The 104,619-nt window shown below is 43.7% G+C and overlaps 7 protein-coding genes across 18 annotated transcripts; 4 read left to right on the top strand and 3 right to left on the bottom strand.

The window, feature by feature from the left end:
• Positions 1 to 4,609: 4,609 nt before the first annotated feature.
• On the top strand, positions 4,610 to 7,028 carry RPP14 (ribonuclease P/MRP subunit p14). The gene is made up of 5 exons (XM_054387455.1): positions 4,610 to 4,695; positions 4,798 to 4,882; positions 5,618 to 5,694; positions 6,244 to 6,322; positions 6,972 to 7,028. The coding sequence occupies exons 1-5, from the start codon at positions 4,610 to 4,612 to the stop codon at positions 7,026 to 7,028; spliced, it is 384 nt and encodes a 127-aa protein (XP_054243430.1).
• Positions 7,029 to 7,068: 40 nt separating this feature from the next.
• HTD2 (hydroxyacyl-thioester dehydratase type 2) lies at positions 7,069 to 7,604 on the top strand. Its single transcript, XM_054387453.1, has one exon. It carries the CDS (start codon positions 7,069 to 7,071, stop codon positions 7,573 to 7,575), a length of 507 nt encoding a protein of 168 aa, XP_054243428.1. The 3' UTR covers positions 7,576 to 7,604.
• Positions 7,605 to 9,845: 2,241 nt separating this feature from the next.
• Positions 9,846 to 45,743, top strand: PXK (PX domain containing serine/threonine kinase like). 11 transcript variants are annotated; one of them, XM_054387434.1, is made up of 18 exons: positions 9,846 to 9,947; positions 20,299 to 20,349; positions 21,009 to 21,056; positions 25,543 to 25,729; positions 27,632 to 27,709; positions 27,858 to 27,931; positions 28,804 to 28,878; positions 30,097 to 30,201; positions 30,353 to 30,454; positions 30,907 to 31,068; positions 32,399 to 32,516; positions 33,153 to 33,231; positions 35,369 to 35,417; positions 36,644 to 36,721; positions 37,108 to 37,194; positions 37,790 to 37,859; positions 38,800 to 38,859; positions 45,526 to 45,743. In XM_054387434.1, the coding sequence occupies exons 1-18, from the start codon at positions 9,846 to 9,848 to the stop codon at positions 45,735 to 45,737; spliced, it is 1,737 nt and encodes a 578-aa protein (XP_054243409.1). In that variant the 3' UTR covers positions 45,738 to 45,743. The 11 variants fall into 11 exon arrangements, with proteins under 11 accessions (XP_054243409.1, XP_054243408.1, XP_054243411.1 ...); XM_054387433.1 differs by having other exon boundaries at positions 38,797 to 38,859; XM_054387436.1 differs by lacking the exon at positions 20,299 to 20,349.
• Positions 45,744 to 47,711: 1,968 nt separating this feature from the next.
• Positions 47,712 to 51,399, bottom strand: PDHB (pyruvate dehydrogenase E1 subunit beta). Its single transcript, XM_054387445.1, has 9 exons — positions 51,259 to 51,399; positions 50,970 to 51,077; positions 50,839 to 50,901; positions 50,720 to 50,755; positions 50,346 to 50,631; positions 49,520 to 49,630; positions 48,828 to 48,919; positions 48,212 to 48,353; positions 47,712 to 47,865 (listed from the first exon to the last, which is right to left on the bottom strand). The coding sequence occupies exons 1-9, from the start codon at positions 51,397 to 51,399 to the stop codon at positions 47,720 to 47,722; spliced, it is 1,125 nt and encodes a 374-aa protein (XP_054243420.1). The 3' UTR covers positions 47,712 to 47,719.
• Positions 51,400 to 57,111: 5,712 nt separating this feature from the next.
• On the top strand, positions 57,112 to 59,017 carry KCTD6 (potassium channel tetramerization domain containing 6). The gene is made up of 2 exons (XM_054387178.1): positions 57,112 to 57,138; positions 58,322 to 59,017. The coding sequence occupies exons 1-2, from the start codon at positions 57,112 to 57,114 to the stop codon at positions 59,006 to 59,008; spliced, it is 714 nt and encodes a 237-aa protein (XP_054243153.1). The 3' UTR covers positions 59,009 to 59,017.
• Positions 59,018 to 60,683: 1,666 nt separating this feature from the next.
• Positions 60,684 to 78,507, bottom strand: ACOX2 (acyl-CoA oxidase 2). The gene is made up of 14 exons (XM_054387177.1): positions 78,348 to 78,507; positions 76,994 to 77,156; positions 74,532 to 74,683; positions 73,919 to 74,026; positions 73,106 to 73,225; positions 72,443 to 72,558; positions 71,525 to 71,697; positions 70,241 to 70,403; positions 69,403 to 69,593; positions 68,114 to 68,275; positions 67,065 to 67,170; positions 64,060 to 64,277; positions 62,339 to 62,471; positions 60,684 to 61,407 (listed from the first exon to the last, which is right to left on the bottom strand). Exons 1-14 carry the CDS (start codon positions 78,505 to 78,507, stop codon positions 61,354 to 61,356), a joined length of 2,019 nt encoding a protein of 672 aa, XP_054243152.1. The 3' UTR covers positions 60,684 to 61,353.
• Positions 78,508 to 85,724: 7,217 nt separating this feature from the next.
• On the bottom strand, positions 85,725 to 100,718 carry FAM107A (family with sequence similarity 107 member A). Of its 2 annotated transcripts, none has more exons than XM_054387468.1 (4): positions 100,658 to 100,718; positions 90,722 to 90,896; positions 86,146 to 86,302; positions 85,725 to 85,832 (listed from the first exon to the last, which is right to left on the bottom strand). In XM_054387468.1, the coding sequence occupies exons 2-4, from the start codon at positions 90,889 to 90,891 to the stop codon at positions 85,725 to 85,727; spliced, it is 435 nt and encodes a 144-aa protein (XP_054243443.1). In that variant the 5' UTR covers positions 90,892 to 90,896; positions 100,658 to 100,718. The 2 variants fall into 2 exon arrangements, with proteins under 2 accessions (XP_054243443.1, XP_054243442.1); XM_054387467.1 differs by lacking the exon at positions 100,658 to 100,718 and adding an exon at positions 99,244 to 99,361.
• Positions 100,719 to 104,619: the final 3,901 nt, after the last annotated feature.

Genomic DNA, 104,619 nt, shown 5'->3' with positions numbered 1-104,619 from the left:
TGAGCTCCTCTCAGTTCCTGCAATATGAGTAAGATGGAAACTTGGTAAATTTGAATGGCTGTTGCTGTAATTGGAGTAATATTTTTATATAATGCAAATGATTTGTAATGGACACCACAGAGGTAGGTGTTTCCATGTTATTAAAGTCCTGGTTGTGATGTCTAGTGGCTGTTCTAACTGCATGTGTTTTAGAACAGTGAATTTCCCTTGCTTTACTAGGCTGATTATTTTTGTTGTTAGTTACAGCCAAAGAAGCAGCAAGTACTTTTCATTCATGCTTCCAAGGTTTTTAACACCAAAGAAAAAATCGTTCTCTTGATTACAGAATTGAAACAAACAAGCAAACTAAAGCAAACTATAAGAAACAAAAAGTGAAAAAGCTCTATTCATCAGGTCCTTGAATTAATAATATATAAGATATATTTAAGATACTTTGGGCTCCAAGGTGAGTCTTTCTGAAGCCAGATCATGACTGTCCTGCAAACCAGGCATAAACTTGTCTCCAAGCCAGTGTGAGTTTCTGTGCTGCCTAAACTGTCATGTGAAATAAAGAGAAACTTGCAGTGAAATCATCAGCTGGCCTTTGTTGCTCCCAGGCAGAATATCCTCTCATTTATCCAGAGGAGCCTGGTAGACTGAGCTGCCTTACAGGTGAATTCTGGTTCTTACAGCCTTTGGCTCTCTGCAGGACAGGATTGTATACCTCAGCATATGCAAATGGCAATTGTTCAGAAGCTTAAGCAAAAAAAACCAACAGTTGGGGCTGATGTTAGATCCTTAAGTAATTTAGGTTCTGCCTGGAAGGGAGGTTGCTTCTAGCAGTCAAAGGAAAGCATAAAAATGTGAAATCAAAAGATTGGGATCCCATGCTAGAAGGAAAAAGCTTTTGTTTTACATTTCTCTAGATTCCATGGGGCAAAGGCATACTGAGCTAAAAAAGAAAAAGCCTGTAAGAAGGCTCATCCATTTAAAATCATAATTTGCAACGTGCCTGACTAGTTTGGTGTGGTTTAACCAACCTGTTCCATACAATTTGGGGGCATGAAGATAGTGAGAAAAGCTTGTATTAAGATACTCAACATTGCCAGCTATCTGGTTATAGCACCAGCAATGGGTAAAGGTGGAAAGCAAGTGAGTAGCGATTCCAAGCCCAGGGAGTGAAGTGGACATCTGTCCACATCACTGTATCTCAGCTTGTTCCTTTTCATGCTGATTGCTCATTGCAGTTCTGGAGAACAAGCCCAGGTTTTCTGTTATTCCTGCTCAGTGTCCAATACCTCTGCCATGGAGTCTCTGCAATTGGCAGTAGAAAGATTTCTGGTTTTTAATAAAAGAACTCAGCAGAAAAGTGAGCAAAGAGGATAGTGTCTTTGAGACTTGGAGGAAAAAAGAAAAAAAGTGTCTTGTCTGTGATTCCCCGCTTGTAATTGTTGTGGAGTCGGTAAGAGGAGCTTTCAGTGGTCAAATACCCTGGCATATGGTATTTCTGTTTAATGTCACAGCACAGGTTTCACAATGTAAGAGGACAAAAAAGGGCAAAAGAGCTCTCTTTTTAGAAACAAAAGTGCAAAACTTTAAAGCAAAAGTGCAATTTTGCACAGAGGGCAAAACCCTAACCCCCCTTTGAATGTCATTTCCATTCTTTCTTTTCTGTTGGCTGAAAATGGAGTTTTGTTCTTGACATGTATTTGTAAACCAATTTTGCCAAATACAAACACTTTGGATTTTTTTCACTCCAGATTGTTTTTGTTGTTATGGTTATTACTGACTATTTTCACTTTTTTCAAACCATATATTTTATTTCAAGAGGCCTTCCCTGTGGATTTCCTCCTGACAGTCTGCAGCACAAGACTGCTATTTCAAGATGCAAGAGAAGGTCACTAACCTCACAGGAGAACACTCAACTCTGCTTAGCTGGCTGGAGCTAATAATGCACTACTAATTTTCCTCTGCTCTGTCGGGCAGGAGGGGAATTAAATTCTGCATAAAGTTGCTACCTCAAGGCTCCAAGTGCTTTTAAAGGTCTTTCACTTGGGATAATTTCATGAGACAGTTCTTAAAATTGGTCTGTTCTTCTGAGTTGAATGTTATTTTTAATTGATTCATTGAGGGACCCTTATTTTAATTCATTTTACATTTAGTACTTGATTCTCAAAGGACGAACAGCTGCGAAGTTTGGTTCTTGCACTATAGTGTTGAACATGAAAGAAAAATATCTGCCATACAAACAGACATTTTTAACAAGTTAAACCACTCTGGGGTTCAGCTTCATTTTTGGTTAATAAAAAAATGACATGTTGTGTCCAGCCTTCCTGTACAATCCTGTGTGTGCTCTTTTATTGATTTACTGCAGCGGACACAACCCCCCAGTGCTCACATCAGGAGTGGACTCGACAGCAGCTGACTAGATTTACTCAGCATGCCTGAGTTACTGCTGCATCTGTTATCTGAGCCTTATGGACAACAGTGCTTGCCCTACTGCAATAACCAGAAGAGATTTATACTTCCTGACCACCAATTTTGCTGTTTGGTGATTAAAATTTTACTAATATCTTAAAAAGTAATAGCAATCTCTGTAGATATTATTGCTCCCAATAAAACTTGCTGTTCTGATGTGTATGCCAAATTATCATAGAACTGATTTATTGGAGCAACTGGTTCTCAGTTCCTCTGAGAAGCACAATAATCCTGAAGGTCTCCTGCTGGGCTACACTTAACAGCTACTGAATTTTATATGGCAAGCTTCCTGTTCTGTTTTGGTTTTTAACAATTTGAAAAGAATATTACTTTGGTACATGTGAAATTGCCTGATCAAATAGTCAATATTTGCCTTTGCTAAAGTTTTATTTGTAAACATTTAGAATTTTATGTTAGGCTTTTAAATTAGTCTAGAAGAGTAGTTTAGATAGACTGTGATGAACATGAGAGAGCCCCTGAAGGAATACAGTACTTCAGCTTTGGGCACTTGAATTCAAGAAAGATGTTGAAACCTGAAGGAGCCTGAGGGCAGCAGCATGATAAACAGATCTAGAAAATGTTAGATTTTACACAGGGATATGGGGAAAACTGGGATTTTTTTTTTTATATAGAAGGAAGGATGAGGAGAAAGGAGACAGGAAATAAACAAGGAGGGATGATCTCATATTGATTAGGACAGGTCTATTAATACGGTGCATAAGCTACAGCAGGGAAGCTGTTGATTAAGCATTGGAAAAATCTGGAAGACAGCTGGGACAGACTGCTTCAGGAAGTGTGAAATCTTTCAGCACTAAATTTTTAATTTCTTCCCCAAACAGTTGTAAACTAGTTCTGAATGCTTACAATGTCTGAGGCAGGGGCAGATTAGATAACCTCCTGGGGAGGCTTTTCTGAGATACGGTGCTGTTTTCTTCTGAATACCTGTTTAAAATCACCAAGGGCTTTAGCTGACACACAAAAAGCCTATCTTCAGGCTTTGTGCTGCATCAGCAGTAAGAAGATGAAAACAGATCAGTGCCTGTAAAAGTAAGTTGTCAGCGTGCTGGGGCTCAGGTCCAAAGCTTACCCAGCACTTCAGACAGAGAAAACCCTCTCTCCAAAGAGAGAAAACATCCTGAAGTCTGAAGTTCCTTTGCATAGACTGAGCAGTTTGATGGCAAAGGCATCAGAATTAGGCCCTAGCTCAAACACATCAGATGGGTGTTAAGTTTATTGTAGTATTACCCTGTGAGGGTCAATATTGTACTTTTTTTTATTTCAAGAGCAGTATTCTGTTCTTACGCTGAGGATGATGTTTCATCGTTTTGGTAAAAATACTTCCACACTTTGTACTGTTTTTCTTCAAAGGATATATTTTATTTTGCCCCAATCTTCAGATCAGTTGCAAGGTACTGAAGTTATCTCCTCTGTTCGGTGTTGAACCGGGAGATGCAACATACTCCTGTGTACTTTTCAAATCTGTTAGTTGCATGTACTGCAAGATAGGAGGCTAGGATAGCACAATGCCCTCAATATTTGTAACCTGGTGCCAGACAACGTGCTCCACCAGGAACTGCATCATGACGAACAAAATTTGTTTAAAGGGAATGGGAAGGATCATCCATGTTAGCCCCTCTCCAACAGTGTGTTTATTGTGGAGTGTTGCATGTTTGTCCTCCTGAAGGCAAAAGCTAGCGTGTAGCACTTGGAAACACCATCTGTTTCCACAACTTACCTGAGCTCAGGTTCCCCACACGGCGGATTTAGGGGCTCTGGGGCACACAGGGAGGATGCAGCACTGAGAGGTCAACCCAAGGGGGAAGCAAGGGCTGCTCCTCTGCGGCATAGCTAGATTCTACAGCCTACCTGCGGGTGTACCACTCACCGAGCCCCGGCAGCAGCAGCTCTGCCCCGGGGCCGGATGTTCCCCAAGGCCGTCCCTCGCCGAAGTAGTGGCGAGCTATGACCTTCCTCAGCTGCTGCCTCGGCGTAACGAAGAGGCGGCGGCGGCGGCCAAGGTGCCCGCACCCGGTCGCCATGGCGACGCCGAGCAGCTGACCCCGCGGGGCCGCCGTAGAAGGTCGGGCGGTTCCGCGTCGCTATTGGCTGAGCGGGGATGCGGGGCGGGGCGGTGCGCGGCCCGGGGGGGCGGATGGCGCGTGCGGAGCCGCCGGCCGCTAGCTTCGAGCGGCGCGTGCTGCGGAGCGCGGCAGAGTACCACTACCTGCGCGTCCGGCTGTGAGTGGCAGTAGCGCATCCCTCCTAGCCTCCGGCCCGCGGCCGCCCCCGCCCCGCTGCCGCCGAGCCCTCCGGCCTGCCCTCTCCTCTGTTTCCTCTCAGGGAGCTGCCGGACGGGGTGACTCGGCCCACCGTCGCGCAGTTCAAGCAGCTGGTGGTGTCCGCCCTGAGGGAGCTTCATGGAGAGGTGAGCCGGGATCGGGGCCAGGCGCCTTCCCTTGCCTGGCGGCTCCGAGCTGGGCCCAGGAGAGCTTTGCGGGAGCGGCCGGCGAGTCCCTGGCTTCTGCGGGCGGTTTTCTGTCGTCCTTGCCCCTGAAATGAGCTTGTCTGGCTGTAGGGCAGTGTCTAAGCGGGAGAGGAGGAGCGGGCTGAGCATCCAGGCTGGAGCCGTGGGCGTGCGGGGACAGTATAAGCGTCTTTGGTTTGCCTCTCCGGGAATCAGTGCCCTGCTTTTCAGCCTGTGTTGTAACTTGTTCCTCATGAAGCGGAGGTTGTGTGGTTTGTATTGACGCCTATAGTCAAGTGGCTCCAGCATGCCTGGCTTTTAGAATTTGGGTTTTTGATGTTTTTATAGTAGGGAGCTTTTGAAAGGAAAACTATGAGAAGGGAAAGGTTTCCTGAATGAGGAAGTCCATAGTGCTATTCTTGCTTTGTTTACAGTATTGCTGGGTGGCTTCAAACAACTCACATCACAACTATGTCCCTGTTTTTCCAATTGTAGTGTGGAATTAAAAATGGCTTGTCTCTAAAAAGTTCTGAGAGGAAGAGTCCTGTGTAAAATCAAGTGGTGGTGTAGCCAAAATGCTCCTATGAGGTTTAAACACTAGCACTGTAATAACGTCATGTGCTGGCTAGTTCACTTGCATGTAAACCACTATAGAAGCATAGGATGATGCTTATTAACTAAGATTTTTTTTCATAGGTTGGAGCAGCTTTGCCTGTTGATGTCTTAACGTATGAGGAAAAAACTCTGTCTGCCATATTAAGAGTTATTAGCAGGTAAGGTGCAGTAGGTATGCACTTCAGATACTTTTCATAAGAAAACAGAACTCAAGCTAAGAAGGGTCATTGAAGCCTTAATTTCAGACATCTGATACAGCACACAAAAAAGAAATAAAAACTCATGAAAATTTGGTAACCCACATATTTCCTGCTTTAAAACAGGAGCTAAGCACCACTGAAATAGACATCTTTAAATCTAATTCTGTAGCAAAGGTGAGAATGGTTACAGTATTTAAATGGTGAAGACAACAGCAGGTGACTTAGGGGAAGAAGGAACTTAAACACACAGCACAAGGACAGGGCCAGTAAGCTGAACCTGAAAAGGTTACAGTAGGTATCTGCTGGGGACAAGACACGGCAGTCACTGCAATAACCCTTCAGGGCACAGTGCTGCTACTGGAACTCACTGGTGAAATTACCTGCTGTTGAACTCAGTTAAAGTTCTGTCACTCTCCATGTAACATGGTTTTATTTAAGACATTTTTTCTCTTGGGAAAACAGAGAAAAACTAATTTTACTAGTACATTGTGTTTTATTTTTACTTAGTGGCCTTGTCAAGCTGTGGAGTGCTCTAACATTGCTGGGCTTCTACCAGAACAGGAGGTGTGCCTTTCGAGTGCTGCAGGTAAAGCCTTGTTGGGGCTGGATGGCTTCTCCCACTGCCAGTTTTTCCTCTAAGCCTGTCTGTCTAGCTAAGCAAACTTCTTCTTCACAGAAAGTGGCCTAGACAAAAAACATCCTGGTTTGAGAGTGAAATGCTTTTCAACGCAGGTGCGTAGGCCTGTGTTTAAGCAAATCTCATCTTACAATGAATCTTATAAAATGTGACAGTAGTGGCTGGCTGATTATTTTATAGCTTCATTCCAATGAAAAGTCCTGATCTCATGAATACATCTGTGAGAAAAGAATTTTTGGGAACTTTTGTTCTCAGTCCATGTCTTGGTCCAGTCTTTTATTTCCCCTGCCCCATTCTGCCCTTTCCAATAGTTGCTGTTGACTGACATGGTTTAAAAATTCATGCATGAACATGGACTTCCAGAGATTATTTTTTTCCTGAAGATGCTGCTTAATAAAACGAGTTCCAAGAATTCTTTGTCTCTGAAGCTATGACTAAAGAAAATTTAGCTTGGGCATAGCTCTTAAGTTTTTAATTTTTATGTAGAGGGAAAACGTAAGTATTTTCCGAGTCCGTTTGATGGCAAACGTTTTATTTAATGTTTTAGTTTGTTTATTGCTGCTTTTTGTTTGTTTGTTTTTTCTTCCCCTCAAACTAGACATCTCCATTCCTTCTTGCATTAGCTGGCAACAGTAGAGAACTAGTCTTGGACTGAATGCAGTTGCTGGTGTGGTTGTACAAAGAAGTTACTTGAGATGTTGCAGCCGTTCAGGCATGGAATTGCTGGAGGTGGTTTCCGACAGAAAGCCTTGACAAAGCTAACAGCTATGAACTTGCTGCTTGGATATCCTGTACTACAGAGTTTACACATAAAAGTTGGAGACAAAGCTGAACTTAGCAAAGCTTTTACACAGAATGATGTTGTTACTTTTTCTGATTTAACCGGTGACACAAATCCTTTACATTTGAATGAAGATTTTGCAAAGAAATCTAGGTTTGGGAGAACTATTGTACATGGAGTTCTCATCAATGGACTTATTTCTGCAGTTCTGGGTACTAAAATGCCTGGTCAAGGTTGTATATTTCTTTCTCAGGAGATCCGATTTCCAGCTCCTTTGTATACTGGTGAAGAAGTTGTAGCTGCAGCAGAAGTTAAACGACTGAAGGGTTCTATTGCACACATTTCAGTATCATGTAAAGCCAAAGAAAGTGGAAGAACTGTTATGGAAGGGATGGTGAAAGTCATGGTGCCAGACAATTAGAGCTGTTGATCCTGTGCTGCTTTACTATAAAGGCCACAAATGCACTCTTGGTTTTGACTCTTTTTTTTACTTTATATCACTTAATCCGGTAAATTTGCAAGAAAAATCCTTCAGAATGTTTCAGACAGTGCACAAGCTTGATCTTTATAGAACTTGGAGCTTTTAGTTTTCCCTTGCCTATTGCCAAGATGAGACCAGTGGAACTAGGCACTTAATATGACAGAAGTGGCATGCTTAGAGAAGCCTTTGCTCAGCTACAGTGGGAAGCCTGGAGTGGCAGGGCTTATACCAAGGCTATTCTTGGCAAAATTGCAGTCCACACTAGTTATGGTCAGTTAAAATGTGTTCCCCCTTTACAAAGTAGTTGTATTGCTGACAGGCACCAGTGAGAGGATGCAATTGACAAGCAGAACAGAAGTGGAGGTACTGACACAGGTACTGCAGGATCTGTTGTGGTCTCCATGGCAGCTCTAGCTGATGGTGTAGTGTGGCTTTTTGCAATGTTCTTCCTTAGCTCTGCAAATAAGTAGTGGTCAGCTTTTACATACACAGTGTACTCTGCCTGGTTTAGCTAGAGATGTGACTCCTACTTTGAAATTCTTTACATAACTTAAAATATCCCATTATAAGTAAACAAGAAAGTTAGCGTTAACGATAAAGCCTCTGAAACTTGCCTCCCTGAAATGAAGGAGGGTTTTAAGGGACTGTATTGTCACTGCCTGTACTTAAAGGCACTTTATGCTCCTGTGACCAAGACAAAGAGGCAGTCTCATTGAGTACCAGCTTCTCTCTGTGAGCTCACTGAGAAGTACCTTGGTTGTTGGTAAATTCGTTTGCAAAACATCCAGGTTAAAGTATTAGCAGCAACATAACCTTATTGTACACTAAGAAACTTTTCAGGGATGCTGCTGCTTTTCTGCAGCAGAAATGCACATGTAACTTTTTTTGACTACAGATAACCTCAAAAGTTGTCCTCAAACTGTGATGAAGGCTATTTGGTAAACCAGTTCCACTGTCTGGGTGTGATGTCTTGTTCTTAAGTGCAGTTGCACTGTAACAACAGTTCCTGGTGTTAAGTCAAGCTGGATCTGAGGGAGGGGTAACACAAACATGTTTGACTTCACTATGCCTTATGTTCTTAAAGCACAGGATCTGCCTGTCTGCAGTGTGGAATCAGTACTTGGTGGGAGCTTCCCCTCTCTTGTTTGAGTTGCTTTGTTTCCCATTTTCCTTTCTTCTGCCTTGGGTCACTGCTGATCGCTGACTTGCTGTACAAACCAGTTTCTCATTGTGTTGATGCCTATTAACAAAATAAACATGAGGATAAGATGGCAGAGGCGGGGTTGGGGCAATAATTAAATCTGGCTCTAAACCCCCAGGTCACTGTATAAGGAGTAGATTGGAAATATTGATGTTCCATGACCTTCAGTTGAGCTGCTTAACCACAGCTTACAACCCCTTTTCCTGTCGGTGTGGAAGTGAAATGAGGCTATTTGCAACACCTGTTTGCGTTGTACTCAAACTCTGATTACAGCATCTTAAGAGAGATGAATTCCTGCCTGCCTTGTGAAAGGGAAAGGCAGACCAGTGTTCCATGGGCAGGAGGTTCCCAAGAGCCACGTAGCAATGAAATAGTTTTCTGCCGTGCAGTAGCGCAGTGGAATCGCAATGAATTAAACTAAATTTAACCATTTTAAATCTGTGGTTGTTGAAAAAACCTTCAAACCTACAAATTGAGTTGAAGGCCTTGGATACTCTTGGAGGTTTTATCATTTAACTACTGAAAGAAACCCCAAAAGATAAAGGGCAGCAAGCGCGCCCGCCCTTTGAAGTTTAGCTACGAACACCAGCAGCGTCTCGGCGCTAATCCCTTTCCCGCAGCCTTTCGTGCTAGCGGAGCGGCACGGCGCGCCGGACTGGGCAGACTCGGGGAAGTGGGGCGACTCTCCAGGTGCGGAGCAGTGGGCAGGCACGGGCGTTCTATCGCCGCCACCCAGCTCCTGCGCCTGTTATCAGTCCCGGGGACCAGAGCACACACCGGGACCCGCCGCCGCCCTCCCGCTACCGGGGGCGGGCCCTGCCGCACGCGGCCAGGCCTACCCCTTGCAGCCGCGCGCGCAGCGCCCCCTGACGGACGGTGGCAGCAAGCGGGCGGGCAGGCGGCGCTAAGGCCCGGCGGCGCGGCGCTGCCGTGTTGACAGCGGCGGCCGCGCCGGGAGCTGCCCCGGGAAGCAGGTTGTAGGCACCGGGCTCCCGCTCTGAGCCTCGGTATGGCCTTCATGGAGAAGCCGCCGGCCGGTAAGGTGCTGCTGGACGACACGGTGCCGCTGACAGCGCAGATCGAAGCCAGCCAGAGCCTGCACTCCCATACGGTGAGCGGCGGCAGGCGGGCAGGCCGGGCCGCGGGGGGCGGCGGGAGCGGACGGTGCCGGAGGAGGTGGGGGACAAGGGGACCGAGGTGGGGTAACGGGAGGGAGCCGGGAAACGGGTGGCGTGGAGGGAAGTGCTCGGAACGGTGTCCGGGGTGCGCAGGGCCGAGCCGGGGCGCGGGCGGTGCTGGGGGGAGTGGGGCTGGGCGGGGGCCTGTGGTTCAGCCCGGCAGCAGCGAGGCCGGGGGCAACAGGAGGCACAGAGTGGGCAAGGGCAGCGCCCGGGGCTGTTGGGGAGTGGGCTGGGGCTGTGTGGGGGCGTGGGGCGGCTGGTGTGGTGCTGGAGGTGGGTGAGGGTGACGCGGTGGGGGAGGCAGCGGGGCCGAGACCCCAGGAGCGCCGGTTTCAGCTCCCGGGGAGCCCTTCCTATGGGGAGGTGGCGCCGCCGCCGCCGTTGCCTGGTCTCCTGCAGCGAGCCGGGAGTTGCTGGGCTCCTGCTGCCTCTCTCTGTTAAGCGGTATTGAGTTCTGCAGCCTGCCACAGCTCCCGGTGATGGTGACGGTACCGTCTGGGACTTGGGGGTGAAGTCAGTGCGGGGCTCGGGTTGTCTCTGCCTCGTGTCCTCTCTGAGGGAGGCCTTGTGCCTTCTGACTGCATAAGTTGTTGTAATTTCTGGGGTTTTTGGGGGTTTGTTACAGCGCTTGGAGCAGAGATGGGTTCTGGTTGCTTCATTTCGGCAGCTGTGGTGGGGGTACATTTGAACGGGCACCGTTTGCTTGTGGGTCCGGCTGTGGGACTGCAGGGAAAGCTGCAGAAACCGAACGGAGGGTGCAGCCCCACTTTGCTGTGAGGAGTGGTGACGCTCAGCAGAATGAGCCCTGCCGTGACTTTTAGGTCACAGATCAGTCCTTCTGGGATGTCAGGACACCACCTCAACAAGAATTGTACTGCCTTTGAACATGCAGTAATGGTCCAAATTTCACAACTCCTGCTTGCAGTTATTTTCCATTTTCAAAAACTACGTTTACTTGTGTTATGGCCAAGCAGTACTGTGAATCAGAGAGCTGGCTGTCGTTTCTGATTCCTGCTTTAGCTGAGAGCTGGGATGCTGGGCTAAAAGGAGGCCAGAGTCACTTCAGCAGCAGAAACGCTAGCAGGAAGCGTGTTTGAAATGGAAGAGGGTGTTCTTCTACCCCATACACAGCTCTTAATTCCTGTATTGCTGAGCTTTCTTCCTGGTTCCTTGCATCTGGTGAATACTTTTAGCCTGAATGACAAGAATTGTAGATTCACCACAGGATATACAACTAATATGTAGACTGTCTTATTAAATATTTTTCCTATAAGTAATCTGCACTTAAAAAGTGGGATTTTAGTTTGAGGAACTTCCATTGGTCAATGTTCCAGTCTCTCTCTGAACAGAAGTTGCATATGAGAAATTGTTCAGAAGATCTTGTGAATCTTGCAGGCTGGGGCTTACAATTGTTGCAACTCTTAGAAATAAAACTAATATTTTTCCTTTCTATCAAGCCTAGTGCTTTTTACCTGTTTCAGTAGCTGAGGGGTGCATGTGCCAAGCCCTGTGAGATGCTGTATCACCACTAATACTGTCCACGTAGCAGCCCAGGTTATAGTTTCACTGCTAACTCATTTCCATCATGCCTTATTACACTTTTTTTTTTCTCCTCCTGAAAATGGCAATAGGTTTTTGTGTTCTTTCCTGTGGTTTGCATGATTCTGGATGTGGGGGGAAAAAAGTCACAAAATTCTTTTAGAATGAGCACTTGGAAGTAGTTTTTCAATCCAAACTGTGTATGTGTTGTCTTCTCTGGGTGAGTGTGACAGCAAATGTTGCTCCCCCCAGCCCTCCAGCCTCAGTCTTTCATCTCTGTGTTCTGTTACTAATAGATGTTCATAAAAAATTCTCTACTGATTTGTTGTAATAACAGAATGCTGGAGCACTGTGCCTTTTGATTTAAAATCTGTCTCTAAGATACATCTATTAGTAATTGTTTGTTTTACTGCAGAAGCCCTGTTGATAGTTGAAAGATGGCTTGAAGTGTGTGTAGGACAGATGGTTTATATAGAGGCAGTGTGGAATAACAAAATACAGGAAGCTGTAACATGGACTTGGTTTCCTACTTGCTCTAAGTTGACTATTTTGTCATTTTGGACACTTATGTCCCTGGTATCTGAATAATTTTGTTTATTGGTAGGTGATACAGGCCCTAGTTTGAACTTTCCTGGCTTAAATAAGCCACAAAAATAGATCCTTGTGTTTGAAGAGGTTTGTAAATTAAGCCCCTCTAAGAAATAAGGGTTGAAGTGCTTTTGTGGGGCATTAAGACTGTATGTTACTTAATTACAGATATAAGGAAGTAAGTTGTCATTAACTGAATGCTTCTTGAGTTTGTTCCTCATCCCACCTTAAAGCAATACCTTCAAAAGGTACAACTCTTCATCCCAAACTAATGTTTGAAGAATTAGGTCTTCACATGCTAAACTTGTTCTAAAGCTGAAATACAAAGGCAGACATGAATACATTTTCTATTATTTTGTCAGCAATGTGTCTTAAAATTTTATAATGCTGCTTAGTGTTGCCAGAATTGCTTCAGTTGTTCCCCTCCCCCCCCCCCTTTTTTTTTTCTTCCCCCTGTGTAGATAATTGTTTATAAAAGCACTCATATGAAGATGATTTAGATCCAGGTTAGGTAGAGCTTTAATGTGGCAACTGAACTACTGATAATGTAAACCTTCTATAAACAGCTGAAATCTTCTGAATAACCAGCTAAGAAAAAGGTGAAGAATTTCAGGAAAAGCTCTATAGACATGGTGAAATACCATGCAGAAGACAAAAGCTTGTGTGAAATGAATAGTTTGCTTGTCTATTGTTCTAAGCAGCTTCTGTTAATTTAAATTTAATACAACAGACTGGGTAAGTGTAAACTTAATAGCATTGACTCAAGGGCTGTACTTGGCACAGTCTGAGTTTCTATTTCCTGGGGATGAAGGTAGAACTAAAAAGAAACAAAACTGAAAGCAAAACGTGAAACTGCTACATGCTTACCTGAGTTCTCCAGAAACCTAAGAAGGGGCAATGCTAGTGTTTAAAATGTGGTATTTAGATTGTTAGGGAATCAGCTGAAAAATTTTCTGGTATGCCCAGGGAGCTTTTCATGTCTCTTTCAAGTCAGAAGAGCTCAGAAGCTCTTACTTGAGTTAAGACATCTCAGCTAGTACATAATCCCTGTGCTTTTGTGTTGCAGCAAAAGAAATTGTCAGCTGATGTCTTTTGTGTGTATTTATTTCCACTGATAATTGAAGATGAAAATTATGCCTTTTCTTAAGAAGTTTTTTCCCCAGTTAAGTGTGTTACAAGCAGCCTGAGTTTTGTTGGAACATGCACTTACATACAAACAATTCTGTAGCATAGTGTTTATGAAGTCTTTTTCACCTCGACAGCCTTTGGTGCATTCCAAAGGTACGTCACTTAATAGATTTGAAATTACATGAACAAACCCTGTCAGCTTCTTTTTGTTTTCTGCTGCATGCTTTCAGTCCCTACTACTGCCTGAGAGGAGTGACTGTAACTTGCAGGAGTGTGTTGGGGAGCTTTTCATAGGCATGGTTCAGTGCTCTTGGTAGGTATGTGTACAACCGTTTTGCAGAAAATGAAGTTGTTTTGTTGCTATTGCATCTCTTGAATTCAGTAGGAATGGAATTATATCCAATATATTAAGCCATTTACAAGTGTCTCATTTTAATGCCAAAATGCTGTGTTCTGACAACAGGGGCATTTTCAGCACTGAAGCTGTGATAAATTTTGGCTATTGATCTTGCTTCATATTGCAATATTTCATCTGTATATTCACCATTTAGAAGTGGCTTTCTTTATAAGCTTTAAATTAGGATGTTACTTTCTTCCACAATAATCTAGACATACTCCTTAATAAGAATTGCACATCTGTCCATACAAGTTTTACAGCACTTTACCGTAGTAAAACCACTAGCAAGATACTTCTGAACATTCTTTAATTATTTTCTGAGGTGATTTTCCTTTTTTATGCATTCCATGTTTAAATTGAAGTAGTGAAGCAGCCAATTTTGCTACAGTACATTGCTGTCTTAAAGGCATTTGGAAAGGAAGAGCTTAAATAAATCCCTTGGTAACATACTGTCAGAGTTTTTCATTTTCCTTAAGCAATGACAAATGTTGACACTCATAACTTTTAGATTAAAAGAATATTGAAAGATCATTTACATCTTTCTTTTGTTGTTCTGTGATACAAAAAAAAATGGAGCCATATGTTTCTAGAGCAGTAGGATTTATTTTAAAAGCTTGTAAAGGACTTCGCACATCTGCTTTATAAGGCATTCAATCTCTACAAGGTTGCCTTCACTTTGGAAAAACAAAAAAGTGAAGTTACATTTAGAGGTGACTTTAGACAGGGAACTGTTAGAGATCACTTATTTGAGGGTTTGGAAAAGCAGTTTCTCCATTGGATTTACTAAGTAAGCTTGACCACCTCCCACCTCCCCCTAGCTTGAGCTCAAAAAAGATAGCTGTCTCATCACTCCTGATTTCAGATACTCCAACACTGAAGGTTTTCACCAGTGAGCTTACTAAATTAGGGTTGCATTTGTAACTCCAGCAAAAATCACAGTCAAATTGTTACCAAAGTATCACATTTTAGTGAATCCATTGCCCTGCAGATTGTTGCAACGTAATTAGAATGTTTTTGTTGGCTCGGGGGTATTTCCCTGAAAAACACTGAGTATCTTGCTTTTCTGGTGGAGGCCATGGTTATGCGGGGTACTAAAGAGCTGTTGTTTCTCTTGTCTCTCTCCAGAGCTTTTCTTGTTCAGTAGGTTTCATTGCATGTAAATGTGTGTTCTATTTTTTTCCTGCAGTTGTCCTACTTCATAGCTTTCACTTGGTGAATGGCTCACTCATTGCTACACCAACGACACTGGGGCGTGTGGAATCTGTCATGTCCCCGGACAAACACTTGCATTGTTTACAGTGCAGGTGAACACTGCTCTTAATGCTCCTGCCTCAGATGGGCTTAATGGCAGGTTGTGCAATAGCAAATACTGTGCCCTGTAGGGAAGAGGTCTCTGAGCCTGAGCAGCTTTCCTGATTTTGTTTCTACTATTCACATGGGAGATTTTCTAAATAAACATTTAAAAGAGCTTCTTACTAGAAATTGTTCCAATCCAGCCTGCTTAAGCAGGGATTGTATTCATGCTTAATTAGGCTTTCCTCTCTTTAATTCTTATAAAATAAAGCCCTTTCAAACGTTCAGTTGATGTGACCTGAAGGTGACCTGGATCTTTATAATGGTTGGCTTTTCCAGCCTGTTGGATTAAACTGATGTACAGAAGAAATCTGTGGAAAAAACAGGCTGACTATCCTGAGCCAGAAATGTAGATGCTGTTTTCTTGGTAAAACAAGAATGTATTACCCAACACTGGCAAGACTGCATTTTATTAGTTGAATCTCTAAATTCACCACTTACTCTTTCCTATTTTGTCTCAGCAAAAGCCTTTATTTCCTGTTTGCTTTCTGTTTCAGAAACTAGGAGAGATGGTAAACAGCAATTGTTAAACATTTGGAGGTGATTTGCTGTGCAACTTTCACCTAAGAATGTTAACAAAATTAGCTCAGTGGCTGTGAGCTGCTGATGCTGATATTTTAATAAGTGCTAGAATACCAGGGGGAAAAAAAAACACCTTAATGTTTGCTTTGTATGAAAATGGGTAAATTCAGGATAACTTCAATCCCAGGCAGTGATTGTGAAACTGTTATTGGCAGAAGAATGGAGAAATGCAGCCTGGTTGTCACTGATCCATATGGATGTTGGAAAACACTCTTTTTCAGAAACTATCCAGCACTCTGTAGTGGTAGGAAGAAGAGTTTAGCAAATGCCAGTGTGCAGCTGGGGTCATACAGCTTTCCCTGCTCCTGACCTCCTCTTCCCAGCACCTTCTGGGAAATGGTCCCATAGGTAAAGCTGCTTTGCTTGGCACTTTAACAACGTGTATGGAAGTGCTGCTGGAATATTGAGATTGTGGCAGGATCTGGCTTGGCAATTTTGTTGGGAAGAGCAGTGGATGTACAAACCTTACCTGTTTGGGATCCTAGAGTGACATGAAGAGCTTATTTCAGGGAATAATTTTGTAGCCTGTCTTGGTGGTGGCTCCAGTGTAGTTGCTTCCAGTAAGCTTGCTGCCCCTGGGTAAAATCATTAGTGGGAAGTTGTCACTATTCACCAGGCCGAGACCTTTCTTTGCCAGCCAGCAGCTGTTAGGGCTTCTTTGAAGTTGTTTGGGAAACTGAGTCATAGGAAAGATTTTGAACCATTCGTGTGGGAGTGAAAGATGCCATGGGAATTTCTGCATGCATGTAACTAACCTAGACCTCACAGAGCCGGGTTGTTGATCCCTAAAATTGTTGGCAGGAATGACCTCTGGTAATCACTAGCTCTTTCTGAAGCTTTTACCATCATGTTTTCCTGTGCTAGATGACACAGCTAAACAGAAATGACTTTTAGTGTGCCTGTTTTCCTCACACTTTCATTTATTTCCTATGGGCACAGTCTCAGTCCCAGTATCAAATCAACCTGTCTCAGAAAATTGTTGTAATTCAGATTTTTTTTTTTCCTAAACAAAACAGAATTTGGCAGAGTAATAAAGGCTTATGCACACTTAGGCTTTTTCCTTGCAGAGTTGAAAGCTCTTCTTTGGTCCTATGGGAAGCATATATCAGTGGTGCTAATTATAATCCCAAGACAAGCTTGTTGCTGTGCAGAGGCAATAGGAAGTATCAACTTCTCGCTAAAACTCAGCATACTGTGGTCTGCTGATTATGTGTAGCCATGGCAGATATTGGGAATGGGATTGTATTTCTTATCCTGGCTTTTCTACTGTAGCTATGCTTTGATTTTCAGTCTCATTATCAACTTTATTCCCAAGTCTAAAGCCTTTATTCCTGAGCCTAAAAGGCCCAGAGGACCATTTAGTCATTCATTAGTTGTACTGACAAGGTAGTGCTGAGGTGTCCTATTCTTTGTTGTGGTCAGTGCTGACAGAAAGAGCATGGTGGAGACTTTTCTGTACAGATAGAACTAATAACCACATCTGAAGAGTGATGCTCTCTTCTTTCAGGTGGTGAACCCCATGACATAAAGAAGGGGTTCGATTAGTGCTGTAGGACTGCGAAGCAGAACTAGATGGAAAAATGCTTCTTGACTATGTGTGGAGAAAATAGTTGTGGCCCAAATCTGACTTTTTAATGTAGTCTTACTGTTGGAATGACCTCTGAGCCTTGAGTTCTTTATCACTGGGCTCTCCAGAAGAGATGACTATCATATTGATCAGAGGTGGTATGCAGTAAGATGCTGTGATGGTGGTCTAATGAATCTGTGTGTTCAGCTTGCCTGAGAGTGTTTTCTGAGGGTACAATAGAAAAAGCTAATTGCTGGAGAGAGTAAGTGCTAGAAGGGATTGAGCAATAACTCTGCTTCTTTCAAAATCCTAGAAAAGATGAATGACTGAACATGGTGAATCATCACTGACATGGTTGTTCAGGGAAACGACCAACGTTCCTTTGAGACTTGCTGAATAAGCTGTTGCTGCAGTTCTTTTGGCTGTGTGTGAAATAGCCTCTTCCTACTTCCCCAACGATCACAAAACAGGAAAAGTCACGTTAGTGGTAAATCTGGGATTCCAGGTGTCCCTTTGATTGGTTTCTGTCTCACAGTTTCCAAACATAATTACACTGGCTGAATTACAATCAGCTCTCTGGATTTTTGTTACTATTTATGAGTAATTTGGCTTCTTGTTTTGAAGGAAAAGGCATTAATTTTAATTTCAAATGAATAAGGGAAGAGAACATGAAGAGAGCATGTCAGGCTGGCTTTCTGAAAATAGACACTTTAATTGCAGTATAATAGTTATGTGTTTTGGTAATTTCTGTCCTTTCCAACTAAGCAGCTAGGACACAAAGTGTTTTAAATCACTTCGGTTTTCATACTTTGTGGTCTTGAATTTGTTCTCATGGTTGGATGGTTCAAAAGTGCTACAGGTATTTGACAGCTGTTGATAATAAAGGCTATTTTAAATGAATTTTAGAAAATGGAATAGCATTTTTGCCTGAGCAGTATTGTGCTTTGGAAGGAAACTTCAGTAAATAAATTTTAGATTAGTTAAGGATGAAAACACAAGGCCATCTGAAAAGAGTTGCCTTTGCTTCTCTGGAATAGTTATAGTTCTTGATTTACTCTAGTTACTTTTCACCGTGGTAAATGTTAAAAGAGGATTTAATTCTGCAAGCAGATTCTTTGTTTACATCCTGTGGCACATACATGTTTTTCAGTGTACAAGTTTTCATTTCATTTCATTTGAAAGAGGAGAATTAGTGTGTGGTTTTGAAGGCAGGTTCCAAAACCTGAAAGAAGTTACTAATTGTTACTATCTGTTGTGGATTTTTAACTGTGAAACTGAATTTACAATGTTTCATAGATCAGTTGACTGAATTATCTAGTTAGTGCAGGTACATGCCAGATAGAGTTATTGTTATGGAATGAACAAATTTGGTATACAAACTGAAGGTGCTTGAAATGCCTTTATTTATTTGTTATTTCATTATTGTCTATTCATAATAATTTGGAATGCAGCATTAATTTTAATACCTGAAAAAACTGCACACCTTTCCTTTTTTTTTATTTTTTTTTGTTTGTGGAAGGCTCCTGTTGATGTAAGTAGTTCAGGAAAATAGGGTGGCATTTGAAATCGAAGAATTATTCAGCACTTTACATAAAATATGTTTGAAAGTTTGTACCAGGTTGAACGAAGTCATCTGAGCTGAATAACAAATGATTTATCATGTGATGCCTGCTGCACTGCAGGCAGTAACTAGGTGGGTACTCACGCATCGCTTGGCACAAATCCAGAGAGCTTTTTGCACGTTCCAGCTTAGAAACTGTGAGCTGTGGCCTGAATTTGTATTTGTGTTAGAATTTCTAGTTCTTACTTTGAATTTTGTAGCTGCAGGTGTGAGCACGTTCAGTGTTGAAGCCTGGGGTTTTAGTGGTACTCTGAGTATCGGTGGTGGGTCCTGCCACCCTGGCCCAGCCTAGCAGAGAAGATGTGCTTAAAAGGCACTGGGGACACAGACCTCTCCTACTATGTCAGACTGGTGCAATTAGAAGGGAAGTGTAAAAGGACAGATAACTTTGTGGCTTCATCGCCCTTCTCTGCTTGGGTACTCTCCCACTCTTCAGTGTTGGGAGTTGCATTTTCTCAGGCAACACCTTACTTTTTGGCTCTTCATTTTCATGCTTTTCAATGTAAGCTATGTGGCCACGGGGTAATCTGTGTAATAAACTTCAAGAACAGCTTTGTCTATGCAAATGGTAAAGCAAGTATCTGTTACTACACTAGTCTAGATACATTTATTTCCTTGCTAATTAAACAATATCTAAAACAGAGATTGTGAGCTTTCTGGGAAAAGGACTTGCCTGTGATATTTCAAATGGCAAAAGCTTTTAGAGGACTTTTCAAATTTACACGAGTAGAGGCAAACAAAAGCACAGATTCCTTGCAGTATGTCTGAGTAGGTATACAAAGTTCGTGGAATCTAATATTGAAATAATTACATAAATCTCAAGTAATTATATTGCTGTATTAGTCTACAAAAGGTTCAGTGGAGCTTGAAATGAAGAGACTGAATTGTGCATTATGAATGCAGCTGTGGTAGCAGAATTACTAATTCTTGAAATGTAAAAGTGGCTCACTGAGATTTAGATATATCTGCATAATTAATATGTAATTAACATTAAGCATGCATTATAAATGAAGAATTATCATCATGAGAAAGTGATACGTTGTAGTTACTCCAGAGCTTTTGTGGTGACCTCTCTTGTACAAAGATAATTAGAGGTTTGGCAGCTGTGGGTGTTTTACTGATATATTCTCTTATGGTGGTGGCAGTGATTCCTGGGGGCTACTTGTAGATAATGGAGGTGAGGTGAGCTCTTGTTGGTATAGATGTGTGCTGGGTATACTCTTACAGTCTTCTTGCTTAAATGAAACTGTTCAAGTACTTTGCAAGTCTGCAAGCTCTTGGACCTCTCTTTGACTTTTACTTCATGATTCAGAGAGAGAGAGACAGCTACTAGTGATGGGTCCAAGCAAATGCAGTTCTGACCATCACCTTGACACTTCAACTCAGGATCTGAATTTTCTGTTTCTGCATGTTTCATAATTGGAGAGTGGTCATATTTGATAAAATACCTAATAACTTTCTTCAGCTCGCTAGTTCTCATTTCTAACAACTTTCTCCTTTTATTAGGAATACATAATCCGTGTTCAGAGAGGAGTTTCAGCAGAAAACAGTTGGCAGGTAATACCTTAAACTGTGGTTCATGTAACCAGGATGCCTTTTTAGGAACAGTTTGAAAATCGTCTCTTCCTAGCTTTTTAAATTTGAGCTGGAGAGGGAAAATGTTGGTTTGGAATCAAGAACATGAAGTACTTGAATACTTTTGGTCAGAAACTAAGACAAAAACAGTATTACTGCCAGTAACTGAAGGCACGTTGTCTGCTGCCATTGTGAATATTCCAGGAAAAAGGGCCTGTCATGTGTTAGTGTATGTTGGTGCAACCATCATCCTAAAATCTCAGATGGCAGTTTGCCTTCCTTAGGGCTGAAATCACAGCCCTGCTGATACGTGACCAATGAAACTTACAAGTAGTAATGAACATGACTATGAAAAGTTGTGGCATCTGATATGGCAAAAATGCTTTGTTTGCAGACAACTTCTCTTGCAAATATTTTTTTAGGCTGTTACAATGTTTAGAAATATATTTTCATTCTCCTTGAGGTATGGCTAAAAACTTTGCTGTCTGGCAGCATGACATAAATCCAAATTACGCATTTGTAGAAAAATGGTGAAAAGAAGATTATAAATGGGAATTACTTTTCTCTGATGGGATTGTGAAGAACAAAATGATAATGACAAAAGTAATATGTTTCCTGAACTTTGCCTTTGTATTTTGCAGATTGTGAGGCGATACAGTGACTTTGACTTGCTTAATAATAGCTTGCAGGTAACTTTTACCCTCGTTATATATATATCAGATGTCATTTAGAAGGATATATGTCTTGTGATTTTTTTTTTAAATGTATTGAAGTGAAGAAAAAATTTTTTAAATTCACTTAGCTGTAGAAAGAAGCTTTGACTTCAGATGTGACTTGAATACTTACTTTTCACTCATGTTTTGTCTTGTAATTTTAGCGTCAGCAGGACCAATTTATATTGCAATTGGCAAATACTGAATCTTTCCCTTCAGCACTGTGACTTGTTCCAGTTTAATGTGTTATTATTTGCTCCTCCTTTGATTTGAAGAAAGCCAAGACAGAACCAACCTTAGAAATCCAACATTGAGGTGCTATGTGTCTCATTATTTATATTGGTCTAGAAGCACTACCAGATGCTGCTTATCATGTGATGGTTTTCTGTATCACTGGAAACTGTTCCTTAGTTAAACACTGGACTTACTGTGTGTTTTCTTTTGCTTTTTAGGGCAACTATTTCTTTTTAGTTTGTGTGGGGAAAAAGCAGGATATATATGAGTGTATTTGGGAGCAGCAGTGACTGGCATTTACAGGAGTGAAACTTGTTACTGGATGTTTTCACAGTACTAGGCAAACAAGATAAAAAGTGGATGCTTGTGTGATTTGAGGATAGATTTTTGTGACTTTGAAATCTTTTTCCTCTGTTAAATGTTGTGTGAGCTCAAGAGCTTCCTTCATGCTACTTCTACTTCCTCTCCCCATCCCCTAGTCAAATCAGCTATTTGCAGGATGAACCTCAGTGAACACTCTGATAGTTTGCTATAACTGATCCCTGTGCTAGAAGGTGGATGGTGGGGGGAGGTGGAAATCAGTCATAATTCAACAGATGCAGCATACTTGCCTTGTGGAGTTTTATTGAATGTGCAGTAGCACATAGAAACTTTTATCACAACCTAGAAATCTCATGTGATGTGCAGAATAAATGTAATGCAAAGATGTCTTGTGCGCCAAAGGAATCCAAGATTTGAGATTAAATAAATACCCTTGGGAATACAAGGAAATGAGATGGTGCTAGTTGTCACAGTACATAGTTGGTTATTGTGGTCTTAACCATAATCAAGTTTTGGCAGAGATCACAGAGGAGGAATTTTGAGAAAGTTTTAAAAAGAAGAGAGTTCAGTTTTGCTGCCACGTAAAGCAAGCTCCTCTTAACCGTGGGTAATAGAATGTGTTAAGACCTTTGTTGCCCTTTCATTTAACTTTCCAATGAGGCAGCTTTAGTAGAAAAGGCAGTGGACCTTGAAGACTTAAAATTCAGAAATGACAGGTACCAAAAGGTTAGGCCTAAGTGAAAGGTCTAGAAAATGAAGGTAAATAGTTTATGGGTGACGTAGTACAGAAAGGAAAGGCTTTTGTGTCTGAGGCAGAGGTGAATGATAAAAGTGGAGGGTTTGGGAAATTGTTTGACAGCAACTTACAAGAAGAAATTTGAAATGAGAGTTTTTACAGATAAAAGATACTAAGATCTGGTACAGAAATGCCCCCTGCTTTGATGGCTAGAAAAGATCAAACAGTATCATCAGGACATACCTCTAACTGGAACAGGAGGATGTGCAGAAGCAACTAAATGAACAGGCAGCGTTCCTTAGCACTTGGTCTCCTTCAGTGAGGACTACTGCTCACCCCTTGATGTCCTCACCCTGTTTCTGCATCCCACAGTGTAGAAAGACAAAGGTATATCTCTGCCTGGAGACAACCTTTTCAGGCTAGTACAGAGAGCCACCCTAAGAGGTGTGATTTTTTTCATTATGTGCCTGGCAGGGGAAGAGAGGTTTAAGCCTTTATCAAAGATGTACAGCTCTGATTTTGACAAACACCATTGCTCCTCCAGCTCAGCTCCATGTGTCAGGGCAGCAGACAGTAGCTGGTGAGAGGCATTTTAAAACAGCTCTTTTCTCTCACTGTTCAGGAAGTTTTTATAAATTGCTCTTTTTGATGCTAGAGCTGAAGTTTTCTTATCCATTAAGACATGCAGCACTCCTTAGTTTTCTTTCCATGCAAAGTTCTAAGCAACGATATTTTATCACAATATCTGGGTCCCAAGACTGGTTTTAAACTTGCATTTTGTGTATATTGAAAGTAGAGTAAACAAAATAACTCCAAGAAAAAAACCCCTAACCCTTCCCAAAACAGTATAAAGCAATGAAAAATAAGAAAACTAAACCCCAGTCTCCTTCCTTCAGAACTAAAATGTTGCTGGAATACTGCTGGAGCTTCTTTTGAGTGTAAAGCCCTAAATTCTTTTTGTGGCATACTTGACCTCACCGTAGATTCGTGTGGCTGTGTTTGAACACATGGCTGCAAATTTCCTGCTGTTAATCTGGTGCTAACTATATAATGCTAGTAAGAATTGAGAATTTCAAAATTGTTTAGGCTAAGGAATGCAGTCCTACCAGACACCTTGGAAAATAATGAGAGGTGTATGCCTGTGACCCTGATCTGCATCGGAAAGTTTCAAGCCAAATTCCCTTAACTCTCAGCTGTGGATAGAAAACTGGATAGAAAAGCTCCTTCCAGACCATCCTGCATTTCTTCCTTTTTGCCTGTTTGACAGAGATTTGTGGAGATCATTGGCTTCTCTTCTGTTTTGTCAAGTGAACTACTAGTACAGTATTCACAGCAAAGTATCTGGCTTTTGTGAAACATTTTATTGCAGTTTTTGGACAGACATTCCTGAGCAGGCTGTGGTTTGAAGATAAGAATGTTAATTCCCAGGTTTTTCTGTGCTGAAGCTCATCCTGACTCTAGTGCAGAGTTGAGGCCACTGAGAAGTCTTGCTCATCTTTGAAAGCATGTGAGGTCTTTTGCAAGGTCAGGACCTCAGTGAGGTGTTGTTCTGTGGCAGACAGCGTTCTCACTGTGCTGTGTGTTTTGGCAGATTGCTACAGCAACCTGGGGGTGAATGTTACTTTCTGCTGAAAAATAGCAGATGTGTGGTTTATTGAAAGAAGTTTTAAAATAAATACCAGTAGTTTGAAAACAGCTTGAACTAAAGTCCTTTTCTCTCTGATGGTGTCTAGCTGTCAGGTCAGGAAGGTAAAGGTGATTATGATTTGACATACTTCTCAAAAGAGTAATACCAGGAGTGGATTTAGCTTTTGTTTCGAAACTTATTTTTGAATTGAATTAAGAGTGGTCTGTCAAATGGAAGTTTTGTATGCCTCTGGTGTCAAAACTAATATGCTAAATTTACCATTTATAAGTGGTGCTTCTGGCTTTATTCGTGGATATTTTTATGTGTTCCCCATGAGTGTAAAAGAGCACTAAAACATGCACAGTGGGTAGGATAATTTTTATTAACATCTTCTGTAATTCCAACATAGTTATAGTTCTTTTTCAGCCTAAGATTTGCAAACTGGAGAATTAGAAGTGCCAAGGTTAGCAGAGGGACAACTGCTGTGTTCAAAAGGAGGTGGTAAAAAAGGAGAGGGGTTGCTTCTTGTGCCCCACTTTGTTGAACGAATCCTTTACTTTTTCCAGTAGTTAAAATGAAAGTTGTTAAAACACTGCAAGTCCCTGTTTTCTCCCTGGTGAGCTGCTTGATGTAGAAATGAGGTTATTGCAACTGCTATAATTGATTCCTGCAATACACATTTCTTAAAGATAACTCCCAATGGAGATTCAGCACACCCCAGGCAGGGTATGTTGCTTTGATTTGCAGGACAATGATGTGTTAACAACATGAAAAATGTATTCTGGCAATTCACATGACGTAATTGGATATAAACACTAAGGAAGATCTCTTTGATCTGACTTACATAAGGCTTGGAATTTCTGTACAGTTTTTCATTGTCCTATTTAAAATTTTATGTGATGTTTTGGATCACTTATGTCATCATAAACCAACTACCATATATCCACTGGTAAATTGCAGCTATTTCTGGGTGGGAAGACATCTAGCTGTTTAAAAACTGTATAGAAGCAAATTCAGAAGAGCAAATGGAAAAGTTGCACCATATTTGAAGCTACAGATTTAAACTACTGACTGCAAAGGGCTTTAAATTGCCTGTAAAGGCAGTTGAGGCAGAGGAAACTTATTAATCTGTGCTTCATGAAATAAAAAAACCCAAAAAATCTAATCTGGAGAAAATTATAAATTGTGAATTGGCTTTTGTGCTGTAGTAGAGGTTTTCAGGCAATTTGGCTGAAAATTGTAGCCATTTACTATCTGAAAGTTTTGTGTAGTGATCTTCAATGCATGACTCACTAGCAAAGATTTATCCTCTCGCATTTTCAGTGTCATTCCACTTACTTCAGAGTGGGATGTGACCCGTGGTCTCACTAGCTCCCCTTGATAACAGTACTGAGAAAAAGCATGAAAACTTGTCTATACACAGTACAAATGGAGTTATTCAGTAGTTAGCTCACTGCTGAGATCTTTTACTTTCTGGATTGCTAGTTTATATTCCTGATGCGTTTTCAGAGCAAGGTTAATAATTTTTTTTTTCTCTTTTTAAGATTTCAACTCTAAGTCTACCTCTTCCTCCAAAAAAATTGATTGGAAATATGGAGCGTGAATTCATAGCTGAAAGACAGAAGGGACTGCAGGCCTATCTTGATGTAATTACTACCCATCACATACTGTCTAATTGTGAACTGGTAAAAAAATTCTTGGATCCAAACAGCTATTCTGTAAACTACACTGGTAAGTGGGGAATTGCATTACAGTTTCACTTTGGCATGTCTGTGTATCTTCCATGAATGCTGGCAAGGATTTACACTGAAGTATAGGGGGAACAACCTTCAAAATGATCATACTGTGCGTGTAATAATGTATGATAATATTTCTCCAGCTCTGTGCATGAATCATGTGGTGATTATCCAATCTAAATATTTGAATTATTTTACAGGGGAGGGATAAGAGTCAAGATCTGTATAAGCAAATTTTTTTTTTTGTGCTAAATGGGGAGGGTTGGTATTTGGATTTGTCTACCAGAGTGTAAGGTGTGGTTACATTTGTCACTCCAGACAGGCAGTCTTCTGAACATTGTTCATCATGGTTCTGAGGTTTTTCAAATCAGCAGGAACAATTGTGGTCATCTCGTCTGTCACTTCGGGTTGTGAGACTTCTTAGAACTGTTTGAGCTAGGCTGAGCACTTTTTCAAGGCTTCAATAAGTCACACACCCTCTTCCTGCAAATACTGCAAAATCATAGCATCCCTGGAAATCTTATCCCAGTGATCAGTTCTCTTAATTAGTAAATGTTTCTTCTTTGACTTTGTTTGACTTCAGCTTAAGCTGTTGAACATAGTTAAATATTTCTCTAACAGACCAAAATACACTTCCTCTTAGTGGTGAAACCCACTGCATAGATTTGCTTCATAGGCAAACTGACTCTCTGCAAAATGCAAAGTATGTTTTCATAAAAGCAGAGCCTACTGAAGCAGGAAGTTACCGCTTCCTTTTCACTTGTCTTACTGCTTTCCCTTTATGTAACATTCTTGTGTCTTCGGTTTCAAAGTGCAAACAGCGTTTCCCGGATGTTTATGACAAGATGTGGAGGAGCTGTAAATTATTAGTAACTCTTTAAAGATGCAGTTGTCTGGCTAATCACAGTGCTGACCAAGCAATTTTAATCTTTGAGGAGACACTAACTTCTGTGATAACTTCTTGAGTGTTTTCATCAAGAGTGTTTTTTCTGCAAGTTGCTGGGAAATTAGTAGCAATGAAGTCTTTGGTTATGATCTTTGGAGACACCATCAGCTTGTCATTTCTTAAATACTGGAGCAGTTAGCTGATACATATTGCACTGTTTTCTATTTGCTAGCATGTTGATAGTGAAGATACAGTGCAGAAAGATCAGTGCATCCTTACCTGTTCAAAGTGTTTCTTACGTCAAAATAAGCCATGTTAGAGAAGACTGCCTTGTTGGCACAATTCCCTTTTTCCCCCTACTGTCACCACTTCTCATTGAGATTTCCCCTCAAACTGTTCCATGAATAAACCAGTTGTGTTCCTAGCTGTGAGAGAATTCAGTAACCAGAAGGGTGTCCTCCCTTCACTCCCACAAAATGTGTGTAGGGTTATGATAGCTAGCAAAATATCTCAGCCTGCTCAGAAAAGGGCAGAGTGACATGTAGTGAAACAGAACGGAGTAGTTTACACAGTTTACATGCAGTAATAGCAGTGTACATGCACATTAAAGAGATGTAAAAGAACTGTACAGCTGTAGCAGAAGCATTTTGTGATCTAATGTAGTCTGCACCTTGTGTGGGAAATCTTAGCTGTGAGCATTGTATTTAGACTTGGAAATGTAGATCTAGCACAGTTAAAATGCAGTCTGGAGAGCTAAGTTTTCCAAAGGCAGTGCCTTCTCTGTTTTCTCTCTGGATTTAAGTTATCAGGTGAAAAATGTAAATGCCCTTTAACTGTGTTTTTTATCTGATTTCCTTTTTAAAGTGATTTTGCTGACTTGCAGTCTGAATTCCTGCAGGTTTTCTTCTGGCATTGCAACTTACCTACTGTGTGGATAAATACATTACATAGTCTCTTAAAAACATTTGATTATTTTTTTTTTTTCTTCCTTCTCCTCCTTTTTCTTTCCAGAAATTGCCTTACAGCATGTTTCAATGTTCTTCCGATCAGAGCCAAAGTGGGAAGTGGTAGAACCGTTAAAAGATATAGGTAAGAAGAACATATGCACGCTTGTCTGCCCCACTGTATGAGTTGTTCTAAGATTACAGCACTAGCTTTGCTTACAGACCTTATTCTACCTGTAAGCTGCATGCTTAAGTAAAGCTGCTGGTGACTTCTTTCTTTTTTGTGTGTGTAGGTTGGCGAATACGTAAGAAGTATTTCTTAATGAAGATTAAGAATCAACCAAAGGAGCGGCTAGTGTTAAGCTGGGTATATACACTTTCTCTCATACTCAAGTCTTTCTTAATGAACTTGGCTTATTTAATTTATATTGACTCCCACGTGTGAGTGATAGAGATACTCTTAAAGCTCAGGCTTTGAAAGAGCCTTGAAAGCCCTTTTAGTGGATGTGTGGGGTGGGAACTGCTTGTGTTTCTTTCCTCTGGTGGCAAATCCAGTTTGTGAGTTTCTGGTCATTTGTCCTATACCTGCACATCAGGTAGCTGTCAACTAGTATACATTTGCTCACTGAAAATAATAAGGTGATCTTTCTTAAAGTGGTGGGGGTTCTTGCTTAGGTCTTTAGTTGTATTGAGAAACTACTAAGTGAGGGAGATTTAAATTGATCCTTTAAGGTAGTCATATATTGGCATCAAATGGTTTGTTGTTGCTAAACACTTGCTTAGGTTCCTGTGCTGAAATGTGCTGCCCTCTTAGTTATATGAGCATAGCTATTTGTGAGAGTTCACTGCCGAGCGGATATCAGTAAAGCCTGCAGTAGAAAGGAAGGGTTTTTAGCTGGAGAGGAAGAAGGTGGGTGGTGGCTTAAGCCTTATCAGTTCACAGTGTACACAGTCCCTTAGTTTGGGGTTGGCAGAGTTCGTTCAGTGGTAGTAATGCACGTCACCCACAGGGGAGGAAGGAGGCAATAATGCTTATTTATTGTCTGACACTTTGTATTGTAAAACCAGGGCATTATTCATCCTCTTCAAGTTACATTCTGTATGTGTAATTTCCTTATTTGCTCTTCAAAATACACCTTCAAGCAGCTGTCTTAATCTGTGAAAGCATAACACAGATCACATCTTCTTTATGGAATGCAACATCTATTATGATGCCCTTCTTTTCCTATTTCTTTCCAGGCTGATCTTGGCCCTGATAAATACTTGTCTGACAAAGACTTACAGTATGCTGTGAAACTTCTTTCTTCCTGTTCTGTGAGTACTACTTGAAGACTTTTAAATTGTGGTTGTCAAGGGCTGATCTTGCAAAAGCACAAGTGGCCTAGTAGATGTAGTTTGTCATTTTAGAATTACTTTAATTTAAGATGTGCAAAGCTTTTAATTACATTTCTCACACAGTATGTGGTAATGTTGTCAGCACATATAGTAGTCCTGCAGGATTATTACAGGAGATTCAGAATTGGGGTTAATTGTATTTTTTTTCCCTTCTTGTGCAGTGCTGTGAGATCACAAGCTTTTATTTCAGCTTCTCCCCACTTTGGGGCTGTTAGGGTAGTGCTGTCAAGAGTTAATTGCTAAGCCATGTGCTGGGGATGTTACCAGGCTGCAGTGGATAAGGTGTTTGGGATGAGCAGTGTTCTTTGAACTTAGGACAGGAGTATCTTAGTGGAGCTACAACAGGGGCTGTACAACTTATGGTTCTCTGTGGTGCCATGTTATAAATCCAATAGACATCTCTGTCTGAAGAACTGGTATTTGACTCCAAAAGGAGTTTGTCTTTAAGGATGTTAATCATGTGAGAGACTGGCTGAGAAGGATGGTATGTAAACTGCTAAACCTCCGTGCAGTCCTGGAACTTAGCAGATACACAGAACAGAAGAGCTTTAAAATTAGGCTTCTCAGCCTGCAAACCAGACTGAAACTGATGCTTTCAATAAGAAATGAACAAGAGGTCTTTTCAATTAGTGTATGCGTTGCATGTGTCATTTATTCCCAACTGTGTTGTCTAATTTGGTTTCACAAAGTTGCAGGAAGTTGTTGTAGTAATTTCTGAAGACATGAAAGTGTTACGACATCTATTAATGCCAAGTTTCCTCATGTGCCATAGTTGTATAAAAACATGAGTGAATTTATTAGCTTAGCATGATTTAAACCTGCAGTAAAGTTGCTCATGTGTAAGTGCTAATGGGGTTGGATTCTTCACTTGTCTAAACTTCCAGTCTCTTTTGTTTAAAAAAATATATTGGATTTTTTTTTTTAATTTATGTGGAAATTGAACAGTGTCCTTATGAAACTTTCTTTGCATTTATTCTGGATTAATACTGAATAACTTGAGCAAATGTCACCGAGAGAATCTAGTTTATTACTTTAAATATACATTTCAGGCAGAGATTTTCTTACTTGTGAATCCAGCAAAAATGAATTACAGAATCTGTCATCAAAAACTTACCTACATTTTTTTTCTTTTGGTAGCATCCGTATATATACAAAATCACTTTTGCCACTGCCAATGAATCTTCAGCGCTGTTTATTAGACCATTCAGTGAAAAAGGGACACTAAAGGACCTTATTTATAAGGTAAGGTCTCCCCCCTGCCTCCAATTCAAGTTCAAGAATGTTTGCTGGAATGACCATCAATATAAAGCTGTTTACTATCTATTGCTAAGCAAACTAAGACAATTATTGACATTTCTGGGGTTGATACTTGATATGTGTGTTTCTTTTGAAGGCAAAGCCAAAAGACCCATTCCTGAAGAAGTATTGCAATCCTAAAAAAATTCAAGGCCTTGAACTTCAGCAAATAAAAACATATGGAAGACAAATATTAGAGGTATTCTTTTATCTTTGTTTTTCTAGCCTGTATGATTTTTTAATTTTGAGGCCAACTGGTTTAACTAGAAAAAGTGGGCACAGAAGCTTTATTTCAGCAACCGACTTCAAAGCTAAATGTAAATTGAGATTAGCTGTTGGGAGGTGGATTTAGATATGCATGTGTGAGGCCATTTCTGACTAAAATATTTTAGTTTTCATATCTCTTTGAGGGGTGTCAATAAGCCCCCTTTGAGTGTTAGCATCAAATGTTTGTTTTGTGAGAGACGTTACCAGTGAAGTGGAAGTGAATGGCTAGCTAAAGATGATGTAGGTGGAAGATCAAGTGGAGCAAGCATTCCAAAGAGGGGCCTAATTTATTAAGTTTCTGCTTTAGTATTGGAGCACTTAAGATCTTGAGATGGTCAGAGCACATCTTGCCACACTGCTTCTGTACTGATTTTTTGTTTTCAGGTATTAAAATTCTTACATGAGAAAGGATTTCCTTATGGCCATCTTCACTCTGCCAATGTGATGTTGGATGGGGACACCTGCAAGTTAATGGATTTAGAAAATTCCTTGTTGGGACTTCCATCATTTTATCGATCATACTTTTCACAGTTTCGGAAAATTAATGTAAGATTCAGACATTTAATTCAGCTGACTCATGCATCTCTTTATCCTCAACTTCTGTTTGTAGAGAACTGGCTAGAATGAAAAAAAAAAACAACCTCCCTCAATCACCTTCCTTTAATCTGAGCTTTCCTTCATCAAATCCTCTTTCTGTTTCTTCCAAATCACTGTCTGGCTGCACAGAAGTTTTGTTGCAGCACACTGGAGCGAGGCTGGGGCCAAAGCTAGGCAGGTAGAAGGGGAGTTCAGGCAAGTGTTTTGTGACAGCAGTGCTGGCACGAATAGAGGTAATCTGCAGTTGGTTTAAGATCTCTTTCCACCCTGGTCTTGTGTTTCATAGGAATGTGCATATTGCATACCACACTTTCTCACTTTTATGTCTGTACAGCGAACACAGCTTCTTACTGGCTCTTAGCTGGGAGTAGTGATTGACCAGCCTTGTCTTGAGTGGATACTGTGAAAATTGATTAGATGCTTGCAGATACTTAGCTATTAAAAGCTATATTTTATTTATTTGAAGTGTGTTTCCTAACTGCAAGCTTGCAGAGCAAAGTATCGTCTTCCTATGAAGATATAAAAACAGTTTTTCCTGTTGCAGCAATCTTGCCCTGCCTTCAAGTGCTCATTGTAATGAATTCCATACAGAATCACGAGACAGCTGCTTGCTGACCTTGCTAAACAAGTTCTACTGTGTTGTCAAAGAAACAATCAAAAGTTCATGGTTAGTCCAAATCTGTTAGTGCCATCAAAGCTCTAAACCTCTTCCAGGAAGAGGAGCCATTTCTATTTAAACATGATTAAAAAATCTGAGGTATGTGCTGGAACAATAGCATATATGTACAGCTTGTACAAACCTAAGGAGGAGTGAAAAAGACTCCTAGGTTTGGTAGGCATTTTTGCTGTCTTTTTATCTTCCTCCCTGAAAAATGACATCTGGTTATATTATGAATCTCATTCTGTGCTCTTTGACTTAGCTAGGAAAATATGCTTGGTTGTGATTCACATCAACGTATTCTCAGCTGTTGTGTATGAACAGGGTTTACTACTTTACATATTTTTACAGGCTGGCTATTCTGCTAGCCCATTTGTGTCATCATGTACAGAAAGACAGCAGTAGTTTCGTTAGCTTGAGGCGGGAAGATTTCATTTGAGCTGAAGTTATGCAGGGAAATGGTTGTGGTTAGGAACTGTCTTAACGATTCCTCTTTTCTATGTTCAAATGCAAGACCACTCTTTTTTTCTTTAATGGGTTGTTGTATGTTTTCAAACCAGTTGTGAAAAACTGATTGATTCTAGCAAGCTGTGTTTTGTTTTTGTTTCTGATCCAACACAGACATTAGAAGGTGTTGATGTACATTGCTTTGGACACTTACTGTATGAAATGACATATGGAAGACCCCCAGATGCGATTCCAGTAGACAGCTTCCCTCCTGCACCATCGGTGTTTATTGGTTAGTATGCAATCGGGAAAGTGTCAGTCTTGGCTTCCTGGATACTCCTGCCTTTTATCTAAGCTGGAGTGCTGTGGGACACTGGAGCAGATTGCCCAGGGAGGTGGTGGAAGCCCCATCCCTGGATGTTTTTAAGGCCAGGCTGGATGGGGCTCTGAGCAACCTGATCTAGTGTGAGGTGGCCCTGCCTGTGTCAGGGAAGTTGGAACTGGATGATCTTTGAGGTCCCTTCCAAGCCTAACAATTCTGTGATTCTGTAATAGCAGCCTAAGATCTTTGCAGCCTGTAATTGGAAAGAATTAGTAATTTATAAAAACAGCAAATGTGTTCTTTGTGAAAAATATGTAGCATATAAATACAACTTTTTTTTTAATTATATTTTTTAAACTGAGGGATAAAGCAGTGTGTAGTAAGTAATTAGATTCCTGGATTCCCTCACCTCATGTCTGACATTCTTGAAAAGTTTGTGTATGCAATAGTAACATTATAATAAAACCCACATGCCAGACAGCTTCATCACTACTTAGTTGATGCAATACTTAGGGAAACATCATGCAGCAGTGCCAGACGTTCGTTCTAAATCATTTGCTATCCTGCTGTGCAAAAATGTGTTTGTTCTTCTTCTTTCTGTGGTAGTGTCTGTGTTGGAGTCCATTCTGACCTGTGAAGCTATGAAGAATGGCATGCCAACTGTTTCACGGCTCTTACAGATGCCGTAAGTCCTGTTTTATGTGTTTTTGAATTCTATTAGGGGGAAGGACCTTTTTTGCTCTTGTTCCTTTTTTAGAAAGGTTTACTCCTTGTTCTGAGGCATGTGTAAATGTATCTCAAAAGAAGCTTTAGAATGGATAAGCTTTATGGAACCCTTACCTTGTGAATATGACAGATGCTTGTTGAAAGTTTCTTTGTCTCTTGGTGCGTTGGAGCTGTTATGAATGCATTTTATTTAGCGTGGTGCTATGGCTTAGATTGATCCAGCTATTAAAAGTAGTGCAAGCATGTACAGGTTGTTTTAAAGCCTTTAGAATAAGGAGGCTTTTTGTATGTACCCTCCAGACCTACTTCAATAGCTTTTGCTAGTAAAAGAGATCTCTTTCTTTGCTCAGCAGTGACATTTAGACTTGGTCTAGGTATGAAACGCTGTATAGGAGTTCTGGGTAGTTTCTTGAAGGGTTGGCTTAAGGATTTTCTGAAGCATAAACAAAACTAATTTCCTTACAGGCTGTCCTCCCAGTGATGCAGTGAAGTGGTAAGGGCAGGTATGGGGCAAGACTAGGATGCTGAAAGGGAGCAATGTCAGTGCATGACTGAGCTGGAGATCATACCTGTCTGTATTGCCACCCTGCCCACAATTAGGAGAGGGCACACCCAGGGAAATTCTGCTGTCAGTGTGCTGTGACATGTCACCAGCATGCTGAGCATAGAAACAGTTCCTGGTAGAGAGTCCTTTAATTCATACCAGGTGTCAGAGTCATATCCTTAAAAATGACGGGCTGCCCCTACCTAAATCTGGGTCTGATCTCACAGTGTGCATGTTGCAGTACGTTTAGAGCATGCTCCAAGATTTGTGTTTCCTGGCTGGGAAGAGTCACTGCAGGCTTGTCTTAGCCTTCAATTTCTTCTACTCCTGACTTCCTCTGCTCTTAAAGGAGGTGGGAGGTAGAGAGAAAAATGAAGGCAGCAGAGCAGTACTATAAGAAAACTCTGTCAGGTCTTAAAAAGATGTTGAACAATCCGTGTCCAGCTGTATCTGGTATGTAGGGTATTATACTGCATTCCCTTCATACAAATACTCTCCACAGAAGTGTTCTACATAGACAGGCAATGCAATTAATGTAGTTTAAAGCAATTATTTAAAATTAAATATTTATTAAGCTTTATTATAATCATCTAAACTATGAGTTTGCTTAGCTTTGTCTGGACATGTAACCAGAAAGGGTCAGAAAAATGCGTTTGTAAGTAGGATGAACTTTATTGTTTGTTACTTTTTCTGAAGTCTTAAAGTTTGCTTTATTTCTGAATTTCTCATGGAATGCTATTCTTATAAACTTGATTCTAGACTTCAGTTTGTTTTCTCTAGTACAGGCCTGTGGTAACTTTCCGTAGCGAACAGCAACAAAAGATCTCTGAAATATTTATCTCTGAGCCAGGCTTGACATCTCATTCCTGGACAGTTTTCTAGTATGTTCTCCTGAACAAAGTATTGTGGAATGGACTAACCATTTTATTTTCAGACTACCATTGCCCTCTAGTGTCTTTGTTTTGGGTGGAACAGGATGAAACATTTGTGCTTTTGCTGCTGATACCATAGAGAGAAGAGCAAAGATGCTTTAGTTGCCTTTGCCGCAGTACAGACAAGAATGCAGATGTTTTCAGATGTTGAGTTCACTCTTAGATATTTCACGTTGTTCTTGTTAATGCCACAAAAGTAGTGTAAGAGAGTTTTCTTTAAAAAGCAACAATTTAGTTTAGGTGAAATTTAAAATTAAGTCCTTTTTGTCATTAAAGAATCCATATATGTTCAAGGAAAAGGTTTTCTGTTTTGGGGGAAGCCTTTTCTGTCTCTGATAATTGCCCTGCTTTCAAAATACTTCACACAGTCTTGCTTACTCTTCCATCAGTAGTGGCTACATTCTGAAGGTTGGATGCTGCTAATTTTACATTAGCGCTTGGAAAATTAAAATCAGTACCTAACAACCTATGGAATAAAACCCAACCAGTGGCCTAAGGATGAGGACAGAGAAGGAAAAGGAGAGGGAGGGAGTTAGGCAAACAGTACTGTTCTCGTGGTGTTCCTGTCTCTTGGGAATAATGTTCTGATTTTTAATATTGCTTTTGTCATCCACTCACAGATTATTCAGTGATGTTCTGCTAACAAACTCCGAGAAACCACAGTTTAAGGTAGAGTTGGACATTTTATCACAGTATATTATCAGTGTAATATTTTATCACAGTATATCAGAGGTTGGAAGGAACCTCAAGAGATCATCAGGTCCAATCCCCCTGCCAAAGCAGGATCACTTAGGATAGTCCACACAGGAACGCATCCAGGTGGGTTTTGAAAGTCTCCAGAGGAGACGCCACAACCCTCCTAAGGAGCCTATTCCAGTGCTCTGTCACCCTCACTGTAAAGAAGTTTCTCCTCATGTTGAGGTGAAATCTTCTATGTTCTACTTTGAACCCATTGTTCCTTGTCTTACCATTGTGTACCACCAAAAAGAGCCTGGCTTCCTCCTCCTGACACCCACCCCTCAGATGTTTATAGACATTGATCAGATCCCCTCTCAGTCTTCTCCAGGCTAAACAGCCCCAGGGATCTCAGTCTCTCTTCATAGGGGAGATGCTCAAGTCCCCTAATCATCCTCGTGGCTCTCTGTTGGAATCTCTCCAGTAGGTTTCTCTCTTGAATTGGGGAGCCCAGAACTGGACACGGTAACATTGATTTGCTGATATTTGTGGAAGTGCCAGGCCGTGGGCAGCTGTGCATTAATTGATAGATAGGGTAGAGGAGAGCTAGCTTGATAATGGTTTTATGATGATTGTCATCAGTATTTGGATTCCTTTGATGCGTTGTACCCAAGAATATTATGTCATCCCTTAAAAGGGGGGCATGGAGTGACCCATGAGTTTTCAAGTGCAGTTCTTGTCCTGGAGCTCATTTATGTGATCATTGATGGAGCTCTCTATGAACAGAGCGAAGCCTCCTGTATTCTAGTTTGTACCCACTGCCCCTTGTCCTGTCACTGGGCACCACCAAGAAGAGCCCAGACAACTACTGCAGATGCCTTTTCAAGCCCCTTTGATGCTACACTTCACTGAGTAAAAACCTCCAGGAAGAGGCAGCTAATTGCTAAGACTTGTGGAAATTGATTCTAAGTAAGACCATCAGCACATTGTTGCTAGCTCCAGTGCTGCAGAGATGGAACTTTAGGGGAACCACATCTGCTTCCATTGGGGAGTTGCCCCAGAGTACGTCTCACGGAGAGCATCTAAAGGCATAGTGTCAGAACTTGGGCTTTAGATGAGCAAGATGATTAGATGAATGGTGAATTTTGAGTGGTGAAGTTGTGTTTTCCTTTATCATGTTTCATGCTGTGATTTTTTTTTTCCTCCCTGTTCTGTATTAGATTCCTACTAAGCTAAAAGAGGCATTGAGAACCTCCAAGGAATGCATAGAAAAGCGATTAACGGAAGAACAGAAATTGGTAATGTCTACATTTCCTTACTATGTTTTTTACAAACATTCTGTTTCTTCTTACCACTTTCACATAGGAACAGTGAGATTTTACTCAGAAGTGATTTTGAGTAATAAAGGCTTTCATATGAGAAGTTGTAGAAAAACTGTTGACTGTGTGGCATTTCACTGTTTCAAGTGTTGCAGCTTCACTTAGGCAGTGGCTCCTAAGTTAACTGCAGTACGATGCTCCATCCTGTGCCAGCAACAGTAAAGACAAAAAGGAAGAAGGGAAAAAAGAAAAGTAAACCTACAAAGTGACTACAGTGTATTTTCATTTACCCCAAGCATATCCCTTGTTTGAGAACATGTGAGATTTTACTATGGTCTTGTTCTGTTTTTCCCTGCATTTCGAAGATTCACCAACACAGAAGACTCACAAGAGCTCAGTCTCATCATGGCTCTGAAGAAGAAAAAAAGAAAAGGAAGATTTTAGCACGAAAAGTAAGCAATCTTTAGATAGGTTTCTCACAGAGAAAAACATGTGTGTCTTTTCTGACTGTGTAGCATGCACAGCCACAGGTACTCTGCTCTGTTCTGCTGTGTTTTTCTGTACTACTTCTTGATTATTTTCACTTCTGTAGCTAAGCAAAAGACTTCCTGAGAAATTACAGCTGCAGTAGGAGCTAACTTGTGTATTGGTTTAACCTGTGAGAGGCTATTGTATGGAAACAGTCTAAGTTATTACTTCATACACAGCTGACAATCTGTGCTGCTTCCTGCTGCATGGAGAGGGTATTGTAGCATTTTTAAGTCAGTTCTGGCAGTGCACTGTCTTCCTTTTTAGTAGGTCAGTTTTCTACATTTCCCTGATGGTCAGAGGGTCTAGTTGCTTGCCTAGAGATGTTTGGGCATAGAACAACCTTGCTGCTGTTGTCATCATGGCAGCATATCTTGGGTGTGGGGAGAGGAGGTTGGGCATTGATAAATTTCTTGCACTACAGTGGATGGCTGTTACAAATCTGTGTGTCAGGTCAGTCCCTGCCATGGACAGCAATAATTCATTCCCATCTTCTGTTCCTTTTGCTCTGTTGTAAAGAAGTCGAAACGCTCTGCCTATGAAAGTGGAGAAGAACACTCAGCAAAATACAGCAACTCCAATAACTCAGGTAACTACAGAGAGAAGAGCTTGCTTCTACACAGCTGTGTCAATGCTTTTTTGCTGTCATTTTCTGACTTACAAGATCCAGGGTCACCATCAATTTACATATTAATACTGTACTACCAAAGCCTGATATCACTGGTGTGTTTAATATAAGAGACAAATCAAGACCTTGAAAGTATCATCAGTTTTAGATTTTTAGCTACTTAATGTAATGTGTCCACTTTTCTGTGTCTCGTTCCTAAACAAACAAACAAACAAAACAATCTCTTCATTCTGTTTAATATTTGAGTTGAATAATGGGGCGTTAATAATGCAGCCTTCAGGGAGAAAATATGAGGTGATCTATGTTCTGCAGTAAGGTGTTAAGATGAATGTGAAAATTACATTTAATTGCTGCTGCAGTTCCAAATTCTGAAACAACAGAACCTTTGACAGGTCTTCATTTAGTTAAAAGGAACAGTCAGCACTACTGAATAGATTAAATAGATTGACTTGCTTGGCTAAAATGTGTCCAGAATCAGCCTGTTGTGGAATAGTCAAATATCAGAATAACTTGTGGAGTACAGCAACTGACTGAAAATAATCTCTTGGAAGGAGAACTGGGGTGCCATCCATGCGGTGGCACAACTCCTTAAGGAGAACACAATTTGGACACTGAAATCCAACAGCTTAAGCAACAGAGGAGTATTTGCAGTTGGGGAATACTATCGAGTGTGCTTTTTATGTGTTTGGACTTCCTCTAGCACTGTGTACTATAAGGCTTCTGTTCAGATTGGGTCTGAGTGACACTGTGCCTATGAATGGGAATCTTTCCCAAGATTTCAGTGGAAGCAGGATTGAATCTTCAGTCAATAAAGTTGGCCTGTTTCCAACAATCTGTCTTGTCTGACTGTTGAATTTTAATGTCGCAGCTTTAGTTACTAGACTGTTGTTTTATTTAGCAGGCTCTGGGGCGAGTTCCCCATTAACATCTCCATCATCCCCCACTCCGCCCTCTACAGCAGGTAAGTTCAAGAGTCCTTACAGTGTTTGTCTTTTTTTTTTTTTTTTTTAAATCTCCCTTTCCTCCTCCCCTGCCCCTTAACTGTGGCTGTTATTCCCAAGGATGGTTAAGGGATGGTGGTTTTCAAGGATGGAACACAGAGATGACATTTTGTCTTCTGCCAGCCTGGGTGTGGGCACATGCTCTCTTTTGAAGGCCATAGACAACATTTTAATACTCTTCTTTTTCATTTAATAACCTTTCTTGAGATGTACATGGTATACACATGGATTTACCCATAGAGACTCTGAAGCAAGCACTTATTTCTATTACTCCAGTCCTACCCACAGTCCTACCCACACTACTACTTTCCAAACATTTTCTAGGCCTCGTGTTGCAGTATGCATTTGTTCTGATGTTAATGGTCTGTTGAGGACAAAATGCTGTTTGTCTATCCCTCATTTCTGTTTATTGTGTCCTTATACCTGTACTGCAGTGTCAGGAATATTGGGTGAGACAATTTCATTGGCTTAAGCTACACACACTGGAACAGGTTGCCCAGGGAGGTGGTTGGGACCCCTTCCTTAGAAATGTTCAAGGGTAGCCTGGTCTATTTGAGGATGTCCCTGCTGACTATGGGGAGGTCAGACTGGATGACCTTTGGAAGTCCCATCTGGCCCAGACCATTCTATGATTCTATAAATCTCCCCAGTTCTGAATATTGGGTGATGGTGGATGTGCTTCAGCCTGAAAGAAGAGGAGCACTGTCAAACATCAACAGCAAAAGGTGTTACTGGAATTCCTTTCTTGAAGGGACGAGCCATAGCAGTGCTGTTTGTTATGATGACTCATGCCAGAAACTTTCTGCACAGCACAGCTTGTTAACTGAAGTGATGCAAAGCTATGTTTGCTATGGATGGTCTTTCAGAGGACACAGCAGTATCTGATGTAATTCAGTCATGCTGAAATTCAAATTAGTCATTTCTCCCTCAAGTTCAGGTATGTTAAGTGTGCATATTATGAACTAACTTCACCCAGTCAGCATAAACAAGATAATTACTGTTAGTGTGTTGCACAATAACAATGCTGTTTTCTGGATGTAGTGACTGTTAGCTGGAGGGTTTATTTCAAGTTCTGTGTGCTTTAGTAAGGAAGTAGCTAAAACTGCAAAAGAAAACCTTATGCCTGCAAAATGGACAGGTGCTTAGAAAATGTTTATGTTTTTTTCTGCAATAAAACTGTCTATTACTGATGTTTTAACTTGAACCTGTTAGAACTTGTTTGAGGGCTTTTTCAAGTTTTGAGCATGTGATGCAGGTTTATGAGTAAAGGTGGTTCAGAGTGGCTAAAAATGCTCAAGCTTGAGCTCAGAACTTGGCTCCTGTTTTTCAAACCACATTGTCACAGGGTGTCACTCATGTTGCTCCCAGTGTGCTGACATCTGACACAGTGCACGTGGCCCTACCCTGCGTACAGATTGGAAAGTATTGAAGTGTGCTGATGGCTTTGATCATTTTGATGGGGTGTAAAGGCAAATATTGCCATTTTAGGAATGCTTTTGTGAGTAGAATTCATAGAGGAGACTTCAGGTAGTAGTTCTAAGAGAAAAGTAGTGTGTCTGGTTTTTTTTCTCTCTCTTTTCACCAACAGTGTTGTAGTTTCAGTTATTCTAAGCAAGTATGCTATTACTGACTCAGTGAAAGAATCGCTGGCCCCATGGTAGGACTTTCTTTGTGACAAGTGATGCATCTATAGCTTGTATGTCTCTCTTCCAGTTTCCTGGTACTTGCTAAGGATATTTACCTCTAAACCAAAATTGATTGTGGGTGTCAGTGTGGTGAGATGACTCTTAAAAGAGGACTTTCAGTCTGTAGTTCTGGTTTGGTTGTTACGTTAGAATCATGGCATCTCAAAGCATCCTGCTGATGCAGTGCATAGGAAAATGAAAGGCTGATGTGGAAAAATGTACCCAGCAGAAGCTCTTGCCTTTGTTCTGTCCTGTAACTGGCCGAATCAATGAGGTGTGTGGGTATGTGCTGAGCCAGAGACACTGACCAAAGGGGAGCAGGCTTCAGGCTAACTTGGGGAAGCAACCTCATTCAGGGGGTTTCTCACACGTGGAGAGGTGCTTTGTTTCTGAACAAAGGCCCTGTAAGGTTTAGCTTGTAGCAGTTCTTGGTGTAGTCAGTGCGAATCGTGCTAAGAAATAAAATGATCTCTGGCTTCAGTGGTCTTCATAATGACAGGCACAGCTGTAGAACTAAACATAGGATCTGCTTTAAGGGGATAGGTATCTACTAGAAATCCAGATTCTCCTTGACTGGAATGTTTTGGGCTGGTTTTGTTGCAGATACTTGGCTAAGTAGCATCTTTAAAATGTTTTTTTTTAGATTGTGGCAAGTGATTCTAATGTAACTTCTCAGTTTTTCTGATGTTTCTCTTGAATATTTGATTTTTTTTCTCCACTTGCACAATTCTTTGCTTCCTTGAAAATCTGTTATTTTACTTTGTGGTTGTGAGCTATGGCTGGGATCAGGAGGGTTGTGGATAATTTAAAAATTCACTGCATCTTCTCTAAATAAAATAAGCCCTTAAAATACCAATGAGCTCTCTTTAGAAGAGAGAGAAGTTTGGAGGGTGCCATTTTTGCTTCCCTGCGAGGACTGCCAGCATTGTACATAACTTTAGCCATCTTTTTCTGTGCCAGTTGTTCTGAATCCTTCAGTACAGGTTTCACAGGCATGTTTCATAGATGGTGCACCTTTTCTGCTCTCCTCTTTGTAAGACAGTTTGAATGCTTTAGTAAGCGCTCTTCATGAGTGTCTCTGACCCATGCAGCGTAAGTGTAAATACAGGTGTTAATACAACAGAAAGTGTTCCTTGAACTGAATGGATTCCATCTTCTATGGCTACTCTGCCTGCAGATCTCTTGCTAAATCTCTCTAAATGCATTTTAATCCTGTAAAGCTTGAATTATGGCATGTGCAATTGAAAGCATGTGTGTTGTATTTGTTCATGTATAGCAATGCTTTTATAGCATGGAAAACCGTGGTTCATTATTCAGAACCAGAAAAGGTATTGTATATGTAACAAGTAGTTGATCTGCTCTCCTCCTGTTTGTCAGTGAATAAGAATGTATTGATTTTTGTACTAACTTTTCAGCTAACAGTATCTGTTTTTCTCACTTTGACACGAGAACTGGATGATTAACTTGTGTCCTCTCTCTTTCTCTGCTGTTTTCAATAGAGCATGCATCATTTTGAACGTGAATTTTCAGAAAAGTAAGCTAATGCTGATTTATCTCTTTTAAAGATGCTCTGTTTCTGTACGGGAAAGATGAATGCAAATCTTGAACTTCCTTAGCATTGGGAGGGAATAGAAGAAAAAAGATCTGAACATCTGTATGGATTATTTTGATGAAATACAGCATCTTTAAAAACTCTACCACTGAAATGACTTTGTTTGCACCCCATTCTCAGCTGAGTTTTTAATGCTGTTTGCACAATTACTGTCACTTTAAATTCATAATTAAGTTTTTGTTTCAATTCAGGCATCAAGTTTACAGCATCTGATTTACTTCCTATTCCTTTTAACACACTCTTTTAACAAAAATGTCCCTGTAAAAAAACCTTGGTAAGTTCTTGTTTGAGTGTTTTGTTCTTACAACTGCATGAATGAGCAAAATGTGTGTTTTCAGGCAACTTCTTCCAACGTATTTATTGGAATGGTCTGAGTGCTTATCTCAAATGTGGTGGTTGTGTTCTGGGTTTTTTTGTTTGTTTGTTTGTGGGTTTTTTTGGTTTTTTTTTTTTGTTTGTTTGTACACTGTTGCACAGAACAATTTAATCTGTAGATGTAACTGCATTTGACTACACAAGCATGAACTAAGATTTCCTTTGCATCCACCACTCATATCAGAAAGAGAAGGACAGCTTGGTTTTGATAAACTCACTGAAACAAAGGGAATTGCAGATTTTCACAGTCATGCTTTTAATTAGTAGGTTCAATATATAATGCTCATAGCTAGTCAGATACCATTTTAAAACCTGCGTATTTTTATGTTTTAAAGGAGAACTCAGGTGTAAGAGTTCCATTGCTTGTAATCAGTCTCCCAAGAGTTTTACTGTATGATGTTGTCAGCAGTTCAATTTCAATAATAGTGAGTCCTGTGGAATTAAACAAGTTTCCAGGAAGGAAGGTGGCCTTCCCTATCTTTTCTATCCCCATTGTAAAATAACCACATCAAAATATGAAGATAACATGGAATTTTGGCCTCATAATACTAGTGATTCCAGCCATTTGTGGCTTTTTTGCCCCTCTCTCTGGCAAGCGTGTACCCTCCTTCACTGCACATTACTCCTGTCTTTGTATTCTGTGCAGAATCCTGGCTGCTCTTTTCACAGTTGATCACTATTGCATCTTGTACAGCTACTTGCATAGTGCCTTCAGCCTCACCTTGCAATTCCAGCCCAAACCCTTGTCTTTGTTCTCTGCAGTTCTTGCATGTCTTTGAAGCCATTTAATTTATGATTATGGTCTTGGCTTTTTAGAGCAGTTGATCTGATCAGTTTTGTGATAGTATTGGTACGCCAGTCCTTCTGACCACTTTAACCACAGAAGTGGTTACTTGAGCTGTTCTTGGTCTTGTTCTTCCTTTGGCAAAGTGTCAAGTTTTGATTTGCTGGCAGTCTGTACACACGAGAAACAGGCAGCCTCTAACCTAGGGGATGGTTTTCCAGTATTTCTATTAATAAACAGCCTTACTTTGGCTTGTGTAAAGAGTAGATCTGGGTAAGTTAGATGGCCCCAAGGTATCAATATGCAATTTATTTCAATTTGTGCTAACACTGTGTGATGTTTTTATTATTTAAGAGAGCAGCTGATCCACATACTAAATTGTTTCGGCTGACCTCTGATATTTCTGCTAGGGCTTGAGTATTTCCTCTGGAAGAGAGGAGAGTGAAGTATGTGCTTCCATGTTTTGTTGTCACAGATGGCTTTCATGCCAATGAGAATTTCTCGTGAAGAGTTGGAAGTGTGACAGTCACAGCATGTATTAATGTACTCTGGCAAAATTGGATGCTTTGTGTGAATACTTTGCATTTTGAGCTTGCTTCCATATGGGAAAAGTTTTGCTTCAAAGACTGGTACAAATAGAAAATGAGGGTGCTTTGATTTATGTCTTTCATCCAGTATAAATGCTTGTTTTAATTACAGCTGTTACTTTTTTATTATTGCTTGTTAATCTGAAAGTTAGTGAGGCACTGAGAGAGGAGCACAGAGAACTTGTCCAGCTTCTTGTTTTCTGTAGCTCAGCTTTATCCTTCATCGAATGCTTCTAGAGTCCATGTGGCATAATGTCCTTTAACTGCTTGGTATTTGCTTACTTCTTAGCAAGCAGTTCTACTCCAGTAACCAGACTCATGGTTGGCCCCATGTTGTTTTGCTTGGTAGTCCATTATTATGACAGCTCTTGCTACTTACCAGTATATTCCTCTTTGTAGGTTAGAGCTACCAGAGGCAAGTTAGACTGTAGGTGCCATTTGTCTCTCTAGTCATACTGTGCAGTTACTCATAATCTAGATGACAGAGTTAAAATTCAGTGTTGAATAGTTCTAAGATATTAATCACTGTGCCCCTACTCATTCCAGAATATTTGAGATAAGACAGGCCCATCATTCTCCATATAGCAGCAAGTCATCACCTTGCAAGTTCCACCTTCACGTCTTGTGGAATGCCAAGTGGTCACCTCTGAAGCCCTTTGCTCTTACTCCTGCCTGTATCTTTCATAATACTTGAGTAGAAAGGATGGTGCAATGTGGATCAGCAATGCTGCACAACATCAAGTTGTCTGAGAGAGCTGCTTGTGGAAAACAATGCCACTTGCCTGCATCTGTCAGGAAGCAACTCTGTGCAGGCCCTTGCTGCTGGGCTAGCTGACTGCCTGCACTGCTGTGGGCTCTGGCTTCCCAGAGTCAGGATGAGGTGTGATGAATAGCATGAGATGGACATGACTGGGGTAGGAAGCAAGGGCCAGAGTGCAAAGGTGACTGGTGGGAACGTGAGAGGCAGGCAAGAGGTGTGAGTGGCAGATGGTTGTGATTCATTCAGCCTGTGAAACAAGCATTTGTTACATGTTTGGAGAAAGCCTGGCAGTACTGTGGAAGCATAAAATACTTCCAGAAAACTCTATCTGCAGTTAGTACTTCAAAAATGGAGTATAACCTGCCCAAGCAGTCATCACAAATACTACAGTGATGTGGTCCTTTAAAGAGTGTAAAATTCATTGTAAATAAGAGCAGGTAGTGAGACTTGCTTCCAGTCTTGGTTACTGTTCATGACCCAAAGAGTGAAGTGCTTCACTGGGGAAAAACAGGGGAAACTGAAGCCACAAAGTCCCGTTAAGTGGTCCTAAATTCCCTCAGTCCAAGATGACATTTGATTCATGTTTTGCACCCTTGAGTATTGAGGAACTTCAGGCTTCATTTCAGAGGTGTCTCAGAGGACACAGCTCACCTGCAGATAGAGAGATTTGATCACTTTGGCATTTTTCATCCGTTCTGTTCTTCACACTCCACTGGCATTTAGGGAATGATGTGACTAGTGCAGGACTGACCAAGTCCAGCTAAACAGCTACAGACCTCTGCAGCAGGACCTCTCTGACACAAACTACATTTCTTATCAACAGGAGCATCATCGATACCCCCAGCACCGCCACCACCACCACCGCCCCTGCCACCAGCAGCTCCTCCTCCAAGTACAGAGGTGCCAATGCAGCCAAGCCCTCAGCCTGATGTCAGTGCAAGCCGAGGAGCCTTACTCAGCTCCATTCAAAACTTTCAGAAAGGAACTCTGAAGAAAACACAGACATGTGACTACAGTGCTCCCAGGATCAGCTGAGGCCACTCACCACACCAGGATTGAATTCTCTCTCCCCATCCTGTGCTGTCCCTCCTGATCGGTGACTGATCTACCAGCATATAGCAGCTAATCGCACTGCAGCTCCGTTTACCCTGATTTCAGCCTTCCTTGAGTAGCAGCACTGCCCTGTCTGAGTTGTGTTGCCATGCTGTGCCAAGTACTCCTTTATTTGGTTTCAGGAACTTTGTTCTCTAGCTACAGTTTCAGGGGTACAGTGACTTTCGTGTAGCTGAATAAAAATCTGAAAATAGGAATGACCACAACCATGGTGCAGTAATGCATTTTTCCTAGCTCTATTCCACCCCTTTTTTCCAGTTACAGAATTGTACTGCTCAGTTTTTCAACTCTTCATGGATTTGTAACTCATCTTAGGTCTGGCTGCATTGAATCAGCAAATTTTGTTTTGGATAGTCCACCCCTGCACACCCTTAAAGCATACTGCACAGGTGAGGGACTTGAGAATTAAATCTTATTGCCACCATGTTTGCTGGTGGAGTAAAAATGCCATCTCATTAGACTTGTTTAAATGGAGATCCTACCTGTAACTCTAAGGGAAAGTATTTTTAAATGACAAAACAGTTGAAATGGGAGTTAATAGGGCACTGGGATATTATTCTTGATTTAGTTAAATGCAAAGTTACTTCAAGCTAATTCTACTGCTTAAACTTTATTTCAAAGATCTTTTTTGATTTAAAACCTTAAACAAATTGCACTTTAAAGGATTATAGATAATCCATTTTTTAAAATTCAAGTACATCAGTGTTTGTTACTATGCAGAGAATGTCTGTACAAAGTTTCATGTAACCTGTGATATTCAGTCATTTTTATTAAAATGTTAATGGAATTCCTTCAGCAGTGTGGTGGTGGGTGTGTTCAGCTAGGATTGCACCTGCAAGCCAGGCTTCCTGAGAACCCAGCAGCACTTCTGCAGTACTCTGAAAGGTATTCCTGGTCCTCCACTGAAATAGGACCCGAGCTCTTCTGTCTCCTGACAGAGGTAAGTGTCTCCCCTGCAACAGCTCAAGGAAAGGGCAGCCTGATGGGGTAACAGAGCAAGCCACACTGCATAGGCTCCCACTGGCAGCATGGACTCTGTACCAGAAGCTGCTAAACAAAGCTACACCCTGGTATGTGGTGATCTGCCAAAGGGAGGCTGTGACTGCTTCTCAGCTCTTCCAGCACAACCTACACAACAGCTGCTTCAGACCCAGGCGCAGCGTGTCTGCAAAAGTAACTTATTTTGCATTGTAAGAACTACAGTTTGAGTGTGCTGTTGTTAGCAACGAGTTTGAAAAAAACAAACCCCAAAACATGAAAGCAAAGCATTGGGGCAAGTCTTTTTTATCACTGTATGTGGCAGCTAGTAAAGAAAAACTAGGTAGTGTTTCCTATCACTTACTGAAGAGGATCAGGATCTTGTATTTAAACTCTTGTGCAGAACTTTCCTGCACAAGAAGCCTTCTGTGAGCTCATACAAGCTTTCAAAGCTGCTCTGTGCAGAGTTGCAGTTAACTGAAAAGCAAGTCTTCACCCACCCCAGTCACATCATTCACCTTTAACAAGCTTTGCAACCATGAGCTCCCAGAGAGCTGTACAGCCAGGGCTGGACTCAAAGCCTCATCCTGCTCACTACAGCTCTTATCTCAGCTGCCACTACAGCCAGTAGTTACAAGCCAATCAGAAACGGAGGCATTTTTTCCTTGCTCTGGATTTAGACTGGGATTTCCCCACATAGAGTAGCACCAACCCACTTGTACTGCTGAACAAACAAGCATTACCACATTGTTCTTTATATGAAGTGTGGCTTAGACGGTAACCCCATATAAATATTCTGGAAGGTCACTATACTTTCCCCACTGTACAGAAGTTCATGTAACCATACAACGGAAGTTATACATACAACTTGCCCTCTACAACATTAATGCTTTTGTAAAGCAGACTTTAAAACATATATTTACAACTTAGATGTTCAAAGTTTTCTTCACTGCAAATATTATGTCCTTGACTTGAGGTATGCAGTTATCTTCTAAAATTTTTGCGTAAGGCATAGGGACGTCTGCGCCGGTAACACGCACAGCTGGAGCGTCCAAGTAGTTAAAGGCAGGTCCTGAAACAGAAGACAGCTGTCAGATTGCCATGCACTATGGTTTTTCTCTTCATCTTTTAATCTATTGAAACAGTTTTGATCCTGTAGCTCTAATATTCCAGAGAAAGATGTTCCTGCTCGTTTATTTCCATCCTGCTTTTGGCACAGTCAAGTTGCCAGCATAAGAATTACTTGTAACAGGAGCTGAGCTGGATCCACCCTGTGAAAATGTCTGGAGCAAGACAGCTAGGCTCAGATTCCCAAGATATAACCCCTTAGTTTTGCCTTCATCTGGCTTTATCATGAAGTTGTCAGGATTTAGACTAGGAATCCATGAGACCAACATGTACACTGCAAAACTCAGTACCTTCCATGATCCTGGCACAGATTTCAGCTCCTACTCCAAACTGTGGCCAACCTCCTTCAACAGTTACAAGGTGGTTTGTCTTTACAACGCTGGCTTCCACTGCTTCAATGTCCATTGGTCGAATGGTTCGCAGATTTATAACCTGGACAGAAGAAAAGGGGTGCAGGCTGTGTGAGTTCTGCTGTGATCTAAGCTTATTAATTACCACTGTCTGGCTACAGTGCCCTTTAGCACTTCTCTCTATTCTGTATTTGAATACAAGACTTAAAAGTTAATAAAATTTCTAACTTTTTATTCTGGCAGACTGTGCAGAACACTTTCTGGGGGCTCCTGGAAAATCCCAGATAGGTGAGTACTGCTATACTGAGATACAGCCACACTAATACAGTGTCATTGTTCTGCCTACCATACAGCTGGGTCAATCTGAGAATCAGTAGTAGTTCTGCCTTCATTTTGTGACAAAAAGGTCCAATGCAGAAACAGGAAATGCATATGCTATTAAGGCATTTAACAAATAAAGAAGCTTGTAGTTAATACACTGAAGTTTTGCAGAGCCTGAACAAGACCTTCTGCTGGTTTTCCCACTTCAGAAAAAAACAACAGAAACCTCACCCACCTCACACTCTACACCTTCTTTGGCAAGTACAGCAGCTGCTTCCAAACAGTGTCCAACAGGTCTTGAGTGTGCCACTAATGTAACATGAGTTCCTAGAACAGAAACAAGTATTGAAAAAAACAAAACCCTTAAGATGTAAAGCTTTTTTCCAGACCTCGGGTGCCTTTCAAGGTAATGTTAGGATTCACTTGGTAAATTGAAGTTCCTTGCCTTTGTTTGAAATGTTAAGTATTTTACACCATTACTTAGCATGAAGAGTGATAGCAGGACACAAACTTTACCCTTTAAAGAGTTATTAATACAGTTCTCAGATTATCCTTTTCAAACATTCATATAATTCAGCAGTAGGTGGGCTGAAATACTACAGTGATCTCTGCATGCTGCACAAAAATTTCATGTTAAGGTGAGGAAAAATGTATTTTATGAGCTATGTGAGTCATCTTCTACTCATCTCTGTGCTACACAACAAAGCCTTTAGAAGGGTATAGTTTTAGATGAGATACAGAGAACCAAGTGATCTTTCCCTATATGGGCAACCAAACAGTAAGATACACTACTAGATAAATAACACTTGAATGTTTGACATTCAAAATACTTTTCTATGCCCCATGTCAGCAGTATTCTGAATAGCCAAGAGGTTAAAAAAAGCCCCCAAAGCAGTTCAATCAGGAAACAAACTATTCCCAGCTCACCTTGCTTTTCTATCTTCGCTTTTCCAATTGGAACAACAAAGTCCTTTGACTGTGCCTGTTCAGACATTTCAAAGGGAACACCATACAGCAATTCATTTTCCAGCACCACAACTAGAAGAAAACATACTTGGATTAACATGTATATCTGCAGGCAGAGGACTGTACTAATGATTAGTGGTACTGCATCAGGCTAGCTCAGGATACTAGGGCCCTCCAGGCAACAAGGACTTCAGTATGTTTGCAGAAGTACTTAAAAAAAACCAACAGAGTTTTTACTTCAACGATGAAGTATTTTAAGAAGATTGTCTACAATTAGTCTTAAATGAGATCAGGTATTTAACTTTTGATACATGTCAGCAGAATTGCTTGTTTTAGAAATGCCTTAGATTTGCATGCCTGTATATGACAAAGGCAAAGGTTGCCCTGCTTTTAATGATGTTCTGAATTTATCACCTTTATTTCAAAACCTGCAAAAACGAGTCACAGAGGCCCTGGATATGCAGGAACTCCTCCTGACTCACATTCATATATTTTTTTACCCCTTTACAAAAGATTCAGAAATGTTTCTAAATGTCTTAATTGGTACCAAACTAGCAGTAAAGGTATGCAGCTGGCAACAACACAAAATTAGTCTTCTGCTGGCAAGGCAAGTGACCGTTAGGAAAAGAGGTAAATGCTTCTGTGCCTTTGTAAATACCTTAAAGCTGTAGTAAAGCAACCTTGGATTTTAGGGTTTAACAGTTTTTTAACTGTCACTTTAAATGGGGCAACAAAAGTGACATTCACAATCAAGTGCTAGATAGTGCCAGGAGCTGTTTGTGTTTACCTGGATTATCGTCCCGAATTGATGCTTTCAGCAGACCTTTGGCATCTTCTGAGCTCCAAGGACTAACAACTTTCAGACCTGGGCAGTGCCCATACCATGCTGCAAAGCACTGGGAGTGCTGAGCGGCCACTCCAGCTGATGCTCCGTTGGGGCCCCGGAAGACAATGGGCACAGCGATTGATCCTGAAGACATGTAACAGGTCTTGGCAGCTGAGTTTATAACCTGATCGATTGCTTGCATGGAGAAGTTGAATGTCATGAATTCACACACGGGTCTCAACCCTGCCTATAAAATACACATTAATAAATTTCTGCATTAAAAGCGCTTATTTTAAACATTCAGATCAGAAGTAGAGGAACACAAATTTACAAACCATAGCAGCACCGACAGCGATTCCTGCGAAGCCCATCTGAAAGAGAAAGAAACGCAGGGTAAGCACGAGGGGAGGGGCTCAGGAAGGGATGACCGGGATAGGAGACAGGGCAGCCTTACCTCCGATATCGGGGTGTCGATCACCCTCTTGTCCCCATACTTCTTCCAGAGACCCCTGGAGATCTGCAGGGCATAGAAGAGTCAGGGCCCGACGGAGGCCCCTTCCCGGCCCGGAATCGGCATCCACATACCTTGTAGGCCCCGTCGTACTGGGCGACCTCCTCGCCCAGCAAGAAGACGCGTTCGTCTCGCTCCAGCTCCTCATCCAGCGCCTGGTTCAGCGCATCCCGCACCGTCACCTGCGAGGCACCGACAGCTGGGCGGGGCGGTGACACGGCCCGCAGCCGCCGGGCTCCCCACATACCAAGGACGCGGGGGCCCTCACCGCCCACCCGCTCTCGGGCTGCCTCGCAGTCCCGGAGCCGGACATTTCCCCGAAGTCCTCTTTCAGGGCACCCCTCCCAGCGGCGGCCCCAGTACCTGTGCGGCGGCGGACGCGGAAAGGCGGATCCCCCTGCGTGACTGGAGCAGCCTCCCGGCAGCGCGGCCCTGCAGCGAGAGGCGGGCAAGGCAAGCGCCCAGCGGCGCCAGGTGCCGCAGTGCCGCCGCAGACGCCGCCATCTTGCCCATGTCCTCTAGTGTGGAGGGAATGGGGCGCCGCCGGTGACAAGCCCCCGCCCCCTCCGCTCTCTCGCGAGAACTGGCGCCCGCGACGGGAAGCGGGCGGCGCGGATCTTTGTCGTCACTTCCGCTCTCCCCGCGGCGGCAGCGGTAACACTACCTGAGCCTACTGAGGCTGACCGTGCGTCTGCTTTGGTGGGGAGGCGCATGGCCCGGGCTCGCACGCCTCTCTCGCAGCCACGGTTTCACCTTTTGAGGCTGCCCAGGCCGGCCCCCTCCGAACCACCGTCGTGATTCCGCAGCTGGGTGCTGGGCTGTGGGGCCGAGACGGGCATTGAGCGCAGCCACCCCGCTGGCGGCTCTGAGGGGAACGGGGGCGGTGCTGATGCGCCCCCACAGCCTTTCCCAGCACTGACCGGCGGGGGTGTGACCGGGGAGGCGTGGCCTGGTTAGGGCACACCCTCGCTCCGCCTTCGCCCGCGCCAGCGGCTCAACTTCGGGCTCGCCTTCACTCCTCCGTGCTGCTGCTGCTGCCGGCGGGTTCTCCTTCAGTACCGGGAGCTGCGCCCGTGAGTGCTGGGCTGGGCTACCCCGGGGCGGGAGGGTGCGGAGCTGGGCGCCCCGGGCCACTCAGGCTCGAGGGAGCGGTGAGGGGCTGGGCGCCCGCGGGCCGCATAGGGCGGGGTGCCCGCACCCTCTGTGGGGAGCGCGTTAAGACGAGACGGCCGCGTCCCGGGTGAGGGACAGGGCGCGTGGCAGCGCTCCCGGGGCGTTTCGGTACTGGGGGAGGGCTGCGAGGTAGGATGCTGGGTCCCCGGTGTTAGGGTGAGGATGGGACAGCTGGTGCTTGAATCGTGTTCCCGGTTGGGCTGGGGGATGGACAGGGAGGACGACGGCGTGCCTGGCGGTGAGCTCTGGAAGGGCCAGTCTGGGGTTATAGGGGTCCTGCCCCGTGTTGGGAGGGGAGCAATCCCTCCTGCCCTACCGGAGAGAGGAGACGGAGCTGGGCCACTGGTTTGCCGTCGGGGTGAGGGTGTAGGCTTGTGGGTTAGTTGCAGGGCAGAGGCAAAATGTCTCGGTTCATCTCCAGCATCTTTGCTGAATCATTGTGATCCTGAGGAGAGTTCTTCCACCGTGAGCTCTCTGGCTCCTCTGTGATGGATATTGGCACTTCCTGGCTCCTGCTGCAGGCCAGAGCCCCTCTCTGCCGAGGGCTCACAGGAAAGATTTTTGCCCGTCTTGCTTTCACTCTGTGGTCCATGTAGAGCCCCTTTGGTGTGTGCAGAGAGGTTCAGTGTTTCTTAAGTCTACCTTCTTCCCAAACTGTTTGGAGACGCATTTCCACATGCAGACGACTAGTTAGTTTCACAGGAGTGAAATGCATGGGTAAGACCCAGCAGTGATCATGGGTGCTGAAAGCCTGGATGTCTTGGGTTGCTGCATCAGGACCAGGCTAGATACATGTTAAATGAGGGACAAAGTGAAGTTGTGATATGGGCTCTTCAAACAAGTAGCAATTCAAATAAAAGTTTGGAATATGGACTCAAACCAGGGTGTCATAGAGCTCCTCAGGGGAGGGAAGGAGACTTCATGAGTTTGAAATTTATAGTAAAGCAATTAGTCATAAAGGAGTGAAAATGCTGAGTGGCTGGTGTGAGCGTTTTTCCCTCTTGCCTGAGGTGAAAACTAAGCTATTAGTAAAAGTCAACTAAAGAAAAGCAAGAGCTGAGATAATTTTTAATAAACTGTATTAGTCATTATAAACTTGACACGTGTAAAGGTGATGGATGCCTTCCTTAGTGAAGCCAATCTGAATTACTAGATGATTTGATAATTGGTTTTTAAGAGCTTTTAGGAGCCTGCCTCCTCCTTGCTCCCTTGGTTAGGGTAGCTCAGTGCTGGAGCCTTGGATTTGCTCTTCAACCTGTCATCTTGCTGTATTGTTTGGTGGAGTGCAGACATCACTGGTGCTAGCTTAGTTTTTGTCAGTTCAGGTGAGTAACTGATAATGTTTTACATTAGAAACTTGCCTTTCAAGGGTTATGACTGGCTGGGGAGTAGAGAGCCTGTTCATATACACCATAACTGTGTTGAGGGCAGGAGTTTCTTCTTACCTTTGGAGATATAAATGTGAAACACAGGGAGCTCACTGAGTGGGGTGAGTAGCTTGAAGTATTAAATATATTTGTCTGAGCAAGCACAGTCCTAGAATTACTCTTTGTAATTTTGGAGTTGTCACTGGTGGAATTCCTGATAACTCTATACAGACCTAGAATTCTGAAGTAACTGTTGAGGTTATACAACTTGTGTTGCAATGTTGTTACCAAACTGTTCTTTAAAGACTAGTGCCACAACTGAATCCTTTAACTATTTTTTTGTTGCTGTTGGAAAAACTAGATTAAAAACATTCAGAGCAAATATAAAGTGGTGTGTGCCTTTGACTTCTTTAACTGTTAGGTGTATTTCTTCTCCTCCTTCAAGTGACTGTGTATGACACCAGTGCAGTAGTTTTCTCCAGGTGCAGTAAGTAGCCTTGCTGGCATCCCTTGGCCTGTCCTGAGCTTGTTTGTATATTCACAGACACGGACGTTCAGCTGTCTCTTCCTTTGCTTTCTCTCAGTTTCAGCTCACAAAATGGTAGTTCTGTTCTGGGAGAAGCCCTGCTGAGGCTAGTGGGACTACCTGTTGCAGTAGTGTTGTCTTGTAATGCTCTGAGTTATAAGATATGAAAAAGGAGTGAGTGTTTTATAAAATGCAGGTATCCAGTTTAGTGTATTAAGTACAAAATGATGACTTAAGTGATTTTTTTCCAAGGTACTTTTTTCTTATTGTGCCTTTCTAGCTTTGGATGTGCATGGTGCAGGGCTGTAGCGGCAGTGCTGCTGTTTTAATGCTGGTGTCTTCTGCCTGCTCAAGAAGCAGCTTAATGAAAGCAGGACTGTGGTTTGATACAGTCGGCGCACTTCTGTTCTCACTGATGGAATCCTGTTTGGCTTAGATGGTGTCAGCAGTTTAGCTGAATTTCATCTTAAATGAGTATTTCTCATGGTTATCAAAAGCAGGCTGATATGGCTGCCTGTCGTTGGTTATCTGCTGTCAGGATACAAGCAGGCACATTAGTGAGGCTGTCCCTCCATGCGGTAGGTTGTGTGACACAGGGACTGGCTTGAGGCTGCCTACCCCAGGGTGTGGAAGGTGTGTGCCCACATCCTCCAATGCATCACTGCATTTCATTCAGGAAGAAATTAAAGCATCATTGAAAGGGCTTATGTCCTGAAGGGAGTACATCCCACCCTTCTTGGGTTGTGGTTTGCTCATCCATATCTCAGGTGTGCCTAAACAGAGCTATTTTTGCCTGTGAAGTTGCTTAGAAATTCAGAGCTCCCAGGATGATCAGGGTAGCAGCAGGTGGTTGAGATCACACTCAAGCATTTTTGGGATGGCCTCCCAGTATCATCACTTTGTGTTTTGCATCTTGCTCCAATGCTGGCTAGGCCAAGGAGGTTTTTGTGTGCCTGATGATTCTGGGTCCTCACACAAAGGTCAGTGAGCCTTCTTAATGCCACTTCCATGTCAAGTGCTGGGTTTGTTTCAGCCAATTGCTCTCTTAAATCATTCACTCTGGTGTTACATAGAAGTGCTGTGATCAAAGATTAGTTCATGCCCTTGTGCAGACAAGCGATGTCATCTGTTTCTCTCCCAGATAAAGTCTTGATTCCTCTGTAGTGTGGACTTAGATATGATATTATTTTGGTTAACATCTACCAGTTCAAATAACTCAGATGGACATCTGTCTGTCTTTGAATGTATATATATTCTGTCCTGATTACTAGTGCAGTTTCTGGCTGGCTGGATCATTTCACTTGCAAATGAATCCTTTTCTTGAATATCAGAAACATATGTCAGTCTATTTTAGGGTTCTAATGCCTCTGCAGGTTATACAGGTGTTGTACTTGACCAGAGTAACACCTGTACGTGCTAAAATTTAAAAGGTCTATGCTATTGATAAAAGTTAGTGAGCTGTCCATGAATGGCACTTCCAAATAAAGAAAAATTGAATGGATTCCCTTGATTTGTGAGCAGCCAAAAGGAAATAATTACAGAAGCTGGCAAAAGAGCTGGTGTTCCAGGTTTGTCTGCTCTTCGGGGGGGTGCTTTAATGTACTTTCTTGAGGCAGGTTCCATCTCTAATTTGTGCAAACAGGATCCTGGTGTGACTAGTTTTGTATCTCAGTATTCCTTAGTCTCCTGTTGTCTGACCTCACCATTTTCATATACCGATTTTGGGGTTTCTACTTTTTAATACATCTGAGCTGCAGCTGAGGCTGTGTTTGTGCTGCTAGCTCCTGGAGGCCTGACCTGCTGGGTGCTGATGTATCTACTCCATGGGTTTGGGCAGGGTAGCAGAGCTCAGAGAGGTGGGATGTGCTGCCTTGTTCTGTGGTGAATGAGACCAACCTCATTTACTTGGAATGAGAAGGGCAAGTAATCTTTTTGGCTGGGAGTGAACTGTGAACCTTCAGTTGTTTTGGAATGGGGAGCTCTGGCTTGGCTAAATTTTGGTTCTGCTTTTAGCTGGGTGACTGTGTGTTGAAGTTTGCTAGTAAAGAGGATGGGAACAGAAGTCTTGGTAACTGTGGTCTTTAAGATGTAAAAATAAACAAAGCTGAGAAGCTGTACCCTACTTAAAACAGACTGACCTAAATTTTCAGGAGTTGTAGCAAAGAAGCTGGCTCTGGGTAGAGGATAAAGGCTTACTGATGACTACCTTCCTTGTCCATGCATTGCCTGACATAGTTAAAGGCCACCTTTGGAAAATCTCCACTGGTCACTGCTTCCTCCCCCTCCAGTTGCACAACCTGGGCTGTGGATTTCCCTTGCTATGCTCATGAGGAGCTACTTTTCTTGTTATGCAAGTCAGCAGTTCAGCATCTTTTGGGAAGTTACAGCTTGAACCACTTCTCAAATTGGTTTTGTTGGAGTGTTGTGGAAACATGCTCTGTGTCCTCTGGCTTGTCCCTAAAGAGATTTCTTTCAAGAGTGTGAAGTCTACTCATACTCTTTTGTCTGTAGATTGATGTTCCTCCTATCAGTTGCAATTCACTATTGAATTATTAATTCTGCAGTGAGATGGTTTGTTTGTTTTTTTTTTTCATCTTACTGTCCCTTGTTTGCCATGCTTGATTTATTCTTCTGTGCAGTTTGAAACTGGAACATGGGAATTTTGACTATTATTAACGGATCACATGTATAACTTCAATGGTGGCTGAATAAACTTTTTAATTGGCAAAAGGACATCTGTCTTTCAAAGCAGTTACAGTTTCCCAGGTGAAAAGTAGTCCATTTGTGAACATGTATTATCCTCAGAGGGACATTAACAAAAGTGGGATGACACAGACACCTGATGGAGTGATGGCTTGTGTGCTCCAGAGGCAATCCTGTGCATATTGTGTAGGGAGAATGAGGGAAGAGCTCTTTTTTGTAGATTCTTCTGCTGATGTGGCTTTGTAGCTGAATGCTCTCCTGGCAGAGAGCCTGCCTCTGATTAGAAAGCATTCCCCTCGGTTGTCCTTGTAGGTCCTGATAGTCTGTCATGTTTTGTTCTTTATGTGTGCTTTTTCCTGCAGGAGGATAATAGGAGGAGGAGGATCTTGTATCCTTTCAGCAGCCTTCTGTTCAGCTTGGAGCACCACAGTTCAAGCAATTGAACAGATGGATAATGGAGACTGGGCATATATGGTAAGTGCTGTGCAGTTCAACCGGGCTTTCAAGATCTTGCAGTAAGAATCCTTCCAGCTCTGTCCTGTGTATCTCCAGAGCATCAGTCATGTGGAAAGCAAAGTTCTGCATGTTACAACAGCTTACTTACATTCTCTGGAGTGCTTCACCTCGTGTCGTGTTTGTGGGGAGAGATTTGTATTTCCTAGGTACAATCAGTGAATACTTGACTGATGCCTTAAGCTAACTCTTACTGTTTAACAAACACACAAAAGCTGAAAGTTTGTGCTTCCTGCATGTAATTTGAAGGACTTTGTAATTTTATTTATAAAGGAAAATTCTCCTTGTAAACCCTGTCTCAGACTAGACAAACACATCTTATTTTTCTTCTCTTTTCTTTCTCTAAACATTCTGCTGCTGTGCATATGTCTCTTTTCTCTGGCTGGCCTCAGTCCTAGTTGTTAGGGTTGGTGGCCAGATGGGATTTATGTTCCTTTCTCTCTTGTGTGCTATCTGGAAGGTGATGCAGACTGGTTTGTGCTTTGCCTCCTCCTCTTCTATGCAGCATACTAAATTGCTAATAAATATTTCTTTTTAGAGTTAAAAGCTGAAAGTTTTTTTGTTTGTTTGCTTGTTATAATAGTACCTCTTACCCTGAGCATGCATTGTTTTGATTATGATCTCTTGGTCCTGTGTCTAAACTTGCACTGTCACCTTTTGAGGAAGAAGGAAGAGGCTTCAGATTTGTTCAGCTGAATTTTTCTTGTCTTTTTTTCCCCTCCTTTTTTGTTTGTTCTGGAATCAGAGACAGATTGTAAAGTAGGGAACACTGATGGGCCTCATTCAGACTAACTTGTTCTTCAGGAAATCTCTGTTCTCATTTCCCCTTCTGTAGCATAGGAAAAAAACCTTGTTGCCCAAATGCAAAACTTGCTTCTGTGACACTAGCTCAGTTGTTAACATTTCTAAAGCATTCTGGAAATGTGCATTCTGAATCTTAAGTATCATCCTATTTAGTTGCCAGTTGTGCCATGTTGTTAGGTGGCTTGGATTTGTTCAGGTTTAAGCACCACTTAGAGGCTTCAAATGGGAGAAGCCTGATTCTCTCCCGAGCCAGCAGTTTCCAAATTCTGCCTTGTGTGTCAGGGAGATGAGTAAATCTTCCTGCGGTGGCTTGATAAACTCTGCCTTTCTCTCTTTCTAGATGACTGATCCAGTCACACTAAATGTGGGTGGACACATGTATACGACATCCCTCACAACTCTAACGAGGTATCCTGACTCAATGCTTGGGGCCATGTTCAGGGGAGACTTCCCCACCGCCAGGGACTCTCAGGGCAATTACTTTATTGACAGAGATGGACCACTTTTCCGTTATGTTCTTAACTTTTTAAGGACCTCAGAGCTCACTTTGCCACTGGACTTCAAGGAGTTTGACCTACTTCGCAAGGAAGCAGACTTCTATCAGATTGAACCTCTAATTCAGTGTCTTAATGACCCCAAGCCGCTGTATCCTGTGGATACCTTTGAGGAGGTGGTGGAGCTGTCCAGCACCCGGAAGCTTTCCAAGTACTCCAACCCAGTGGCAGTTATCATCACACAGCTCACTATCACGACTAAAGTCCATTCGTTACTGGAAGGCATTTCAAACCACTTCACAAAGTGGAATAAGCACATGATGGACACCAGGGACTGCCAGGTTTCCTTCACGTTTGGGCCATGCGATTACCACCAGGAAGTGTCACTCAGAGTGCATCTGATGGAGTACATCACAAAGCAAGGCTTCACGATCAGGAATACCAGAGTCCATCACATGAGCGAGCGTGCCAATGAAAACACAGTGGAGCATAACTGGACTTTCTGTAGACTGGCACGGAAAACAGATGACTGATTCTGACTCCACGGGAGCCACTTCAGTGATTAACAACTTTATTGGACAGTAAAGCCAAGAGAGTCTGGATTTTGACTGAAGCCCAACAATGTGGGCTTTTTTCTTTTATTTTATACAACTATTTATTGTTTTATCAGTAAGGACTGGAGGAGTTTCATTCTCTAGCAGCTCTGTCCTTTTGTCAAGAGAAAAAAAAAAACCATGCATGTGCCTGTTAAGACACCTTTTTGTTTGAAAGAGGGAGTCCGAAGAATTAGTCCAATAGGGTATTTTGTGTCATTAACACAATTATCTGACACAACTTAAAGTGCTAAAATTACCTCCATGTAAACGGTTTCTAATTCATCTAATGCTCTGACGCTGGGAGCAAGAAACAATTTCAAATGCAGTTGGGGAAAAGCTGCTATCATGTAGACTAATTTAGTTTCTAAATCAATAAACAGTATTGTAATATTCTAGGAAAAAAAAATCCTACCCTTTTAAAAAGTACTTGATAAGTACAGTTTCTTACAGTTATGACAACTGTTTCTTTCTATGCATATAAATCAAGCAACCAAATATTATCTGTAGCCATGGAATATGATTAGAAATATTTATATTGGATTCTAAATGCAAAATGTCCCTGTGGTAGAATTCGTATTTTTAATGCCTGGTGCAATATTATTCCCAAGTGTAATGCCTGCCAGCAAGAAGCTAATAAAAATGTGAAATACAGAACACTCTTTTGTGTTTTCTCTTTGTCTAGTATTAAAAAAAACTCCAAACACCCAAAGCTGCTTTTTTCCATGTTGCAGAGTAGTTCAGATGCTTTGGTAGGCCTCCATTCTCCTCCATTACTGATATACTTTCTCCCTCTCTGTATTACTGAGTTGTTTCAGCTGTTATGGTAGAAAGATGGCAGGCATTTGTACTGGCTAAAGAGGCAGGGATAGGGGGGACAGGGAGCCTAAATACCTGTAGCTGCTAAGTAGCATTACCTGGTTTGTCAGTGATTTTAACTGTAGAGTGCCTTTTCTGATGATGTTTTAACTCAAGCCATTCAAATTCTGTGGGTTTGCCCAATTAGTATATGGCCATTTCTGCTTATCTTGGGCACTTTGTCATAGTTATTTAATAGAATTTCTGGGTGTGCTCTAACTTGAATGCTGTTGGGAGTAAGAGAGTTGATATCCATTTTGATGTATGGATCCAGTTCTCCTGTGTGGTTCATGTCACAATTGTTCCTTAATGCAGCTGCTTTGCTCTCTGGGCTGTGAGGATGTAACAGGGGTTCTGGATTTCTATGGCAGTTGCTGGTTCCTGAAGGTGGGAGCTTTCCATCCCATTGCTCACTGAAAACACCTTTCCCTAGGGTCTGTTTCTCTATCATATTTTGTCTCTCCATCTTCATACCTTGCAGGGTTTTTGAGTTTTGTACTAGGAGGCAGTGAGATCTTTATTCTTCTTAAAATGGAGGGGAAGAAAAGCTGAACTGAGGAAGCTCATGAAGAGCGATTGTCTTTCCTGCAGCACATGGTAAGAAGTATCTGTTAACTGGCATTGAATTAAAATCACAAGATGTTCTTTGCAGCACTTCATTTACTAGCAAACTAGCGACTGGCCTGGATCAGCCTGCCATTCTGTAATTATGAAGTATAATAATTAGAGAAGCAGTATTCCAAATAATACACTTTATTTGAGCCTAAGATTTATAGAAAGACAGCACGAGCCTCTCTGTTAATGGGAAAGTACATTCTGCAGACTGGACCTGGCATCAGCTTTATCTGAATCTTCATTAATCAGGACTAAGCAGCTCCTGAGCCAGTTAAGAACAGTTTTAACTGTCCAAACAGATACACTTTCTAATATACTTCTGGATCTAAAAAGAGACCAAGGATTATAATTTTACCTTCCTTGGATTTTTCAGTAATATGTTTTTTTGTTTTGTTTTTTTCTTAAGGCACTGAACAGTTGCAACACAGAGGGGGAACTCATAAAATGTGCTTCTTGTGGTGGTGTGTTTTTTTTTTTTCCCTTAATTGCCACATAGTGGATTTAGAAAAAGAATAAGAAAGCCAAATGGTGTAGTTTCGATGCTATCAGGACACTTCAGGTTAGAGAACTCAGATCCCTAGGCTATTTCCAATTTGATTGCATTGTAGCAGTGGGTACCACTCAGCACTGTTTGGCTTCTGTCTGATTAAATGCAAATGGCTGGCTAAGAGTCTTATTTCAAACTTGTTGCAACTGCAAGTAAGCAACTGATTATTAATTCTGATTAGTCATTACTGATGCTTCATAAATGTACTGCAGAAAGAACAGAAGGAAATGTGCAGCCTTCACTTGATTCATGGTCTTCATAATTTTCATAGCTTGCTGTGAAGAAGTGGTTTCAAATACTTCTCGTAGGCTGGGCTCATCTGTTCAAAAAGGAAATGTGGAAAAGAATTAATGGTAATTAAGGAAAAGGCTATTCTTTTTTTCTTAAGAATGAGCTTTGAAATACACATAGCTAGACTGTGAAGAAGAAAAACAGCAACAAAATCAAACATAAACCCAAACAAAAACAGAACCCAAGCCACCAGCTACTTCAGCTATGTGCAAGGGCTCTTTCCCTCTCCTATGTGCTGTCCTTCATAACCACTGCACAATACTCATCTCAAATGGGGTAGCACAGTATTTAACTTCAAAAATGTGCTTGGATTTGAATGTTTACTGAAGGCAAATTTTGTCTTCAGCTGTAGAATTTCAAAGGCTGATTACCAGAGTAAAAACCTTGCTTTGGGCAAAATGAGTTTTCAAACAGAGCAATAACTATTTACATCGTGTGGAATTTTACATTACTCCACAATCTGGATGAATTAAGAAGCAAATGTAAAGTGCTAAAGACCATGAAGGACGAAATTTCCTCTGAACGTTTATACTTTCTGGTTAAAAATATTTTAAAAACCCAAGTACTGCATTAGTAGAAGTACAAGTGTATGAAAAACCCTGCAGTTAGCAGCTCTTGCAGCTGTCTAGTGTTGTGCCAGAATATGTCAATTATGTAAAAAGAGTTTTATTTTAGCTTACTTTGTACTCTGCTACAAGTTTAAAAAGCAAAACCACATGGGTGGCATACTCCTTGGAGTCTCACTCCTTGGTACAAGCTCTAGTACTCTGGGGGCTGTAATGCAGCTGCCTGGGCTGAGACTTAGAGGTGGCATAATTGGAGTATCACAAATCATCATTCAACTGTGAGTTGAAAGCTCCTACTCCCCTTTTATCGCTATTGCTTTTATTAGAAGGAAAACAAACAATTTCTGCTCTGGCTGATGGGGATGCTGCCTGGCTGTAACCCAGCAGCCATACCTGCTTGTTGGTGGGTGACTTCTGAGCCCACTCATAAAGCCGCTGGTAAACGTGTCCATCGTAACTGCCGAGCGCAGAGTTCAGGCTCTTATCTGTGAAGTCAAAGGCATCCACTAGTGGCACAGCATCCCTCCTATGGAGCAGATGAAAGGCATTCATGTCACTGGAGCAGGCATTGCTTTGTAAGGGAGGAAAAGTTAAAAGCTGAACTTGAAAGTCAGTTGTCCAGGTTCCTCAGTCTGAAAAGTCTGAGCCAGTTTTTCCCCTTGCCTAAACCACAGGGAAAATCCTGGTTGTTTTGATTCCTCAGAGGCACATTCTACTAACACCCCAAGTAATTTAGGACACAATTTCATGTCAGGTGGTTTCTCAGCACGCTCTGCTAGTTCTTGCTTTTGGTTTTTGGCTTTTTTGTTTATTTTGGTTTTTCTCTGCTGTGTTTGCCTTACAAAATGGAATAAGGTTGACACCAGACTGATGTGAAGTGCTTTGCTGATCTCCAAACCTCATCTACTTTTAAGTACTTCTATTACTTCACCGTGGGGTGTCAAGGTCTACTCTTTGTGTCTGTAAGAACAAAACAACCCTGAATGGGCAAATCTGACAGCAGTCAGCACCAGCGAGCTGTTGCATAAGAACAACTATGTGATGACAGCACCTCTGAAGCAGGAGATGGTTTCTTTTCTCTCGCCCTTCCATCATCCTAGGTGTAGAAAGTTGTACCACACTTGAGGTAAAAGGATGAAAAGCAGTTTGCTCAAATGTTGGCATTTGCACCTACAAGTTCCTTTTGGGGAAGAGCTCTCTGGGGATTAGAGAAAGGCTGGGTCTTTGACACAGGCTGGGAAGTGTTTGTATCCTTTCTACTAATTGTAAATAATTGACTCTAATTACCCAGGTAAACACCCACTCCATTCTTGAATACTGTTAACAAGGCATGGACTAACATGGAGAAGCTGCAATGAATGTGTTTTGAAAATGTTATGTTAAGCTTATTCCTCGATTTGAATTCTGTGATCAGCTCTGAAAACGCTTGCTGTTTGGCACAGGCCTGTTCAGCTGTTGGCTATGGTGTAGTCTTGTTTCTCCCTATGTGGCCTAAGTAGAATTTTAAATTCATTAGCAGGTCAGTGCTCTGAATCCTAAGTTAATCTGTTCTTAGCACTCAGTAGTGAATGATGAGTCCTCTGTCAAGCAGTTTGTGAGTGCTGGGGTAAGTTAAACCTTAGCATATCTTGGAATTCACGTAGGTAGTAGTAAGTGGTGTCGAGCAGATGCATCTGAACTATCTGTAGGCAGGATTGTTTGGGTACCACTTGCAACTCAGCCATGGCAACAGAGTAGGCAGTATTAGCTGTGGCTTAAGCAGATTTTGCAGTGTGATGGGTGGCTGTGGCTGCTTCCTGCCAGTGCTGCTCTCTACATCTTTCTTGCTTTTGCTCTGCTGCGAATGGTAGAATGTGCTCGGGATTTCTTGATTTTATAATTTAAGATTTCCTTTTGCAGAACATGAGTTGGGCACTTAGGTCTGTTTTGCTATGAAAATGAGCTCTGTGTAGATGTTTCAAATAATTTCTAGTGCTGCCAGGCAATGAAAATAAAAACTGAACGAGATCAATTGGCTTTGGAGATGTTGCCATAGGTACAGCAGCACCATTTTGTATCTGTCACAGGGACAAACTGAATAGCTATTTATCTCCTCCCATGCAAGAGCAGCTCACCGAATGATAGGCAGGAGGTCTAGGTATGATGCTGTGACCATGTCCATTTGAGCCCCAGATATGTATCCATCATGCAAGAAGACTCCTGAATTTGAGAAAATCCCATGTAATGCAAAGAGGTCACAAAGATGTTTCATAATCTTCTGGATGCCAGCCTGGGTCTCGAGTTTTTCCACAGTTTCTGCAAAGTTTTTCACTGCAATGTAGTGGCAGTGAGCCTGGAAAACAAATGCAATCAACAGTGAATGCACCTCCAATCACTTTTTAGTAGGCCAAGTGACTCAAATGTTCTTGCAGTGAATATAAAACCTTTTCAATTCCCTGGCACCTTACCAGTCTGTATTCTTTGTTTGTTGGTAGACCAGGCCTTTTGCATTCATGGCTTACAGGAACAGCAGAGGAGAGAATTGGGGCTGTGAAAGGTCAGTGCTGTATTTGTAAACTCTAGAAAACCACTTCAGAAATCGTGGTAGTTACTTTATCTAAATATTTTTGACGACTTCCTGAAAGTTTGTGTGATGGAATCAAAGTAGAACGTTTGTGTGAATTTGGTATATTGGAGAAAACTCTTTTCTTGAAGACCTCGGGCCCATGGTACATTGGGCTCAGTGTCTATGGGGCTTCAGCTCTGAAAATATCCATTGTCACAGGACAACAACCAAACTTACTTCTTGCTTTTGTGGTTTTAAAAAAATATTAATTCCTAGGTCAGACACCAATAGAGTGTCTACTTGCTACCTTGCAGAAATACTAGCTGAGGGTCAGAGCATATGAAGCAGGCTGACTCCACCTGTTTGTGGAGGTGACTCTTGTGCTGACATCACTGCAGATAGTTGGTACTGTTGGTATCTGTGTGGGTTTACTCCCACACTGTACAGTTCTCCTCCCAGCTGTGGGTGTAAAGCATGGCACACCTGTACTGCAACTCTTCTTGCTGGCAAGGTCAAGCCTTGTTTGGAGGCCAGCATGGGCTACAGAACCAGCCTGAGGAGCTGAGTGTCTACTCAAGCAATTAACCTGTGTGGAGTCTGCAGCGAAGCTGTACGCAGTGTCTGAGCCACTGAGCTGAGCGCTGGCAAATGTCAGTTCATCACATACTTGCTGTGCCAGTCGGGTGGGTGAGCTTCCAAGGAAGGGGTGGAATAAGAAGTAAATACAGTACTGCCCCAAGAACACAGCAGGCTGCCAAGGGTTTAAAGTTATGGGGGAAATTCAAGGGTTTTGGGTGACTTTTCCTCTTGAAATATGTAAGAAATTTGAGTGCCCAGGTCCCTTTTTCTGAGAAGTCCAGCAGCACAATCACCACTGCCAATACCACAGCCAGGCCTCTGCATGTATTAGGCTTTTCAGAAATACTTTATTTTTGAGTAGTTCTTTGTCTAGGTTCTCCTCCTTGCTTCTCAGAGAGAGATGGATTGCAGTTCAGTCCAGAGACCTTGGCCACCCATTTGAGTGGGTGCAGGAAGGAACAGCTTGTTCAGGTTTGTGTGGGAAGTGCTGGGCAGAGCCTTTTCTAGAGGTAAGCTTCAATAGGAACATTTTGCTTCCATTTCCACTAAAAATAGATTCATATTTAAACAAATACTGGGAAAATAATTTTCAGAAGTGACTTTGTTTATAGGTACTCTCCTTTATTTTTGAGGCAATTACACATTTTTTTCCCTGCTTTTTCAAGCTTACAGCATTGAATACTTGCTGCTTCCACTGTGTAATTCTATGTAATTGAAAATGGGGGGTGATGCACAGTAGACAGGTCACCACAAAAAAAAGCTGCTGCTGAGATCAAGTCTGCTCCCTTACTCAGTGAGCTCTTTGAAGGACTGTAACTGTACTCACTGGTATGAGCAGATCAACACTTCTGATGGTTTTGAAGGCTATCAGCTGTTGCTGAGGAAGTGCTTGACTCATCAAGGACTTCATCTAGTTGACTGACTGCAAAGGGGTTGTTCCCTACTATGAAATCACCCAGGTAGTATCATGACAATTAGGTTTGTATGGGGTTCATTTTTCCCTGTCAGGGGCTTTTTGCTAAATCCATTTCAATTTGGATTGGCTCTGGCTGAATGGCAAATTGCAAGCAAGATATTTTTCATTAAAAATTGAATGAAGTTAAAATAAGTTGTGGATCTGTTTCAAAATCTTCATTTCCTCGGCTTAGGAAGGAAGGAAGGCCATCACCATAACCATAGAGGAACTGTACTTAATAGCACATCAGAAAATTCTGTTTTTTTGAGATAGTGAAGTATCAGTGGGTTTGCTGTTCATTTAAATGTAGGACTTCTCTTTTTCTTTCTTTTCTGCTTAGTTCTGTACTAACTCCACTTTTGGGGAATAAATACTGCTGTCCTGAGCCCACATCAGCTGAAGGCATGCTGGTTGCCCACCTAATCCACGTGAACTGGGAGCTAGGGTTGAATCTCTTATTAAATTGACTTTGATGTGATTTTTTTTTTCTTTTAGTAGTAATTAACATTCCATTTATCACTGCTTTTTATTGTTTTTCCTGCAGTTAAGTTTCCTTGTGAGAACAGCAGATGTAAGAAATACCAGGCATGTTTCACCCTTGCTGTGACTCCACCAGCTTTCAGCAGGGTGGCTTTGGAGAGGCTTTGCTCTGCAAGCCAGAAATGCTGGATTCTTACAAAAAGGTGAGCACTAGCTGGAGACCACAGGTTCTTGTTACAGGATATGGGAGATATGGGAGGTCTGATTCTGCTTGTAGTGGCAGCATAACTGTGAATGGTTGGTTGTTGGTTTTTTTCCTCCCTTTCATTTCTACTCCTAGTCTTTTTCTACCTGGCCTATTCAGGTGGCCAATTCTCCATATGGGGAATTGCTTCTCATGATTTTTCCACTGTGCAGACCACAGTGGTGCCCTGGTCTTTGTAGTGTCAGATGCTAACAAAACCAATAAACAGCAGTGAGGCTTTAAGCTAATGATGCTGTTTCTGTTCCATATTGTATCAAAAAGACAAACATCAAATAAGCAGATAAAATTTGCTAACCTTTGCAGCTTGTGCCAGCTGCACTGTGCACTGGTTCCATGCATCGTGCTTTTTGACTCCAGACTGAATCAAGTCCTGTAGTTTAGCTGCTGTGCTGCTTACAAGTCTGGAAAATTGGAAAAGCATATTGTGTATGAATATAGCAGCCCACATGCACTCATTTCACGCTCAGACTTCTGTGTGATCATATGGCAAAATGGCATTTCTGACATTTGAAGTTATTTACACTCAGTATGAGAGAACTTAGATTATGCAAAATCTTAAGGACCAACTGAGAGAAGCATCCAGACCACCCCAGTACTGAAGGGTTTCTGCCTTCTCAGCTTCCAGGGCAGTTCACTAGGGTGACTGCTGGATTTTTCTTGAGTTGTGTGCATGTAAGGAGAGTTTGCAAAACAAAATCAAGTGGTGATAGCAGACTAATATTACATTATGTTTCTACTTTTCTACACAGAGATCCAAATCCTGTGTCCATTGACATCAACTTTATTTTCACACTGATTTGAGTGACAGCAGGGTTGTCTCTTTACCTGGTTTTCTGAGAGGACACCTATATGGCCCATAACTGTCCACATAACACTAATGAGACCACTTATGGTATCATTTTTACTTGTGATGAGTAGTTGAATGTGTAGTTGTTTCAACTACAGACAGAATGAGAGGCTGTCTGTTTGTGGTGTTCACAGAAAACAAACATCAGTTTCACAGGTATATGAAATTTTAACTTTCTGTATAGAATTGCACAGGGTCCAGTGCCTAAAGGTTTTACTGGATGTCAACGCAGTGATTTGGTCTAGGATTTACTTCAATAGGTTGTTGGGTAGCACATGGCTTAAAAACTTTGCATGTTCTGGATGTAAAAGCTTCATATTGAGGATTTGACATGGCTGTTAATCTTCTGTGAGTATTTCTTTTCTTTTTCTGAAGCAGATGATGTGAATTCTTGTGTAAGTTAACTTATTTTACTTCCCCTTAAAGCAAGGAAGAAGGTGAGCTCTTAATGCATTTCTGATGTCAGAGAAACCTCATCTCCCATCCTCCCTACTGACCTGGCTGCCATGTGTTGATAGGCCTCAGTGTAAATATCTGGACTGAGAAAATCCAACTTGTTCTTGGCTGGACACTTCCTGGGTTTCACTGCAGCCAGGTAAGTGACAGATGGAGGAACAGGCTGGCCAGCACTGGCTGCCATGAAGCACTTTATCAAGAACCTGGGAAGAGAGTAACAATCAAAGCAGGGTGATCCCCATGCAGCAAATGGTCATGCAAAAGGTAAAGTGGGTTCCAGTGAGGAGCAGCAAGGCATGACACAACTGATTAGCATTCCAGAATGGACTTGAACAAGTAATGACCTTTTATTTTGCATGTTACTCACAGTAACTTGATCTGTGGTCTTAGGAGTAGCCTGTCTACCATATTTAATGCTACAGCAATCTGTAGTGAGGAATTTTTAGGAAGAAACTTGCTGTGGCTGTTAGCAGTCTCAGCAGCAGAGCGATTGGATACATTATCAACTTCACAGCCTTGGTCTTAATGCTGTGGGAGTCATGATGGTGATTTGGTCTTACCCTCTGTGATCCCTAACATGCAGTCACAATGTTGACAAACATGAGACACTTTCTTGGAGCTAAATACATTCCAAGGAGCATTCCTCACTCCCTTTTTTGGCATCTCTGCTATGACCTAGACTGACTAGCTCTGGAAGTAAGAGCTTACAGCATTTCTCTTGGCTTCGCTATTGATCTTGCAAGTAAGGAGTGCAGAAGTGTCTGCATGCAAGCACAGAGCTATGTGGTAGCACCTCTGTCCCTGGGAAGCATATTGCTTTTCTCCTTCTAGTTAAAACACACATTATTAAAAGTTCAAGCAGCTGTGGTCTTTCTCCTATATTTCGTCTACTCTGGATAATCAGCAGTCTGCATATTTGGAGGCAAGCAGTGCTCTTGGGAGTGTGACTCATCTACTTTCAGTATCCAACAACTTTGCCTTCTCTGAATCAACCTCACTTTACCAATATCATGTTGCATCAGTTGCTTAGAAAATGAACCACAAAACTTGTATAGCAATGCTTTTGCTGCACTACTAGACAAAGAGGAAAAAGAGGTTATGCAGAACACCACCTGCATATATCCCAAATCCCAAAATAGAAGAGATAATCTGATTCCCACACACCTCTATGCCTGTTAGACAGAAGACTTCAATGGTTTATGTCCTGAGCTGTATTTTTAGAAGGTGGTGTGAGAAAGATGTAGCTGGTTTTACTGGTTTTGGAGAAGAAGTAGTAGAGGCTGAATAAATGAGGGGGAAGGCTTTTAAATGAACAGATTTGAATTGTTACCTGGCAGTTTGCAGGAGCAAAATGGTGTTTTCCCCTTCATAAATACAAGAGGCAAGTATTTTAGTATACAAGGAAGGGAGTCCACTCAGCAAGGAGTAACCATGTCCTCCGCAGGCCCGCAGGCAGATCTCCACTGCTGAAGTGCAGTACTGAGTAATGACAGCTTTAAAGCCTGAAGAAAATGCATGGAGCTGTTTTAAACAAAAAAGGCAGACTGTTAATGGTCAAGTGTTCTGAAGTGATCATCAGTTTTCTATTTTAAATTCTGAGCAATTTCTGGGCATGAAATCGCTATCAGGTCCTCCTTTGCCTGCAGAGGTTACCCACAGCTCCCTAAGCCTGGCCTTTGGTTTCTGCCTGGCAGGCTGCACACCCTCATGCTGGGTGTGCTGTGGTCAGTTTATGCATATTTGGTTTTTTCTCAACCAGCAGTGGCTTTGGCTGCCCTTGTTCAGAGTGTTTTTGTTTCAGGCTTCAAGTTGCAAAATCTTCTATCTAAACAGTCACTTTTTTGGTTTTGGCTTAGAAGCGAGTACTTGTACGTGCATTTGTAGATGAAGTTGTGAAATAATGCTTTGTGCCACCAGCTGCTTGGAACAAGGCTTTCATCAAACCATCATGCTTTTCAAGGACTTTTCACTCTGCAATAGTTCCCAAAACAAAGAATTGGGGGCAAGTAAAGCAAATGCTGTTGCTGACTGGTTGTGGACCTAGGACACGTCAATCTCTTAGCACTTCCTTTTTCTCCAGTCACCTATTGCTGCTTGTCTAGTTTGCTAAAATACTTTAATATTTAGAGATGAGAAGTGCTGTACAAGCTAATCCTGCTGCAGCTCACCTCTGGCAGCATGTCAAAGTTCTTCTTCTGGATCTCTCTGTAGCCGTTGTCAAATAGCTCCTGCAGGTAGTCTTTGATGAAATAAAAGGCGTAGGCTGCTGCCAACTGGGGCAGCAGTTTCTCTTGCTGAGTCTGGTAGTCGAGGATTTTTGCTTCCTGTTCCCTGTAGGAGGACAGCTGATGAAGTAGGGGAAGTGCAGACATGGACATCACCTACTGATAATTTACCCATCACACGATGAAACCCAGCGTTTTTCACTACCAAGCAGCAGTATGTGAACAGGACTGAGCTGATGTCCTGGCAGCAAATCTGCCCAGCTTGGCAAGCTGTTAGAGAAACCAACCCAACTGTGGCAAAAAAGTGATTTTCTCCGCTTTGGGGAACCAGCCTAAGAGTAGAAAAGACTGTGTGATTGGCTGGTACAGAGCAGGGACAGGGACTGCAGGTGAGGATGAGGATGACGCTTTCAAGGACAGCAAGTTTTAAGGTGTTATAGGGCAAATGGTGGCACTACACCCTGAAAAACTTTTGCTTTTCAAACTGGATCTTTGTGGCCTTGGGTGTAGATATATTTCTCTGAAACTATTTGAGTCTAAATTATTTCAAGCTTTCTGCAATCTTTTTTTTTTTGGGGGGGGTGGGGGAAGTTCTTTACCACTTTTGCTGTGGTTAGTACACTGAGGACTTACTTCAAATGATGGAATTGGTTATTACAGTGGTTCAGCATGCTGTGCTCATGTTTGGTTCGCCTTTGAACCAAACCATGTTCTCTTCTTGCTTGGGAAAGGAGTGTTAAGTGGAAATTTTTGAAAGCCATTCAAATTAAAATATCTATTTAAAAATTACAGAGACTCTGACCAGACGAACACAATGCGGTGTTATCAAGTGTGGATATTGGAATTGTGGATATTGGAAGGTATTTTAATGTTGTGCCCACTAGGAGGATGCTAAGAGTACGAATTCAGCAACTTGTCTGCTTTGTCTGGATTCTACTAAGTTATGCAATTACAAGGGAAGGCCACTTATAAGAAAAATAAATTGTTTCTGTGAACCTCTGAGCTATTCAAATGATGAAACTTATAAAGAACTGTCAACATTCCCTTGTACTTTGACTGAAGCTCGTTAATGTAAATAGTGGGGAAGCATGTTTGTAATATGCTATCTGGGCTAGGCAACGAGCCAGCCAGGCTTAAAAGATAAGGTGAAAAGCTGAAATTCAGACTGGTGTGGGCTAACATGGTGTGTTGTCCCTTCCCCACTGCTGCAGGCTTGAGTGGCATTACCCAGGCTTTAACTTGGACTGCCGGCGAACCACTGAGTATCGGATGGCGATGGTGCAAGCCTTCATCATAGGTAGGATAACCTCGTCCGAGAGGAGGGAGATGCGCACTGAAGTCATTGTGAAGTAATTAATCTTCTGTGAACCCCATCTCACATAGCTGCCATCTGGTTGAACCTAGAGTGCACAGAGAGGATGTTAGATGCCACATTCTTCAATATTTCAGCACTAGGATGGTTGTGTGACCTCTGTGCATAGAATAAAATGGGCATCAAAATCCTGCACTGAATGCAAACCCAAGTATTTTTATGTATGATGGATGAAACTTTTCCATTGGAAGAGGCAAACTCTTGCTGCTTCTGGCTCAGGGGAGACCTTATGGCTCTCTACAACTACCTGAAAGGAGGTTGTAGCCAGATGGGGGTTGGTCTCTTCTCCCAGGCAACCAGTGACAGAATGAGAGAATACAGTCTCAAGCTGTGCCAGGGGAGGTTTAGGGCTGGACGTTAGGAAGAAATTCTTTGCAGAAAGATTTGCCCTTGGAATGGGCTGCTTGGGGAGGTGGTGGAGTCACCATCCCTGGAAGTGTTTAAAAAAGGACTGGATGAGGCACTTAGTACCATGGTTTGGTTGATTAGATGGTGCTGGGTGATAGGTTGGACTTGATGATCTCAAAGGTCTTTACCAACATGGTTAATTCTGTGATTCTGTGAAATAGGTTCTGCCTGGCCTGTGATCCCCAAGATTTGAACATTAAATCAATGACAACGAATTTCACTGAGGATTCAGGTAATTTCTGCCACCACAAAGACCTGCACCTCCAAGGTAAATTTTTGTCCTAAATTTAGGCAGGTCCCTGTTGTCTCTCTGGCTATGTGATGAGAGTCTAGCAGACGAGTCTGTGAAGTGTGTCTGTACATACCTCACAGAACTTGCTCAGCATGTTCTCCCTGGGGACACGCACGTTCTGCAGCACCAGGAAGCCATTGTCGGCATGCTCAAAACTCATTTTGGGACCAATGTCTCCTGCAATTATGCCTGCAGCAGGAGAAACCATAGCCTGCTTACTTCCACTTGAACTTTTTTCTCCCCATTTTGGGTCAGGCTGGAGATCTAAAGAGTGGGCATGTTCAACTCTGCTTCTTCCCCAGTATGGAGAATCTTGCCCAAGTGAGGAAACAGGCATTTGAATGCCTTCTGGTAATTTGTTTGTGTGATCCATCCGTTATCCATGATGGCCAGGGTCAGAATAAGGGGTTCATGACCACCTGGTCAGAGCAGCCCAGGCTTCTGGTTAAGAAGGCTTGATTGGGATATGTTAAGAGGATAGGTTAAACCTTCACTTAATTAAAAAGGTTGGGATTAATGATAACTATGCCTTGGGCACTTGTCTTGGTTTGGGTTTGGCAATTTTAAGTCCCTCTTCTGTGATCCTGCTTTGGCAGGGGGGTTGGACTAGATGATCTCTGGAGACCCCTTCCAACCCCTAACATTCTGTGATTCCTGGGCTCCATGTTTTAGAAAACATTTAAGGGCAAAATAAGCAAAGCACCTGCAAAGTGCTGCAACCCCTGGGGCTGCTTACCTGGGCAGAGGGAATGGTCCTGAAGGCTGCGTATCTGCACGATGAAGGGATGCACACCATAGCATTTCCCATGGACATAGAGCTGAGCAAAGGCCACAGTGTGAGTTGCTGACCTTCCCACTGCGAGAAGAAAAACAGCCCCATTGCCTTAGGACAAGGTATAGTACAAACACTTTCACAGTTAACAGCAATCAGTGTTGTCTCTTAGGTCTTGCTAACATACGGATCAGGGTAGGTGTGATCCACAGATGCTGGAAGCTGGAGATTGCCTAAATCTGTGCTGCTCAGAAGTTGCATCATCCTTCTGCCTCTGCTGCCCATGAGGCTTGGGTGAAGAGTTTGCATCATGCAGTGTTGCAAGAGTGCGAAGTGCTGCAGCTGTTAGAGTAATTCCAGTTAACTTTCTGTGAAACACCTTCCTGAGGAGGGAGCCTTACATTTCATGCTTAAATCCTTTGTGCTGAGACTGGCTGATGAGATGAATCCTTTATGCTGATGGCCTCCCTGCAGTTTTTGGTCATCTGGTATTATTTACAAAGAAGAGAAGATTGATTCCTGCAGAGGCAGGAGTTTCCCTAAGTGAAGTTCTCCAGCCTTGCCACTCAAAGGCTTTTCATAGACAATGGTGGCTCCCTTCTGGCCTTTGAACTTGTACAAAACTCTTTGTTCTCTTACTTGCTTCTTGATGTCTGCATCTCTTACTGAAGTCCTCTGCTAACACCTGGGCCCTCAAACACAAAGCTTGAGCAGGGTAGCCCCAGTAACTGAAGGAGGCAAGTGAGCAAAACCAAAAATACTTTGTGTGGTACTTACTGTCTCCAGGCCACCACTTCATGGCAGAGATCTTTGGTGTGTTCAGTATAAACTCCTGAGTAGTGGTATCAAAGACTGCTGTTGTTTCCAAGCCCTGAAGGTAAGTTCCTTTTAAAAAAAATATTAAAAGAAATCGTGGTGTATCATAAGGGGAGAGAGGGGCAGAGAGAGAGGGAATCCCTGGAGCTGGTTTGGTGATTACCGGGGCTTTGTGGTTTACCCTTCTGGAGAGAACTGTAGGATGATGCTGCCAGTGACCCCACACCATCTCCTCCAAAGATCTCCTGAGCTACATGGTACTCAGGCAAGCTGCCTGGTTCATGGTGACAACCATCAACTTGGGCAGGCTGCCTGACTGATCCCCTCCATCAATGCTGACTGACAGCTGCTTAACCAGGAGCCTTCCCCCTTGCTCTTTTTTCCATATGGGTAAAACCAAAGCCAGTGCATCTCCATCTTGCAGAGCAATGCTGAGGACATCAACCTTTAACAGTTTTCCCCCAGCCACACCCTTGCCCCAGTGAACCATGGACAGCTTGAACCACATCCCCCTGAGCATCCGGACTTAATCCTTCTGTCCTACAGAAATGCTGTGTTTTCTCTGCAACTTTACCATGCCCCAGCTCAGTCTGGGCGTAGCTCCCAATGAGCCGATACTGGCTGGCGAGAGGAATCCATTTGGCAATCTGTTTGTCAGAGCCCAGCATGGAAATACTTCTCATGAAGATACGGTGAAGGAGGAACGCCACGTCTCCTGCCACTGCCCTGCACAGAAGGCACAAGGGGTTTACATGGATGAAGTTCCAGGGATGTGATGAATGAGGCAGTGACACTGTGGTGGTCACCAGACACTACCACCTTTGGATTTCTGTGTTGTCGTACCTTACCCCACATCCAGCATCAGCACAGTACTGCATGAAAAGTGCTCTTCCAAGCTGCTTTTGTCCCTTCTTTCATAATGTAGATTCCTTAAGTGTTTAAGCTCATTATTTCACTTCTTCTGAAGGAATTATCAGTTCTGAGTAGCACATGCTGAGCTCCTAAAAGCACAGCCCAGCCCCAAAGCTCCTGTGGCTCTGACAGCTTCTAAGCCCTTCACATCTTTGTTCTACTTCATAGTTTGTTTGGTTTTTTTCTACTTACTTAAGTAACGTTTTAAGGTGAACTAAAAAAAAAAGGATCCCACCACCCTACCCTAAAACCCCCAAAACCCAGGCAATTCACTGTGGGGCACATAGACTGAATCACATATGTAGGATTCTGAGACCTGCACTTCCTGAACCTTCCCGTTCCAGGGAAATACTTCAGTATATTTGGTTCATTCCATATTGCTTCCTGGGTGTTTGCTGTCAGTGATCAATAATGGGGTTCATGGAAATTTAACCTGATTTGAGATGGGGTTTTGTCATGGAAAAAGTCTAATACATCCTTGTAACACCTGGTTTATTGTCTGGTCAGGTCCTTCACCATAATCCAGGTGATAGGGCTGTGTGCATCCTAAAAAGCAGTATTCAAGAAACTGTTAACGGGAACCTTGGTACAGTAATTTCCATAGGGCAAATCAGAAATGTTTGTTTTAAGCTTTTTGTGTGTGTGTGTGAGAAATCCTAAGAAAAAAAAGAATATAGTTCCTCTTCTTTGGATTTCTCAATATGGTTGAGTCACTTCACAGATAAAAGTGTGTGTGCTCTAAAAAATAAGTGGCTCTGCTGTTCTCAGCAGCTTGTATGGCTGTTAGCATGCTGCTTTACTGCAGTGCTCTAGTGAGCATCTCATTCTAGATAGATACCTTTTATTATTAACCAAAGACTATGACCTTTCTTTTATACTGGCCATGAAAGAGAATCAGTCACGCAGAAAATGTTGGGGGGAAAATTACGAACAAAGAAGTTAAAGGGAAATGACTTTGATTGATAGAACAATACTTAATGAACCCTTGGCAGCCCGTCCAGAAATGTTACTTTAACTGCAGTTTTTGAAAGATGGTTTTCAGATGTGTGCAAGGGGTTCATGGTGGCTGGCACCAGGACTTTGTCATTAACACCTCAGTGCTCACCTGGTGTTTCATCAGACAAGAGCTGCCTTGCCATGCAGCTGTGCTCTTAATCCAGCAAAATGGGGTAGCATGGGGCTAGCCCTTGGCATCAGGGGGCCTGATAAAAGCAAGTCTCAGTGGGAGAGGTGGCTGAGTTCTGTCAGGTTTTAAAAATCCGATGAGTTTTGGGTTTGGTTTTTTTTTTTTTTTTTTTTTTTTTTTTCCTGCAGGAGGAATTGAGAGCTGCTTTTTAATGATCAGGTCCAAAGAGCTCTTGATGGAAGATTTTCCCCCTTTATCAGGACCGCTCACTGTAGGCAGCAAAGAACTTAGCATAAAAAAAGATAACCTCATATGATGACATATTGGGAGGTGACTTTGAACATCAGCAGTGATTTGTAAGGTGTAGGCATTGCCCTTTTGAATGATGCTTTTGAATTTGCATCTTCTTACTGGGTATATAACCTCATCAAACTAACTGTGTGCACTGGGCAGCAGCAAACTGGTACTGGTAAAGGGGAAAAGAAGAAGGGGCAAGCAAATTAAAATGTGGAAGCTCAAGCCTATGCAAAGTGTTATGATTTTTTTTTTTTTTTTAAGGAAAAGATTGTGAAAAATATTTTATTCCATTTACCTACAAATTAAGGTTTGAGGGTTTTTTCCTTCTTTTTAAAATATAATATGGGTTTTCTTCCAATTCTGGTCATCTGCTAGCCCTCACACATTTTTAAATGTGAGAGCTGTAGCACAGGTAAGGAGCTTTCCAGACTGGAAACATCATGTTGGGGATATGAAGTGCTGTCATCTATCACACTGTACCTGTGTGCTGCTCTTTGAGAAGCTCCCTGACACGTATCATCATCTTCCCTTTTCCTGAGCATGCTGCTCAAGTGAAAACCTGCAGTAAATTTGCATCAAAATCTTTGTCTGTCAACTGCCTCTACCAACCATTGCTAAAGCTGATTCTTGTTGGCATACAAAACTTCTAGCAAAAAATCAGTTGTACCTTTTTTTAAAAAGCCCAAACAAATATAAATCACCTGAAAATGTACTTATACTCAGGTCCATCTTCAGTCCACCCCATCTCGTGCATCTTTTTCTGGAGGTGAACAGCTTTTCTGACTGCTGCTTCATACCTCTCATTCTGGCTCTGGAAATACTGGTTTTCTCTGCTAAACACAGGATCACGTTCGATAGCTTCAACTGCAAAGCAACACAGAAAAGTTTTTTTTCTCCTGCGACTGAGGAGTATGGGCAGAGCTGGAGCTGTGCCTCACAGCGCTGTGTTTTTCAGGGTGACTGCAGGCAGGTTTTAACAGGCCTGGCTCTGATGGCTGCCATGCCTGATCCTGATAAACAGCAGGTTTGGAGAAGGAAGAGAGAAAGGGGACTGTGTGGGCCTGAGAGAGAGGTCTGTTGAGTGGAAACAGTGACCCTGCAGGTAGTCACTGTCCCTGTAAGGGCATCAGAAGTGACTTCGTGGCTCAGGCAGAAAATGCTGTGGATTCCTCTGTCTCTAATTGCTGTTCCCATGCTTCAATAGCAGCAAGAGCTGTCTTTTGCCTGGAGAGTGGCTAACGGATGGACCTACTGGATGTTCTGCTGGGCACCCACACTTCAGCTCAGGACTTTACCAATCCTGCACAGCATTGTGAAGCAACTCTTGGGCTTACTCTTTCTATGTCAGCCTGAATGCTCCTGCTGCTTTCTTTTTGCTTTGAAACCTTGGGTCCATTCAACATTTAAGGCTGAACTCCAGTTGCACCATGAAGCGTGCAATCCCAGTGGCCTGTGCTGCTTTCACTGATAAGGATATAACATGGATGTAGTTATAGAGACAGAACAGATTCTTTTTTCCCTGTTCCTTCTGAGCACACAGTCATTTTTTTGGCATGCCCAGTGTGAGTGAGAGCAGCTCAACCTGAGCCAAGACACAAGAAATTTCCCACTTGGATGAGCCTGATATGCCAAGAAGGGTCACCATGACTACTGGCTATGGGTCACACACCATGACCATTGGCTGAAGTTCATGCATGGTGTGCATTGCTGCCCAGCAGAACTAGCCCCTATGTGCATCACCCTCACACAATGATGCTCACCTGTGAGAGCATCTCACCTGTCCTCCTATCCCAGTTTAGCGAGTCTTATGAGAGGTACTGGGGATGGAAGCATGGCAAAAGGGAAAAGTTTCAGACAGCAGGAGCAACTGGGGAGGAGACATGTTGATTTACACAAACAGGGGATTCCATCACCATGCTCCCTTTAAGAGGTGAGCAATAAGCAAATACTCAGGGGCACAAAACCCATCGTGCTGCAAAAGAGAAGCAGAATCAACAGGGGTGCAGGCATGTTCTGTATCCGCCTGTGGCCAAGGAACTTGTAAGGCTCACTCACCCACTGCCCTCCGTGTCTGAGTGTTCTCCACACCACCGTCCAGCCAGGCTGTGAGCTTCTCCACACTGAAGGAGGCTGTCTGCCTCTCACTGGCGAGGTCAGGATTCACACTGCCGAGGACCGTGCCATGCAAGTACTTGCTAGTATCCAGGAGAGCCATCCTGGAGGCTCAGCTGCTCTGGGGAGGCACAGGGCTGCCTTTCAGTGGGTGGCTGATGAAGAAAGGTGCTGGGTATGGTGAGGTGTGGTTTCAGTGGCTTGGCCAAGCCACACAAATATTTAACCACTGTTTTGTCCTCACTGCAATGAAATCGATGAAAATTTAAAGTGCTTTAAGAACTCAAAATGCAGGGTTTATGTAATTTCTTTTAAATGTAAAAATCCCTTTCTTTCACCAATCTTTTTGCAGTGTTTTACAAGAAGTTACTGCTGGAATATCCCACAACTATGCGTTAATGTTTAAGGGAGTTTCTGACCCTGAACCTATGCTTCACTATGCTGGGTGCAGCCACTGCCAGTGCCGTGGGTGGCCGCGGAGACTCCCAGGCACTGCCCCTGCTGCCACAGCCTCCTTCCCGCAGGGCTCTGCTCAGCTCCTGCCCTCGGCACTCCTCTCTTCGCAGGATTCGTTGCAGGATAGTAGTAATGAAAAAAAACAAAAGGTGTGGTGTGTGGAAAGGAAGATGGATTTCTCTTGGAGAGGCTGCTTGCCTCCCTGAACTGTTTTAATACCGAAGCTGTTTGAACTCTGGGTACTCTTGCAGATATGTTTTTAATTCCTACTTTTTTTTTAAATATTCAGACTCTTAAATCAAGGTGTCTCAGTGTCCTGGCATGGAGAACTGCCTCAGAACAGCACGCTGAGCACACGAGGCTGAAGTACCCCAGAGCTGCCCTTGAACCGTCCGACGCAGCCCCGGGACGGGCTCAGCCGCCGGCTCTCGCTTCCGTGAAGCTGCGGAAGGCAGATCCGTCCGTCTGTCTGTCTGCCTGCGCCTTGAGAACGCAGCCGCGCACTTACCTGGTCCCAGGTGTGTTTCGGGAGCCGTCCAGCTGTTGCCCGCCTGGCTGGGCCGCAGCTTCCCCCGCCCCGCCGCAGGGACCTTGTCCCCGGGGCCAGTACGGCTTGGCCCGGCCCCAGAGTGTGTGCGAGTGCGCAGCAGCCTGCCGGTACCCAGCGGCCTCCGCGTCTCCCGGGCTTTAGGGTTCCGCGGCTCCCGGTGCCGGCGGCGCTGGATCCGCTGCGTTCCGAAAATGCCATTTTCCTGTTTTCTTTTCAGGGTGTTTGTGCCTTCGAGACTGCGCTTCCAGCTCTCACCAAGGAACGTCCTGCTCTTCTCCCAGAATTTTTAATGGATTTTTCTTTGTAGTCTGTTCGGGATGCAGGAGAGCTTCTTCGGTCTCTCACTGCCCCTTGCCTGTGGATTTGACTTGATCAGGGTTTTCCCAGCTCGGTTATGGCCCTCCTCGAAGTTTGGGGTGCAAGCCACGAGACTGGGGATGTGACTGGCAGGCTGGGTCATAGAATCAATAAGGCTGTAAAGAATCTCTTAAGATTATGAACGTGTCAGAACACCACCACCATGCCCACTAAACCGTGTCCCAAAGTGCTATGTCATGTTACGGGGCAGCGGGAGGTTGCCACGGGGTGTGTGCTGCCTTCATCTCCAGCAATCCTGACTGCGGGCTGTCCTGGTGCCTCAGGACAGGAGCTGGCAATTTACACCTCCCGGGCTGCATCAGAAGGAGCCTTTCCTTCCCACAGCTCGTCGATGTCTCTGTGCTGTGGCTTCAGACTTGCTTGTCTCTTGCTGGAAACTGCTTTGCCAGGGAAGGAGTTGAAATGGGTGGAATTCACTGTATCATATAGAGTTGCTTTAACATAGGAAGTTAAAGAAAGGATGAGAAATCTGATGTAGTTTTACATAACTATAATTTTAAGCTTGAGCCTGCGCAAACCAAGCCCAGAAGCCATGAGAAACAGCAATAAATCAGCCGACTGTAATGCAGTGAATATGCTCATAGGCAGTGGATGGTGTGTTAGGGATGAGTCTGCTAGATTAACGTGGCTGTTTCACCCTTCCAGAGCAATAGGGTGTCTTAATGGTTCATATAGCACAGCACATCATCCTGGGGTGACTTGGGCTTGCCAGCACTTGGGAGGCAGTAACATCTTTCTGAAGTATCTATGGGCTTTCCCTGTTTGTTCTGCTATTTTCTTCTGCTGGAGTCAGAAGCATTCCGCCTTGTGCTTCCTGAGAACTATGTGAAATTGTACTAGCAGCTCCAAGTCTTCTGAAGGAAGAGTGAGGGAAAACAGGGTGGAAGAAACCTGTGCCTGAACCTGTTTGCAACCTGATGTTTATGCAGGCTCATTTTCAGGCTGGTTTGGTTTCTGCCAGAGTGGGTCATTGCCAGGTCTGTGTTAGGGGGTCTGAGGACCCAGCAACGTTCTCATGCCTGCAGGATGCACAGAGATCTCATGGGCTGTGGTAGGAATCAATACAAATCCACAAGAACACCTGGTTATGGTATGTTGGAACACCCCACAATTCTTATGTTGCTGATGATGTTGCACTTTTCCCCATTTTCATAAACCTGGATATCCTCAGTACCACATCTGACTCACAAGTTTCCTGTGATGTGTTTATCAAGTTTGTGGTTAGCTTGTGGCAGTTTCAGATAATTTTGAGAAATTTTCTAAATATAAAGAACTACCTAGAACAGGCAGAGGAGAGTTCCTGAGATTTGCAGCGAGGGCCAGTCTGGGTACTGCTAGCCTGAGGAAAAAATAAAAAAATTTGCCACTTCTGAGGCAGTAATGGGAAGCAAATTAGGCAGTAAAATATAAGGGTTCCTTATCAGGAAATTCCACTGCAGCAAACTATCAAGGAGCACTTCAGGAATGAGGGCATAGGAAAAGAGACTTCAGCATGACCTGGATAAATTGCAAGCTGATACTGAAAACTCTGGCAGTTAAGAAAGAAAAAAAAAAAAAAACCAATAATAAAAAAAGAGTAGAATCCAGGCAATGTAGCAATTTGTGCATAGCTAAAAGTCAGCATATCTTTAAAGAACAGAAATGATTGTCTCTTTCTGTCTTCCACAGAAGAGGAACTGCTGTGATATGAATGACTGCTTTTAGCACCTGTGTGTGAAAGGAGGTATGTGATTAGTGTAAGCAGTCTTGCAGCATAGCCCCTGGAAACCTTGCAGGTTGGGGCTGGGAAAGGTTGATAAAGCATTTTACAAAACCCTGCCTGGTCTCATGTCTCACCAAAGACCATTCTCTCTCCAGGCAAAATGTTTCTCTTTGTGTGGTTTGTGCCAGGAAATGAAGTACACAACGTGCTGTGGTAGCATAACAAGTGAGCTGTTATTAAAAGTGGCAACAAGGTGAGAAGATGGTTTGGAAACCTGACCTGAAGAACAGGTTTGGGCAGTGAGCCCTCACCCCTGATGATGAGCTGACTACCCACACCGGTGCCACAGGGTGCAGAGGACAGGTAATGCCATTGCCTCCCAGTGTGGCAACCCCAGTGGACACCTGGTGTCAGAGAGACACATCCAGGCACCATCTCTCCTTTTTTCTGAGTGGGAGGTTGGCATCTCTGCTGTTAAGGATATCACTAATGAGAGAGAAAAGTCTTTTCCTTTGCTTTGCAGCCTTCAGGTTTAGACCTGGCTTTCAGGGAACATGGGGTGTGTGACTTGCATGTGTGAAGCAGCTTGTCTTTTTCCTCTCTATTTAATCTGTGGTCTTTGGCTGCTGCTAAAATACTTCTAAAATGTTTTAAAGTGAATAATGAAGTGTGCTTATTAGTGTGAGGAATACTTTTCAGCTCAAAACTGAGTTTTTAAGTCAAATCCAAGAGCCTGTGGGTCTCACCCACATTTGTGGCCATCTGTGGCCAGGTAGAAATCAAATACAGGGAAGTTTCAGTGGAGAAAACTTGATTCCACAATTTCTGTGCTCTTAAACTTACAGTAAATTGAGATGAAGTCTGGGGATAAGCAGCACTGGGTGCAGATGATGAAAACAGCTTGTTGATGAGTAAGTTAACACAGCAATTACAAAGGAGTTGCTGTCAGACTTCACTGAGTTTTATGTTCATTCCATTTATTTGGCTGCTTGCATCCTTAGAGTTTTTCAGTTCCTTGTGGAATAGAGCAAAATATACAATCATTGTTTAGCTTATTTCTTCAGCAGTGTCCACATTAAACAGTGTGAGTTAATTAAGTAGAGTTGCATGACATATTTTTATAGAAATGTATAAACACCAACACAGAACACAGACAGTACACCACACAGGCAACATACACAGTGCAAAAAATTATCTTCCATCAATACTCTGATAATCTTTTATCTTCTGGATACATCACCTTTATTCAGGAATAGGTTTTAGGGATGTTGGGAAGAATTTATTTAAAAGAGACACAAAGATATCCCAAAATCTTCCTGGTGATGCCTACACTGTTAGGTTTTTGGGTGCCACCTCCATGCTGCCACACCATGAAGCACAAGAGCATTGGTGAGAGCTGTACAGGCTCTGGGTCTGAGCCCAGCCAGAAGGCAGTTACCAGTGTGCAGGGGTGAGAAGAACTGTGCTGGCAAATGCTGTGAATTTTAAGCCAATGCTTGAACAGTACAAGCATCATTTCCCGTGTGCCATCGCATGGAGCCTGCAGTTCATGTTGGGGACAAAGTATCTTGTGCCCCACTGTGTGCCATTGGCTGCTACAGCCCGTGCTAGCCCCATGGGAACTGCCTGTGCTGGCTGCTTGCAGCCATTTGGAGGGTCAGTGTGTGGATGTGTGGCTGGGTCCTGGCTCACAGCCTGTGGGGTCCCAGCGGGCAGCCAGGTCAGGGCTTTCTGCTGTCTCTCCACTGCTGGAAGCATTTCTTGTGGCTCTGTTAACTCAGCCCAAGTTAGGACAGTATGACTTGGCCCTTCCTTTTCCTACTGGACACCTGCTGAAAACGGCCCAGATACCCCTTAGCTATCATGGTGCATTGGTGTGCAGCCTCATTCAGTGCTTGGTGAGCACTACATCAAGGGAAGACACCTTGATTATGATTTGTTTTTTTCTTTTTCCTGTGTATATTTGTGTATTCAAGAAGAGTGCAGCAAACTATTTTCAACTTCTCTTTGCTGAACCGAGCACTCAACTTACTCAGGCCTTACTGGACTTGCATAAAAGCCCCCATCTCAGCCTGGGTGTGCTGATAACACTGATTTCACTGGTGCATACAGAGTGACAGATTGCCTCTCCTGGAATCCATATCCATCTGTGGCAAAATTGCACATTAATTTGCTGAAATTTGTTGAGCACTTTGATCAGGGTTACTTAACCTGTGCCATAACCCCTCACTAAACACCAGCACAGTATTTCTGTCTTGTTTTTTAAACTGAGGTTATCAGTGGAGTGTCACACTTCATTCTTTACAGCTGGGTACAAGCATCCTTAGCAACATTTTTTCTTTTTTTTTTTTTTTTCCCCTTGGAGAAATATGGCTTTTTTTTTCCCCTCCCTGAAAAAAATGGTTGATTCTTTGTCTTCATCATGGTTTTGATCATAACCCAAAAGAAAATCTTCACAGTTAGAAAGGACATAATAGATCCTTCTAGATAGTGACCATATGGTTTGGATTTCTGAAATAAAAGCTTGTTTAGAGTAAGCATGATGAGCAAGGGGCTTAAAAACTACTGCAGAGACATTGCCATGGATGGGGCTCTCAAAGACTGAAATAGAGTTGAGGGCTTTTATAGTCCAAGCTGTTGTAGAAGTCCCATACCTGTGTCACTGCTCTTGACATGTGGTGTGGCTCAGATGTTTTGTTCAAGCTGCCAGGTTGATCTGAAGTGAAACACCCCACTGGTCCAGGGGGACTAGGGAGTGGATTAGTAACTTTTTAATAAATATGTGATAAATGCCCAGTTTCCCTTAATGTATGGATGGATTCACTGAAGATGTGGATAGTAGATATTGTTTAACCAAGTGTTACCTTCCCAGCTGACTAAGTCCATTGAGGGCTGCCATTCAGGAGCCAGTGTTCGAAGGCAGTAGGTGAGTTGTGATGTTTAGGCTAATGTGAGAAGAAAGAAGCTGAGATCTTCCTAAAGGTGCAATTTTAACTCCAGATATGGATACCTCAGGACATGGGTGCCCTTATAAGTACAAATTCACCCTATATCTCGGCTTTGCTGTGCCAGCAGCAAGAAGATTTTTAGCTTTGCAAAGTGGCAGTTGAAATGGGGCAGCTCTGCCCTCTGGAAAAGGGAATGATCATCACTGACAAATGTATTTGCATCAGCACCTGCATGCTCTGTAGCCCATGGTGCCTGCAGATGCCAGCTATGTTCAGGGTGGTTAACAGAGCAATGGCCTGATGCCATCTCAAGCAGAGGACGTTTTTTGTGGGTCTCTGTGGTAGCACAGAGTGCTACTCCAGCTGCTGAGTGACAGGCTGAAGCTCAGCAGTCCAGGGCAAGAAGCAGTCTGTCTGCTACATCTGTAGGGATCTGCTCCCTGCTCATTGAATGCTTCCATGAACACTCATGCTGAAAACAAGCAGCCCTTGCTTTCTGCACAGTGCTTGCCTCTCACTTGGGGCATAGTCCAGTGTATTTTCTGCCTGAGCATGGAACTGCCAAAATAGCTCTTTTCAGACAAGTTTAAAATTCAATTTAAAGGTGCTTGTAAGGAACAGCTGCACCTGCCTGTGCTGCAGTGGTATGGGCACACAGAGTTGGATGTTCCTAATAGTATGGGTGTGCTGCTGGGACACGCAGCCTTAGCCAGGCTTGACCTGCACACTGGTGCAATATCAGTGACCCCTGGAAAAGCCATTATGGTCACCTGGGCTGTTCTCAGTAATATGCAGATTGTCCCTTTTAGTTACCATGCTAGGTTTCCAGGATGGTCTCCAGACCTGCAGCTGCCCTCCTGTCACCCCATGCCTGGCAAGCCTGCTTCCAGGAAGAAGCAGGGGTCCCCCAAACCATCCCTCCACAGATTTCCCTTGCTTAAACAGATTTCCCTGGCTTAAACAGTCACTGTGTCTCAAGGGTTAACCAAGAGTTAGCTGGAGGTTAGCATGCACCCACAATGTGGGGGTGGGGTGTGGGGTTGGGTGTGGAATAACATTTCTCTCTGTATCTCCTCATGTGAGTACTTCTTTAGCAAATACTGCACCTTTTCCACAGTGATATCTTCTTGGGCTGGGAAAACCTTTTTTGTGCCTTCTGCTGGGGCAAGTGTTAATAACCATAAGTAACCCCAGTGATGCATCCATGAATGTCCACCATGTACAGAGACATCAGCATGTGTGTAAGCGCCGGCCTTGGTAGGGTCTCTGCTGGACTCCGGCAGAAGCTACGCTGCTTTCTCATCCCCAGCCACAGTCGATGTTCTTCTCAGGTTTTCCTTCACTTTAATGAATTCTGGTTCATGGTCTTCCTGCTTCTCCTGCTCTTTCTCCAGCTGTAAGAAAGAAGAGTCAACATTATCTGTGCATGCCAACAGACCAAAGTTCATTAGCTACATCAAAACTGTGGGCTTCATTATTGCTGAGTGCCCAGTCATTACTGCCTAAAGTTGAATGAGTGTGTAGTGCATGTCGGTGCTGTCTTTATCCAAACCATTGCACCAGAGCCACGTTCACCTTTAGTCACTTTTGCTGGCCCACTGAAACATTTATACTGGGTTGAGCCTCAGCTCACCCATTTCCCCTATGGTCTGTGCCTTGTGCAAGGTGGTTAGGATAACTGAGGGATAGCAGAAAACTCAGTTCTACCTGATCTAGCCTCTGGTGCCTTTTTAACAGCTCCTTTTCAAAAGGAGACTGCAATTTCTTTGCCTCCTCCTCTTCCTTCTTCTGTCTGATGAGCTGGTTTCGCCGTCGGTGCTCAAGCACCCGCTGCAGCTCTGGCTTGCTGTCCATACTCAAACCTCTGTGGATAAAAAGCAGATAAATCAGGGCCCGAGTGCCTACACCCTGGGGAGTAACCACCGCCAGTTTGGCAACCCCAAAACTCCTCTCAGTCCTAAATGAAAACATAGGACATTGGTCCACAAACAAGTCATGGTCCACAAATCCATCCACAAGGCATAAGGGTATTACTGGGAGCACCTTACTGCTGGGATGGTTCTTTCAGCTGCCTGCCTTGGGTGGGTACAGCGTTTGCTGTCTGAGTGTGGGGTTTCTGATGCTGAAGTTTTGCTAGTCCCATTTCATTGAGGCGCTACAGCTGTCTGGGTCGGGTGGGGAAAGGGGAGCTGCCATTGGCTTCTGCTGTCACTAGTTTCAATGATGGCAGTGACAGATTCAGCCGCGCTGAGGGCATTTTAAATACGGACGATTTTCTTTCCACCAGCAGGGGTAGTCATTGATCTGCAATGATTGTCCTGGCAGTTCCTCTCCTCGTTGCATCGCAGTTTTGCTTCAGAGCTGGGGACTAACGATCCTCCTGTTGATATGGAGAGTTTGGGTCAAGAGGCCAAAATAAAATCCCCTTTCTTCTGGAAGCCAGAGCCGTTAGTGACTGGGCAGGCATCTGGCTCCCCTTCAGCCACCTGAAGCATCTCAGATGGAGAGGATCTACTCTACTCCAAGCTCTGTTCTGTGAAGGAACATGGGAAAGGAAACATGACAAGGGCATGCAGGCAAGATGTAAATAAGTGGTAAAGAGATGAAAGAAGTTCTCTAAAGAGATGTCATAAACCTAACACCTTTGAATATGGCCACACTTAAATTTAGACACTCAGATGTGCCTCCTGCAGCTGACCCCAGCTGCTTTACCACCAGCTTCTGCTCCTCTGAAAGCATAGGAGCACCAGAGACCAAAACCTGAAGCTCCTGGGAAGCTGAACATAAGCTGATACCTATAGCCTCAGGGCTTGGTATTTGGGCTGGTTCTATTTAACATCTTCATCAATGACTCTGATGAGGGGACTGAGTGCACCCTCAGGAAGTTTGCATTCGACACCAAGTGTGAATATCCATCTGCTGGAGGTGAGGAAAGCTCTGCAGAAGGATCTAGACAGTCTGGATCAGTGATCTGAGACCAACTGTATGTCATTCAAGTGCTGGGTCCTGCACTTCAGTCACAAAAGCCCATGCAGTGCCATGGGTTTTGTGAAGAGTGGTTTGAAAGTAGCTTGACAGAGAGGGATCTGAGGCTGCTGGTCAGCAGCTGGCTGAACATGAGCCAGCTGTGTGATTAGCAGCCAAGAAGGCCAGCAGTGTCCTGGCTTGTATCAGGAATAGTGTGGCCAGTAGGAGCAGGGAAGAGACTGTATCCCTGTACTCGGTGCTGGTGAGGTTTCACCTTGAATACTGTGTTCAGTTTTGGGCCCTTCACTATCAGAAGGACATTGAGATCCTGGAGTATGTCTGGAGAAGGGGAACAAAGCTGGTGAGGGATCTTGAACAGAAGTCCCATGAGGAGTGGCTGAGAGAGCTGGGGTTGTTCAGCCTGAAGAAGAGGAGACTGAAGGGAGACCTCATTGCAGTGACCTGAAAGCAGGTGGGGGTTGGCCTCTACTCCCAAGTAACAAGTGACAGAGTGAGAGGAAGTGGCCTCAGGGTGCACCAAGGGAGGTTTAGATTGAATATTAGGAAAAAATTTCTTCACTGAAGAGGCCATTGGCCACTGGAACAGGCTGCCCAGGGAAGTGGTAGAGTCACCATCCCTGAAGGTGTTTAAAAAATGTTTGGATGGGGAGCTTAGGGACATGATGTAACAGATGTGTACAGGGGGATGTTAGGCTATGGTTGGACTTGATGATCTTAAGGTCTTTTCCATGAATTCAGGGCAGATTATTGTAACTGCAATTTTCTGTTGCTGAAGAATAGATTATTAAGAAGTGGTCAAGGCTGAATTTATGCATCTAACTTCTGCAACAGCAGCTGAAATGTTAGCTTCAAAAAAAAAAATACAGGACTAGAATTAGTTGACTGAAGTTGTATTTTTGAGAAGAAGGAATTGAAGATCTAGGAAGTAGTATGGCCTGACCACTTCTGTGGGATGGGTTTAACATTTGTTTAAACTAAAGGGCTGAGAGTATTCACCACACCCTGCTGTAAAATGTGGGGTGTTTGGTTCCTGTGAATGAATGTTTGCTTTGAGGTGAAGAGGGGACCTCCCCGTGTCTGTGCTAAGGTCTTGGTGGGTCAGGATGTGCTATTAACACAAAGCTTCTCCTTGGCACTGGGAGGCTTCTGTTGACCAAAGGTTGGTTAGTTCTTGCCAAGGTCATTTTAAAGCAGAGACATCAAACCCTCAAACCCAGTGGACTACAGAGCTCTCTTGGCAAAGTGACAGGCACTGAGATGGTATCTTGCATCAGAAATTGAACTGGCAGGCAGAAGGAAACACTCTCCAGATGCAGCAAACCTCTGTGCTGTCACTGGGGACCAGTACTTGCATCCTTCCAGTGCCACATTTAATGATGCTTCCTATTGTAATTTTTTTTGTTGTTGCTTTATGACAGGACAAAGTTCATGGCAATATCAGTGAAGGGGCCCCAGAGCTGTCAGGATGGTTTTTCAAGGCAGGAAGAATTGTATACTGCAGAAATGCTTTTCTCAAGGCTTGAGAGAAGGCAAACCTGTCTTGGCATGCTGGAGACCAACTTGCGATGTTGCCTGTGGGTTTGGGATTTGTTGCACAAGGTGCTTATTTGAGTTGCTTCTCCCTGCTGCTCAAGGGAATAAGCCAACAGCAAAGCAGAAACAGGAGGGAGTTGTAGATCACCCTCCTTCTCCCTTCTCCCCTCTCTCCCTCTGTAACAACATGTAGCAGAAAGCAAAACTGGAAGAGTCAGGAGTGACAAGAAACCAGCAGTACGGTTTGTTTCACAAACTTGCTGAAAAATATTTGGGAGGCTAGAGTCAAAGCAGGTGTAAACTGATGCCTGAGCCATACAGGATTATAAGCAGAGGCACCAGGAGATGCAAGATGGCAGTGGAGCTGCCTCCTCCCAGGATTTGATAGCACATGTACATCTAATGTGGTGACAGGCACAGAAAGAGAATACAAAGTTCTGATGTGCTTTTTGTTTGCCAGTTTGAAGTTCAGCTTGTCACACGCCGAGGGGTCCATACTCCATCTGCTGTCATTTGTCTCTGCTACCTCTGTGGCAGGGATTTCTTGAATCTTTGTTCCATCATGGTTAGACCACGTGAGACCAAAGCCAGTGCTGGTGGGTGGGCCTTTAAACTGGGCAGTATCACTAGGCAGGATATGGTCACTCTCAACCCAGAGAGTTTTAAAAATATCTGGCTGGTATAGTTACATCTGCTGTGATGCCAGAGAACAGCCTGGGTACAGTTCTATAATTCTTCTGTTTCTGGGAAAATCAAATCAAAGCTCAGCCCAGCCAGTGCCAGGACTGATTAATGCAACCTGCTGGCAGGCTTGATTGTTTGCTGAATTAATATATGTGTCTGCTTCTTGTGATGACTTTAGTCCTTTTGAACAGAGGCAGCGCTCCTTTTAATTAGGTAGCCAAAGTGCTATCGTGTCAGAATATCTCAGGGTGTTCAGAAAATGTTAATATAAAGCCAGAAGATTTCCTGCTGTGCTCAAAACCCTCTGAACTGACTGTGCTTTTATTGCACTGATGTTCAGACAGTTGCTGCAAAGGAATGATGAGGCTGTAAATTCACAGTCACTGGTGACATTTTCTTGATGTCATATCTCCACCCTGAAAGAGTTAAACTGGGGTGATGGGGTGGGAGGTCAGGACTGTGAATACCAGCCTAACTTTGCCTGTTTCATTTTTTAGGGAGATAGTTTTATAAGCTTCACTGTATAAGAAGTCAGAAATAAGGGTCTCCTTTTACAGATGATCTCACCCTGGTGCTCCCCCATCTTTCAATGGCTCCATCCAGCCTGCACCTCTTACTGCCTCTGGGTTGAACTTAAAAGCCCACAAGGAATGCTGCACATTGCTAGGGATTTGGCAAGTCAGTGATGAAGATATAAAAAATCAGGACCAGGGCAAAAGAGGGGGAAAACATGCATGGGGCATGGAGAAAGGGGCTGTAAAGATGCCTTGCTTCTTCCTGCACTTGTGGCTTGCGGTTTTGAGGCTCAAATATGGAAATAACGAGCTGCACCAGAAAGTGCTTCAGGATGGCAGAGGAGGAGCTTTTCATTCTGCTTTTGTTTTAAAAGAAACTGTCACCTCAGAGAAAAGAGGAAAGGGCTACAGCAAGTTTTATGCTGTGTTTGTTTGCAAGTGAAGGGATTTATTGTACCCTTCTAACCTTCAGGTTGTCATTGGTACCTGTGCCTTGGTTGCTGAGCTCCAACAGCTCAGCACCTCCTGGAGCACTCCAGTGGCAAACTGTGACCTCTTCTTACCTTTTGTGGTTCATCAACAGCTCTCTGTGCAGCTCTTGGTGGCTCTTCGAGGCTTTTACAGGATTTAGGAGTTTTTTAGGTTTGATAAGGTCCGGGTTTCCATCTCTGTAGTCTGGGTGAGTCAGGATATTCCCACCGTCCGGTCGCTCCCGCTCTATTTCGGTGTACATCGATGCTGGAAGAAAAGAGAGGTGTTTGTATGAGAAGTCTCAGCCCACTGTCACCTGGAACCTGCTGGAGCTTTTCTGTCCTGAGCAAGACAGAGGAGAAGAGCTGCTGCCTTCCCCAGCTGCTCGAGACCTGTGTCAGTGTCTGCATGCACTTGCCTCTTTGTGCTGCTGTGGGTTGTTTAGAGGTTTTAAAGAATACTCCCTGTGTGGTGTTGATGAGACATTTATTAATTAGATCACTTAAATGACTTGCCAGCCGCTTGCTTCAGTGGCTGCAGTGCTTAGTGCCAAGGATTAATTAACGCAAGATAGGTCTAACTAAACCTGGAAACAGCCATGGCTGTGGGCTGTGCTGAGCTGCTGCTTTGGCTGTCCTGGCCAAGGTTGTGGGTCCCTTAGCACAAGAATATGTGGTGGGACTTGAGGGGCTTCCAAAAAACAAGCCTGAGGAAGTGCTGCTCTATCTGAAATGTCAAGGAAAGATTTTGCTGCTGTCCTGGTGGCCTAATAATGAGGGTGAAGCCTGATGGCAAGAGAAGCACAATTCTCCCAAGCAGCGTGTGATCGTGCTGTAACAATGGGCATGTTCTGGATGTAAGAACAGGAGCCCACTGCTTTGGGACTGATGGCAGCTTGGATTTCAGGCAAACCGCAGGGCATATTCACTGTTGGTATTTTCCAAGCTCTCCACATTGCTTCTTTACAAAAAATCCCTATACAAAGTGAGTGCAAAGAGAAACTGCATGTGGTGGGCTGTGTCTTTAAATGCAGAGCACAGTGGGGCTGCCTATAATTATTCAGTGTACGGTCTAATCAGGGGCCTAGAAAGGGCAATTTATTCCTGACTATTCACTTGAACAATTTGGACGTTTACCAGTAAGAACAAGAAGTCCTAGGAAAAGGGTGTAGGCAGCTCCCATGTCTGTAAGTGCTTCATTATTGCAGTATTTTTGGGGGCCTAGTGTGAAGTTATATGGGTTGATGGAGCAGCAAGGAAAACAGTTGTTTCGTAATGTTGCCTCTCTCTCTTATTGCAACCTCCTGTATAAAAGGAATAAAACCCTTTAAAAAGAGGAATCAATAAAAAAAGGCAAGAGAAAGCAGGCTAGGTCATTCTTTCATAGTCAGTAAGTGCTTACCAAATGTGAAGTGGGTTGCAATCAAACAGAATTGTGTAAGGAATAGTACTGCTAAAGAAATGATTCAATATCAAACAACTCATTGAATGTTAATGTGACCAGGGCCCTACTGCTTTGGGAACAAAGAAAACAAATCAGAACCCATTACATGAGTGTAATTGGGGTGAATAGTTCAGTGCATATTTAAAGGGTGCTTGGAAGCTGGAACCAGTGATTTCTTGTATCAAATTATTTTCCTCTAGGATCATACATCACTGCTGGCAGAGGGGAAGGTAGCATGGTTTGATGTTTGATGGCTAGTGCCAGGCTGACTCAGATCCCTGTGATATCAGACTCCACAGGTTGAAACTCAGGGCTCAGTGTTGCCTTCCAGAGAGATGCAGGGACTGAAGAACAGCCAGGGGTTAATGCAGCACAATTTCCTGGCTAGATTTTGTTAAGGTGAAAGCCAGGTTTGGAGCAATGGGAAAACATGTGAGGTTTGAACTGGAGTAAAATTGATTTTTTTTTTACACTTTTTTTCCTTCCTTCTTCTACTTATTCCTTTTTTTTAAAAAAAATTATTTATTAATTTTTTTTTTTAAAATTTCTACAGGAGAAGAGACAAAAAATACCAAGGTACAAAATCAAAGGTTTGTTTTGGCATGAATGAATTGGATGAGCTCCCATTTCAAATGGCAAAGCGATGTTTTAATTCTTCAAACAAAAAAAAATCTCTTCATGGAGCAGCTTAAATAAAATGCCAGGTGTTTTCAATGGTAATAGGCTTTGGACAGCTATGCCAACAGACAAGCCTCAGTATCACTGTGCCCTTTCCCCACCGTTCCTCTGCCATTGTTTTAGACCAGAAGCTGCCTCCAGTGACAGAGATGCCCACGAGTGCTTGTGTGCTGGATACCAACTCCTGCCACATGGCAGAAGGGCTGAGGCATAGTGATCTTGCATTTGCCCATCTTAAATCCACCTGTTGTGCTCTGCCAGGGGATAATGCAGGGAGCAGCAAGCATGGAAGGATTACACAGCCAACCAAGCCTGAAGGAACAGCCTGGGTGCTGTAAGTGGCTGTAACTGTAGTGACTTTGGTGTTTGTTTGTTTGTTTGTTTTTTTCTATACCAAGTAGCTCTCAGGCCCTGCTGCTAAGTTGTACTAGCTCTTGGGTCACTGGTGCAGCACTTTTACTTACAAAGTATGTTTCCTCCCCTGCTTTCCTGATGTATGTGTTTGCTTTTGCAGCTCAGGAGTGGGAATCCCTTCTTCCCTACCTACAAGACCCAGGTCCTGGGAGATTTGCTTGGGGCAGGCTGTCCCCAAGTCCACACAGTGCTAATGCCCAGCACTGTTGCACAGTGTCATCCAGCCCTTCAGTTTGTTCTTGTGGTGTTTCCATCCCCATACACTGAGGATGATCAGGGAAGGACCCCTCCTGTCTTGGGAGACCTTCTGCTTATGTAACATTTTGGGGAGCACCACAGCCAACCTGGAGGTTTTGAATTGGCTAGAGTGGTTATTTTTCAATCTAAACTTGCCTGGCAATCTAAACTTGCAAAGAAGCAGCAATTTATCAGTCTACTCACTGAAGGCAGATGGGGAGTTTCTTCCTGAAACTAGTAGAAATGAAAATACTTGGAAGGAAAGAGTGGGAGGAACTGAAACTGACTGGAAGCATTTCTGCCCAGGGGGCTGTTAAATCAGTATGTCCTCACAATGAGTGCAATCTGCCTGAACAATACTGTGGAGGCCAGGACACAGCAGGTAGCTCTGAGCTTGATTTCACTGTGCTAGATGTGCCTAGGGGTATGCAGACACCCACCCTGGAGGGCTTGGCTTCCAGTGGACATCCATACTGCTGCCCCAGGGACAAAGTCAAAACCCTGAGCTTGTCCCTGCCTAGGACTGAAAGGAGCCTTACTACAAGAATAGCACTTTAAACCTCCAGAAGACCTTAGTCTGGAACAATTCAAGGAATGTCTTTATTTGCATTGAGCAGGAAATGAAAAATGAGAATATAAAAATATTGGTGTGCCTGAAACACAGCTTGGGGTGATGCTGGGAGTAAGGACAGGGCATCCTTTTTCCTGCAGGTTGGCAGACAGGGACTCAGTGCAAAATGTTTCTCATGTAATAGATCTATCATCTTCAAGATCTGATGTAATTCATGTCTGTGTAAGGGGAGACAGACTGCTATCAGGCTGCTTTTTGTCGTTATTTATAGTGCTAGAGGTATAAATCAAGCCAGGTCTCTGCAGTGGATTTACAGCAGGATGCCTGGTTTTGCATGATTCAGTTGTAGATCAATGAACAAGGCTCTGCTCTGGCACCTCCTTGGCCACCATCATAAATCAGCAAAAGGTGTTAGACATTTTTATATTGTTCTTGGCAAGATCTAAACAAAAAAAAAAAAGTGTGAATTTTAATAACCTCTGCTGTACTGGGAAAGGCAGTGTGACCTTTGAAGTAGATCTGCTTTCAGGTGTTGCTTATAAAAAGTAGCTGTTTGCTCCAATGTACTCAGTCGTTTGTGTGCTTTTAAATATTTTCCTTTTCCTTATTTCTAGAAGCCTGAAACTTTCTAGGAAAGGTACATTTCCAAGACTGCCTGGATAAGGAAGCCAGACCTACTGGCAGATACTTGGAGTTCATGTATGGTGTGATCTCCTCTCCCAGCCATAGCTGTGAAAGAAGCTCCCAGTCTTGATTAGTTTTCTAGGAGACCCTGCAGGGAATATTGAACATCTTTGAGATGGCCCAGAAACCAACCACCCTCCTGCCACAAGGTGAGGGTTTGGCTGGAGGAGAAAAATGACATTTGAGTTATCCTGGTCTGTCCTGCCCTCAAGCAACCCCAAATTTCTGCTCAGACTGCCTAGAAATGCTTATAAACACCCCAGTTGCTGGGAGACTTGGGATAAAATCATCAGACTGCAATCCTAGGGCAAATATTTTCCACTTCTGATTATGCTCAGCCCCAGTCTTTTGGGAAACAAGGTATCAGGCAGTTTTGGTGCAACATTAAATGCATTTGAAAACCAGAATGTTGAAAACAACACATTAAATATACCCTGCTAGGAGGGTGTGCAGCTTGGGATGCTAAGTGGCTTTTGTGCAGCCCAAGGCAAGGAGAAAGGTTTTAGCCTGCTCCTGGAGAGGAGGAAGAGGAGGAGTGGCTCATGCCCAGGCTGAGGAATGGGGACCTCTTGAACAGGTTGGCTGTGGCTGGAGCTGAGCTACGCAGAGCTGTGCTGCTGCAGCTTTTTGGTTTTCCCTCACTCATAGGAGATGCCCATCACAGAGCATTTGTTTAGGAATAAGTGAGCTGTCTCTTTGTGGTGGGTTTCCCTGTGAACCCCTCTCTGTAAGGACTGTATGCTGCCTGCTGCAGCCTGTGCTGCTGCTGGCAGCCTGCTTCACTGTCCTGTTAGGAGGGAAATAATCCCCAGGAATGTTAAGGGGATTAATGGCCCTGGAAGGGGCAGGTAACCCGAGGGGTGCAGCTCTGCTTACGGCTGCCTGCTTGGCTCCAGCTGTTCTTCACAAGGAGAAAATCAAAAGAGGTTGAAAAGAAAATAATCCATAGCTGTTGGGTTTAGAAAGCTTTAGGGTGGAGGACTGGGCTCATACTCAGCGCCTCTCAACTTGGGACTGTATAGGAGAAGGGAGGGTGCAGCAAGTCACAACCTGCTTTTTGCAGGTTTTCATGTGAAATGCCTCTTCACCTTTGACTTTTGTTTTGCCAAGCTCTCTGTGCCATCCTGCCCCTCCAGAACCTGTTTGTCCCTGTGACATCCTGCCCCTCTGTCACCTGCTGGCCCTTCCCCTGCCCATCTCTCAGCCCTTTTTCAAGCAAACTACGTTCTCCTCCACCAGCACCGTGTCCCTGCTCTGCAGCATGCCCTGCCCCGTGCAGTGATGCCCTCTTGGTTCTCAGCATCTCACAAAGCTTTTGATGTGCTTCTGCAGCACAGGTCAGTGTTTAGCTTCAGGTGCAAGCTATAATGCAAAAGTAATTTGCAGTCTTTTAGTTCTGCTGTCTGTGTCATTCGTGAGCTGATTTTCCAAACAGAGCATCTTTGGAGAGGTTTGTTGATAAGGGGCAGATGATTACCAAACTGCCCTTTCTGGGAAGAGAATGGGCCTCTGTCAAATAGCATCCACATCAAAACAGGCAGAAGGCATTATTTGGGAATGGGATCTAAGTTCAGAGGATATTACTATTTGTGATTCTGTGAAACCCTGTCACTTGGTAGAAGGGATGAGACTGAGCAAAATCCTCAGGATGCCCAGAGTCAAAACGCTGGAGCTGGGTTTGTAAAACCACTGACCCAAGGGACCATTTCCTGGGCATAAATGATTACTTAAAACTGTGGCTACAGAGAAGAACCTCTGGTTTTCTGGAGGCTTGGGGTGTATTCATGCATGTGTCTTTTTTTAAAGAACCAACAGATTAATGAGGGGCTGCTGAAAGAAGCTGGTCATACACATCCTACAGGTAAGGGGACTGCAAAGCCAACACACTCCATACAGGCCAGCAGAGCTGGTTTAAAGCTATTTACACAAGGAACCTGACCCTGGGAAATAACGTGAGTTTCTGGCACATTTAACTGCAGTCATTGGGGGAACCTTCCCTTTTCTGGGCTACAGCTTCTAATAGTGTGAGGGAACCATACCTCACATCCCTTCTCCTCAGGAAGGCTGAGAGAAGCCAGCCTGTCCTTACACCCTGCCATGGTTTGCATGTGTAAGTGATGTGTGGGATCTTTAAATCAGCCTCAGATCCTTTTAAGCACTGAGACATGCACACTCCTACCTGTTAACCAAAAGTTAACATTTTTTTTCCCAGTCAGATCATGAGCTTTCAGTCAATGCATTTCCATTGTCTGAAGGGGGGCTGGAGTTTGGCCCTATGGCTTTTCTCTTGAGTGTAATGGCAGAAAAGGTAATGCTGTATGTTCAGTCCTACAGAGAAGGAAGCTGAGAGTTTGTCTTTCACTTTGGATTTTTGAACTGATGATGGCATTTGGTAATTCACATGGTTTGCCTGTAGGTAATTGTATTTTAGAAACACTGAATAGCTGTGGTTGGCATCACGGGGCAGCAAAACGTTCACATGTGAGCCCCAAAGCTTTGTGTGGTGACAGCAGCTCCTGGGTGTGCAACTGCTTTGGATCTGTTGCAGGGAGGACAAGTGATTCCACCTCAGAGCTGGGCACTTGCTTTTGGAAGCCACTTTTGCATGGCTGGTGTGTTCAGGGCAGAGTGAGGCACCCAGGTGCCAGCTTTCGAGGATGAGATGTGGGTGCTGCCTGACAGGGAGGGTCACAGTGCCTGGAAGCCCTTTGATGGATGAGTCCTCAGCTGAGCCCCAAAAATGTTCTTTAACACCCCAAGTGATCCCTGTGTCACTGTTGTGTAGCCAAGCCTGGAACAAAATCCCTGTCATTCCTTCACATTAGCTTAATGGCTTCTGTGGCTTACTGCCCTGGTGATGGATGATGATCTTAATAATGATGATGTTAATAATAATGATGATGATGATTACAATAATAATAATAATAATACAGTGAGCCCAAAGACTGGCAGATGCTAGTCATTACCCTCTGTGGCTGAGACGATACCAGCTCCCATGCTCACTGTGATTTTCCTCTCCTCTGGTTCCTGTGGTGCCAGCAGCTCAGGAGCATCTCATACTGATGGAGCTGGCACGCTCCCCGTCGCTTGTCACCAGGTGACCGTGTCACCGACAAATGATACGTGTGCTCCGGAAAGGAGGCAAAGAGCCTTTGTCTGCTTTTAATCTATAGTTCTTAATAATTAAGTAAGGCTAATTCTGGTATTTATAATGCAGTAGGGTGAATGTGACTCACGGTGGCCACCGTCAGAAGCAGTTCCCAGCTATTGGGTGACTGCCTCAGGGCAGCAGGTGCGCACGCCCTGGGCATCCTCCTAACGTTCAGGAACAAAACCCTGTGAGGTCATGAGGGTGGACACAGAAAGGAAACCCTGATGGAAATGTGAAATGAGGCAGGGGGACATGGCTCTGCAGTTCCTGGCACCACTGCCAGGATATCACCACTATTCCTGCCTTTGCCTCTCTGCTGAGCACACACTGGGGATGAGGCTGCCCTCCCTTACAGCCAGTGCTCCCCACCAGTTCAGCCAGTGTTCTCCCACCAGTATTGCCAGTCCCTCCAGTCCAGCCAGTAACCCCAGCCCTGCCTACCCTTGCCAAGTATCATACCAGCACTGCAGCTTGTGCAGCTGGCATCCCACATTTACACCCTCACTGCACCCGCCTAAGTGGGGCATAGAGAGGTCTCTGGGCTCAGTCTGGGAGGCTTACACACCACCACCTGCAATCACTGCAAATGTAAAGGACCTTGGATGGTACCACGGTCACCCACTGAGCTTTGCGCTCACACACACCTATTTGGAAGAGTAAAGTCCCAGCGGGTCTGGGGCTAGCTGAGCTGTCTGGTGCATAGAAGTTACCAGTTCTCTGTTTCACGTCAGCTAACGCTGGAAGTGCTTGCACAGTCAGGCAGCAGCAAGCTCCCCTCAGCCTGAAGTTAATTTAATTACCTCGGACTACGACAAGCAAAGAGAGCAAGGCTGGGATCCCACTCTGTTAGCAATCGCCAAGGGACGTCACCCCCTGCCTCTTGCAGGCACCATGTGGAGCAGCTTGTTTGGTTTTGTCAGGCAGTGACAGATGTTTATCAGCATTTCTCAGTCACAAAGTTACTTTTAGTTTCTCGTCAAATATTTGCTCTGTGGATTTGCCTGCCCATGATAGAGACGCACATCAATCATTAATGAATGTTTTAACGCAGCTAAAGGTATTTTGTTGAACACAGAGAAAATTCTCCCATGCTGATTTGCAGCTACTGTATTAGCCAGTGCCCCCTGTCCAGCCCAGTGCCTCTCCTAATAGGCTTGAATTGCAGTGTGGGTTTGCTTAGTAAATTTCTTGAGGGATAGGGGTTTGTTTTGAAAGGCAGAAGCGGAAGGATTCTGAGAAGCAGAAGCAGCTACTGAAGTATTAAAGTAACATGATATCTCAAATAAAATTTAAGCTAGGGTCCAAAGTCACCTGTGTGTAAACACTTACGCAGCAGAGACTAATCCCATGGGGGCCAGCAGACCATCCCTGTGGTGAGGACCTGGCAGAAATGTGAAGACCACCCTGGAGCAGCTAGTGGGGGACCCTGGACTTACCTGATTTCTGCAGCGTGGCCCTGGGGAGCCCGGGGGAAAGGTGCTGCCCTGTGCCCCACGACATGGGGCTGCAGGGGCTGAGGCTGGCACTTCTGCTCGGCTGTGATCGCGCCTGCATGACTTTTGGCAGGGTCCAACGAAGCTGCCTGGCTCCTGCCAGGTCTCTCTGGCAGGAACAGGACGGAGGATCACGTGGAGGTGGCTGCTGCACCGGTGCTGCCTCCCTGCTGCTCTCACCACCCTACTGGGACCACACCAAGGGCTGGAGCTCACCTGGCAGGAGCCAGCGGCTTTGCCCACTCCTCGGTGCCAGTCCCAAAGGTCTCTCTGCCACCCTGAAAACTTGGTCCCTTTGCTCTTCGTTGCTGGATGATGTTCTCCCAGGACAGATGAACAAGCTGAGCGTCTGTTTCCCCCAAAGCAAACAGTTCTGTGTGTGCCCAGGCGCCCGAGCAGCCCGCTCAGCACAACTGCTGCTGCCGGCAGAGAGGTCGTGTCCCTGCTCCACGGAGGACGATTTCTCCTCTTAAGCATGCCTTAACCATGCTCCTGGAGAAATCAGATCGCCCCAGAGGAAGCCGCACGCCCACTCTCTTTAGCAACCACTGCAACAGCCAAGCCCGGCACCAGGGCAACCGCTCGAGTTATCGTGATTGTTCCCTGGAGTGTCGCAACACCCTCTCAGCTACCGACTGCTGCACGGGCCCGGGGGAGCAGCTGTTGCACCCCATGGCTTAGGGCTGCGGGAGGCAGAAGCAGGCCCTGTGCATGCAGACAGGTGGCACCAGGTCTGGGTGATGCCACTGCATCACTGCTCCAGGCTCCCACTGCCCCAAGGTCTCATCCTGCTGAGATGCAACCCTTGCCTAGATTTGGCTTCTTGTTCCCTTCCTCAGTGTGGCTGCAGGTACCATGTTTGTTAGCCTTGAATTACCACAGGCCTGGGAAACCAGAGGCTGCAAAGCCAGAGGAGGAGATGGAGTTAACAGCCCCCCCTCCCCGTCCCCAGCAACTCCTTTTGTGTTTTAGGTGGATGCTGCAGTCCAGCTCTTCTGCCCAGGCTGTCCCATGTCAGCAGAGATGGAGTGAAACCATATCCACTCAGAAGAAGGGAATAAGGGAAGCTGGAGGGCACTGGCATGTGTTCAGCCACAGGCACATGCTGTGGCACCTGTGGGTGCATGCATGGCCTTGGCCACATCTTGGTCTAATGCTCTCAGCCCTGAGAAGGACTGGAGAAAGAGGCCAGGGGTGCTTATTCACTTCTTTTCACCTCTCCACATTTTGCTCTTCTCCACATCACAGTATTTTCCTCCGTCCCAGCCATGTTTTCCAGCCAAGGGCTCATCAGTGCTGGATGTGACCAGAAGCCCCAGCCTTTCCCAGCTCACCTCTCTAAACTGCTGGCACTCACCTGAGCTGCTGCTCCTGGGCTTCCCACTTCCACTTGGACATTTGGACTGAAGGGAATATTCTTTCTGGAGGAAAAGAGAGAAATTAAAATTACTGTTGCTCTGTTACAGGAGATGAAATGTGGGGGGAGCTGCTGGTCATCTGCTACTAGAGACTTAAAAAAATTACTTTTTTTCACCTCCTGACCAGGAGCTGTTGAATCTAATTGACATGGAGAATCAGATGCAGGAGATGAGAGGCAGGTTGGTCTGCATTCCCCTGTGTGTGGTGAGTGTATATGTGTCCTTGTGTGAGCATGGGCAGCCCATCCTGACTAGCTGTGGGTTAGACACAGACAGGATTTTGAAGATCCCACACGGCTTTTGCCCCTAGACCAAGGGTGTGGTGTAGGAGAGGGCTTTAAGTAGAGAGGTTGTGCAGTTTGCTCAAACTGCAACCTGCCTTGCAGCCCACATGTGCCCCATGAGCGTCTCATGGCTGTGTAGATTCCCCTCACATCAGCCTTTGCCTCATAGCCTGGCTGCTCATTGCACACTCCACAAAGAATCACATGGCTCAGTTTTAAACTTAAAAAGATGCACATTTATATGGCTGCCCTCAGGTTGCCTTTGAATAGGCTAAAGCTCAACACCTGGTGCTGAGCTTTGGGTCTGTCAGTTCACTGAAGATGTGTCAAAGAGGGAAAAGAGCATCAATTTAAACCTGCCTTGAGCTCCTGAGCAAGTGTGGTTATGGCTGGTAGATGCGGGAGTAGAAAATGTCTGTGATCCATCACCACCTTCTCTCAACTGAGTAAAACAGTTTGGGAACAGGCAAGCTAAAATTTCTGGACATATTTCTGTCTGATATGCCCTAGTGCCTGACCACTGCACATCTGCAGGGGTCCTCTCTGCAGGGAAATGGGATTTGTAGGGTGCTTAGGACCTCCTGTCCTGAAACAAAGGACTCTTCAGGGCAAGACTCTTTTGCTAGGAGGTCCTTGCACAACTATTGTCTTTGCTACCTGAATTAGTAAGCAATCTTACCCTGTGCTCCTGAGTCTTTGAGATTAACAAACAGCCTTTGTATTCCTGCTGAAGCTCCCTGCAAGTTACTGTGTGAAGGCGGTGGATTGCTGGGTGATATTTATCTGGAGTGGCTCCTGCAGACAAGTTGCGTCATTCACCAGCTGCCCCCATGTTCCTGATGGTGGGGCTTCATGTCCTAGGAGAAGGTGACATGGGGAGCTCACTCCAGCATCCTTCATTATGTCTCCTGTGCTCGGCGTGATCCTGTATTGCTGTGAGTGCTGTGGGGGTTTTGCAGGCGAGGTGTCACGCAGCACAAGTACAGGCTGGGTGACAAGTGGGTTGAAAGCAGCCCTGCAGAGAAGGATTTGGGGATGCTGGTTGGTGAGGTGCTTGACATGAACAGGCAATGTGCTCTGGCAGCCCAAAAAGCCATCTGTATCCTGGGCTGCATCAAAAGATGTGTGGCCAGCAGGTCAAGGGAGGCAATTCTGCCCCTCTGCTGTGCTATTCTGAGACCCCACCTGGAGTACTGTGTATAGCTCTGGAGCCCCCAACACATGAAAGACATGAGCCTGTTGGAGGGGGTCCATGGGAGGGCCACAAAGATGATCAGAGGACTGAAGCACCTCTCCTATGAGGGCAGGCTGAGAAAGTTTGGTCTTTTCAGCCTGGAGAAAAGAAGGCTTCAGGGAGACCTTAGAGTGCCCTTCCAGTACCTGAAGGGGGCCTACAGGAAAGCTGGAGAAGGACCACTTATAAGGGCATGTAGTGATAGGACAAGGGGCAGTGTGGTTTTAAACTAGAGCAGGGTGGATTTAGATTAGACATTAGGAAGAAGTTCTTTGGTGAGACACTGGAAAAGGTTGCCTAGAGAAGCTGTGGACACCTCATCCCTGGAAGTGTTTAAGACCAGGCTGGATGAGGCTTTGAGCAACCTGGGCTAGTGGGAGGTGTCCCTGTCCATGGCAGCAGGGGTGGAATTAGATGATCTTTAAGGTTTCTTCCAACTTAAGCCATTCTATGGTTCTATAATCCGGGTGAAGTGGGGGTTAGGGGGAGGATGGGGGGGAACAAGGGGATGGGGTGGATGTCCTGGCAGAAGCTGGCAGAATCTTAGAATTGTTTTGGCTGGAACTCTGTCATGGCTGTGCTGAATGTGCCCCTGGCCTGTCACTGATGGGTGGCTGTGTGGTTAGTGAATGAGTGCTGAGAAGAGGAAGGTGGCCTCGGGAGGGGAGCCCACCCCAGGTCCTCCTTACTGTGGCTGTACATTAGATTGACTTGGAACTGCTGAGTGACTCTGCCAAATGATGTTGGCTGCTGGCTGTCCTTTCTCTAGCCAGCTGCTGTGGCACCAGGAGCTTTCTTATGTAGACACGTCTCCTGTGTATTTAAAACCCCCAGACACGTCAAGTGAGTGCCCAACACAAACAGTGGCTTCTCCAGGGTTGTGTAATGCAGCCAGCTGATGTGAATGCAATGACAGAGAGATAACATTGCCGCCGAGCTGGGCTTGCTGTCTGCCTGGCCACCGCGCCAAGGAGCCTGGATGCAAGCTGTGAATTACAGAGCAGACAGCTCTGCCTGGCCCTGCCTGTCTCTATCTTTATTAAATCTCCACTCTCAGTGTGGGGTTGGGAGTGCAGCTCTGCTGCCAGTCATGTCTGGTCTCCTGATCTGCAGACAAAATTCTGGCCCCACCGAAGTCACCCAGGGCTGGGACTTGAAGGCAGACAGCATTTCACCTCCCACTGCAGGGAGGTCCTGGGGGCCAGTTAAATATTTCCTCTGATGGGTTTGTGCTAGGCTTTGGCTGAGATGCTGCCTGTGGTGGTGGGGACCAGCCAGGCTGTCCAGCCCTGCCTCCTACATCCTGTGCCTTGGGCCCCAGCACAAACTTGGTGCAATTTCATTACAACCTAAAAAATTGTACTGGTTGTACTGTGACCTTGGCAATGGCAGAGCTTTGCCCTGATACCTTGTCACCTCTGTGTTATGGGATGGCAGGAACACACTCCTGATAATCTCCACTCAAGCCATGAGTTGTGTTTGCAGAGCAGGATGGCTTCTTGCACCTTGCCAGCTAACAGTGGGGAGTTAATGATTGCCCAGATGACAGGCTTTTATCTGCTCCCCACAGGACAAAGCAAGGGACTGGACTCTGTCCCCAACCCAGCTGTGCAGGAGGACAAGTACCATAGGAGTCAGAGAACTTCCTTTGTCACAGTGAGGGCTCAGACAGGGAGGATGTACTGTAGTAAATGGGTGGTAAATGCCTCCTATTTCTCAAAACCTCCCCAAGCCCCCATGTGAAAATCACTTCTGTGTGCACTGCAACTGCATGTTGCCAGGAGTAAGAGGCAGTAATAAAACCTGGCATCTGATGGTAACACTGTGCCCCTCTGGAGGTGAGCAGGACAAATGAAGTATGCCAGGCAGATGGAGGAGGAACTGCCCCAAGCCCACACAGTGCTTCCATAGGTGGCAGCAGCATCCAGAACACAGTGACAATGGCCAGGGAATTTCTCCAGTAAGAGATGGAGCATCGTGGATGGGATCCTGCTGATGGGAGCAGGTACCCCTGGCCCAAAGGCCAGCTCCTGCCTCAGATCCCCAGCTTGCTTCAATCATGTCAGTGAGGAGCCCTACCACCCGAGCTGGAATTAGCCTGGCCATTAAGTGGGGTTAGAAGTAACAAAGCAACATGAAGTATCAACAGTAGGTAGTCTTACGTTCTGCTTTCACTGTTCTATTACTGGGTATCATTATGTTGCAGTAGGACTGTTCCTGGCCCTGACTCCAATACAAAGAACTCCTGCAGCAAACATTTGGAGGCAATTTTGTAGCTGTGGGCTGCTTGGACCCACCAGCTCTAAGCAGGCATCCACCTCCACGGCTCCCTGCTCAGGGAGTGCAGTGCTCCTGCTGCAGCTCAAGGCCAGCCTCCCTGTGT

Source organism: Indicator indicator, chromosome 15 (genome assembly GCF_027791375.1).
Source record: "Indicator indicator isolate 239-I01 chromosome 15, UM_Iind_1.1, whole genome shotgun sequence".
NCBI classification, from domain to species: Eukaryota; Metazoa; Chordata; class Aves; order Piciformes; family Indicatoridae; genus Indicator; species Indicator indicator.
This window is presented reverse-complemented; position numbering and strand designations above follow the sequence as displayed.

Excerpts from the sequence above, each read along its gene's own strand:
- ACOX2 (XM_054387177.1), bottom strand. The coding sequence starts at position 78,507 with ATGGCTCTCCTGGATACTAGCAAGTACTTGCATGGCACGGTCCTCGGC. Across the intron at positions 74,027-74,531 it reads CCAGACTGAGCTGGGGCATG|GAACTTACCTTCAGGGCTTG; the intron begins GTAAAGTTGCAG and ends TTTTTTTAAAAG. Across the intron at positions 72,559-73,105 it reads GGACCATTCCCTCTGCCCAG|GCATAATTGCAGGAGACATT; the intron begins GTAAGCAGCCCC and ends CTCCTGCTGCAG.
- KCTD6 (XM_054387178.1), top strand. The coding sequence starts at position 57,112 with ATGGATAATGGAGACTGGGCATATATG. Across the intron at positions 57,139-58,321 it reads ATGGAGACTGGGCATATATG|ATGACTGATCCAGTCACACT; the intron begins GTAAGTGCTGTG and ends CTCTCTTTCTAG.
- PDHB (XM_054387445.1), bottom strand. The coding sequence starts at position 51,399 with ATGGCGGCGTCTGCGGCGGCACTGCGGCACCTGGCGCCGCTGGGCGCT. Across the intron at positions 50,902-50,969 it reads AGTACGACGGGGCCTACAAG|ATCTCCAGGGGTCTCTGGAA; the intron begins GTATGTGGATGC and ends TATGCCCTGCAG. Across the intron at positions 48,354-48,827 it reads AAGAAGGTGTAGAGTGTGAG|GTTATAAATCTGCGAACCAT; the intron begins GTGGGTGAGGTT and ends TCTTCTGTCCAG.
- HTD2 (XM_054387453.1), top strand. The coding sequence starts at position 7,069 with ATGTTGCAGCCGTTCAGGCATGGAATTGCTGGAGGTGGTTTCCGACAG.
- PXK (XM_054387433.1), top strand. The coding sequence starts at position 9,846 with ATGGCCTTCATGGAGAAGCCGCCGGCCGGTAAGGTGCTGCTGGACGAC. Across the intron at positions 21,057-25,542 it reads TGCTTAATAATAGCTTGCAG|ATTTCAACTCTAAGTCTACC; the intron begins GTAACTTTTACC and ends TCTCTTTTTAAG. Across the intron at positions 36,722-37,107 it reads TAACGGAAGAACAGAAATTG|ATTCACCAACACAGAAGACT; the intron begins GTAATGTCTACA and ends TGCATTTCGAAG.
- RPP14 (XM_054387455.1), top strand. The coding sequence starts at position 4,610 with ATGGCGCGTGCGGAGCCGCCGGCCGCTAGCTTCGAGCGGCGCGTGCTG. Across the intron at positions 4,883-5,617 it reads TGAGGGAGCTTCATGGAGAG|GTTGGAGCAGCTTTGCCTGT; the intron begins GTGAGCCGGGAT and ends TTTTTTTCATAG. Across the intron at positions 5,695-6,243 it reads ATATTAAGAGTTATTAGCAG|TGGCCTTGTCAAGCTGTGGA; the intron begins GTAAGGTGCAGT and ends ATTTTTACTTAG.
- FAM107A (XM_054387467.1), bottom strand. The coding sequence starts at position 99,361 with ATGCAGGCGCGATCACAGCCGAGCAGAAGTGCCAGCCTCAGCCCCTGC. Across the intron at positions 90,897-99,243 it reads GGCCACGCTGCAGAAATCAG|CATCGATGTACACCGAAATA; the intron begins GTAAGTCCAGGG and ends CTTTTCTTCCAG. Across the intron at positions 86,303-90,721 it reads CTGTTGATGAACCACAAAAG|AGGTTTGAGTATGGACAGCA; the intron begins GTAAGAAGAGGT and ends TTTTATCCACAG.